This window comes from Enhydra lutris, unplaced genomic scaffold, assembly GCF_002288905.1.
Source record: "Enhydra lutris kenyoni isolate GAN:26980312 unplaced genomic scaffold, ASM228890v2 scaffoldscaffold83, whole genome shotgun sequence".
Taxonomy (NCBI): Eukaryota; Metazoa; Chordata; class Mammalia; order Carnivora; family Mustelidae; genus Enhydra; species Enhydra lutris.
The window spans coordinates 5,051,958-5,168,965 of NW_019154167.1; the positions used below are offsets into that span (position 1 = coordinate 5,051,958).

General features: G+C 43.2%; 2 protein-coding genes across 5 annotated transcripts; both read left to right on the forward strand.

The window, feature by feature from the left end:
- Nucleotides 1-41,597: 41,597 nt before the first annotated feature.
- On the forward strand, nt 41,598-63,500 carry LOC111161302 (glycine receptor alpha 4). Its single transcript, XM_022524890.1, has 9 exons — nt 41,598-41,668; nt 47,130-47,267; nt 47,544-47,610; nt 48,255-48,478; nt 48,617-48,699; nt 50,239-50,379; nt 53,413-53,627; nt 57,268-57,417; nt 63,210-63,500. The coding sequence occupies exons 1-9, from the start codon at nt 41,598-41,600 to the stop codon at nt 63,498-63,500; spliced, it is 1,380 nt and encodes a 459-aa protein (XP_022380598.1).
- Nucleotides 63,501-83,325: 19,825 nt separating this feature from the next.
- LOC111161301 (mortality factor 4 like 2) lies at nt 83,326-96,569 on the forward strand. 4 transcript variants are annotated; one of them, XM_022524886.1, is made up of 4 exons: nt 83,326-83,399; nt 86,132-86,220; nt 93,524-93,628; nt 94,976-96,569. In XM_022524886.1, the coding sequence occupies exon 4, from the start codon at nt 95,000-95,002 to the stop codon at nt 95,864-95,866; it is 867 nt and encodes a 288-aa protein (XP_022380594.1). In that variant the 5' UTR covers nt 83,326-83,399; nt 86,132-86,220; nt 93,524-93,628; nt 94,976-94,999; the 3' UTR covers nt 95,867-96,569. The 4 variants fall into 4 exon arrangements, with proteins under 4 accessions (XP_022380594.1, XP_022380597.1, XP_022380595.1 ...); XM_022524889.1 differs by lacking the exon at nt 83,326-83,399 and adding an exon at nt 84,553-84,755; XM_022524887.1 differs by lacking the exon at nt 83,326-83,399 and adding an exon at nt 90,860-90,939 and having other exon boundaries at nt 84,767-86,220.
- The last annotated feature ends 20,439 nt before the right edge of the window (nt 96,570-117,008 follow it).

Consider the following 117,008-nt stretch of genomic DNA (forward strand, 5'->3'; position numbering starts at 1 on the left):
AGGGGAGGGGAGGACAGCCACACCTAGCTTTAGGTAAGATTGAGGCCAGGCAAGATGAGATAAGCCTGGGGGCAGGTTGCATAATGCAATGGTTAAGAGTTTGGGTTTTGTAGCAAGCCAAACGGGGTTCATGTCCCACCCCAGTCTAGGTCATAGCACACAGTAAGTGGCAGTTGTTAATACTTAGGGCCTGACCTTCTCCCTGTTTGTCTTCTCTCTTCTGTTCTTATTCTGTATCCAGTACTTTACCAGGCTTTGAGGGGGATACAAAAAAAATGGGAGGATTTCTGGACACACACCTAGACTGAGGGAACCTACAACCACATCTGGAAAGCATATTAGAGACATTAACCAAATGGAGATTCAATTAGCATGGAACACCTACCTGTGCTTGGCCAGCCCTAAAAGTGCACATGTAAGCCTGGCATCAGCAGAGGGGCAACTGTCCTTTCGCAGGCAGATAAAAGGTTTTTGAGAATTCTGAGGAAGCTCAGAATCCCATGGCCGATGTGGTTCTGATTTTAGGCTCCTAATGAGCTTCTGATTCACACTCAGTTTATCTCCACGGACACTCTCTTCTATTTTTCGTCACACCAGATGGGGAATGCTGCTTTCCTTCCTGGATTTCCGTGAAAACTTCTCACATGAAGCATTTATGCAAGTAAAAGAATTTATCAAAGTTTGAGTAGATGAAGGGGCATATGTTATAGCAATACAAACAATTAAAATTGATTGCTAAACATTCCTGCATTTAAAAATCCTAGGTTACATTACTACTTGGGACTTCTCTGCAAACCATTCACTTGCCATCCACTCTTCTTCTTTCTCCCTTCTGCCATTCCCTTTTTCCTTCTTTGTCCAGTCCCAAATTCATGTTTGTTTCTTATGAAGGGCAATTTAGCTACATATGTGTTATCTTCCAGTCCTTTCCATCAGAGCTTCTCCTTCTTCCCCGCAATTGGCATATCAGAGTATTTTCCTTAAAAAAAGAGTGTCCTCTTCTTAACAGAAACCCTGATGTCAACTAATGAAAGAATTATTTTATCACCCCTCTCCTCTTGCACAAACATAATCTGTTAATTGTACAACACATAAAGTAAGGTTGTTATACCCATTTTACGCACAAGTAAACTGAGGCCTCTGAAGCCCAGAGCTAGCACTGGAAGAGTTAGGATTGAAACCCAGTTTTTCTCACTCTGAGTCTAGTCTTCTTCCCACTACCCAGTACACTACATTAGAGAACAAATATGTCCAAAATAAGGCTTGGAGAAATTTGCTCTCAGGTGAAGGGTTCCCTAACCGGGGAATTAGTGCATACTGCAGGCTACAAGCCTCTCTCTGAGGCCAACTCCAAAGCCAGTGGAGCAGTATTCCGCAGCAAAATCACAGATACTCAGATTCAGGAGGCCACTGGATTCCTGAGCCATTTCCTTTAGGTACCAATTGAGAATCCACCTAGCTATCACTTTTGTTTTGTTTTTTAAACAAATTTTGCATCTAGGTCTGACAACAGCCAAAAACAAAACAAAACAAAACAAAACAAAAACAAAAAAAACCACAGACACTGTTCTAGGTACAATTTGCAGATAAGCAAACTGAATATCAGAGAACTTAAGTGATTTGCCTAAGGGCGCACCATTAGTAAATGGCAGACGCTAAAAGGTAGACTCTCTGACTTTGGGCACTGTCAATGTCCTTCAGCCAAAGACCACCAGGACATGCCAGGGGTTGATCAAATTGGGATTATTGTTCATTGCAACAAAGAGAGGCACCTCAACATCCCCACTATCTCCCTTGTGTTTGCCTTCATGGCACAAAGCAGTAAGCTCAACTTGTTTCACCCCAGGTGTGCTCCTTGCGGTCTTGGGCTGGAGGGCATTGACAGAAATAAAGGGTCACTGAGATTTACTTGAAACACTCACTGCCTTGGACCCAGTTTTTCCACTTAGTAACAGTGACCACACCTTAAGACTTCTTGGGTCTACCCATTTGAGGTGCCAACCTGCCCATATCTGGGAGGTAGATTCACGCTGAATTGAGCTCTGCTATTTCATACAAGTTCTTCAGCTTTGGGTTTACTTTGCTTTTTTAGAAATGAGATCCCTTGGTGGTGTTTTTGATTATCTGATCAGATTTGTATTGTTCCTTGATGAAATTGTCTTCTAGCCTTCTTTTTTTTTTTAAGATTTTATTTAGTTATTTGACAGACAGATCACAAGTAGGCAGAGAGGCAGGCAGGAAGAGAGAGGAGGAAGCAGGCTCTCCGCGGAGCAGAGAGCCCGATGCAGGGCTCGATCCCAGGACCCTGGGATCATGACCTGAGCCGAAGGCAAAGGCTTTAACCCACTGAGCCACCCAGGTGCCCCATCTTCTAGCCTTCTTACACATGCTCTTATAGTCTGTCTGTTTGTGCAGTGTCTTTAATGTTGCCTGTAATAGGAAAAGTCTACAGGATGACATAGATTTAATGAACATTTCCTTGCACTGGCCCCTGGCACTGAGACACTCAGAAGGTCCCTCAGACTAGTGTTGTTTAGACAAACTTTAGCTCAGTTTATCATTTAAAAATCTGATAACGACTTCTCAATCTTGTCTTTGTATCCCGGAGACCTGCTTTCTTTAGCTTCATCTATCCAGAATCACAGGGTTTTGTCTGGCCTTGGATTGGTGGCGATTTACCTTTGACCAAACTCTGAAGGCAAAGTTCACCACCAACCTTTTAAAAAATTGTTGAGTTCTCTCAGGATGTTCTCAGCCTAAAAATGTACCTCTTCCAGGCTAAACACCTGCTTCCCTCATGTTTGCTCCCTATGATGCTAAGTTATATGCTTATCCCTCCAACTGGCACAGTTTCATGAGGGATATTTTAAAATTGCAGTGTACCCTTTGAGGAGCTTTGGACATGAACGAGAGATACTTTAGAACAAAAAGCAAAAGAAACCCTCATGAAGAGATTATCTTTTTTGTCTAAAAGAGAGATCAGTTTTTTTTAAGTTAGGAGATAGCATCTCCTTGGTCTCTATATTTGGGAGATTAATAAATGCTGCTTTTTTAACTATACAGCTTGGCAAACTTGTCAAGGGTCCATTTTATATCAAAACCAACTATATGCCACTCTTTTTTGTGTGTGCATACCTCAAAATCTATATTTCTACAAGTTTATTTTCTTTCTTTACCCTGTAGAGGAAACATAATGAGCCCTTTTTAGTGATAATTACATATTTGACTGTAGCTGGCTCTCTTTCCTTTTCATTTTGTTCTATTCTACTTTCTTTTTCCTCTCTTGTGAAACTTTAAATATTAACTCTTCAAAAAATAATTTAGGTGTCTTGCATACACCCTAGGAATATCTAGTTCAAATAAAGTCAAATTTGTCTAAAAGAAAATTTTAAAGATTACTAAACCACGTTACTTTTTTGTGTGCACTGAGAAGTATATTTATGTAAGAGTCTTGTTACTATAGCTATAAAAAAATAAGAAGAGGCTTTAGTTTCAGAATAAAGGAAGAATTTAGGGGGCACTTGGGCTGTGGCAGCCGTAGCAGCTGGTGGCAGCGGTGTGGAGGAGGGGAGGAGGAGGGGGAGGAGGAGGAGGAGGGGGAGGAGAAGAGGTAAGAGAAAGAATTTTGCTTTGATTCAATATCTTTACTATACTATTTTGGTTTATTTAAGACTAGATTTAAATTGCTTGTAATTCAAACTTCCTAAATTTCCTACACTGGTTTGGTGGTTGTTGTTTTTTAAAGAGTTTATTTATTTATTTGACAGACAGAGATCACAAGTAGGCAGAGAGGCAGGCAGAGAGAGGGAGGGAGAAGCAGGCTCCCTGCTGAGCAGAGAGCCACCTGGGGCTCAATCCCAGGACCCTGAGATCATGACCCGAGCAGAAGGCAGAGGCTTAACCCACTGAGCCACTCAGGCACCCCTCCTACATTGGTTTTATGAATTAAATAACTTACCACTGATGTGGGAGCAGAAGGCAAGCTGAGGTCAAAGCACAAGTTGATCCTGCACACCACCCCCTGTCCCCCTCCCGCCCCCCCTCCCCCCGCACCCTCCAAAGTGGGATAAGTGTGACATTGCTCCAGGAAACTCCCAACTGTCTTAAAGTTAATGCTTTGCTAGATGGAAAAACAACCTTAGCTTCACAACAGCAAGGCCTCCAGTATGCTGAGGGTAATTTTTAGCCTGTGAAAGTCCTTTTGGACACCTCCCATTTCCCTTACCTTCCCCAACACCCAAGTATATAATCAGCCATTCCTCACTACCACAGTGCAGCAGCACTTTCTGGCCCATCTGTCTCTGTGCTTTAATAAAATCACCTTTTTTTTTTTTTTTTTTTTTTTTTTTTTGCACCAGAGACCTCTCAAGAACTCTTTCTTGGCTATCAGCTCCAGACCTCACCAACATTCCAAAACTACATCACCACTGTTTCCAAAATGTGTTTAAATTGAAATTAGGTGTAGAAAATTGTATTCAACTAAATAGAATAGTAATAATGGATATCTTTTCAAAAGTTTAATATGACATCCTTAAGATGCTATAAATCATAAGAATTCACTGTGCTAGCTTAATTATAATTTCCAGATTCTTAGATAATGTTAAGATCTTAGGGGCACCTGGGTGCCTAAGTCAGTTAAGTGTCTGCCTTTGGCTCAGGTCATGATCTCAGGGTCCTGGGATGGGGCCCTGTGTCTGGCTCTCTGCTCAGCGGGGAGTCTGCTTGTCCCTCTGTGCTATCCCTCTCTCTCCCTCTCAAATAACTTTTAAAAAATCATTAAAAAACTTTAAGATCCGAGACCTGGGAAGTTAATTACAAATAATCTTTGGATGTCTGGATACATCCAAGAAGAAAAAACAATCCAGATATAAGCATATTTATTCTTGTTTTTTTAATGGCAATCAACTAACAGAATATGCAAACACTTTTGGATGATATTTTATATATATTTTGCTTCTTGAAACTGTTAAAATGATAAGAAATAATTATTCATAGAGAAAAAGTAGCTAAATAATTCTTTACTTTCTGTTCTTTTAGTTTTCTCTTATGTATAAAGAAAGAAAAGTTGGTTCTTTTTTTTTTTAAAGATTTTATTTATTTGACAGACAGAGATCACAAGTAGGCAGAGAGGCAGGCAGAGAGAGAGGAAGGGAAGCAGGCTCCCTGCTGAGCAGAGAGCCCGACGACGAGGGGCTCGATCCCAGGACCCTGAGATCATGACCTGAGCCGAAGGCAGAGGCTTTAACCCACTGAGCCACCCAGGCGCCCCAAGTTGGTTCTTTTGATTAGAGATAAGAATTAATATAAATAGTTGTAGTTGGTACAATAATTACAGAAAATAGAAAAGGTATATAAAATAATGGATATTATATTCATTTTGATCACTAAAAAGTCACCACAGTTATTAAATATATATTTCATTTAATACACTGGTATGTTATTTTTTTAAGATTTTATTTATGACAGAGATATCACAAGTGGGCAGAGAGGCAGGCACAGAGAAAGAGAGGGGGGAAGCAGGCTCCCCACTGAGCGGAGAGCCCAATGCGGGGCTCGATCCCAGGACCCTGAGATCATGACCTGAGCTGAAGGCAGAGGCTTAACCCACTGAGACACCCAGGTGCCCCAAGTTAGTTATATTTAAAATATAATTAAAAGCTTGAGATTATTACCTATTTTCATATTTATATATCTGTATAAGCATAAATACATATATAAAGATACGTTAATAAATCCTTTACCACAAATTAATATATGAAAAATGTCCCAAAGGAGTAAAATTAGAACATAGGTCTTTTTTATGTAGAACAACTAAGTTTATGATCAGATTGGTAGAGGTTCTTTTTTGTCACCAAATTATTGTTAACTCTCAGAGCTTTGTGACATATTCTGAAATTGTGTTTTAAACTATTCCTTGCTTTAAAAAAAAAAAGCTAATTTCCTAATAGATGTTGTTTATTGCTAGGTAATTTTACAGTGATAACGATACCTATTTCTTCCTTTAGATATGTATGATTTACCTTGTCCAACTAACAGCTATTCTTTTTTTAAAAAGATGTATTTCTGTATTTGAGAGAGAGGTGTGTGCATGCACTCTAGTGGAGGGAGGGGCAAGAGAAAATTTTCAAATAGACTCCCCACCCAACTTGGTGCTCCACCCCACAACCCAGGAGATCATGACCCCAGCCAAAATCAGGAGTCAGATGGCCGGTCCACCCACCAAGCCACCCAGGTGCCCCTAACAAATATTCTTAATTTTGCCTTTCCCAAATGCAGAATAACAAAACTATTAAGATGACTTATATGCCTAAGCAATCTTTGCGTTTTCTAAAATGGCCATTAAATAACACAAAGATATGCCTATTCACCTCATAAAAGAAAGGGCAATAAGAATTAGATTTAATTCTAATAAGAATTAGGTTTCTCTAAATTTCTCCAACTTTTAGGTCAAACTGTCATAAGAACTTTATTTACCAAACAGTATTAAAGTAATCTGACATATGAAAAATGGAGTTTATCTTCCAGATATAAGTAAAACATGCAAATACAGATATCTGTGTTTAATAATTTTCAAGTTAAAAGAAATACTCGTATTTAAGCACAAAGACTGATATAATACCTTTATAATACCTGGAAATAGATTTTTCCAGGATTTTAGATCTACAACGTCTCTTTTCCTTTTTGTTATAAAGTTTCTAGATAGGCACTGGGGTACTAACTTAATTACATGGGAACTGTCAAAGGTATATTGCTTATTTCAGTCCTTCATTGGGTCCAGTAGCTGAGGCAAAGCACCTTGTCCAAGAGCTATAACAATAATAGCAAAACATAAAAACTTCAATTAGCTTAGTTCTAGATCTCCACTAAACCCAGTGGTTCCCTATGCTATGCAAACTCTTTTATGGATAAAAACATTTGCCAATTTTCAGCTGGTGGCCTGAGCTCCTAGGAAATATTGCTTTCCCCTTCACACTGTAGGTTGCTATGACACTCAAAACCCAATTACGCTTCTTCATTTACTTAAAGAAAGAACAACTTTCTGCTTACTTCTCTTAGAGAATTCTCCACGTCCTACACAGACCTTCAGAGACCCTTCGGCCTGCTTTGCAAGAACTGTTCAACTTGACTCAAAAAACTCTGTTGACTTAGAAGGACATAAAAACAGGCTCACTGCTGTTTTCATAAATGATACTTTTGCTCCCAATATAGTCTATGCCCCACTAGGGTACAACTTCATATGTGGATATCAGACATCACACTAACTTATACAGTGTATTCAGGATAATTCTGAGAGACCTTTAGATGTTTAAATTTACCACTTTTTTATAGGATAGTGTTTCTCTAGAAATAATTTTTAAATCACCCCCAAATTATCCAGTTACCTCCAAAATGAGGCACACACAAGCTAGCTTCTAGGATGGCCATTAAATAACACAAAGATATGCCGATTCACCTTATAAAAGAAAGGGCAATAAGAACAATTAGGTTTCTCTAAATTTCTCTAGAAGATACTCTAGAGAATTCCCTATAAGGGATAACTGCCTCTTCATGGATACTATTCAAGCTGTAGTTCCCACATTAGGAATAATACAACTAGAAAAGATGGTCCAGAATTTATTTCTGACTCTAGAAAAAGTCATAAATAACATAACCTCTACTCCGAAAGCCCAACAAACTATTCTACATTCAGTAGTCAGGGCTATTATGGACATCAAATCACCTTTTATTTCCTCTTAACTAGTCAAGAGGAATTTTACACCATAGTACATACTTTTTACTATGCCTCTATACCGTAAGATAATAAAATAACCAGGGAGCAGGAGGAAAGCCATTTGTTTCCTTGACTAAGTATCATTTTGTTTCTGATAATTGTCAGTATTTACAGTTGGCTGATATACCCTATTCAGAGATTCAAATGCTACTGCACAACCATTGTCACATTACAGGATTCAACAACTCACCCTGCAGCCTAAGGAGCAGAAGAGATTAACCCTAGTGTTACCACAGACTACATTCTCTAAGCAACCTCCTGGTCAGCAAAATCTTGGTAATGGTGGAAATTGGGATATCACTGATTAATTTTCTTACAGCCCGACTTCATTTGCCCTTGGCTATAAAGGAGTCACCAAGAAGGAAACAGGTAGCTCCTGACAATAAGGACCTGGTCTGGTAGTATCAGATGGGCCTTAATATTCTCTTGACAATGTCATAGAACATCGACATCAAACAAGCCATGCTGTGGCCATGATGGATCAAGACCAAAACAGACCACTGCAGGGGCTGAAATAGGTCAGGTGGGAAAGGACTGGAATGGAAAAACCGCTGCGTCATCAAATTTGAACACGGACAGAATATGAACATTATCTAAGCCACAGACATGGCCAAACTTCTCCCAATTCTGGCTAATATGAATGACTCATACTTCTTAAATTACATCTTCATCTAACTCTAATCTCCCTTCTTTTTAGATAAGATTCTTTGAGATAAACAATTATAGAATTACTTCTGCTTCCCGACAATATACAATTCAGAGTAAACCCTACTTCTTCAAACCCTCTCCCAAATCACTTACGTCCAAATCCTGAAACACCCCATGAATTCCCCACAGAGTGCATTCTCTCTTGCTATAAAGAGTAATACATACATTATCCCACTCTTATACCACAAAGAAGAAATTATTATCATCACCATTTTGCAGATAATGAAACTGAGACTCTGATAATTTTTTAATAGTTTAATTTTTTGTCAGAGAGAGAGACAGAGCAGTCACAAGCAGGAGGAGCAGCAGGCAGAGGAGTGGGCTCCCCACTGAGCAGGAAGCCCCATGCAGGACTCGATGCCAGGAACCTGGGATCATGTCCTGAGCCAAAGGCAGACATTTAACCGACTGAGTCACCCAGGTATCCAGAGACTCTGAGAATTTAAATAACTTTTCCAAGATGAGCCAGTTAGTAAGCAGAGAAACCCCCACAAGAACCCAGGGCTTGTTCTTTGCATTATGTCATGCTGCTTTTAAGAGTGTTTCAAGGGAGATTCTGCTAGGTTCCTAGCAATTGTTCTTAAGAAGAAATCCATTTGTCAATAAGTTGCATTTTACTCTTAGTTGACATATTGATATATCTTCCCCTCCATGATTGCTCCCAGCCACTTCAAACGCTCTCATTACGCTTGCACACAGTAGTTGCTCATCACACCTTGTGTGTATATGTGTGTTGTGGGTGGGTGGGTGGTGGTGTATGTTGATGTGTTCTGTGATATGTCCCAGGGCCTGCGCCTGATTACTTGAATCACCCAAACATATCGACACAGAACAAAGCCAGGCAAACCTCTTTCTTCAGTCCCCTTCCAGGCTGAGAAGCTGCGGAACTGAGCAGCTCACAGGCCAGCAGAGCCAGCCCGGTGGGGTTGTTAGCTCAGCGCAGGGGTTGCAAGGGAGCATGAAGGGAGGAGCCAGAGCTTCTACTATGGAGCCTCTGACTAGTGCTGCCAACAGAGAATTGGCTTTCAGTCACACACCAAGGATGAAGTGAATTCTCACTGCTGTCAGCCTCCTGCCCACCTTGTGCTGGAGGAGCGGTGGAGGAGGGGTTCAGAAAGGGCATAAGATAAGTCCTCCACACCGGGGAGCTTACTTTAGCCTCCCCCAAATGACACTACCTCCTGCCTCCTCTTCTCTTCCTCCCATATGGTGCCATGTGTTGAGATGCTAACGGAAGCACTCTTGGGAGGAGGGGGCAGATGTGCTGGTGGATGTGGGTATGAATCACAACTGTGAGAGCCCTCAGATGAAGAAGTGTGAGCATTTATTGACCTAGGCATGTCTGCCCTAGGATAACTACCAATCAAGAATGTCTAAGAGGTGGTGAGGAGAAAGAAAAGGAGGGAGACAAAGAACAGAGTTCCAGCCGTTTTTATGTAAGTTGCCATTTAGGGACCGCAATCTCTAATTGTGTGTTAGGAGAACAGGGGAGTTTACCTGGAGGCTGACTAAAGGTATTTTATTATTTTATTTTAAAACATTATTTATTTTAAAGTATTTTATCTGACTAACAGTATTTTATTTGGATTATACTCATTTGGGGTGTCTTAGTGAGCAGGTGGCTGTCTGCAGCAGGAAGAATAGGGCTAAAGCTGCTGTCAGCCATCCCTGGTTTCAGGTGTGATGAGAGGGGCTCCTTCTCTGGGCCACAGGCAACAGAGGAAGCCAAAGAGATGGGACCAAGGAGGCGGGTCTGGCATCTTGAGAAAGGGGCAGTAGAAGCAAACTATTTAAAATACAGTGTGTCCTTCCTGAGAATCGGCTAGGACAATAGCTGCTTATGAACTAACCAAGCCCATGTTCAAGGCCTTCCCATAAGGGCACTGTGGCTAGTAGGGGCAGAGTGTGTGCTGCATATAGCCCATCTAAGGCTCTAGGGACTAGCTATCCTCTCCCCACAAAGCTCTAGGCCTAGTATGTTGCCTTATTCATGGCTGGTCTTCATTAAATATCAGAGAACTTTTTCCCGTCTTCCCTCATAGATTTAAGCGGGGACTAGGAACAATGGAATAATCCATGGCATTCTTGAGATTTGAATCTCCAAGCTTTGATCTGGAAGGGTAGAATGGAGGGCTGACTTGGTCCATCTGGACTTCCATCCTCTTGTTTATCCTACGGTCACCAAAGCCACTCGGTGAATTTCTGCTCCTCCTCTTAGAAAGCCCCAGCCCAAACAAAGACACCATGCCTCTTTCCCTATCCCCAGCAGCCCAGCTGATACAGGCAGGCATTTTTAAAAAAGAACCTCCTCTCATCTCCCCTCCAAAGAGGAGATGATGAATAGGAAAAAATGTATCAATAACATCAAATGAAAACATCTCCAAAGCCCTGACACATTTTATTGGTGTCTCCTGGTGGAAGGAGAGTGCAGTTTCCCAAAACATGTTCTCAAGGATGCCAGTTAATTCCACTGGATATTGAAAGGTGTAATGTTTAAAAAAAAGGGGGGGGGGGGAGGAGAGCTCTGCAACGCTCTGTGGGTATGAGTCACAGCTTGGGGAAAGGCCGGGTTAACCAAAGTTGAAAATAGTGTTTCTACTTCAAGATTCCTCAGAATCTCCAATACAGTAATGTGCATACATGGTTTCCAAAAGATGAAGAGAATGAAGTTTGCAGCTAGAAGCCATTTATTAAGCATTTGCTATGCACTAGGCTCTGAGAGAAGTGCTTTTCATGTATTAATCCTTATGTAATCCTCATCACATAATAGATACTACTGTTCTCTTAATGCTGTAAATGAGGAAACTGAGGCAGAGAAAGTTCCAAGGTCACAAGCTAGTAATCAGCACAGCTGGTACTTCAGGGGATTGCACTAGAGTATCGGATCAGTCTGATAGAGACTCAGATCTCACTGAACTGATTTCCTCTTCTTACAGGACCCACCACCAAGTTACATTTCCCAGGATTCCTTGGAATGAGGCGGTCATCCTTACTTTGGAATATGAGCAGAAATGATGTGTGTCCCCTCCAGGAGGTGGCAATTAAGAATGTGTGTGCTTCCTCTACCTTCCCTCTTTTCCCTCACTTGTTGGCAGAATTCAGAAGATCCAGTAAAGTGCTTCAGGAACATAAAGGTGGCCAAGCCATACTATGAAAAGAGCTTGGGTCCCTGAATGACTATGTAGATCAGTGCCCACCAGCCCAGCCCTTCATCACTCTCTCCAAGCAACACTGGACTGTAACATGGATAAAAAATATTTGGTGAGTGCATTAAACCACTGATTTTGGGGGGCTATTCATTACAATATTTATCCAATCCTATCCTAATATAGTAAAGAAATTCTTTTTTTTCTAGAGCATTTCCTGGGACAAAGATTCTGAGGATTTTACATTGAGGAATGCCTGTGTAATATAATGAACACCAGCTTCAAAGTCAGTCAGAAGTAGAGTCAATTCTCAGTTCTGTACATGTCGTGCAACTTCAGTCAAGTCACTTAATTTTTCTGAGCTCCTGTTGCCTAACTTAAAAGTGAAGATAATAATGCCAAACTCAGAGAACAGTTGTGAAGATTAAGTGAAATCATGTACAGGAAATGTGTGACACAAAATAGGTGTTTATTAAAAGGCAACTATTATCATTATAGGAAAGTCGTGGCACTCTGCCTGACACATAATCATAGAGACCTAAAAAATAACAGTTCTCTTTCTTTAATTCCTTCCACATCCCCATATCCTAAGGGCTGGCTTGACTTGACAAGCACCTTGTCTAGATTTCTACCCTACCAGCTCCCTCCTAACCAGTGTCTTCTTAGCAGGACCCTCTTACCTAACTCTCAGGAGCAGGACCATGCTGCAGCTTCATCCTACCCCAAACACCAAAGCCCCAAGTGAAATGACTCTCTACTGAGGACCTGCCTCTTTAAAGGACTCTGTGAGATGAATAATGTTTTTCTTTCAGACTCAAGTCCTCAGCTCCAACATCCTCTTGAGTCCTCTAAGTTGACTTCAGTAGCTGGGGGCAAAGGGCAGGGCTGTGCTGCCACCCTCACTCCCAGTGTTCAATCTAAACCTTCCTTCAGTGTGTATGGAGCAAATGTAAATTCAAGTGTCTGCCACCATGGTGCCAACAAATCCTGTGAAGGGTCATGCCAAGGCCCCGGGAAGATTAGAAGTAATAGCACTTGTGGGGGGTGCGGGTGGTGAGGCAGGCGGGGTGTTCCTGCTGCTTTCCTGCTGCAAAAGAGAATTCTAACACCAAGGTGAACCTTGATCTGTGGTGATATGTGACCACTCTAGACATTGATCCAGAAAATTGAATTCACAAGCACTCACCTCTCCCTAGAGCAGGCAAAACAAATGTTTCTTGCATCCTGTCCAGCTTTGGCACCTTCTTAATTCCCACCTCCCCCCACCAAAAGGAAAAAAAACTGAAAAGCTCAGCTATTTATAATTCTCTGCTTCTTCAAAGTTAGCCTGGATCTCTCAACTGTTTTTCCTCTTTGCTCTGTGCTGGAATTTTCATTGATTTGAGACTCTCTTATTCCCTTAGGCTGATCAAGTTCCTGAGGTAACCTCTTTGGAGGGTTGCACTGGTAGGTGCCAGTGAAGAGCATGTTCTTGCTAGGGGTATGGATGGCCTTCTCTTTGCTCCTATAGGCCATGACCTCCTTGTCAGCTCCCTCTGGCATTTCCTGCTCTTCTTAACTAAGGAGGCTTGGGGCCTGTACTACCAGTCCCGATCTAGACCATCCTGTCCTCCGTGTGAGGTAGATCACTGGTCCTTACACCTCAAGGGATGACAATGTTGGAACTCACACAGACAGCACTTCTAGAGGTGTTTAAGGCTTGATAGCTGATTACACTGGGCTGAGGCTGAGCCAAGGATCCCCGGAAAGAAACCTTTAGAAGGTGCCATGGCACCTCATCAGTGCAAGTATCTAGTAAGAATCCCTGGTGGCCTGGGAGTTGGGAACAAATCCTCCTGAGTCTATTCCTACAAGACAAACTGAAACAACATCAATAGCAATTGTATTGGGGTGGGGGTGGGTAAGGGATAACACATTCTCAAAGGTCAGACAAGCCCCAACATTTGGAAGGGCAAGACTGGTCAAGCAAGGGGCCATGATCCACCTCATCCTGCCTTGACAATGCGTGGAGGAAGGAGAAGGGAAAGCAGCTACAGCTAATAGTTACTGAGTGTTTAGTATGTGCTCAGCACTATTCTGCTTTATAGACAATAATGCATTGAATCTATAAAATACCCCTATAAGGGGCACCTGGGTGGCTCAGTGGGTTAAAGCCTCTGCCTTCGGCTCAGGTCATGATCCCAGGGTCCTGGGATCGAGCCCCACATTGGGCTCTCTGCTCTGCAGGGAGCCTGCTTCCTCCTCTCTCTCTCTCTCTCTCTCTCTCTCTCCCCGCCTGCCTCTCTGCCTACTTGTGATCTCTGTCTGTCAAATAAATAAATAAAATCTTAAAAAAAAAAAAACAAACCCTATAAGGAAGGTATTATTATTATCCTCTTTGTACAGGCAAGGCAACAGAGACACTGTTATACAGCTGGTATGATAAAAACCAAGGTTTGAACCTAAACGATCTGCCTCCAAATCCCATGTTCCTAAACACTATGCACACTGCCTGGCTAGTGCACTTATGTGTATGTAGATGAGTCAGCTCCCCTGCCCTCTACCTCCTGATTTAGTCCTTCTCCACTCAGGATCTGGTTCCCCATGCCTGGGGCCACAGAAAAAAAAAATCTTAGTGTATTGCTTTAGTAAGGTCCTGGGCTGGTGTGGCCTTAGGGCACAGAGCAGGGAGCCCCTCTTAGGACTCTGAGAAAGGCCAAAGAAAAGAAAGGAAGCTTAGCTAAATTGGATATCTGGAGAAGGAGGTAGCTAGTAAAATAACTGGAAAATGGGAAAGAATCCCCTCCACAGGCAATACAACTACTCCCCCAGCTCCCCTTACACACACACACACACACACTCTCTCTCTCTGTCTGTCTCTCTCTCACATGCACATACTTCTGTGCTCAATCATTCCAGCAGAAGGGCAGAACAGGGCTGCCAAAGAGATAGCTTGTTAGTTAAAGAGCTTGGCAAACATGCCCTCCAGCTCTGCCTTTGAAAGAGGCCAGAGGACTGGGGAACATGCCGTGCTCCTGGGGCTCAGAGAGCACTCCTAGCAAGAGCAAACATGAGGGCTGTCTTACAGGACTGGCTTATTAAAGGATCTGTGAGCAAAACTTTGTGGACACTTTCCTGGACTCCCAATAAAATCCTAAGGCTCCATTCTGGAACCTCCCTAAGGCAGATTCGACAGAGGAAGCTTTATTCCCTACACACCGCTTATCCTGCAGTACCCCTCCATCTTCTCAACCCACGGGCTACCTGAGAACAGGACTCAGGCCCCATGAATTCCCAAAGCTTTGACTCCTCTGCATAAAAATATAGTCCTGGTCACTGACCCCCTCAGTTCCCTGAGAATAAGTTTACTAAAAATAAAATGAAGCCTTCCCACAATGCTTCTCTCCCAGTGGCTCATCACCTGTATTGTTAGAATGTGTCCACCTCACATCATCAAACAGCTCTGCAATTGCCACCTACTTTTCTATTATTACTCTTCAGTTTTATAGGCATGTGGTCTCATATGTATTTGCATGACTCAGTTTACTCATCTGTAAAATGAAGATGATACTGTCCTGCATATCTCCTAGAAGTTCTGAATGGTCTTGTAAATACACAAATGCTACATGTACTAGGAGACACATTCGTCTGGCCCACCAGCCTATAAACTTCTAATCTACCTGATTATTCCCTTCCTAGTGCTCAGCAGAGTATTTTGCACATAACAAATACCCAATAAAATGGTGCTGCATGATATGGCTAGAAACATCACAATTTAGGACTGCAAATGGCAGCCAAGATTCTGATATTGTGAACCACTTCACAGCTTAAGCCTGGGACCAGGATCTTCCCATATCTCCAAAGGCAGCATCAGGTGATGCAAAGTGAAGCCAACGTCACTCATTTTTCTTCAGGGGGGTCCAGTGGGAGTAGGTCTGTGCTGGGCTATAAGGAGACGGGTCAAAGCACAGTCTTTTCTCTCATTAATGACAAGGAAGTAGCAGGGAGGGTGATGCCTGGGACCAGCACTGTGGTGGAAGAGAGTGAAAGGGGGACAGGAGGAGACATGGAGCCTGGATTCTCTCTCTGTGTGTTCATTCCAAACCATCCCAGAGCCAGTCAGTGTGAACACGGTGAAGAAAGAAGGCTGAGTGGGACAATTTCACTCTAGCAGCAGGCAGTTGGCCTAAAACTTGAGAGAGGGGAAATGATCAGAGCCATAGACCTGAATGGGACCTAGGAGTTTACCTCCTTCCTTTTTCTGTTGAGGCCCAAATCTGATGTAATTCACCCAAGGTCACAGTATCAGAGAAAGTCACAGCTATGACTGGAACCCCAGCAGCCGAACTCACAGACCAGTGTTCATTCCATTCCCCATTCTCTCACCAGTGGGATGTGGTTTTTTATTCTTTCATATTCCCTAGCCCATTTGATCTTCACGGCAACCCCAAGAGTTAGGTAGGACAAAGGCTATCACTCCCATGTTCTACCACAGAAAATGAAGGCCTAGGAAGGTTTTTGCATTAACAGCCACAAATATTGGTGACATGGCCAGGAGCATAACCTAGGGCTCCTGACAGGGGAGCTGGGTGGGTAAAGACAACACACCTGGAGTCAGACACACCTGGCTTTGAGTCTCATCACCACAGACAACTGTCCATGAGCCCTTGGGGAAGTTATCTATCCTCTTTGGACCACAGTTTTCTTGATTATAAACTGAGGAATGATAATAGTACTGACATCAGAGGCACATGGTAAGTGTTCCATAACTCTTAGTAATCCTTCCTTTCTCTCTGCACCCTCCCCCCAACCAACCTCAGTTCCTATCTCTTCAGGAGTCCAAGTGGGAGGAGAGGGGGAGGGCATTGATAACAAAAGCTGAAAAAGGGAGCCTTGAAACATGTCACCAGCAGTGTTTCCCTATCACCTGGCCCCAGCCTCTCCTCCTTCCCTCATCCTGCCAAGGACACTGGACAAAAGAATACTCAGAGTGGACTGGCACTCCCCATGCCATTTGTGTTCCTGGGCAGAAAGCCTGCAAAATCTTTAAATACAAATTAAAAAAAAAAAAAAGTAAATCAGCAAATCCCAATTGCCTGACCTTGAAAGTAAAGAGACAGATAGATAGACAACAGATGTAGAGGAATGAGCCAGGAGGACTTGAAGCCTCTATAGCTTAGGAATGGGGGAGGAGGTGGAGGTGGAGATACAATGAAGGCAAGGAGACAAGTGGGCATAAATACAAATGCTCACCACATGGCTGAGTCTCTTTTTCCCCAGAGAGACAGCCAAGCAGCTCTGTGGACGGTAGGACCAGGCCTCCATCTCCCTTAGCAGCACCAAAGCTAAGGTCAATGTCAAGATAACACTGGCCCAGTAAGAATCCCAGCAAACAGGAGCTTGGTTCAGAGGAAAAGAAGAGTAAATGACAAACAATTGCTCTTTTCAGAAGCCCTTCCTTTTCATGCCACCATGTATACTTGACTGTTCTTTCCCACCTATGCTATAGGGGCCAATGTGGGGGGACTGCCCCACAATGTGCCACTTTGGCATACTGGTTATTTTAAATAAAATCTCCTTAAGAGACAGCCTGTGCAGAAAGCATACTCAGACCCTTCCCTCTCCACCTGAAATCAGGAAATAAATCTCCCATGTAAAAGACCCCTTCCCTGTCCCAGGAGGTAAAGAGACATCTTTATCACCAGAGTTAGGAAATTCAGGGCTGAGAAGGCTGTAGAAACAACTCTTGTGACTTTTTAATAATTTACTACTCCAGCCCAAATTCTGTTTAGAATTCCTTACTAATTAACACTCCCAAACATTGGTTCTGTTTGTCCTATCAATTCCTCACAGATTTATTGTCTCTGTCTAAAAAGTACAAAACTGCCTGCTTTGGTCATTTCTTTAGGTCTCAATTTCATCATGGGGCTTCCATGTGCATATAATAAAACTTCGTGGTTTTTTTCCCCCTGTTAATCAGCCTCATGTCGATTTAATTCTTAGTCCAGCTGGGAAATCTTGAAGGATAGAGGAAGGATTTTTGCTTTCCTACAATACAATTCTCCTGGTCCTTAGAACACTGGCCTTGTTTTGTCTTGGGACCTCTGTGAGGGAATCTTATCCCTCAGCTACAAAATAGGTCAAAGTCAGACTGGAGACTTGAGGCATTCCTTTCTGGTTGCTCCATTGTCACGACTCATGTTTCACAGATTGCTCTTTCTAAACTATGCCCTTGGGAGCAAGGCTTTTCCTACTCCTTGCTTTACTTCTCTACTTTGGCAGCATGTCCCTGAAGGCTACTATCTCTAGAACTGGCCCTGTTCAGGCTGTGCTGCCTGGGCTAACCTGATTAGCTTCCAGGAGAGATCATAGGCTGAGGCAACGAAAAGCAAGATTTCTGAGCACCTTCCTGCTAGGTACTCTTCAGCTCAGTATGTGGGCTAAGTCTCTTCAACAGTATCACTGCCATTGGGTTCATTTCCTGTGTCCCTATAAGGGGGCCAGTTTTCTTGAACAAGCTGCCAGGTGTCTTGGCTATGGAGCCCATTTCTCAGAGCAGCCAGGAGTTCTCGGTGTTGGCTCAGCCAGGAGAAAAGGGAAAGCTTCTCCCTACCATTGAGTGAACAGGATCCAGGACAGCCATCCTGGCAACCTTACTGACCTGGGTCTTTGGGTCAAGTTCTCAGTACAAAGATGGTAGGACTAGGGACATAAGGAATAAATCGCAGTGAAAAACATTCAGGATGTGGAAACCTCTTGCTGGTCTCTAACCACATGCCCTTATTTCACTTTTGGTGTCCTCCAATGGGGGCGCCTCTTCCAGGTGGACCAATTGGCATCCATGGACAGATCCAAATGTCCAGCGTTTGGCTCTTAGTACTCCCTACTCATCACCACTTCCCTCTCAAAGAAAAAAAGGAGAGATGAATCAGGAAAAAGGAAACTCACATTTGCTGAGCAAGTGTTAGTTGCCAGACATGACTTGGGCACTTTCTTATACCTTCTATTATTTCTTTCTTTCTATTTTATTTTCCTGTATTGTGGGCAGGGAGTTGTGCCTCACCTACAAAGAATGGCATTGATTAGAATTCTATTAGAGTGCCACTATCATTAGTTCACGCATGACCCACTTTGTTATATTTTATTCTTTTTTTAAAAGATTTTATTTATGTATTTGACAGAGAGAGAGAGCACAAGTAGAGGGAGCAGCAAGCAGAGGGAGAGGGAGAGAGAGAAGCAGGCTCCTTGCTGAGCAGGGAGCCCAATGCAGCACTTGATCCCAGGACCCTGGGATCATGACCTGAGCTGAAGGCAGATGCTTAACCAACTGAGCCACCAAGGCACCCCAATTTTATTCTTATCTTTATTCATCTTACTTTATTTCTTTCCCTTTTTATTGCCCTTCCCAATCCTATCTTCTTTCTGGATGGACACCCACTCTTGTGTATTGCTTTACATAAATGATATTATTTTGCACATCTCTTTCTGCTTCTTTATTTCACGTAGTGTCATAGAGAGCTGATTAGGTTTTCATCTATGGATCTAGTGTGTTCCCTTTGATTACTGCATAGTATCCTATGATTTGCATATTTTACTTTTTATGCATCCATTCCATTCCACTATTGATGGGCATTTAGGTTGTTTCCAACTCCTTTCTATTGCAACATTGCAATGAACGTTTTCATTCAAGCCACTTTGTGTACCGGTGAGAGCAGCTGCTGGGGGATATATAGCCAGAAGTGGAATTGCTCTCTCATGGGGCATGTAAAAACTGAAATTTTCTAAGCACTTCCAAATTCCTCTCCCAAATGGCTATATCCATTTACGTAATTCCTAACAATGCATGAGGATCCCTGTTTCCCTACATTGTTACCAATGCTTGTTATTGTCTTACTCTTTTTAAATGTTTTGCCAGTCTGATGGTTTAAAAGAGTATCTCCCTGCTCTTTTAATTTGCCTTTCCCTAATTATAATGAGGTTAACCATTTCTTCAGATATGGTGATACACTTATTTGAGCTTCCTCTTCTATAAGTTGCCTATTTGTACATTTATTGTTTTCTCTATCAGATTTCCTATCTCTTTCTTGCCTGAAATATTCTGGATATAAACCTTTTTTTGTTCATATACATTACAAATATTTTCTCCAAATCTGACACCTCTGAATGGCCTGTTGTGTCCTCCATAGTAAAGAAATCTTTAATTGTAATGGAGGTTAATCAAATCCATCCACTTTTGCCTTAGGATGTGTGTGCTCTCCATACCTTAAGAAAACCTTTCTACCCCAATGCTACAAAGATATTCTTCTATATTTTTTACTTAGTTGCATAGTTTAGCCTGTCATGTTTAGTCTTCAATCCCTCTAAAGTTTATTTTGTATATGACATGAGATGAGTATTTAATCTTATTTTTCTACATAATAAGCAAATTTCCCCACTATTGCTATACTATGCTGGTTTTACATAACATGGACCTTTCATGTGACCTTCGGTTCTTGAGCGGTAAGTCAAGACCCATTTACCAAGCTCCTATTTTGTTCCAAGGTCCTGAAGGAGTATTGTGGAGTTTTTGACGTAGAATCAGTATGTAGCAAACAGGAAAAGCTGGGAGAACAAAACATGGAAATAGAGACTTGAGAGTATACACACAACAACACCTAGGTGAGGATAAATAAACACCTTGGAAGCTGAGAATACAAGTTTGGAGGATTAAAAAGGGAGCTGGGTCCCTATTCTCAGGTCAGGAGGGATACACAGTTTGGTCTAGGGATACAGGGATGCCATTTGATATCTTCACCCTGAGACGTTCATCTAATCAAGCTAGCTTTATGCAGTTGCCACAGGATGAAAAAGGACATAGGAACCACTGAGACATCACCATTTCCTGTGATCTGGCCTTGCTGGTGCACTCAGGGTTTCCTTCCCAGCTCTCCCTTCATATAGCTCCTCAGCCCCAGGGTACCAGTTAAGAAGGAAGCAAGGTCCAGAGTCCAGGCCCCTAGTCCACAAAATCTCTCTGAATCAGCTGTCTTCCTTCTCAGAGCAATAGACTGAATTGAAAGGAACTATTTACAGAACAACAACAATATAATACCCTCACAGCCCTTCTGGAGCCCACATTTTCTCCACAAATATGTTCTATGTTCGTCACCAGTGGGAAGAGAGGCAGCAGATGGAGGGAGATATTGTGGATTGGGGGCTTGGACTCCAGTTAGAAAGGATCTTGGGGGTGTGGGAGACACTAGATATGTAAAGGCCTGCTTAGCCAGAGCGATTCCATCTCGGATTAAACAGCCATTTTGTTGTTTATGCAGTAAAATATGGTTGACCAGTCCCTGATAACAGAGCCCAAATACAAGGGCGGGTCAGGTCAGGTGGAGATAACAGAGCCCAAATACAAGGATGAGTCAGGCCAGGTGGAGATAACAGAGCCCAAATATAAGGATGAGTCAGGCCAGGTGGAGACATCCAATCACTATCTCCCTAAAGAATGTGGGCTCCGCCTTTTGGGCGCCAATTCTGACCAAGGTGATAGGCTAGTTCAAATATCTACTATAGGGTGAATTGTAATTCAATTGGCCACCTGTGTGTGACCTAGCATGACTATGCAACTTTCTCTGTGTGTTACAATCTCATTGGCCACCTGTGTGTGGCCAGGCTCAACCACATGGCCTTTGCTCTATAAAAGTTAGTCTGTGAGGCTGGGAGGGGTCGCCCTCTCTGTAAGAGGCGGCCCCTACCGGTCAGTTTGATTCTCTATGCTTGGCTCGAAATAAAGCTTTGCTTGACCTTTGCTTTGTATCAGTCTCGCTCCTTTGATCATGGACCCTATCAGATAAATTTCCCTGACTGCCAGAACTGAGCTGCCTCCCTGTTTCCAGAGAACTCAGTCAACCAAAACTCCTGGTTTTAAGTTGGCTATGTCTTTCCTATTTTTCAACAGAAAGGAAAATCTCTGGAGGCTTCCAAGAGCTTCAGAGAAACCTCCTCCCCCACAAGTTCCCCTCTACCTCAAGATGCTGCCCCATGCTACCAAAGTAAAACATCTTGCCATCCAAACTTGGCCCTCCCAGGAGTCTGCATTACAAAGTACAAACCAATTAGTCTTAGCAGGGCAGCCTGTATTTAGTGTAGCCTGAATTAGGAGCTGATTTTGCTTCCTAGTAATCTCCTTCTGCTTTAGTGGGTTGAGAGTTTGGAGGAGTTGTAGGGGGAGGGGAATGAAGGGGAAGCAGGTTGGGGAAGAAATGCAAACAGAACTCATCAAAACCAACAAACAAAAAAGCTCAAGCTCCCAGATCCTTAATCCTCTCAGGGCCTACTCCTCACCATGGCAAACAATAAGCCTCCAGGCCTCCTCAGTCCTCAATCCAGTTGTTAGTGAAGAGTGGAGGCTGACTGCTTTCCCTGGGATGATTTCAATACTGGGCAAATTAAACTGGCCCTAAAGAAATGTGGAAGTTGAAGGAGGGGGAAGCTGCAGAGGGAGGAAAGGGAAAACTGAGGTGAGGGATGGCAGGTTTTCACTAGAGAGCATCTCTCCAGAACTGTCTTGGGAAGGTGGGGCGGGCCTCCAATGCCAACTTGGATTAACCCTCAAAGGTCCTGGTGAAGACCAGCACTCCCCACTTTCTTCCCTATTTCCCACAGACAAGCCTCTGCAGTCTTAGGGATCCTTTTGTGTGTGGGGATAGCAGTCAACCCTTTACAACCCAAAGTGATTTGCTCCTTCTTTGGCCAAAAGCAGAAGGAAGAGATAGAAAGTAAAAGTCAGCATGGTATCCACTTTCACCTTCCCTGGGAGGTAGATGGTCATTGGTGAGGGTATAACTCTCCCCAGAAAGATGAGGCACACTCCTTGGGAAAAGTTCCTAGCAATTCAGTTCCCAGTTTCCCAAAGTTATCATTGTACTGCCTTTGTTTGGTGCAGTCTGTCCACACAAGGGCACTGACCCCCAAGGACAGACAGGCAACTGCCAAGATAAGCAGTCCTTCAAGTCATATCAGAGGCTCTGTAACTCTCACTGGTGACTACTTTGCCAACTGTATTTCCTAGGGAACTGAGGCTGGAGCTGGATATGGAGCTAGAGAAGATTTACGGACTCACTTAATAAGTTGGGCCTTGCCCAGAAATCAGACATGAGGCTAGTCTCCAGGTAGCTCATACTGTTCATACACGACAACAGTGGAGCTGAGTTCTTTGATCCTTTCCTAAACGCATGTTGTTGTTTTTTTTAAGAGTTCTATTTACTTATTTGGGGCAGGGGGAAGCAGAGGCAGACTCCTAGCTGAGCAGGAAGGTCAACTCCGGGCTTAATCCCAGGACTCCAAGATCATGACCTGAGCCAAAGTTAGACACTTAACCTATTGAGCCACTCAAGCAGGCACCCCTTTAAATGCATGTTTTGACAAGGAAAGGGGAAGCAGTAAGTTCAGGAAGAACAACTCAGAGGAGGCCTCAGAAGTTTTACTCAGGTACGCAGCTGGTGATGTGTTACTTGTTCAATTTGTTCTTTACAGATTTCCCCTACTGCAAAGAAAACTGGACACTCTTTCCTCTTTAAAAACATTATCTTCCTTACTCTGTATGTCCTCCTGTGCCTGATACCATCTGCACACACTTCCCATTTCCTTAGTGAGCAGCTGAGTCCCAGAGTTTGGAAAAATAATCATCTCCCCTTCGGCCTCAACATCCAATACCTTAATAACTTGGAGTTATTAATTTCTGAGTCAGGGTGGACTCTTACTTTCACTCACTCACTCATTCACCAAACATTAACAAAAATCACTAGACCAGGCGCGCCTGGGTGGCTCAGCGGGTTGAGTCTCTGCCTTCAGCTTGAGTCATGATCTCGGGGTCCTGGGATCGGGCCCTGCATTGGGCTCTTTGCTCCGCGGGGAATCTGCTTCCCCCTCTCTCTCTGCCTGCCTCTCTGCCTACTTGTGATCTCTATCTGTCAAATAAATAAAAATAAAAATTTTTTAAATTAAATTATTTATTTTTTATAAACATATAATATATTTTTATCCCCAGGGGTACAGGTTTGTGAATCGCCAGGTTTATACACTTCACAGCACTCACCATAGCACATACCCTCCCCAATAAAATATTTTTTTAAAAAATCACTAGACCAGAGTCCATAAGGGTAGGTGCCACATCTGATTTGGTTCACCATTGTGTCTCTAGTCCCTGCTTGGCATACAGTAGGTATTCAGTGAAGATTTTTTTGAATGATGCCTACTATGTGTATAATCTCAGAGTTCGTTGATCACTTAAAATAATAGCAGCAGCATCTAAAGCTTACCTTTATAGAATGATTACTATGTACCAGGGCCTGTTTTGAGTACTTCCTAAGCACACCTTAATTTAAACCTTATGACAACACTAAGGGGTAGACACTATTATTCAATTCCATTCCATAGATGAGAATACCGAGACTCAAGGATGTTAATTAACTGTTCTAAATTCATATGGCTATTAAATGGCAAAGCCTTGTACCAAACCCATGTGTCCAGGACTTCAAAGATTGCTTCCCTATACCTCCAGTGTTAGGGAAGTGCTATTAAGATTAAGGTCACTATTTGGCTTCCCCAAATGCCAGTTAGATTTTCAGAGATACTGTTCTTTGACCACAAACTTTACTCCCAACACTGGCAAATCAGTTTGTCAAAAAAAGGCCCCAGTGAGAATATGGGTTGCTAAGGGTGCCTTTCTACTAATCAATATCCCTTACATAGGTACAGAATTTTACAGTTCACAAAACACTTGCATCTCTCCTATACTCCTCAAAGCAATCAAAAGAGGGAGTTCTGTTACTATTACTCACTTTAGAGATAAGAACACCAAGGTTCAAGAAGGTGATACAAATTGCCTAAGGTCCCACAACCAATTAGTAGAGTTGGGACTAAAATTCATTCTTTTCTGATTTTTAAAAAGATTTTATTTATTTATTTTAGAAAGAGAGCTAGAGAAAGGAGGGGAGGAGCAGAGGGAGAGAAGAAGAGAGAGAATCTTGAGAAGACTCTACACTGAGCAGAGCCCAAAGAGGGGCTCTTTCTTACAAACCTGAGATCATGACCTGAGCAGAAATCAAGAGTTGGATGCAGCCTTCTGTTCAGACAAGAATGATCAAGGGCCCTAGCACTATATCGCAATTTGTCAACTGGGAGGAAGCTTGGCATCTATCTTGAGTTGTCAGAAACACATCACCATGCAGGAAAACCTTTTGATGCCCCTCCTCAAAGGTGCTATCTAAGAATTAGCCTTCCCTCTCCATGCCTCCACCCCCAAACTAGAGACGGATATGTGCTCATATTCAGTGCAGGCTGGCAAGGTCTTCTGTGAGTTTGTTTCCATTTCCTGGCACCCAAATGAGGACCAGAAATGCATGTCACTCCTTCTACCCATCTGTCCTCTTTCCTTTCTGAGCACTCTTAATCATTTTTAAAGTACAATAAATGTAGAAAACAGGCCAACACCCCTAGAGATTACAACTCTGCACTCTGAAAGTAACCATTGGTCATAAAGAGATCATTGTTTGATGGGACAAAAGGCAACAGATTATTAAGGATTTGCACCCGCCTAGGTAGACTTAATTTCTAAGTGGCAAAGTGGCTTGGGCAAGATCTTTAGGATTTCTGTTAAGAACTCCTGCGTAGCTTTCTTCCTCCTCCTCTCTTGAACCTCTGTCAGCCCACCCCTATTCCTCCCATAATAAAATGCAGTCCCTTTCTGCCTCTCCCACTGTCAAGGGACCCTTCTCTGAAAGAGTAACATTTCCTGGGCTTCCTTCACTGAATTATTCATCTTTGCTGCCTGGGCATGACAAAACTTCTCATTAAAAGCCCTGGGTGGAAGGGACCTGTCTGGCCCCAGCTCCCACAGCTAGCTGGAGACAGAGCCAAGCAGAAGAAGAGGTGCAGTGACAAGGGTGGGAGCGTTCTCGAGAGGGCCTGGGGACAGGGAGTCTCTGAGACCCAGGGAGCAGGAGGGTAATGGGACACATGGAGGCTCTTCACTGTGGGGTGACCACTGTGCTGGTCTGCTGTGTCATCCTTCTCAGAAGCTTTGGAGAAACACAGAAGCCTGATTCCACCATGCTTTCCAGCCTTAGAATCTTGCAGCGCTGAGAGTCAAAGAAAATCCAGTCATGGGATTGAAGGGAACTCAGCCTCTGTATTGGCTGTTGTACTCTGCTTGGCTGGGTAAAGTAGGGCAAGTTATCCCTGTTGTACCTAGAGGGATGAGGCCATGTGGGGAAGAGAACCAGAGTGGAGGAGAGGAGACCCAATTTCTGGTTCCAGGTCTGGCATTATCTGGCTGTGTGACCCTGGGCACATGGCTTGACTTCTCTGTGTCTGAGTCTTCACTTGTACAAAGGAGGAAGTATATACAGTGTAGTGATTCAGGGAGTGGGCTCCGGAGCCAGACTACCCCGGTTCACCCCAAGTCAGCCTCTCCAGAGATACATGACCATGAAAACCTGTGTAGCCCCACAAAGCCTCAGTCTCCTCATCCGCAAACTAGGGACAACAATAGTGCCTGCCTTCAAAGATTGCTGAAATGCATGTACAGCAGACAGCTCACATCCTTAAGAAACACCCAGTAAACGGTAGCTATGTGTCTCTCAGCAGAGGTCCTCATTCTCCAGAGTCTGATCTGTTGAATGGTGACCTTTCAGGTCTTTCATTTGTCCCTGTGTTCAAGTCACCGGGGCTGGCTTTTCATTCTGGTGATGAGAAGATGTGGTTTGCAGATTACCTGAGCCACCCCTTCAGAAAATATGCAGATTGACACAAATTGCATGTGATTGCATACAAACTCACATGTGAACCTCCTCATTTTCCAGGTGTCCTTGGAAATCCTGCTGTGGAGAACCATGCTCTCGGGCTTCACAGACACATGCCCATGACTCTACATATGGCAGGGTAAGGGCTGTGGGGAAGGAAAAATAATTTCCCTCTACCCTTCTAGGTTCCTGGCTGAGAACTCCCCCCCACCCCCAATAGAAGACAGATTGTTGGGTCGGTGGCTCGGGGAATGCAGGAGGAGCAATAGAAATGACCGCTGGGCCACCATCTTCCAGCCCCCTCCCCCCCTTCCTTAACCCTTGACTCTCCTGCCAAAAGGCTGTATGCCCAGGTCATGTCTCCATAGGTAACCTGATACCTATGCAGGAAACAGGAGCATCAGGACTCCCCGGACCCTCCGAACACCAAATACCTGACCATTATGGATGTGAACCCATGCCCTGCCTTAGCCCGATGAAAGAGTCCCCTAACCCACTCCCGGTGCGACTTCCCCGACTCTCCTCTCCGGAGGAGTCGAGGAATCGAGGAATCGAGGAACCTCGCCTGACAGTGCCGACCTCCTCCTGGCGCGACTTTCCTGGCTCCCCTTCTCCTGAGCCCCGAAACTTCGCTGGAGAGTGCCTTTAATAAATCTTGCCTTGCGCCTACCTCGCCTGGTGTTGTCTTTACCTCGCCTGTAAAACCTTACACAGATAACCAAGAGAAAACTAAACAGACACTTAAAAACATGTATACTTCCTGCATACGTAGGACAGACCCAGGAAAATTGAGTCACTCCCCAAAATGGTCCAAGCCACCACCTTAAAAATACCCTCTTCAGCTGAAGATGGAGGAAGATGCTGTTTGGGGGGAGGGGAGTCAGTTATGGTAGGTTACCAGGCAAAGCACAGTCAACCAGGGTATGGTTGTTACGCAGATTGAGGTTGTTGTCTTCCCCATGGATAAGAGTTTCTAGAGATTTAGTCATCCTTCTCTTCCTGGTACAGAGAGGGAGACACCCCTACAAATGGAGATTTCCCTTGTAATGTAAATATCTCTTACAAAAGGGTAACTGCTACTCAGTTTCAGAGCTTCTCCTGTCTGCTCTTTCTTAAAAGGAACCAGCTAAGATAATCCTCATGCCAAAGGGACATGTTTTGGGGTGGCAAATTCTCCTCCTCTTCAATGCCCACCCTCAGGGAGCTAGAGGCTGGGTAGGCCAGGCATAAGGACAAGTCCCAGGGCCTGTCCTCCCTGGGCCTCCAGGTACCCAGCCAAGCAGCTGGAAATGTGGCGCTCCCCCTGGCTTCTTGCCCCAAACCTGGCTGCCTTGGCTTCTCTGTTTGCTTTCCATTGGCAGAGTGACCTAGGATTCTGCTAAGAGACTGAAACCTAGAGCAAGGGGCCCAGGCCCTGCTTTGTCACCTTTCAACCCCATTAATGGTGTTGCGAGCAGCTCTGCCAACAGAGCATCTAGGCCTGGCCCCAGAGAGGATGGCCACTCAGCAGTGTTCTCCGGGCTGGGGCTGTCACCAGTGCCTCCCCATCCATACCTTCATTTATTCATTCATTCATGCATTCAACTCCAAAATATGTAGCTGTCACTTATCCTGTGCCTGGCCCTGCCTTAGGTGTTGTGGGTACTCAGCAATGAGGAAAAATAAGCAGGGGCCTGGACTTCATGGGGCTTACAGTCTAGTGAGGGGGGCAGGGAGGGCTTATGAAGAACCACACACATGGATGTGAGATTACAACTTGTAATCAACAGAAGAAAATAAAGAGCAGGATGTTGTACATGCCTATACGATCCAGTAGTAGGCCAGGAAAGGACTCCAAGGAAGGTGGTGTGTAGGCCTGACCCTGAGAGAGAGAAGGCACCGGCAGGCAAAGAGAGCGAGGGAGATGGGTGCAGGAGGGCGGAGGTGTGCCCCTGCCCCAGGCCCATGCCCGGGCCATTTCCAAACCCTTTGCCTTGGAGGAGTCTGGCTCTCTGAGGTCTAGATGCTTGCTGGCTTTCACTTGTCAAACAGACTCTCTACTGCCATTGAATCTTCTCAACACCAACTCTCAGACCATGTGCATCAGAGCTGGCTAGAAAATTCAGTAAAATGTAGATGCCTGGGCCGCACCACCCCACCAGAGACCTGGATTTAGTGGGTCGGGTTGGAGCCTGAGGATTTGCATTTTTTTAAGAAGATTTTATTTATTTATTTGACATAGACAGAGAGATCACAAGTAGGTAGAGAGGCAGGCAGAGAGAGAGAAAGGAGGAAGCAGGTTCCCTGTGGAGCAGAGAGCCCAATGCAGGACTTGATCCCAGGACCCTGAGATCATGACATGAGCCAAAGGCAGAGGCTTAACCCGCTGAGCCACCCAGGCGTCCCTGATAATTTGTATTTTTAACAAGGTTTCCAGGTCGTTTTGATGTTTCTGCAACTTGAAAAATCTCTTTACATTCTATTGAAGTTTAAGAATATAGGTGAGGTTCAGTGGGGTGAGGTCCAGAGCTGATGACCAAGAAAGAATTCTGAGACATCTTTGGTGCAAAATGGTGGTTTATTAAAGCATGGGGACAGGACCTGTGGGCAGGAGGAGCTGCTGCCCCAGGGTTGTGAGGGGTGACACGTTATGTACCATGGGGGTGGGGGAAGGAAAAGGGAGGTTTCAATAGAACTTTAATATGCTAAAGAGGACCTACAAGATACCAGAGGCCCTGAGGCCTTATCATTGTCAAGGTCATTTTTCCCTCTAGCAAGGTATTAACATTAAGATAGTTTGGAGATTCCTAGAGAATGTCACATACGTCCCACCCAGAACAGGGGATGGGGGAAGGTTGGAGGGTGTCAGCTTTTGCTTTGTTCTCAGCCAGCCTTCTGTTCCTTCATCACTATAGCATGGGGAAGATGGTTTGGTGGCAAAAAACAAGCTATTAAGTTATTGCCCATATTAGGAGGCAGGATTAAATAGTAACTATCTCTCAAGAGCCTTCTGTGGTCCCTGCATGTGATTGTTTAATGTCAGGCTCTGAGAAATGTGGGTTCCCTTCTTCTTTGACTTTCTGAATGGTTCTTTTCTTAGGGTTACCAACTATTCCAGTTTGTCTGAGATTCTCCTCATTGTGTAAGTGAAACTTCCATGTCCCAGGAAACCCTTCAGTGCTGGCAAACCAGGATGATTGGTCACTTCAGTTTCTTAGAGAAATACACACCAAGATTTACCTTGAAAATGGAGGAGTCACTACAAGTGCCCCTATATCCTTCTGGCCAAAGTGCTCCTTACCTGCTAAACTTGCCTTCTCATCTATTTAGAAAATGCTACACGGAGTGCTTCTCCCTGCAGCTTGCCAGCATGTGCCCTCCCTCCTTTTTTTTTTTTCTTTTCTTTTTTTAAAAAAGATTTTATTTATTTATTTGACAGACAGAGATCACAAGTAGGCAGAGAGGCAGGCAGAGAGAGAGGAAGGGAAGCAGGCTCCCCACCAAGCAGAGAGCCCGATGGGGTCTCGATCCCAGGACCCTGGGATCTTGATCTGAGCCAAAGGCAGAGGCTTTAACCCACTGAGCCACCCAGGCATACCCCCTCTCTCTTTTTTCTTTCTGGACAGGTATCATATCAAGAAGGAACCATGACAACAAGACAGCAGGTCCCACAGCATGAGCAAGGTGCTAGAAATGAAAACACCAAGTCTTCCCTGAGGGCTAAGCCCTGGACCTAGAAACCAGAGCTGAAAGGAAGTATCAGCTGCCAGACTCACGGGGTAATAGAAAAGAAGACATATAGCATCACCATGGCAACCAGCCTCCAAAGGCCCTCAGCAACTGCTCCTTTCTACACAAGATTTCCCCAAACAGGGATATTTCTTACATTCTTGTTTTTCTTTTCATTAAATATGTTAATTTTATTTCCCCTCATTTGTGCTTAATGTTCCAGTAGCAATTTAGGCTCTCCTCACTCTCCATTCCCTCCCTCTCTCTACCAAACCTTTTCTTCTCCTGTCTCCCCAACTCTCCTTTCCCATCTATCTCCTTTGTTGAGTCTGCCTGTCCCCACAACTTCCTGCCCACTTCCTCTTGAGCAATTTTTCTATCTCTTCTCCAGAGCTAATCCCTCATCAGGATGTTTCATCAGCTGCAGTTCTAACAACTTAACAAGTTTGGTCTTTGCTCTCTGGGTGAGCATTATATGGTACTCCCTCCAAAGCCCACATTTTCTGTTCTGGTATCCCCAAGCTGGTGGTGGGGCACAGAGCAGTAAAACCACTTCAGCCCAAAAAGCAGATGAAGGGGAAAAAGGGCTCCAGGATTGAGAACAATCAAAGTTTATCACATGCTGACTGTACCAGGTTCTATTATCACATTTAATCTTCATGACAACCCTGATGGCACAGGTCTTACTTATTATCTCACTTAGCAGATGGAGAAGCTGAGGCTTAGACTTGTTAAGTCTCTTATAAGAGGTTACGCAACTAGTAAATGGTAGAGCAAGAATTTAAACCCAGGTAGCCTAGCAGAAAAGCCTGCTCCTTTCATGACTATTTTCAGAAAAGGTTTAGAGAGGGAAGTTCCCATCCTGACTCATTGAATGGGAATGAGGTCCAGGCAAACCCTTTAATCAGCATTTTTAGAAGGGTCTGGTCAAAAACAATGTTCTAGACAACAAACACATGTCTTTCTGCTTAAGTGCATGGGAGCATTGGAGCAGAAAAAGGAGCAAGGAGGTTGAAAAGCCATCACTGTGAACCTTTTCTCTCTTCAGACATTCAGTTTGTGTATTTACTTTCTTTATTCATCCAACACATGTTCAGCAAGTATTTCCCATGAGTCAGGCTCTGCTCTTCCTATCCATAGGCACCTTGTTGTTGTGGAAAGACTTTTGGGTACTAGAAGCCCTTTTTATGAGGCCTAGCTGTCCACTTGCCATGTCTGAGCTTGTTTCTAGGGATAAAAATACTTGTAAACTGATGAAAATCATGGCTTTGGAAGTACCTGACATGGTGCCTGACATAAAAGGGGCCATCTTTGTAGAGGCAGAATCACTGCTACATGGGAAAGTTCCACCTGAAACAAAGGGGTTGGTGCTGCATGCTTCCAGAGATGTAATGGATCTGGGAGTTCCGGGCCCTATAACAACTCAATCAGGAGTGGGCTTTCTCAAAGCAAGAGAGGGAGTGGGCTCTCATGGCTTGTACCAACTCGCCTTTTGTAGCATGTACCTTCCTCTTTCTAAATTGCTTACTTCTTGTGGTTGAAGAGGCCCGCCAACTGTAGAACACAACATTTGGTCCTGACACCAATCTTCTATGCTGATGAGGTCTCTAAATAACAAAAGACAGTGCTGAGACAACATAATTTTTTATCATCATTATTATAATGGTATGATGTGCTCAGGGTTGCAAGGGAAATTGGTCTCATAGAACAGGGTTTAAAGAAATTGAGTAAAGGATGCCTGGGTGGCTCAGTTGTTTAAGCATCTGCCTTCAGCTCAGGTCATGATCCCAGGGTCCTGGGATTGAGTCCTACATTGGGCTCCCTGCTCAATAGGGAGTCTGCTTCTCCCTCTACCCCATCCCCCTACTCATGCCCTCTCTCTCTCTTTCTCTCTCACACACACACACACACACTCTCTCTCTCTCTCTCTCTCAAATAAATAAAATCTTTAAAAAAGGAAATACATATTTAAAAAAAGAAATTTAAAAAAAAGAAAGTGAGTAAAAGGGAGGTGGATAGCAAGATATTCTAAGAAAATCTATTCATTTCTGTTTCTCTTTCTTGTTCTCTCTTCTTTTCTCCTCTTCTCTCATTTTTTTCCTCAGCTCTTTTTTTAGGGGGTGGGGAGGAGAATGAGTTACTGAGTAAACCGTGCAGGAAGCAATTTGTGTGTGCATAATTTAGCTGACTTGTGGGTTAATATAAAAGGACTCCCTTGGCCTTACTGCTGAACCTTAACTGCAGAGTAGCAACTCAGGAAATCCAGATCACCCTGGCCTGTGCTTTGCTGGGAAGAATTCATGGCTACCAGGTGCAGTGCAAAATGTATGTGTGTACAGGCATGCCACATGGAGAGAGGCATAGGAAAAATGTCACAAAGCACAATATGGAGGACTGGTTTGAGCTTTTGGTAGAAGGAAGTAATTTTATGGGGAGCAAGTGCCTTGGGAACTAAAGGTTCTGAGATCTACTCTCAGCTCTGCTCCAAATAACTAGAGCTCCATGAGCCTATCATCTCACTCTTTTTGTCCTTTCTTTGGTTTTCAAAAAGAGGGGACTAGATTTGATCTCTAACATCCTAGCCATTTTTTTCTTTTAAGAGAGAGAGAGAGTGAGTGCATGGGTGTCGGGGTGAGGTGGAGGGGCAAAGGGAGAAGGAGTGACAGAATCCCAAGCAGTCTCCATGCCTAGTGTTGCGCCCCTGTGGGGATTGATCTCACGACCCCAAGATCACGACCAAAACCAAAATTAAGGCTCAGATGCTCAACTGACTGAGCCACCCAGATGCCCCTATCTTAGCTACTTCTAACATTCAATGACTTGATGGTTGTGTATGAAATTTTGAGAAAAATTCTAGCCCTTCTTCATTTGCCCCATGCAAGTCTCTCCTGTTGAATTTTAGTCTCCCTTCCCCATTTCTCACATTAATATGTTTCAAGCACCAAATGGAAGCCAAAAGGGACTTCTAAATCACCTGAGAAGGCAGTCAAGGTTTCTATCATCTCTATTAATGGCAGGTTGGGCCAAGCTTCTGCATGAAAACATTAGAAGGAACTTGGATGTCAACTTCATTTTCCTTCTACTCAATTCAGGCACAGAGCAGGGTTGAAGAGGATAGGTGGTAGGGGGTTGGAGTCCGTGGAGCAGAACAGAGAAGAATCAAGCCATTTGGGGAAAAAATAGCTGCTGTATTAATTTCATCCATGATTCTTCTGGTGGCTGAAAAGATTCCCTTACCACTTGGAGACCATGTCATCAATTACTACAGCAATGTTTGATTTGGGAGGAAGTACTGATTGTGAATTCATTGTCCACTGTCCCTTAGTGTATTAAGGATCCAATTTGTTCTCACTTGACTAGAGCAGCCAGTTGGGGTATAGACCTGTCTGGCTTTGTCTCCTGGCTTAGTGGCAAATTTGTTTGACCTTTGAGAAAAGGAACTTATTCCATGGCCAATCTCTGTGAAAGGCAGGCTGGAAAAAGTGCAGTATTTCCTACAAAAGACTCCAGAGTATCCTTTGATTCGTAGGAAGACACTTGTCCTTTTTCCACTCTCTATTCCCTTCCAGAGACCAGGGGGAACTGCATAGCAGAATTGAGTCCTATGATAAAGTAATCACTGTATTTCTTATTCCCCCCTTCCTCAGATGAAGAGACCTACCCTGATCCTTACCGGGTATTAGTAGACTTCAGTTCATCTCTGGAAGAAGACACTACGAACGTGCAGGTAAGTAGAGGTTTGAGTAGGTGCCGAGCACAGGAGAAGCCAGAGACTGAATACAGAATTAGACGTGAGATAGGCATCCAAACATTCCCTGGCTACCAACTACAAAAAGAATCCCACTGTTACCGCTGCTTCAGTCTGTCTTATTGGTTGGCTTGATTTTTACCAACTTGTAAACATAATATAGTTATGTTGGGAAAGTAGAGGCAGAATGAGAGTATGGGTGCAGGATGTCAGGGAGAGAAGACAAAGATGAACAGTAATGTGGGTCTTCATTTTCCCATCTGTAAAATTGATCTAGGAGAGATCAATAATAGCAGATCAGATTGAAACTAACAGTTAAAGACACTGCAATGTACCTAATTATAGTTATGAATCTCACCAACTTGGAACAAAGCATCTTTTCTACCTCTGACAAGTTGGAAGCACTTGAATGCTAGAAACCTCTCCCACAACCATGAGAAATTTTTTTCCAGTCTCCATGGGAACAAAAGAACCCTCTCATAGTAAGGAGATGAAGAGGACCCTTTGATGCCATTAAAATTTACGGCGGTCTCTGTTATATCCTAGGGTTTAGTCAACACAATTAACTTGAGCTAAGACTCCCCATGCACAGGGTTTTATTCTATTTTATTTTCTTTTTAGCAGCACTGTTAACAGCTTCTCCAGGATATGGTCTCTGGTCTGAGGCATATCTCTTTAGTTTAGTTTTCTCCAGGAATCTTCTGACTGCTGCAGGTTACTCCTTGCTCTTGGGTGGAATCTCAGCAAACTTTCTGCCAGGATCTGAGACATGAAAAAAAAAAAGAGCCTCTTCAAATTCTCTCCCTCTAGTAGCTCAACATAAGCTGAGTTCCCCTGCCCATGCTTCTGGTTTCCTCCTGGATGCTTCTCTAAAGCACAAAAATGTTCATCCTTATTCAGCGAACCTTCTAAATGGTCCTCTTCTACTCCATTCTACCATTTCATAGACCTGGTTCTGAACATGGAAAATAATTTGGTCTCTCAAGTGCTTTTGCTTAAGGTGATGCAACTAAGCTGACTTCCCTGGCTCTGAGCCACTGTTTGCCTGAAAATGTCAAGACCTCAGCATCCTATTTGTCTTTCCTGAAACTGGACCATAATTGAGGCTTGTTGTACTGTGTTCGCAGTTATGAAACAGCACCTGCCTTTGACTCAGCAGTGGGCATACCACTGTGGAAAGTGAGGGGATTATAGAACACGTGGGATGTAATGCATGGTAGAAAGGCAATGTGAAGGTTACAGAAAGAAACTGACAATGGGCAGGAAAGAGAAGTCAGAGTTCTCAAAACACTGTTCTCTCAGTGTTGGACAATGATGTTGCTGACAGTGCAGGAGTGGGTGGCAGCAAAAACTGGTGTATGTGACCTGCTGAGGTTTAGAGTAGAATTTTGTCTGATTAGCATCTCTGGTGACTCTTTGGGAATGACTGTCATTGATTAGAATCTGTCGCTTTGGGCCATATGCAGCATAAATTTTGCAAAATGAATTAACCCATCTTGTACAAAGACACATAGTTCAATTTGGCACCTTACCTAGGGTTTCCAATTATTCTGCATAAGTGACTGTGGCTAAAGGGGCTTCATTAGTACAGTACATGTAGAAGCCAAGGCCACAAACCAAAGAAACAAGATCCACCTGCACTCAGGATGAAAAGGACTACTTATCACACCCTGACTTCATCATACACCACAGTCACACTCTTGGATATTAATTGCTGGTTACAATGGCATCGTCTTCAGGTTATCAAGAAGAGCTCTTGTAAATGTGTGCTTGTCTGCATGCACACATGTGCATATATTCAGATAGAAGTGCAAGATTAAGCTAGTGTGTTTTCTAATGTTAAATTTCTAAGTCTTGCCATATAAAATTTGCTGCTTTAACTGTAACTATATGATTGGTAACATTAAGGCAAATTCAGCTTTTTGCCTAATTCTGTGTAGTCACCAACTAAGCTTTTCCTTACTTCAGTGTCCAATGTCCCATTGCAGTAGACATTGAAATTATTCATGGTAAAATCAAAAAGGAAAGACAAAGAAAAGACAGGAAGATGGACACAAAAGCAGACTGAAAGAAAGAAAGGAAAGACAAAGACAGAAGACAGGTGGGGAGGAGAGAGAAAATCCTAAATAATTGGAGGTTACTTAGAGAAGCATCACAGCAAGAGTCATAAGTGTGCTGTCCCCTAACTCTTCTAGCAAGGTGTGTACTTACTAGTAGTCACAGACAAATACGTATGTACTACCAGAGATACTCATGGGACTTGGACATGTATATTCTGTTTTGGGTTGGATTATTGGAGGATAAGCTTCTTGGCGGGGGTGGGGGGGTTGGGGGTATCTGGTAAGTGATGACCTGTCTGATGTTACTAGCAGACTGATTCTGGGATGGATAGAAGTGAAAGTCATTCCTGTAGTCTCTCTTTTTCCCAGGACATGGAATAAACGCCCAACTCAAATGCTGTGAGAGATACTCAGGCCCTGAGGCACTGCTGATGACCCACGCAGAACCTTCTTTGGGAAGGAATTATATTAGTATCCCACTGGAACGTAAGCTGCATAAGGGCATGGACTTCATCTGCTTTGTTCACTGCTGTATGTCCACCACGTAGAACATCTGGCATATGATTTGCACTCAATAAATATTTGTTGAACACATGTGTGAATTGGTGGGAAAGTGCCCCATTCCAAACAGTAAATATTTATTCATCTTTCCAAGTTCTGTTCCTTTTAGGTTATGTAAGGGCTTCACACCTTACAGGGCATGGATGATCACAATTTCCAAATGAGTGAAATAGGATATTTATGAGCTTGATCACAAGCAAAATACAATTCACTTTCAAGGCTAGAGGCACGACATGGTCTTATTGTCTCTAAAAAAGAATGTTTAAGAGTTATGAGAGCCAGGAGAGAAGGAGAGTCAATGTAAACTCTGTGGGAAACCTTAATGAAAATCTCCTGCATGCCAAGTGAATTGCCCTCAAGTGGCTGATTGGATGAGGAATGATTCTGAGGGTCCAGCAGGGGATAAATGATGCATACCTGTGCGCTATCCAATGCACCTCCCTTGGCTGGAGCCCACATCTCTGTTGTCCCCTGAAGACAAAATAGAAAGCCTAACAACAGAGGTGTTACCATTCCTCACTGGTGCTGTCCTGGTGTTAATACCTAGTTTTTCTTTGAGGACTGGGAGGAGCTCAGTAAATATCTCTACAGGCTCCCCCCAAGTTTAGATACCTTAGGCTCTGTCTGTAAAACCCATGCCTGATATATTCCATAAAAAGAAGAAAGGCTTATCTTTGAAACATCAGACTTAAAACTGTCACTCTCCAAAAGCCTTAGAAGAGCACAGAACACGTCTAACACAACTGCCATTTTGTTCTTCCTTCTTCCAGCTGAGTTGAGGACTGTGAAGCTCCCAGTGCCGCTAATTCCCACACACGTTATGCATGTCTCCTTGAGTCGGAGGGCAAAGGGGCTTCCCACCTCTGCCCACAGTGCTCCTTTAGCACCAGAAATTGAGCCTCCACTTTCGAGTAAACTGTCACATAGTTGGAGGTTGAAAATGACCCTGAAAAGAAAAACTCACACACAGCAAAAAGATGCAGCCTTGCACCATGGAGATCCAACTGAAACACCCTGGGCGTTGTCAGCAGATTTTTTTTTTAAAGATTTTATTTATTTATTTGTCAGAGCGAGAGAGGGAGAGAGAGCGAGCACAGGCAGACAGAATGGCAGGCAGAGGCAGAGGGAGAAGCAGGATCCCTGCCAAGCAAGGAGTCTGATGTGGGACTAGATCCCAGGACGCTGGGATCATGACCTGGGCCGAAGGCAGCTGCTCAACCAACTGAGCCACCCAGGCATCCCTGTCAGCAGATTTTTTAAAAGGCATTTGTCTTTTATTTCACCCCCCTCACCACCACCACCAAAAAAACTTCTTATCTCAATGCTTCTGAGAAGTACCTAATGCTCTGTGTATTTCATCAGACTGGGGACAGATTTTGCCTTCTGAAGTACCCCCTCAAACCAGTTTCTACTTCAATAAGTGGGATAGGCAATATAAGGGGGTTGGGTGCAGGAAGGTATGCCAAATGATTCTCCAAACTTGACTCCAAAAGTAAGCCCTAGAAATCACTAAACTAACCAAATAATACCCAACCCGACAGATATACTCCCCTCAGACTGAGGTTTCAGGAAGCCTGCTTGTCAGGAGGGCACAATGGCAATTTTCCTTGCATAGGGCTGAAATGTGACAGACTCTTTCCTGGAATGAAACATTTATGAAAATGTGCTTAATCCATTTTTAGCAGCTCAGTAGTTTTTTCATGATGGAATAATATTTTTCATCCTGAAAAACATTTTACCTGCCGTAGCTTCTACACGACCTCAACATCACAATACAGCCAGTTCTCTGGGCTGATGTGACAGTCAGTTGCAAAACAGAAAAAGGGTATGAACATTTTGGAATGTGGAGAATCATATCCATCATAGGTTGATGATAAGAAGAGAAAAGAGTTATGGGGCAAGGCTGAACACAACTTTGTACCCTTCCCAGGTCAGAAAATGCTAAAGTCATCTTCAGAGAGTGTGGCTTCCTGTTAGCACAGGAACTCTTGAATGGGCATCTCCCCTGCCTCTTGTCAATTCCTAGGAGAAATTACCCAATTCTTTGCCACCTCTCCTTCCCTTCTTCTCCCAAAAAGTTGGTTTTCAGAACCCTAGGAAAGCCATACCCCTTCATCATGCCAGCCACACATTTGGTCATCCCTGCAGCCTCTCCTAAGAAAGGATCTTTCCCCCAGCAAGCTGACCCTGTTATGCTTTCACCACTCAGGGATCCCATGGTGCACACAAGAAGCAAAACTGAGACAATGCACCAGTCCCCAGAGGCCTATGATTTCCATTAGCCAAAAATTTCAGATGACTGAGTATGAGGCCACAGGCCTAAGGGGCAAGGGAATAAAAGCAGCTTCCTCCTTTCTCTTTATTACCATTATCTCATGCTGGCCCTCTCTCTGAATGTCAAACTCACCATTCTAGCTTGACAAAGATGCAGAGGCACTGGGCTCGGGAAAGCATCTCTGAGTGCCCAGGATGCATCTTATAAGAAACATACACTAATTACCTATAATGTGCCATGCTCTAGGCTGGGACCCAGGAAGTTGGTGGATAATATGTCTCTGCCCTCAGGGAGCTCATGATCTGGCAGCGGAGAGAGGTAAGTAAGCAGGTAGCTAAATGTGATGGGTGCTGTGAAGGGGGAAGACCAGGGTCCTGTGGGAACACACTGGAGGGTCTCTTAACCCAGACTTGAGTGCGGGTGAGGGTACTTCAAGAAGTCTTTCTTGAGAAAGTGAAAATAAAGCTTAGTTTACAGGAATGGGTAAGAGTGGCAGAAAAAGTATTTCGGTAGAGGGAACATGTGAAACTACCCAGAAGCTGGAGAGAAAGGTGACTCTAGACACATCAGTGGGACAAGCAAGATCATGCAGCACCTTGAACTTCAGCTTGAGAGCAAGAGGGAACCATTGAGGCAGGGGAAATGACATGATGAGGTTTAGTACAAGGTGTGAATTATGCAGAGGAGACAAGTGCCTCCCCACACCCCGACCTGCCCTTAGTTTCCTAATCAGGAGCTTCGCCAGGAAAGGTTCTATAAAGCTTACTTCTGGCCTTCAGCCTGTGAGTGGGCATTGTGATGCTTACCAGAAACAAGGATGGAGGGTGAACAGGCAAAGGGGCTGCTAAAAATGCTAAAAATATTCCTAAAAATTTTTAGGAAAATTAGTACTTTGGGGTTTTTGTACTTACTGGCCATATAAACGTTAGTTGAGGCTTGTAATGTCTTTAGTCCCAATTCCAAAAGCCCAAAGTCCCCCATCAACCTTTCACTGTGTATTGTTTAAAATGATCTTTCTCTGTCATTTGTGATTTAAAAATCCTTCCTCTGAAATAATGCAGCCCAAAGGAGAGGCAGTGCAAGTTGTTACGTTGTCATCATTACTCCCTCCGACAACCCAATGGGCCCCCCTAGATCTTGAAACCCCCCAAAAACCCCATCTGGTGATGCTGAGGGGGTGGGGCTGCCATCAGCTCTAGAACTGACCCCGTAAAGAAGCACTTTCCCTTCCCCTGTACACACTCAGAACTCAGCAGAGCTGATGTGAGGGTTTCTGTCAAAGAAGAAATGAAACCCCTTGGCTTCTCAGTGTTGAAATTTAGAAGAGAGTGAGAGAATAGAGATAACAGGGAGGTTGAGAGAGAAACCGGAGATGGAGAGAAAGTGAGGGCCAAAGAAGAGGGGGAGACAGACCCTGAAGGTGAGACCCAGAGAAGAAACAAGGAGGGACGTGGACATGGAGAGGAGAGATGGATAAAAGCATCAGGGAGACGGGGAAAGAGAGTGGAGGAAAAGAGAGAGGGAGAGGCACTGGGGGAAGTCCCAGAGCAGCTGAGCTGCTGCCTGGGCAAGTCTGGGGAAGGGTCTACCAAGAGACATGTGGCAGCTAAAGCACCCGGGTTCTATTAGCACATAGGCAGAGGCCAGGGAGGAGAGGGAGAGAGACTCACCCTCCAGGCCTCTCTCAACCATCCAGGGATAGATGACCAGGTCATAGCTCTTGGCCCCCTCAACTCCTCTGAAGCTTACAAAGCTTGCTATGTGCCAGGCATGATGTGACCCTGCCAGGGACACCTATCCTTTCCCATAGCCAAGCTGGGCTGGGGGAAGGGTATCAGGGAAAGGAGGTCTCTAAGAACTATGGAGGGCTGTCCAAGCTGACCAGAGACAACCTGAAGGAGGAAAGCAGGAAGGGAAAAGGATGGGCAACTACAAGGATGAAGGAGATGGAGCAGGTAGAAAGACAAATGGACAGACTGACAGACAGGCAGACCCCCATATGAAGGAGATTCCAAAGTTCCTCTGTATCATCCATGCCCTGTGCCTCCATCCAGAGGGTTGAGGAAAAGCCGCCCCTGTCCTCCACCTCCTTCTGGCCTCCTCTCAAACCTGAAGCTGTCAGACTGAGAAAACCTAGTGACTCTGCCTAAATCCTCTCAGGTCTTTTTCCCCCTTATAAAAATCATTAGGACATTAGGACATTAGGAAAAAAAATGTTCCAGCTTAGCTCCAGGCTAAAAGGGATGGTTCTGGGGAGCTGGGAGCAGTGCAGCCTGCATGCGCTCCTCCAGCTGGAGAGTTAGAAGATGGACAGCACACCTCCAGCCCTCTCCCAGCAGCAAAGGCAGCCCAAGCTCCTCCCCGCACACGGACCCGACCTGCTCTGAACCCCACTCCACTGCCGGCGACTGTGCCTTTAAATTGCTGCTTTCTGAGGGTGCATCCAGGGGGAGGTGAGAGGGAGGGAAACATCTTCCTCCCATTCTCCTTCCTTCCTCCCCTCCAAGACTCTCCAGGGTTTGGAGATTGCTGCCCAAAGAGAATCTCCTTCAGCTCCCTGGCAGACGGGGTAAGGGCCTCCGGAACCCCAGGCGAGTCAGAGCAGGAGCCGGTAGGGTTATCTGTGTCAGGATCATTTCCAGGGGAATAGTTCTGGCCCCTGACTGGTAATGGCAGAGCAGAGAGAAGAGAACAGAAGAGGAGAGAGAGCGCACAACTCCTAGCCCAATGGGCTCCTTGTGAGCAGACCAAGTTGGAGGAAGGCTCTATCTGTACTTTCTGCAGCATTCCTCCTGCTGGGATATCCCTCTCACCTTGGCAGCCAGGCTGACAAAGGGCTCCAGGGTCCCTGCAGAATGACAACTCTTGCTCCTGCAACCCTCTCCTTACTTCTCCTCTGGACCCTGCCAGGGCAGGTCCTCCTCAGGTGAGCTGAGTCGGGGTGAGAAGGAGGTGCATGCAAACACTGATCTGGGGCAGCAGGGGCATCTGGCACAGTTTTCTCTATGTTTACAAAAAGCCCACAATCCAGAGGGCTCCAGAGAAGAACACACCCTCCCCTAACCAGGACCCAAGAGCCTTTCACGAGGAATGCCAAAGCCCCAGAGCTGGTGGGAAGCCTTCTGCATGGGTGAGAGCTTCCTAGGCCTGGGTAGGGGTAAGGTAGCTGAGCCCCAGAACAGAGGCCATCTGTCTTGCCTTCTTTGCCTATCTCCTACCATCATGGCCACACACTGCTCAGATTCCTAAAAATGACATCAACATCTGTCAGCTGTCCACCAAAGAGGCTTCAGGTAGCAAGGGTTTGCCTTAAACCATATCAGGAGGAAGCTGGGCTGAGCAAACCTTGGCCCTCTGCTGTCACCCAGCCAGTGCACACATGGCTGCTTCCTGTCCTGAAGGGGCACTCAGTGCAGTCATTTCCTGGGTTTATGATAGCAAGACATGCTTTGGACTCCCTGTAAATGTTCCCCTCCTTGTCCCCATTTTCTCATGAGACCAGGAGCCAGTCAAGATGGACCAGGTGAGTTGAGTAGGAAAGATGACTGTGGCTTAGGCTGACCTGGTCCTAAGAAGAGTGGAGGGGCCAAGTACCACTGCAACAGACCTCTTCCTTCTCTTACTTCAAGGAGCACACTGAGACAGCTTGATTCTGAGGCGCCTCCTGCCTCACTGCTTGCAGACACATTGGCTGGGAGGAAGGCAGGGATCCAATATGTGTGAGGTGGCAAACTTCCTAAGAGCGAAAAGTAGCTCAAAGTAGAATGGCAGCTCAGCTGGAGTTGGTAGGAGGATGCAGGCAGAAGGGGGAATGCAGGGGGCGCTCATTGGCCCTCCTGGAGGGGAGACTGCCTCAAGGCCCAAGCTTTGGTGGCAGCATTCCCACTTGAGCAAATACAGCAAGGCAGGATCTTAGGAAGTCTTGAGTTCGAATACTTCATTGTGCATATGGAAACTGATTCTTAGAGATGCGGAGTGACCTGTCCAAGGTCACTCAAGCACCCAGTATCAGAATCAGTGTTCTCCCCTACCCCACCCCAAGGCCTTGCCTGAGCCAGACTTTTCAGCTCCAGAACCTCCTATGTCCTGCCAGTACTGGGGACTTTCCAGGAATGAAAGGGAGGAAAAAGTGGCTGTACACGGACTCTGCTTTCAGGCTCATAGACAAGGCAGCCCCAGAAAATAATTCTGTGACAGAAGTTGGGGCCCAAGACAGCTGAGCCCACAGCCTGTCACAGGGTCCTGGGGCTGGACTACCGGAAGAGGTGACCTTAGCGTGGGGCTGAAGACGGTGGCAAGGGTCTGGTTGCTCTATGTACAGGGCCATGTGGCCTCCCAGCAGGCAGGTGGCAGGCAGCCAGGAGCAGCACCTGGCCAGCAAGGACACCCTGTGGTGAAGCCACAGACTTCTGCTGCTCTAGCACCACTGCCACCCCCCTTAGATTTTCAGAGCCTGCTTGAGCCACCTGCTCTGCCAGCCCCAATTGGGGCCACAGTGGCCTCTGTTCCCAGTGTAAGGGCTTCCTCCTGTTCAGAGGATTCAAGAAGGCAGAATTCTAGGAGGTCAGGATGTGTCTTCCACTGAACTTCTCCCACTCTGGTTCCTTGGCAGACTACCCTGGCATTGTAGTAGATGGACTTAGTTCTGAAGTCAAAAGCTCTGGGTTAGAATCTTGACTTTACCATTTACTAGCCATATGATCACAAATAAGTCACTTTACTTGCTGATCCTCAGTCTCTTCATCTATATAAGGGGAATAATAATAACCCTCATCTGGGAGGACCGACGTGAGAACTAAACAAGGTAAGGTAAGTAAAGTGCGTAGCATGGTGCCTTGGTTATTCTTATTATTTAATGGCTCATGGTGCATATGATCTATATGGCCTCAGATGGTACATAGATGTAAACATGTAAACAGGGGGCCGTTGGCTCAAAGAGAGCTGGACCCAGAAGGACAGCAGTCACCCTCCCTCCCTGCCCCAGAGTGTGGCTACACTAGTGGCAGTGGGGGAGCTAGCTCTGGTGGCTAGCACAATGGTGGTGGCAGGATGGAGCAGGAGGACCAGGCCCAGCGAGGATTTCAGCCTGAGCTCAGCCCTGAGCCCCAACCTGCCCTTCAAGGCTGAGGTTCTAGTCCCTAGTCTAGCTGTTGGCTGGTAAGCAGATAAGCAAGCATGTGGAAGGGGTGTTGCTGCTCTTAGAAAGAAACTTGTCAGGGGAGAAGGGGCCGGCCTCGAGGTTAGGACAAAGCACACTGGTCCCTTACTCAAAATCAAGTTGTTAGGGGGAAAATATGGAAATTGACCTTCTTGGTGTAGTCATCCTACTTGGAAGTTCTTCTCATGCTCCTAGAGCCCTGCTTATTCACCTACTTTGTTGTCAAAGTGAGTTTACAATCCTGCTGCTGCCCCAACCATGAACTGAGGTCCAGCTCAAAACATAGTTTCCTCTAGTGCAGCCACTCTGGAAAACAGTATGGAGGTTCCTCAAAAAGTTGAAAATAGAGCTACTCTACAATCCAGCAATTGCACTACTGGGAATTTACCCCAAAGATACAAATGTAGTGAACTGAAGGGGCACGTGCAGCCCAATGTTTATAGCAGCAATGTCCACAATAGCCAAACTATGGAAGAAGCCTAGATGTCCACTGACAGATGAATGGGTAAAGAAGAAGTGTATATATATATATATATATATATATATATATACACACATATACACACACATACACACGCATACATACATACAATGGAATATTATGCAACCATCAAAATGAAATCTTGCCATTTGCAACGATGTGGATAAAACTAGAGGGTATTATGCTAAATGAAATAAGTCAATCAGAGAAAGACAATTATATGATCTCACTGATATATGGAATTTGAGAAACAAGGCAGAGGATCATAAGGGAAGACAGGAAGTAACAAAACAAGACAAAACCAGAGAGGGAGACAAACCAGAAGAGAATCTTTTTTTAAATTAACATATAATGTATTATTTGCTTCAGGGTTACAGGTCTGTGAATCATCAGTCTTACACAATTCACAGCACTCACCACAGCACATACCTTCCCTAATGTCCATAACCCAACCACCCTATCCCTCCACCCCACAACCCCCAGCAACCCTCAGTTTGTTTCCTGAGATTAAGAATCTCCTATGGTTTGTCTCCCTCCCTGGTCCTATCTTGTGTCATTTTTTCCCTCCCTACCCTCCACAACCCTCTGCCCTGCCTCTCAAATTCCTCATATCAGAGAGATCATATGATAATTGTCTTTCTCTGATTGACTTATTTCACTTAGCATAATACCCTCTAGTTCCATCCACATCGTTGCAAATGGCAAGATTTCGTGTTTTTTTTTTAATGGCTGCATAGTATTCCATTGTGTGTGTGTGTGTGTGTGTGTGTGTGTGTGTGTGTGTGTGGTGTACACACAATATAAGATGTGGTATATATACCACATATTCTTTATCCATTCGTCTGTTGATGGACATCTAGGCTCTTTCCATAGTTTGGCTATTGTGGACATTGCTGCTATAAACATTCGGGTGCACATGCACCTTCGGATCACTACGTTTGTATCTTTAGGGTAAATACCCAGTAGTGCAATTCCTGGGTCGTAAGGTAGCTCTATTTTCAACTTTTTGAGGAACCTCCATGCTGTTTTCCAGAGTGGTTGCACCAGCTTGCATTCCTACCAACAGTGGAGGAGGATTCCCCTTTCTCCGCATCCTCACCAGCATGTCATTTCCTGATTTGTTAATTTTAGCCATTCTGACTGGTGTGAGGTGGTATCTCACTGTGGTTTTGATTTGTATTTTCCCGATGCTGGGTGATGTTGAGCACTTTTTCATGTGTCTGTTGGCCATTTGGATGTCTTTTTTGCAGAAATGTCTGTTCATGTCTCCAGAAGAGACTCTTAATCTCAGGAAACAAACTGAGGGTTGCTGGAGTGGAGGGGAGTGGGAGGGATGGGATGGCTAGGTGATGGACACTGGGGAAGGTATGTGCTATGGTGAGTGCTGTGAATTGTGTAAGACTGATGAATCACAGACCTGTACCTCTGAAACAAATAATACATTATGTGTTAATATAGCCCACTTCAAGTTCATTTTTATGAATGGTACAAAAATAAAATATAGTTTCCTGCTGGAGCAAACACCGGAAGCCAAACCTCCCTCTCTAGAAGCTGGGTCCCCAGTTCCTGAGCAGTTCAGCATGAAGGCCAAGCAATGGAAACCAACTCTCAGAGATACTGATTGCCCTTGAGTCCTTACCATCCTTGGTTAAATCACAACACTGCTACAGCCACATTATTTGTAGGGAATTGTAATTCTTCTTTGAGTGCTTTTAAGGCACCTTTAGAAAGAGAATACTGGATGAGGCCTCAGCCCCTTGGGTTTGAGCCCTGATCCTGTCACTCACCAGCCTTGAGACTTTGACTAGGTCACTCCTCTTTTGGTTTGTTTATTAGATTCCACATATAAATGAGATCACACAATATTTGTCTTTGTGTGACTTACTGCACACAGTATAATGCTTTCAATGTCCATGTTGTTGCAAATGGCAGGATTTCCTTCTTTTCATGGCTGAATAGTATTCCATTGTGTGTATGTATGTGTGTATGTATGTATGTCTATATTATATCACATTTTCTTTATCCATTTATCCATTAAAGTACACTTGAATTGTTTCCTTATCTTGGCTATTGTAAATAATGCTGCGATAAGCATGGGGGTGCATATATCTTTTTGAATTAGTGTTTTAGGGCGCCTGGGTGGCTCAGTCGGTTGAGCGGCTGCCTTCGGCTCGGGTCATGATCCCAGGGTTCTGGGATCGAGTCCCGCATCGGGTTCCCTGCTCAGTGGAGAGCCTGTTTCTCCCTCTCCCTCTGCCTGCCTCTCTGCCTACTTGTGTTCTACCTATCTGTCAATTAAATAAATGAAATCTTTAAAAAAAAAAGAATTAGTGTTTTAATTTTCCTTGGATATATTCCTAGAAGTGGGATTACTGGATTATATGGTAGTTCTAGTTTTAGTTTTTTGAGGAAACTCCATACTATTTTCTAGAGTGGCTGTTCCAATTTATAATCCCGCAAGTCACTTTTCTCATCTGTCTTTGCACTCATCACACTGAGAATTGTGATGATAAAAAAGATCTCATATATGTGAAAGCACATTTTTAGGACTAACTACTGACCTGCAGTGTTGGCTTATGGCTGTTTCTGTTTTCCTTGTTTTGTAAATGGGTACCCAGAGACCCATCTTCTCCTATCTTCCTGCCTGATGGGGAGAACAGCCAGAGGTATGTGGGGACGGGAAAGAAAAGGGTCTGTGATAAATGTAGAATACAACTGGCTTCAGACTTCTTTATCTTACCTGTCCAGAGTGGCCTTGGCAAAAGAGGAAGTCAAATCTGGGACCAAGGGACCTCAGCCCATGTCCCACTCTGATTTTCTGGACAAGCTTATGGGGCGAACATCTGGATATGATGCTAGAATTCGACCCAATTTTAAAGGTAAGGAGCATTCATCCTACAAAAACCGTTCCTTCCGCCACCCCTTTTGGGAACATACTGCCATCCCAGCCACTATTGCCTACCCCAAGGACAGGAGGCTGGAAGTACTGAGCTAACTGTTTCAATTCAGAAGGAGTTTCCCCTCCCTATTGCTTATGGGTCTATGCAACAGGCACTGCCTTCTAGCAGTGCCCTGGCCTCAAGCTCAGGGAGGGAGTCCTGGAAACTGCTCTCAGCGTCCTGGAATGCCCTGCCAATATGGCTGTGTTTTGCCACCCCTAAGCCCACCTGTGAACGTGACTTGCAACATCTTCATCAACAGTTTTGGCTCTGTCACTGAGACTACTATGGTAAGGAGTATCTCTGTTCCCTGCTTCCATTCTAGCTTGAATGAGAGAAGCCCACTAGTTATCGAGCCTTTCCTCCCTCTGCTGTCCTCTCCCTGTTTTGTGGTCATGGCTAAAGCCATGGGATGTCTGAAGTTGGTCACTGGGAGATATCTTTCCCCAGACTGGGGTTTCAGTGGCCAAAGGCAAACTAGCCTAAGAAACAGATGGTCAAGCATGGGAGGTAGCTTGGTACAGAGCACAGACTTTGGAATCAGACAGACCTGTGTTCAAATCTTGACTCTACCATCTAATAGCTATGTGACAGGTTATTTAAATATATCATTGTTTCTGTTTCCTCATCTATAAAGTAGGGATCATAACAGCACCCTCCTCACAGTGTTGGCATGAGATTTAAATGAGATAATACATATAAAGTAAGCGCACTTAGCAGAACACCCAGCTCATAGTAAGTGATTAATAAATGTTTTTTTCCTTCCCATCTTTGCTATATCAGCCCAAAGCAGGCTCCTTCTTCAGTGCAAAATGCCCACTGCCCCTGAGATGTACTCCCAGCATTTCCTCCTCACGGCTCTCCTGCCCATGTAGGCTTGCTGGGCCCCTGGAATAGCATTGCCTCTGATGGGCCCATCTGTGCACCCTCTCAGGACTATCGGGTGAATGTCTTCTTGCGGCAGCAGTGGAATGATCCGCGCCTAGCCTACCAAGAATATCCTGATGACTCTTTGGACCTTGATCCCTCTATGCTGGATTCTATCTGGAAGCCAGACCTATTCTTTGCCAATGAGAAAGGGGCCAGCTTCCATGAGGTGACCACAGACAATAAGTTACTACGCATCTTCAAGAATGGGAATGTGCTCTACAGCATCAGGTACACCTGGTGTACAGCCAGGAGAGTTTGGGTCAAGGGGAGAAAGCCAAATGGAGGATGAGGGGTGGGAAGAGGGTCCCCTGTGCTGTTCCAGGCCCCAGAAAATTGACATCACTTCTTTTCTACTGTCCCTGGCAGGCTGACCCTCATTTTGTCTTGCCCAATGGACCTCAAGAACTTCCCCATGGACATCCAGACATGCACCATGCAGCTGGAGAGCTGTAAGTGTCTATAGAGAGTCTCAGAGCAAGGGCTGGATTACCAGGTAGTTAACCCCATTCCATGATATTCCAAATGAGAAAAGGGCAACCCAGAGTAGGGACTTACTCACACATGGTCAGCTGTTGGCAAGGATGAGACTAGGAGCCAGGACTCACTAACACACAATCCAGTGTGTTTTTTTCATCCTCACACTATTTACTGGTTTGGTTATTCCACAGTACTGGGGAATGGGACGGCACCAGCTTTACATTCAAATGTGCCTGGGTTGGTTATGGGGGGTGGGCATTTGAAGGACACCTCGTCTGCCCCAAGATATTCCTCTCACAGTGCCTGAGGTAATTCTACTTTTACTCCCCCTGAGTTAAGACATTCAAGATACCTATAAAAATGCCAGAGTTGGCAGAGGGGTACTCTTGAACCCTGATTCCGCATAAACACAGATAACTTCTGTAGAGAATTTGGAGAAGATGGTTCTAAGTCTAGCACAGCATCCAGGGTGGCAAGGTCAGCCAAGGGCTACTCTGTGACAGGGAAGCCAGCTTATAGGGGCTGCTCTAAATGCAGAACAGTTAATGGACAACAAGACTGGACCATCAGCTATGTGCACTCCTTTGCCGTCTCCTGGGCAAGGTGAGACTCTGAGATCAATACACACCAGCTTAATCCTCAGAGAAGAAGTTTTGTCAGGCTGTTTCCAGCATATAATAACAATGATGGGTAGAATGTGTCCTATGTGGCTAGCTCTTTAGAGTTCATAAACCACTTTCATATCCAGGTTCTTATTGCCCCCTCACAACAATCCTGAAAAGTAGTTGGAGCATTTTAGAGGAAAGGAAATGACTTACCCAAAGTCACATAGCTACTTTGAGTCAAGGCCTGACATTGCACATCTGTGAGCCTCAGTGTTTCTTCTCCCATTTCTACTTGACATGTGTGAATATGGTCACATATATGGCAGGAGCTTTCACAAACTGCAAAGTATCTGTGAGCAACTTGTCATGTTCAGATGTTAACTCTCAATCTGCCCCAGTTCAGGGCCCTGGCTAGGAATCTGTGGTGTGCACATTGTCCCATGCATGACTGACAGGGTATAAATAGCTCTTTCCTCTCTGGGATGAGGTGGCAGAAGCCCTAGCTCTGAGGCTGGCTCAGCTCAAGACATGTGGCCAGTACACATGCTTACTCCCGTTGGTTTGAGATATGGCAGGAGGTTCTCAGCTGTGTTCCTTGACATCATTCCAATGCTTTTGACCTGTTTTCTAGGTCTGCCAGAAAAATTTCTCTCTGTGCCTCTCTAAAGCTTGAGAACTAGGTAGAAGAGGAGTCTGGAATCTTTCTGATTTACCTAGTGAGGATGGGCCTATGAGACAATTGACCAAGTACCCCCTTTAGAAAGGCTTCCCTTTCCAAGATGAACACGAAGCTCCAAAAACCCAGGCCTTACCTCCTCATCTGCTCTTTCCTGCTAGTTCTAACTCTCTCCCTACCCCCACCCAGCACCAAATTCTGCAGCCCTCTGCCATCTCTGTCACTTTTAGTTGGCTACACCATGAATGACCTCGTGTTTGAGTGGCTGGAAGATGCTCCTGCTGTCCAAGTGGCTGAGGGGCTGACTCTGCCCCAGTTTATCTTGCGAGATGAAAAGGATCTAGGCTACTGTACCAAGCACTACAACACAGGTAAAAACCAGGATCTTTACTTAGTGTGAGCCACAGAAGGGCCTCCAGATGGGAGGGAAGGGGGCAAGGCAGCCAGCTTCTACTGAAAGTCCAATCTGTGTCAGATGTGCTAAGTGTTTCATATGCCTTATCTCATTATGGTAGGAATTATCAGCCCCATTTTAAATAAACTGTCCAAGTTACGCACCTAGAAAATAGCTGGCTTAGACTTCAAATCCAGATCTAACTCCAATGCCCTTTTGTCCCTATCACATGCTGCAGAGGAGATGGGCCTATGCCAGTGAGTGGCAGGAGTGTCTCACCTGTCCTGCGGCCAACTTTGTGTGTAAGGTGGGGAATCTACATCTGGGAGTAGCCAATGGCTGTGCTGAACCAGAAAGCAATAGACTTTAGGGCACTGGAAGGCTTACCATCCACACTTCATACCACAGCCACCATTGCCCAACTCTTGAACTGGCTTGTTTTCCCAGCTGTGAAATGTGGAGAAAAGTTGCCTTTCCAGCCTGAGCATCTGCTCCCCACAGCTTCCCGAAGAGTTACTTTTTCCTCAGTTCCCCTGGCAATTTGGATACAAAGTGCTATGACCCTGAGATAGAGGCCAGAAGCTAAAGGGGAGAGATCCTGGATACCTTCTTGGTGTGCTGACATGTTTTGGGTGCCACCCCATTAATATGTGTGTTTGTATATGTAGGATGTGCAACATATGGAGAGGAACAGGTCATTGAATTTAGATAATGCTGTTGGGAGTGGAAATTGATAGAACCTTTACTGGGGAGAAAACTGGCAATTTGTATATAGGTCAATGGTTTTCAAACTCTGGTGTACATTTCTGTGGGGAGCATGTAAAAATGTTGATTCCTGGGTTCTGCCTCTCAGAGATTCTGATTATGTGCACTTGGAGTGATGCCCAGAAATCTGCATTTGAACAAGCACCCTGAGGATTCTGTTGCTGATGGTCCAGGGGGCATACTTTGAGAAACTGTAAAAGCTATTTTTTTTCCTTACATGTTGATCCAGGAATCCCACCCCTTGGGATTTATTAAAAGGAAATATTCCAAAATATCACTGGGTCAGTGCTTACACTAGCAAAAAGTTGGTACTCTTCTAAATATGACCAATAGGACAGAGGTTAAATAAATTACACAGTGCATCTGCTTGGTAGAATATTATCCAGATGTTAAAAAGGATGACTGCAAGTTGCTTATATCAACATGGAAAGTACAAGTGGAAAAGGTTAAGATTCAAAGTTGTATACACAGAATCATTATATTGTGGTAAAAGAAACAAACCAAAAGCATGTGTTTAAAAACCCTGGGAGGAAATAGCACTAAATGTTTCTAAAGTAGAGTGATACAATGGACAAAACTAAGATCTTTGGAGTCAGAGCTGAGATTGAATTATGGCCCCACTATCTACTAGTTGGGTGTCCTTGAGAAACATAACTTAATTTCTTTGAGCCTCAGTATCCTTATATGTAAAATGGGAAATAATAATTTTACTGGGGTGCCTGGGTGGCTCAGTGGGTTAAAGCCTCCGCCTTTGGCTCAGATCGTGATCCCAGAGTCCTGGGATCAAGCCCTACATTGGGCTCTCTGCTCGGTAGGGAGCCTGCTTTCTCCTCTCCCTCTCTCTCTGCCTGCCTCTCTGCCTACTTGTGATCTCTGTCTGTCAAATAAATAAATCTTTAAAAAAAAATTTTACCTGCCCCCAAATAGTTGCTATGGAATTTAAATGAGATAAACTATATAAAGTCAGGGCACTTAGTAGGGGTTTGATAAATATGAGCTCATAAATATTATTATTTTTCTCTACTTCTCACTTTTTTCCTGTACTAAACAAGCAATAATTTTGTAATTAAAAATAAAACCACCACTACCAAAAATGATAGCTAGCTAGCTAGATACATAGATAGACAGATAGATAGATAAAATGAAGGAAGGAAGGAAGGAAAGAAAATATGGACACCTAGCAAAGCTATGTCATAACAAGAAGCCTGGGGTGAGGTGGACTCAGGAACAGTAGGAGATCACAGCATCACACAGTATGTCAAAGCCATAAACCAATCATTGATTAAATTACTAGCTTTGAGGAATCAGGTTTGATAAGAGCAAGTCTAGTCCAAAATAAAATAGCAACATACACATCCTCTGCTTTTTGCTTTGGTTATCCTAAACCTCTATGGTGCGGAGAAGCTCTGAGCTAGGTTTTCTTAGCCTGAGGGCATGGGAAGCTGGGAAAAATAAAGATGCCTGGCAGAGTAGGCAGAGGACTGGTACATGTGCTTTGGACCAATGCACTTTTTGTTGGTGGGATAGAATGCTGTCGCCTATGTTCTCTGGGCACCCGCTGCCCACTGCCCAGAGTTGGTCTCCGTTGGACACTATTTCCAGATATTTCCTATCCAGCTCTTATCGCTTGCTTGAGACACAGGCAGTGTTTATTTCAGTGAATCCTTGTTGTTAGAGAGCTTCTGGTGTACGAGCAAGCTCAAGCAAGGCTGCTGAGATTTGGGCAGAGTCTAAACTCATTGCTTTGTTAATAATGATGATAGTACCAAATACCAAAGAAAAATTATATGCTCAACACCCCAGATACATCATTTAATTTAATTCCCACAATGATGGAATTGATATTGTTGTTACTCTGTTTTACAGACAAGGAAACTGAAGCTCAAACAGCTTGGGTGTTTTGCCTGAGGTCACACAGTTAGTCAGTGGAAGATTCGGTATTCAAACCCAGGCAGTCTGGCTCTGGAACCCTTCTGTTCTTAATCCTCCTGCTGTGTGGTCAGGTGGAAGGCCCTCTGCTGGAAATTAGTGCTTAGAGCAAAAGGACAAGCCTGATGGCTGCTCTGAGAAACTCCTCAGAACACACATCTGGTTCTCCCTGGGGCCATTTTGAAAGGCTCATTTATTTGCCCACTTGAGGTGCACAGAGGCTGGCCTATATAGATAGGGATGCCCTAGTCCTGCCCCTTAGGCTCAGCTCCAGGCTGGGGACCTGAGGCCTGATACCTCACCTCTTTCTTTGCAGGAAAATTCACCTGCATTGAGGTAAAGTTTCACCTGGAGCGGCAGATGGGCTACTATCTGATTCAGATGTACATCCCCAGCCTACTCATCGTCATCCTGTCCTGGGTCTCCTTCTGGATCAACATGGATGCCGCCCCTGCCCATGTGGGCCTAGGCATCACCACTGTGCTCACCATGACAACTCAGAGCTCTGGCTCCCGGGCCTCTTTGCCTAAGGTGAAGAGAAATGCAAGGGAACTTGCTTACCATAGAGCTCCCCATTTCCCCTTCATCCCCTGTTCTCTTCTGCTCTCTATTTGCCTTAGATTTAAGGTAGATGAGAGCCATTGAGCAAGAACAGGGGGCCAAAATTTTCTCTTGCCCTACAACGTACTGCTAATGATATTGCTAAAGATGTGGAAGCTGGGGTTGTGGGTGTTGTCTGGCTAAGGAATGAATAGAGATGTAAGAGATGTAAGAATGAGTAAGTATCTGACTTACTCTGACTTTGATCAGGAAATACTAGCATGTCCAAAATCAAAGAACCATAGCAAGTATAAAGTCCTACTCCCTCGTGGCACAGATGAGGTGAATATAGCCCAGAGAGGTAGAACGACCTTTTCGATGTCCTATTCCATAAGAAAAGAAAAATTATATATATATGAATTTTAAACCAACATCAGTCTCTTACTACGTCAGAAGCTGGACACTATTACAAAAACCTCAAGAGACAATGTCATTCTTTTGGGTGAGGAAATTTTGAGGTAGTAAATGGCAGTTAAAGTCAGTGGATTTTGAATGTCTGTGGCCTAGTGATGCTTTGATTACACAGATTTGTGCTTATGAGACTGGGCCCAGGTTCTCCCTGCTTTGTGTTTTCATGTAGGGAATTTAGAAGTCATCTCAATGTCCTTATAGTCAGCAAGGCTGTGAGAAATCAGGGAGTAAGCTGATTCATCCATTCAATAAATATTTATTGAGCATATACTATGCACCAGGCAATGTTCTAGGCCATGGAGAAATAATGGGAACCAAAAGCAACATAGTTCCTTGTGGATCTTACTGTGAACCTGTGCCCTCTCATTTTGACTTGATAGGAACCAGGCTCTGTGATATCCCAGCTCCCAGTGCTTATTACTAAAAATATATTTACAGGGGACTTAAACGGGGTAATCAGGGCATCCAAGGTGAATTTACAAATTTGCCATGGGGTTGATGTAGTGGTAAAGAGTAGGAGATTGGAGTCAGGCAGGCTTTGGTTTAGGTCCCAGCCTCATCATTTACCAACGGCAATCTTAAGTAAATTCCTCATCCTCTCAGTCTTTTTACCTATGACATGGGAATATTATCTCTTCAATAGGGTTACTGCAAGAAATAAATAAGATAATGTATTAACATAGATAACAATGTTTGGCACCTAATAACCACTCAGTAAGTGTTCAATATTGTTATAATTGTTAGTTGTTTTGGTGAAAAGAATGGAGTAGTGGACCTAGGACAGCTGTTGATGTTCCCAATTATTTTTCAGTTGCTGGAAAACTTTTGAGGTAATCCAAAGGCCTCTAGTGATAAACGATGACAAAGCTCAAATTAGGATCAGGTGTCTCAGAGGAAGTTGTCTGAAAGTATTTCCCATAAATGTTTCCTAAATGGAGAGGAGTATTGAAGAGGCTCTGAAAGACAGATGGGGCTTAGGCAAGGACCAAAGGGCCAGGTGGGGTTGTGATGGTCGTGTTATGGTAGTAGCCTTGTAAGAAGACTAGAGGCAGAAAAGTAGTTCAGATCTTAGAAATGTGCCTTGTTTACTGCAGCTGCCATGCAAGGAGATTCTTCTCTAACCCAGGGTGGTTGCAATTAGTGCCTTATTCTTGCCAAGAGAACTTCCTTTTCCAGTCCCCTCCTGTGAGCAAGCACAATCTGTCTGCTCCTAGGAATCACTTAGTTTCATCATTTGGAAAAAAAAATGGACTCTGTTGGAGGATTGTTTGTTTGCAGTATTTGGTGCCTTCTCATCAGATTTTGATGACCTTTTTGTGGCCTCATTGGTCAATAAGCAAAATATGTAGGCACTCACCCCAAACTAAATAGACTCATTGGCCAGCCTACAAAGCAAGGGACTGAGTAAGTCAGGGAGCTTCTGCTCCCTTGAGTTTGTACATTAGATTTAGTAGGAGCTATAAGGAAGGAGATGGAACAAATTCAGGGGCTTCTGAAAGGCACAGAAATTTCACTTCCCATACAACTCCATTATTGACACACTCGTTATTAATAAGATTTTATTTCTGTAGCTTAAGGTGTCCTTTTCTTTTGATGGTCCAAAGCCCTTTGTGGACCTTCCTTGTCATTACCTCAATATGGATTTTCATAGTACTTACTCGACATCCCTGGGAACACAGTGAGACTGGGAGATGGTGAATGAAATAGGTTGCCTTCTTAATAGGTGGCAAAGTGGAAACACCAAGGATACTTAATCAGGGGTGCCTAGTAACCCACCACTATTATCTTAATGGAATTGCCTTAAAAGAGATAGAGCAGGTTTTCTCAACTTTAGTACTACTGTCATTTTAGACCTTATAATTGTTGTGTGTGTGTGGGGGGAGTCCTGTGCATTGTAGGATATTTAGCAGCATCCCTGCCCTTCACCCACGAGATGCCAGTAGTAACCCTTCCCAAAATTGAGCAATCAAAAATGTTTCTAAACATTGCTAAATGCCACTTAGGTGAGGAGGTGGGGTGGGGGTGGGGGCATTGCAGGTTAAGAACCACTAAGGTGGAAGGGTTATCCAGTGAGACCAGCTCCTTACCTGTAGACTGTAGCACCCTCACCGTCCAACGTAGCTGGTGAAAGAGGTTGTCTGTCATGAAACCTACTCCTACTGGGGAGCCCTATGAGGTGGGCTCAGCAGCTGAAAACTATGTAGGGAGTCCATCTGGTTGAGGAGGTGAAGTACATAAACCTAAATTCTATAACCCTTCCAGGCCCATCCAGCTGAAACCCCATTCTAGGAGAGGTAAGAGTTCAATCTTCAAGAGGGAAATGGGAGAGAAAAGTACTTAAAGGCTTCCAAGGCAGGTAGTGGGAGGAGAGCCCTAAGAACCAGATAGGTAGATGACAACGGTGCCTTGAAATTAGAGAAGTGTCCATAGCCAGGGATTGGGTGGCATTTCCTTGGGCCACTGAATTCAGTTATTCAGCAGGGACTCTCATAAAGATCAGCAGGAAAAATCACAGTCAAGAGAACAATGGGAGTGGAGGAGGGAAAGGAAGGAATTCCTAGTCTGATATTGAGACTGCAGCCTAGGTAAATGGCAATGCCACTAAATTAAAAGCCCAGAACCCCCAAATCCTAGTGCCACTTCCTCACTGGGTAATCTTGGCTAAGACTTTTCCTCTTTAGGCTTCAAGTGTCCTCACATGTTTCACATGGGAATAACAAACCCTGCCCAATTTCCATCAGAGCTGTGAGGACCCGAGGAAAAAACAGAAAGCAAAAGAATGCAGTGTTCGTGTTCATGTTCATTGTTATTTATTGAAAGAAGAGAAACAGAAGGAAAGAATGAAAAGAATAATAAGCAGAAGCAGGAACAGAAGTACAAAAAGAAGAAAGAAAGAAAGAAAGAAAAAGAAGTATAGGAAGAAAAGGCAGATGGAAGTGAAGGGTGGAGAGTGCAGAGAGGTGAAGGTTAATGGGTAGCCCAATCTCTTTGATATGGGCCTTCAGGCAATGGGACATATCCTGGAAAGCTTCTTTGAACACCAGAAGAAATTAAGGATAAAACTGAAGAATAGCAGGCTGTTGGTATGGGCTGGTGAACCACTGGATAGGCAATGGAAGGGCTCCAAGAAGGTTGATTGCTCTGTTGGTGGATGTTACAGGTGTCCTATGTGAAGGCAATCGACATCTGGATGGCTGTGTGCCTGCTCTTCGTGTTCGCTGCACTACTGGAGTATGCTGCTGTCAATTTTGTATCTCGTCAGCATAAGGAATTCATACGACTCCGAAGAAGGCAGAGGTGCCAAAACATGGTAAATATAACTAGGGGGGGGGTCCCCTTCCTTTCTCTTTTGTACTCCTTCCTCCCTACTCCTCCTCCCACAAACCAAGACTCCACATATGGCTACAAGGACTAAAAAAGCAATCAGGAACCCTGGATTCTAGTCCTAGATGGGTCACAGATAAACTAAGTGCTTTAACCTCTTTGATTCCTTTTTTTTATCTGTCCAATGGGACAGTAATCCCTGTAGGGCAGTCTAATAAAGTGATTAAGAGCATGGACACATATGGGCCCTGGCTGGCTCAGTCAGAAGAGTATGTGACTCTTTATTTCAGGGTCATGAGTTTGAGCCCCATGTTGGGTGTAGAGATTACATAAAAATAAATAAATAAACATTAAAAAAGAGAGAGCATGGGCACAGTGCCTAGTACATAGTAAGCACTGAAAAAAAAAGATTAGCTCATATTAGAACCTTATCAAGTTAGTAATAATCTCAAAATATGAGATTATTTTGAGAATTAGTAATGGTTGCTCCTGGCTCTCCCCTCACCCAAGAGGGAGATACCCCAGGTTGCCATACATTGACTGGTGGTTAAGAATTCAAGAGTCAAAAAAAAAAAAAAAAGAATTCAAGAGTCAAGCACGGGGGCCTTTCTAGGAGAGCATTATATGAGGATTCCCAGAGCTAAGCTGGAATTAAAAAACCACTACGTGCCTCTTCTGGCTGTTGGATTTCTTTGCCCTGTTCTTCACTGGGTGCATCAGAATTGGATGTATCAGAGTTGTTGGATGTAAGTTGTTCTCCCTCACTCTTGTTTGTTAACCCCATTTCTTCTACAGTAGAATGATCACCTGGGGAAATAGAGAGCTTGATGCCCTGAACAACAGGCAATTTGCCCCTCCCCATTACCCAGACAGTGGGTGTTATGTACATTGTCATGACAACAGGTGCTTGGGCCACACTCTCCTAGAAGCAAGTGCCCAGTTATAAGCAAAGTCAAAAGCTTTTGCTGAGCTACATACGGGCCCCTTAATCATCAGACACAGGTCTGGTCTACCTTGAGCTGTGACTCCTTGTTTTCTGCCCAATCTGGAAGCTCCCAAGCCAGAGGAGATGCACTATGACCTCTGGGGGGTAGAGAAAATGATGATCTGACCCCCCGGGCTCCAGCCTGTTGGGGCCACTCTAGCACTAAGATTTTTCTCTCTTCCTTACCTCCTACCTCAGCTGCTCCTAGGGTGTCCCAACCATATGTCCACACTGAAAATATCTTTAAAACTACCTCTGGGAACTCATGTCCCTGGCTAAGATCCCTTTCTGCTGAGAGCAGGTCTCCTGTCTCATCTATTGGTTTGTTGGAATGTATCAATTCTTGCCTGGACTTTAGTCAGGCTCTGTGAAACACGCCCTCTAGTGGGTTGATCCACAACTGCATCTCCTTGAGTAGGACTCCTTCAAGAGCATTTTAAAGCCTTTCTTATCTCACGCTAAGGGTTAAAGAATATATATACAGACTTGACAGAAGGGAAAGAAAAGAGAATGCTCCCTTTTCAGGTCTAACTCTCCACACCCTCTTTAGCTGTGTTAAACCCGCATGCAGGTGCCAAAATCTTGATAGGGGTTTTGACCTTGATGCCTTCTCAATGCCTACCTCGAAAAAGAAGAGCAGGCTGCCAACCAGTCTCCACTGTCCCTTTGCCAGCTACATTGCCTGTGTGGGTGTTCTAGCAACAGCAGCCTGCTGCGGATACTGTAGAGATACTCCAGGTTGACACTAGTCCCGCCCCTTCCCTGCACCTCTCTGACTCCCAGCTGCCTACAGCTCATCTCCTCCTGGCCATATATAAATAAGTTGATCCTGATATCATAATGGAGTCTGACATAACAAGTGCTCAATTATTACAAAGTTGTAATAGCGGCCTGGGCCCTGCTTAGACCCCCGGATCCTGGCAAAAAATGGGCTGGGCTTATTATTAATGTAAATACAACCTGAAAATCAAAACTTGTGCCATTAGCACATGTCACTTTTCGAGTTTCTTTAAGCCATTTCCATCCCAGCGGAACCGGAGCAGGAATCCTGGAGGTCACTGAGCAACCTAGAAAAGTTAATGCAGAGTTCATCTATTTCTAGAACCTCTCTCTGGGCCCTGCCATTCTAGCTGAAAAAGCAAGTCTTTGGTCTGAGAAAAGCCCTCTTAGGAAAGGGGAGAGCATCCATATGATTTTCAGAAAGCCCTTAGCCAAGAGCAAGTTAGGAATATTTTAGGAACCAGCCAGCTATTCACCCAGTTCCAGGTTTAATCGGGTTCTTCTCTAATCTCTCCTCAATGACCCATCTCTACTGCTTGGTTTCCTTCCATGTCATTGTCTTAAGTAGTTTAATTTCTTTTCATATATTTCTGCTTTGTCTTCCTAGCTAGCCTATATGCTTCACAGGGAGGGGGTCTCGTTCAGGCCCTAGCACTGGGCTCTGCACATAGCAGCCACATTACCCATTCCACCAATCTTAGCAGGCTCATTGGAGAGGGCTCTCTTTCAAGCTGGGCAGAGAGGAAGCCTTGCCATTATCAACAGGATAAGAGAAATGGAAGAAATTTCAAAACACTGCTGGGTTCTCTCAGGGGTTTGGTCCCAGAACCCTGCTTGCCTCTCTCCATCCCCCAGCATCCCCATTCTTCACTCTCTTCTTTTCATTCATTTCAATATGTATCACTGAATAGCTATCACTCTTTCCCATCTCCACATCCAACTTCCCACTGTACATTCATTCCTTCCCCAACTTGGTTTTGGACTATCTTTACTCTCTAGTTCCCCAGTCCTCCTCCCCTATAGATAGCTATAACAAAAATATTCTATTCCAACAGCCATGGAAGTTACAAAGTTGCATTTAAGCCTCCATTGTCTCTTCCCAACACACACACACACACACACACACACACACACACACACACACACACTCTCTCTCTCTCTCTCTCTCTCTCTCTCTCTCTTCAGAATTTGGCTTAAATAGATAATACTCATATCCAGGACCCCCACCCTTGGATTTCAGGCCACTTGTCTTTGTTCCCCCAACTGCAAATGGCACAATATGTTAAAACCAAAAAGAGCCAATGGCAGCTTACTCTAGTGATCACATTTTTTCTCCCATGTGAGACAGCTTGTTTTCAGCCTGGGAAATATTTCTAAATAATTCCCTTTAGATTTACTATGATTGGAGAAAAGGAAAAGTAATTAAATCTATAGAAACAGAAACAGCAGTTGGATTCAACTTTCTCTTTCAGAGCCTTCTGCAAACAAATATATTCCACACTCTCATCTTCTAGCTGAGGGGCTGAGGAGATCAGGATAAGCAGTGGGGAACTGGGGGTGTGAGGGACCCTGAAATGGAAAACAAAAGAGGAAATCATTTTATTTACTCCCTCATTTTTTTAGAAAAATATTTATTTATTTATTTGACAGAGAGAAAACACAAGCAGGGGTATGGCAAAGGGAGAGGGAGAAGCAAGCTCCCTAGAAAAAAAAAAACAGGTGAGGTGATCCAAGGCATCTGGTGACAGATTACGGAAGTAATTTTAAGCAGAGAGCTAAGGCTGCCCCACTAGAACTCAGGGTCAAAGCACAGCCACAGTAGTGAATTGCCTCTGGCCTACACACATACAACTGTCTCCACAGAGACTGGCAAAATTAAAGATAGGGTAGCAAAGCTCTCTGGTTGGCTGACTTAGATTCGTTCCTATGCCAAAAGTGCCACTTTTTCTAGAGGCTGATGGGCATCAAGCCATTGTACAGGGGTGGGGCAAGGAGTGATCGTTTTTCCTGCTGAGCACTTTGTAACTGAGTAAGACTCTCTTCTGAGTAGACTCTTTAGTTTGAAACCCTGAAAGGATGCTGGCTTCATGTGAACAAAGCCATTCCCTGTCCTATATACTGAAGCATGAGGCTCATCAGTCCATTCATTCATTCAACTGATATCTACTGGGTGCCTACTAGATGCCAGGCACTGTGCTGGGGACATGGCGGTGAACAAGACCAACACACTTTCCCAGGTTTGTCCTATGAGCCCACAGGAAGGAGAGAAAGAAATGGGGTCTGTTGCTGAATCTGTGGCCTGATCTTGCCTGCCCCCTGATGCCCAATGACAGGCTCAACCTTCTGGTGATGTAATAATCAAGGGCTACTGGGACCCACCAACACCAATTATCTCACCTACAAAGTCACTTTTCAGTGTGTTACCATAGTTGCAGAGGTCCCATTATAAAGACCCTATGATGTCCTTCTAACTGCACAATGTGTGTAAAACCTACTTTATCCACATTTTATGTGTATCTATGGCATATCTATTCAATATACATGGATACCATTCTATTTTAGCACTGAATATCCTGAGTCTCAGGAAGACCTCAGTCCTGGGCAAACCAAGAAGGTAGTTGGTATCATCCAACAAGGGGGTGTTTCACTTCAGGTGATTTCTTAGATAGCTGAAGTTTTTACTCCTATAAACATCAACACTTTAAAAAATGTTAACCATCTTTGAATGAAGTATTTTTAGGTTCTGGTATGTACTTATCTGTCTTATATCTAATTTCCAGGCTGTGAGCCATCAATTCTGATGGCAATGTGTGCTTTAGAAATAGACAAAATTAGGCATGTCTGAGTTGTATATAAATTAAGAGTAAATAGGCTCTGAGTTGGGGGCTGAAGGGCTCTCATATGAAGAAAGCTCTCTCTATTGATCACTCAGGCACTTTGGTCCTTTTTTTCTCTCTTTGTTTCTCTCTATATCTCCCTCTCCCTCTATTTCTATCTCTGTCTCTGTCTTCCTGTTCTTACTTTCTAGCTCTCCAGCTGTTGTAGCTACTTAAGGTTGTCAGTTGAATATTAAGTAAATGAACTTTGTGTAGTCTGCTACATTTTTTAATGCTGATATAAAATTAACTTCCCCAGTGTGAATGTGTTCATCATAATGCATATATTTTACATAAAGGGAATGTGTATTGGGTAATAAATGTTACCCTAGATGTACTGATACCTTTGTCAAAATCTGCTGGTTTACAGAGAAGCACATAAATTTGCAACAGATTTATCAGCTTTACCCTAATTTGGATGACCCACTAGGTTACTTAAAACTTCTATAATTTTCAGCCTTGAGTTGAGATAAACAATTTTTAAAAGATACCCTATAGGGCGCCTGGGTGGCTCAGTTGGTTAAGCGACTGCCTTCGGCTCAGGTCATGATCCTGGAGTCCTGGGATCGAGTCCCGCATCGGGCTCCCTGCTTGGCAGGGAGTCTGCTTCTCCCTCTGACCCGCCCCCTTCTCATACTCTCTCTCTCAAATAAATAAATAAAATCTTAAAAAAAAAAAGATACCCTATACAAGGAGAATTAATTCTGTAGCTTTTGAAAGTCATTAAGGTCAAGTTCACCAAGTCTAAATATCTTAGCTGTGCATTCTAAAAGTTTTATTGTTCTGTTTATTCTGTTGACTACCAGAGATAACTTTACATTGAGATATCCTTCTCACAGTGGGTTGGCACTTCACTGAGCTTTAGATGGCTGTAAATGATGTTATACATTTTTAAAAAGGCAGCTTGGGGCTTATCTGCAAATAGAATCATAATATATGCCATATGCACCATGTATAGCTGCTTAGTATACATCCCTCAAATGAATAGTTCTATGGCTATAAAAAAGCATGCAGTGGGTCTGTGTACCCAGCCACCAGTCTGCATAGCATCACCTATGAGATATATGTGTGTGGCCTGGTCTCCATCCTTAGATAAAGCTGTAACCTCAAATGCTCTTTTTTCCCATGTAATTTCAGGAGGAAGATATCATCCGAGAAAGTCGCTTCTATTTCCGTGGCTATGACCTGGGCCACTGTTTGCAGGCAAGGGATGGAGGTCCAGGGGAAAGTTCTGGCATTTATAACCCCCAACCTCCAGCCCCTTTTCTAAGGGAAGGAGAAACCACACGGAGACTCTATGTGGACCAGGCCAAAAGGATTGACACCATCTCTCGAGCTGTCTTCCCCTTCACTTTCCTCATCTTCAACATCTTCTACTGGGTTGTCTATAAATTGCTACGGTCAGAAGATATTCACCAGGCACTGTGAATAGGGTGAGAGCTAGAGAGTCCAGCTCTTGACTTCCTGCTTCCTCCTGGGTGGGCCTCCCCCCTCCATTAGATTCCATCAGGGGCTTAGAAAATTCATTTCTGATCTCCCACTCAGAACCTGAGTGGCCAGTCCCAAAGCTATGTGGGTCTACACTGCATGGTGCCAGTGGTGGCTGTACTTAGAAAGATGGCTTCTCTGTTCTAATCCAATTTTTCTCCATGTTATCCCATTTCTCATGAGAATAAGATTTGGCCATGTTCCTGGGACAAGGATGACTTTCTTCTCTTGCTGGAGACTCTCTGTTTTCCAATTCTCCAGTGGAGAATATTTAGACCATTGCTACTATATTCTGGCATTTGTTATCTTAACCTGCACCATTCTTTGCCCTGCCATGCCCCCCCCAACCCAGAGCCTGGCTTTACTCTGCCCCCTATCCCTCCTACCACAGACTCAAATAGGGAGGTTTTTCCCATCCACAAGTTCTGCCCTGTGTGACCCAGTCACTTTTCCTTGACTGTGGGAAGAAGGCAAAGTGACATGTTTCCCACCTCTCAGCAAGGTTGGAATAGCCATAAGCTGCACTGAGGTAGGGCATTGCTATATGACTGAACAGAGAAGTCTTCAGATCTCATAGGATGCTCAACACTGTCAGAATGGGGGCAGGAATCTTGGACTCTCAAAAAAGCTACTCTTCCAGATCCATCTGAACTTAGAGTCTCAGAAATATTTGTTTTATTCCCTAACTAGTATGGTGGCAAAGTGTGTTTGGCTGCTGGGGAATGTAAAAAGAGAAAAATGCTTACTTTTTAAGAAACCTCTCAACAATGTTAGAAAACTTTCAAGAAAAGTAAGATCCAAGGTAGTAGGACCCAGGAGGAGTAAAATATAGAAACTATCCTCAGAAAATCTTTTGTTGGCTGGGCCTTCATTTGTTTTTGTTTTTGTTTTTTTTCATTTTCGCCAAAGTCTCTTTATTCCACAGGGCCCCTCATTGTTAACTTGCTCTTTAACCTCTTTTAGTAAGCATATAATAGTGCCATTCAACCTTGTCCAGGATAAAGTGGGCTTCAACATTCCTAGAAAGGAACTAGACATATAGAGGACCCCTATCCTGGACAAACATTGGCTTGGCCAACCTCAGGGTAGTAATTGTAGAAGTTAAAGGGTCATAAGTCGGAGTTATTTCTTAACCCTTCTCTTGTTTCCCTTCTCATTCCACAGTCAGTGGCAGTCAGTTGAAGCGACCAGAAATGTCAGAATAGAAAGGGTGTGGAAGAGCCCATTTCAGGCTTAAAATACCACTGGGACATGGGGAAGCATGGGTCTGGTATGCTGAATCCTTTGAAGTGACCCAACTATGAAGAACTGAGAAAGGGAATATTAAAGTACAGGGCCAACAGCTGGAAGACAGGTGATCAAATTATCTTTTAAATATCTTGTCCTTTTCTCTGGACCTAGAATAATTAACTATGTGAGTCCAATCTCTCTCTCTTCCTCTCTCTCTCTCTCTGTTTCAATTCCTCTCTCCCCTTTCCTCCCTCCCTCTCATCCTCAAAATGGTGTCCTAAATTGAAAGTAAGTAAATAAATCCAATGACCAAAGCAAATCCCATAGTCAAAGCAAGAGCTCATCTTTCTTTCCCCCTTTTTCCTATTGAGCTTGTCAGCTCTTTCCTGTTCACTGCTATACTCCTCGTCTGTCTCTAGGCTTTGAGGAGAGCATTCTGGGCTGACCAGGGTAGCTGGACCAGGAGTTAATCTTACTGATGATATTAACTATAACTGCCAATGAGATTCAAAACTAAAGGACTAGCTGAAGGGAGGAGATTAAATTAAGAGGGCAGAGAGTCCCTGTTTTCCCATTTCTGCCCAGGTAGTGCCAACCAATGAGAGGCCACAAGCAATACCCCTTTGAAAGGAGCAGAGAGTATCTCTTTGATACTCTCCATGGCAGGGCTGGAGTGTCAGGCTGCAGCAGCTCGAAGGCGGGGGTAGTGGGGGGTGGACTATGGAGATGAGCTTATTGCACAGAGCTCTACTTGTTATAGATCTTGTCCAGATGGGCCAAACTGCACAAATCTGCCCTGTTGGAAGTCTCAAGAACAATGCCCTGGAGACAGCTACAGTACTGAGCAATAGAGCCTGCCCAACTGGGACTCAGATCAGGGCATCAGCTGGTGCTGGGAGCCAAAGAAGCCAAAGTACCAACCAACATAATAGCCCAAAGGAGTCCACAAAGCTACTCAGAGGCAATGCCAGGTGGAAGGTACTCTCCCTCCCCATCAGAGCCCCCAAGTGGAGAAGGGAGACACATGGTGCAGAAACAGGTGCAAATGGCTTTCATTTTCCTCCCCCTTCCCACGTATGCTCAGGGGAAGGGAGGTGGAAAAGCTTGGCCCCACTGGAAACATCTGACATCTAGCAATCCATTCAATCATGACATTTTTTTTTTAGATTTTATTTATCTATTTGACAGAGAGAGACATAGCGAGAGAGGGAACACAAGCAGGGGGAGTGGGAGAGGGAGAAGCAGGCCTCCCACCGAGCAGGGAGCCTGATGCGGGGCTCGATCTCAGGACTCTGGGATCATGACCTGAGCTGAAGGCAGACGCTTAATGACTGAGCCATCCAGGTACCCCCAATCATGACATTCTTGAACTTGGACCCTTTTCACCACAGTAAATTGATAGGAGATGATAGAAGAGACTCACCTGCAGGTCACTTTCATTTACTCTCATAGTACTTACCCCTCCAGAGGCCTGAAGGAACTACTGGAACCTACTTTTTTTTTTTAAAGATTTTATTTATTTATTTAACAGACAGAGATCACAAGCAAGCAGAGAAGCAGCCAGAGAGAGAGGAGGAAGCAGGCTCCCCGCGGAGCAGAGAGCCTGATGCGGGGCTTGATCCTAGGACCCTGGGATCATGACCTAAGCCGAAGGCAGAGGCTTTAACCCGCTGAGCCACCCAGGCACCCTTGGAACCTACTTTTTGACTGAATCACATATAAAAGTGATTTTAAGTTTTAAAACAGCACTTTTCGGGGTGCCTGAGTGGCTCAATGGGTTAAACCTCTGCCTTTGGCTCAGGTCATGGTCTCAGGGTCCTGGGATCGAGCCCCACATCAGGCTCTCTGCTCAGCGGGGAGTCTGCTTCCCTCTCCCTGCCTGCCTCTCTGCCTACTTATGATCTCTATCTCTCTGTCAAATAAATAAATAAAATCTTTTTAAAAAAAAAATTTAAAAACAGCACTTTTCTTTCTTTCTTTTTTTTTCAAAGTAGGCTTCCCACCTAACATGAGGCCTGAACTCATGACCCTGATTTCAAGAATCATGCTCCACTGACGAGCCAGGCAGGTGCCCCAAAACAGCATATTTTCTTTTTCTTTTTTTAATTTTTTTTTTAAGATTTTATTTATTTATTTGTCAGAGAGAGAGAGAGGGAGAGAGAGCAAGCACAGGCAGACAGAATGGCAGGCAGAGGCAGAGGGAGAAGCAGGCTCCCTGATGAGCAAGGAGCCCGATGTGGGACTCGATCCCAGGACGCTGGGATCATGACCTGAGCCGAAGGCAGCTGCTTAACCAACTGAGCCACCCAGGCGTCCCAAAACAGCATATTTTCTAAAAGGGAAAAAAACTTCCTACATAAATAAAGTGCTTTGGGTATTTTCACTAATTCATTGTTAATCCCTAATGTGAGTTAAATATTTTATACATATATTTTTCCAGAGAAAAGACTTCATTCAGTTGCTGTTACAGCTATCTGCACCTCCACCTTCCCTTCAGTTTGTTCTACTCTTTGGAAAACCAGTGTTATGTCTTCCTCTTTCCCCTCAACCTACTAGCAGGGCCTCTTGCTCTCCCCGAATTCACAGTCAAATCAAAAAGAGCTTTTCACATGAAAGAAAGGTAGTGAATGCAATTTTTTCCTTTTACTTTCTCCCATAAGACTTTTCCCCCACCTTGGGGCTCCTGGGTGGCTCAGTGGGTTAAAGCCTCTGCCTTCAGCTCAGGTCATGATCCCAGGGTCTTGGGATCGAGCCCCACATTGGGCTCTCTGCTCAGTGGGGAGCCTGTTTCCCCCTCGCTCTCTGCCTATCTCTCTGCCTACTTGTGTTCTCTGTCAAATAAATAAATAAAATCTTAAAAAAAAGACTTTTCCCCCACCTATCACCAAAGAACTAACATTCTTCTAGTTGAAATATTAAATTGACTCTTGAAATTATGTTCTCTTTTCACTGACCCATGCAAATATCCCAACTCTGTCCAGAACCTATCACCTCCTGGGAATCTTTTTATGTGTCCCCACTTTCTTCTCTCTATTCTCAAATTACTATTATCAACATGTAATTATTATTATCTTATTTCTGGCTGTCAAAATATTAAATTCAAATCCACTATGTTGAGATTAAAGATCTTCCTCAGCAGGGCGCCTGGGTGGCTCAGTGGGTTAAAGCCTCTGCCTTCGGCTCAGGTCATGATCCCAGGGTCCTGGGATGGAGCCCCACACTAGGCTCTCTGCTCAGTGGGGAGCCTGCTTCCCCCTCTCTCTCTGCCTGCCTCTCTGCCTACTTTTGATCTCTGTCAAATAAATAAAATCTTTAAAAAAAAAAAGATCTTCCTCAGCTGCACTGCTGATGAAAGACAAATCAGTCAACCAGGGGAACTATCAAGGGATTATGAATCCAGGTAGTATTATCACTTGCTGAATGGAAGAAATGTAGAATAAACTTCTGACAGCAGGGACTGCATTTTATACAGCTTTTTAGTTCACACAGCTCCTGATACATAGCTGGCTATATATATACACCCCCACATATACATACATACACACACAAACATATATATGTATATATATACATACATATAATGAAAGCATGACTTCTCACACAGCTTATTATAGACCACATTTCTATTCATTCCCTCTCCATTAACCTATTGATTACAAAAAAAAAAAAATAGACCTGAAAGGGGACTTATCAAATCAGATAGAATTGACACATACATGTGAACACGCACACACACACCCAAGCTGGTCCCTGGGTATAACAGAACCAAAGTTAAGACAATGTCAAAATCTGGTAAATTGCATTGTTGAATAAAGAATGATAATGATCTGATTAAACATTAATACTATTCCAAATATGAAGACTAGTGTCAAGCTATATTTCAAAAACGAATCATCAAATGAAAACTCTGACAGTGACAAGTGAGTACAGAATTGGGAATTTATAGGCCTCTCCTGGTCCACATGCTCTTCCAACCAGAGAACCAGTCATCCCTGAAGGGATAGCAATTAGGCTGTTCCTCCCAGTCCTACAGTGCTTGCTCTATTATACTTCACATCTAGGATAACATTTACAGTCTACAGACTTGGGCTAGTGGCATCAGAACAGCTTGATAGCAAAATCGGGCCAGTAGGAAGAAAGACACCTGAGCCAGGAGCTTTTCTCATTCAGAGTATTCTCTGTATAGAAGGATGGAAGTAGGGATGATGAATGGGCCACCTGAAAAAGTCATATGAGAACTCAGCTGTTGCCACTCTGCCCGAGTAGCTGTTTTTTTGTTCGTTTGTTTCAGTCTCTGCTTTCAGCATGAGGCTTTCTACAAATGTCCAGGATACATATACTGTGCAGTACATTACAAGGAAGTACTTACTCTCACTATCAATTTCCTGGAGTAAGGGCAATTCTTAGTACCACTTAAATTCAAGGAACATTTTGCCTTAAAGAGCTGGATCTAGAAAAATATGCACACATTCTCTATTTTAATAGCTTCATGACAGTGAAGTGATTAAAAGCATGGTTTTGGTACCAAACAGAGCCTGGGTTTGCATTACAGGTCCAATCCTCACTAGATACAGGGCTCTTGAACAAATTACTTCACCTCCCTCAGCCTCAGTTTTCTCTTCTAGAAGGTCATCTGAAGGCTCTGAAAGATCCAGCACACAATAACTATGTGGCCTTCAGCAAATCATTGAACATTCTGTTTTTCAATGTCCACATCTGTTAAATGAAGGTGATAATAGTACCTTTCTCACAGGGTTGTTGTGGGAATAAAAATGAGATAACTCGGGCAAAGTGTTTAACTCAGTGCTTGGCACATAGTAAGCGCTTAATAAAGATTAGCTATTACATGAGCAGTCCACATCATCATAGTTTCTCTTTTATACCTGTCTAATTCCTAGCATGTGGACCAGAATGGAACTTCAGATTTCCATTTTGTATGTCTCATTTTGCTGAGTCCACAATCACAAAAAGGGTTAAGTTAAAATCACCTCTTTTTTTATATTTTCAATCTCTACTGTTACTGGGTTCTCCCTGCTAACATATAACATGCTTACAAATTATACAACCATGACAAATTGCTCAATCTCTTTCTGAGCCTTAGCTTTTTCAAATAGAGAGAAGGAGGCAAAAGGAGGTGGAAAAGAAGAAGAAGGAGCAAAGGGAGGAAAAAAGTAGGGATGAGAAGGGAGGGGAGGGTAGGAGAGGGAGGAAAGAGAAAGAGGGAAAATCTCTCCCATTTAAAATGAAAAATAGGGGCACCTGAGTGGCTCAGTCATTAAGCATCTGCCTTCAGCTCAGGTCACGATCCCAGGGTCCTGGGATCAAGCCCTGCATGGGCTTCTCCTCCCATTCCCCCTTCTGTATTCCCTCTCTTGCTGTATTTCTCTGTCAAATAAATAAATAAAATCTTTTAAAAAATAAAATGAAAAATAGGGGGGTATCTGGCTGACTCATTCAGTTAAGCATCCAATTTTTTATTTTGACTCCAGTTCTGGTCCCAGGGTCATGAGATTTAGCCCTGACTTGGGCTCCCCACTCAGTGAGTCTGCTTAAGAGTCTCTCCCTCTGGGACGCCTGGGTGGCTCAGTTGGTTAAGCAGCTGCCTTCGGCTCAGGTCATGATCCCAGCGTCCTGGGATCGAGTCCCACATCGGGCTCCTTGCTCATCGGGGAGCCTGCTTCTCCCTCTGCCTCTGCCTGCCATTCTGTCTGCCTGTGCTTGCTCTCTCTCCCTCTCTCTCTCTGACAAATAAATAAATAAAAAATCTAAGAAAAAAAAAGAGTCTCTCCCTCTGCCCTTCCCCCTGTTCTCTCTCTCCAAAAATAAATAAAATTTAAAATATTTTAAAAATATAAGAAATTAAAAATAGGAGCACCTGGGTGATCAGTCAGTTAAGCATCTGACTTTTTAAAAATTTAATTATGGGGGGGTTGTTGCACAGCAGGGCAGAGGAAGAAACACAAGCAGACTCTGTGTTGAGTTCAGAGCTCCACACAGGGCTCAATTTCATATCCCTGAGATCATGACCTGAGCCAAAAGCAGGAGTCGGAATCTCAACTGACTATTCTACCCAGATGCCCCAAGCATCTGACTCTTGATCTCAGCTCAGGTCTTGATCTTGGGGTTGTGAGTTCAAACCCCAAGTTGGGCTCCAGACTGGGCATGGAGCCTACTTAAAAAAAAATAGGGGCCCTTGGCTGGCTTAGTCAGTAGAGCCTCTGACCCTTGATCTCAGGTTTGTGGGTTTGAGCCCCGCACTGGGTGTAGAGATTACTTAAAAATCTTTTTTAAAAATGAAGAATAAAATCAAAACCACCCTTCATTTGACCCTGAATTTCCCTATGTCCGTTGATCTATTGTTTTCTTTCCATTCATCACCAAGTTTCTTTAAAAAGGTTATCCTTATTAGATGTTTCCACATGCTCATGACTACCACTTACTCCTTACACACTGTTATCTATTCTCTGCTTCCTCCCCTTAACTCCCACCTGAAAACGCTTTTCCCATGTTCTTCACTCTGCCTTCTTAATTGCTATATCAAGTCAATACTTCCCTGTCCTAATCTTTCATGACTTCCTGCAAGATTTGTCAGAACTGTCACAGCTTCTTTGAAACTCTCTTCTTCCTTGGCTTTCATTCTCCAGTTTCTTCTCTTGCTCCTCTAACCATTGCTTCTTGGTGTTCCTTATTCTCTAGGATTTTTATCTTAGGCTTTCACCTCTCCTTGTTGTCCACTTACTGGTTGGCTGTTTTCAACTATTTCCATGGCTATGACAACTTGTATGAAATGATTCTTCAATTTCTGCCTTCAGTTTAGAATCTCCACCAATCTAGTCCTATTTTCCAATTCTCTATTCAATCTTTCCACTGGATAGCCCACAAATACCTCAAATTCAACATGTCTACAAACAAACAATTCACAATTTCCTTCAAACTTTCTCCTCCACTCCCTCTGCTAATCTTTCCAATCGTGATCAGTGGGACTACCCAGTCACCTAAGCCAGAAACCTGGGAGTTACTCTTGACAACCCCTTCTTCCATAACCCTCAGATCAAATCAATCACCAAATCCTGTTGAGTCTACCTCTCAAATATTTTGAATTCTATCCCTCCTTCTCTATTCTCCCTAACCTCACCTTGGTTCAACTCTTGATTCCAATATTATTTTGTATCCTTTACACCATTGCCAACTTGACCTTTCTAAAACACAAATCTATTTATGATACTTCCTTGCTTTGAATCCATCAATAGCTCCCTATCATCTTAGGGAATAAGTCCACATTCCTTAAATTGACCTCCAAGAGAATTTCTGCTCTGGCCCCTGACAGTTCCTCCAGCCTCTTCTCTCATCAATCCCCTTGATCCCCAAATGCACCCTGCATTTGGCCATGCCAACTCACCCACAGATCCCTGAACCCAATAATTCATCCTGTTTAATGTTCTGTGCCTTTGCTGTTCCCTAGGCTTTTAAATGCCCTCCTATGACCTCTTCCACCTGAGGCCCCTGCTCATTTGTCAAGACTCTAACCAGATGTCACATTTTCTGTGAAGTCATCTCAAACCCCTCTCACCCCAACACCCAGACAAATTTGGTCCTCCAGTAACACTCTGTACATAGCTCTTTATTGATACTTGTAAGATTATATAGGATTCTTTTGACAGTTTCCCTCACACATATATATGAGTTTGAGGTCAGGGATTATCATGTATTTATCTTTGAATTCCCCACTCCAAGCTCACAGCATGAAATGAATTAGTGTACGCTAGATAATTTCTTTTAAGTAGTGAGCACTGTGGTTCTTCAAAAAAATTCTTTTCAAACACCCGATTATAGCATCAGTTCTCACCAACTACACTCACTTTGCAAGGGGTGTCATGAGGGAATATACTATCAAGGTAACAAGCATCCTCGTAGTCTTTCTCTTTTCAAAGAAGTTAAGTGGTATATCATTCTCAAAGTGAATCTTTGAGGTAAAATAACCATGTATCCATGCAAGAGATGAGGAAATGAGGCTCAGAGAGGCCAAGTGACTTACCCAAGTCTCACAATGAGTTACTGACAGTGGCAAAACCAAAACACAGTTTCCCCATTTTTCAGTCCAATGCCCCATTTACTGGGCAAGGGATTTTCAAAGTCAGCTTCAAGAAACCTTAGAACAGGCAAACCCAGATGTGCCTAGGTGACTCAGTTAGTTAAGCATCTGCCTTCAGCTCAGGTCATGACCTCAGGGTCCTGGGATTGAGCTCCCCATTGGGCTCTCTGTTCAGCGGGTAATCTACTTCTCCCTCTCACTCTCCCTCTGTACTCTAAGAAATAAATGAAATCTTCAAAAAAAAAAAAAAAAAAAAAAAGAACAGGTAGTCCCTCTTCTCCTCCTACCACACACTATACACACATTTCGTCAGACTAACTCTACTTTTGGCTGATATATTTAGTTCACAATAATATTTTGTTTGGGTTTTGTTTGGGGTAGGGATAGGGGAAGCAAGAAGACAGGTTAAAATATGAGAAAGAGGGGCGCCTGGGTGGCTCAGTGGGTTAAGCCTCTGCCTTCGGCTCAGGTCATGATCTCAGGGTCCTGGGATCGAGCCCCGCATTGGGCTCTCTGCTCAGCAAGGAGCCTGCTTCCTGCCCCCCTCTCTGCCTGCCTCTCTGCCTGCTTGTGATCTCTTCCTCTCTGTCAAATAAATAAATAAAAACTTTTTTAAAAAATAAATAAATAAAATAAAAATATGAGAAACAAGACTACATCATCTACAATTTTCAGAGGTAATTCATTTAATGGGTCAAGGGGTGTTAGGACTGTATTATTAGGATAACAGTATATAGGAAGACTTGGTTTTTTGAGAATAGTCCAAAATGAAGGGCAGTCGTGACAAAGGAATCTAGCAATTGCACATCTTTCTGACTCCATGCTTCAGATTATCAACCCACAGAAATCCTGAATCTTTATTAGCCTCCCTCACCTTTTACTCACTGACAACGATTTATTGACTGATCACAGTCTTATCAGTCCTCAATTTAGCATTAGTCCCTAACTACTTCTGGCAGTAAGAATTATTATAAAGACAGCCCTGACCATAAGAAGGGCAAGAATGCTTGGGACCTTTGGTCATAGCAGCACATTTGCTATTTTGACTGTATTTACCACTATTCCCACACAGAGAAACAAACAATTGACTCTTTAAGAAAACTAATCTCTCATGAGATTCCCCATAAGGCAACTGGGTCAATGGATCACAATGTCTTGGAATTCTAGAACCTGGCACAACAGAGCTTGAAGGGACTTCCCAGATCATTTAGTCTGGTCTGTTCATCAGACAACATGGGGACATGCGGACACTGAGGGCCCCCAGGTCCTAGATGTAATTCCCTTTGTTTCAACTTAGTTGAAGCTATAAAGGGAGAGAATGGAACAGAAGATGAAGGAACAAAGTGTGTCATAACGTATCAGCTTCAGAGGTTCATTTCTGAGACTGCTGTGACACAGACTACAGATGATTTAAAAGACAAAGGTAATCTGTAGCTGAGGAAACTATCTTTGTGATGACCATTCAATCCCCAATCTCTGCCATGTTAATCATTTGCTGATACCCATATTAGATATCCACAGTCTCCATAGAAAGAGGATAGTTCAAATCTTGGCATCAGTTAGGACATGACAGGTATAAAATGGTCATGCCAAGGGGTGCCTGGCTGGCTCAGTTGGTAAAGCATGTGACTCTTGATCTTGGGGTTCTAAGTTTGAGCCCCACATTGAGTGTAGAGATTACTTAAAAATAAAATCATTTTTAAAAATGGTCATGCCAAGCTCCAAATTTTACAAACTCACTGTCCTCTAGGGTTCCCCTGTGAATTTATTTGTGAATTTCTTAGGCTTATACTTCTTTTAGCCTTTCCCTAGAAGAGACATGTCCTGTTATCACCATTTGAGTACCTTAAGTTTCAGGTTGGTCCTTTAAAGAAGGATACAATATGGTTTCAGAATACTTTGTTATCCTTCTATGAAATATACTCTACTGATTTCTTCCTGTCCATCTCTTAGTATTTCAAATTCCAGATGTATGAACCTTCTTCACCCAAGGCAACCTAATAGAGTAGAGCAATGAATTATGGACATTTGTCTCATTCATGTCTAGCTGCTACTTATATATTCTCTCTCCCTAATATCCTGGTGGTGGATTCATGTTCAGGGTAAAGGATTTAAGAGAGAAAGAGAGAGTCAAAACTAATGAATACATTTTCAAAATGTTACTAATACCATTTTTTGATGTTATCCCTCAACCAAGAGATAACCACTTAGGACTAAAACTACAAAACAGTTTTCATTTCTTCCCTTTACTCTTCCTTGGAGAAGGGCAGAGGTGCACTGCCTTTCTAATATCCCCATTTGCTATCTCCCTAACCATTTGGGAAATGAATCTAAAATGAAAAGAAGCAATCCCCTACCCCAGGGTGAGGGTGGGTACTTTCTGATTATCTTTGGAAGGTTTCTTGGGGCCATATTTTTGTTTCAGCTTCTCTCAGGGGACAAGACAACTCTTTAATTTTAATTGGAAAATCTAATTATTTTTCCTGTCATTCCTTGAGTTTCTCCTCTCTGGTTTACTCAAGGGGTACACCTTGGAGACCTGTTTGCCTTATTAGGTCCAGCCTCATAAGGTTTAGAAATGGATTATTTCCTGAATGTCCTTATAGACATTCTCCACCCTGCCATTTAACCTCCTCATGAAAGGGTAAAAGTCTAGTGTGGGTCGACATAATCCATTCTCTGAGTCAGACTCCTGGTTTTATAGAGGAACTGACCCTGAGATTCAGGCTCTTAGTGCCCTGAAACGTCTCCCTAATTGAGCCCAAGTATGGCAAAATCCTTCACTAGAAATTTGAAGCTATGAAGTGAGTGATCAGTATGAAGAGTGCGCTCAGCTGTGAACTCTATTAAGGTACGGATATTTTCTTCATCTGTAACTAAGAGCACAGTGCTTCAAACAATGGATGTGGGCAATAAATATCAGCTGAATGAACAAATGCAAGTGAAAGTAAGTGATTTGAGCTCTGGTGCCAAATCTCTCTGGTTGGAATAATTAATAAGTTTTCTTGTGTTTTTGGAGGAGTAACTGGTAGCACGAACAGGTATGAGAGAATATGAATCCACAAAATAACCGGGAGGCTAGGGCTTCGGGTAAGCTGAGGTTGGAGCTCTTTGGGTTTTGTTTGAATAGGTTTTTTGTTGTTTTTTAAAAGTCAGTGTTATCTTATTATTTCCTCATTCCATAATCAAAAGCTTTTAAAGCTTTCTTTTTGCCCCTAGATATAAGAACAATCTCGTGAGGATGACTTTCACCTACCAATATTGCCTCATCTCCCTTGGATTCACTCATAAATTTTTGTGGAGCATCTACCACAATATGCCAGGAATAGTACTAAATATACGGGCAACACAGTGAAGAAGAAACATAGCCCCGGCCTCAGAGGGCTTATATTCTGGTGGGGGAGACAAACTTGGACTAAGTTATTAGAGAATAATAAAATGGAGAAAAATGTGGAAGTATTATGGAAATATTTAAGAGAGGGACTTGACCTGGTTGTTGTTGAAATTTGGGGAAGTGATGTCCTGAAAGGCTTACCTGAGACAGAAACATTTAAGGTATGACCTAAAGGGAAAAGTAAGAGGGATGGAAACAGGAAGGACATAAAGGGAAGCAAAAGAGAAAGAGTTGAGGACAGTTTTAAAGAAGGAAGTGTTTTAACAGATTTGCATTTTGCAAAGAATATTCTGAGTGTAGTGTGGGGGGAAAATTGTAGGGAGACAAGAGTAGGACATTAGTTGAAAAGAGTCATAGCTTAAAAAGTGGAAAGTAGTGGGTGCTAGGGGAACATAAAGCAAGGGTACTTAACCTGGAGATCAAGGAAGTCTTCCTGAAGATATGGCATTTCAAGTAAGACCTTAAGTCTGGGTTAGCTATGGTGAGGAGTTTGTGGGTGAGTTGCTGAAGAAAGTCTCTGACACAATAACCTTCTGCTTTAGCCAAAGCAGTCCTCATTTTTGTAATGCTCTGGTCCCAACCTGGAATGTCAACTTCCTTTTCCTTCTAGGCAAATCCTATCTATCTTTCCAAGGCCATCTCAAATCCCACCTTCTCTGATCATGCCCAGATATGGCTTCAATCGCTTCAAAAACTCCTATCCCACATTTATCTCTTAGCATTTAAAGATATGCTGTTTAGTATTTTAGTTAACTTACACATACCCTCAAACTCCCTGTAAGGTCCTTAAGTTTATGAACTGTCTTCTATTACTTTGGCATCATCCCAGGTACCTAGCCCAGTGGTGGGCACATTAAGTTACTCGTATTAAATGAATGAACGTCTGGCTCAGTCTGTGGAGCATGCAACTCTTGATCCCAGAGTTATGAATTCAAGCCCCAGGTTGGGTGTGGAGCCTACTGAAAAAAAAAAAAAAAAGAATGAATTAATGAATGAATGAGGCACTATAGTCCCTGCAGAGCTCCTTTAGTAACTCACTATTATCTGTGAAGCTGATAAGGAAAAGGGTCTGCTTTCTCTGAAACATTTCTGTTACTTGCATTCAAAGACCTAAGATTTTGAAATCGACAGCTCCTTCCCACTGGTCACTGCTTCTCACCCCCTTCCAATCCTGCCCCCCTCTCACCACCACCACCACCTTCTATTGTTTCTTCTGTCTTCTGGCTGTCAGCCAGGATGACAAAATAGTCTAGCTGTCCTCAGAGACTTACACCAGCCTGGACGGCTCTGCAGTGCCATGAAGGGCCAGGACTTTTGTTTACAGCTGGGACCATGGTGAGGTGGTGAGCACAGCTGACAGCCCCACTCTGAAGCAAACATCAATCTTCCTCTGTCCTCCCAGCCAAGTTTTACAGACCAGCTCTATTGAAAGCGCAGCACCCGCCTGGGTCTAACTGACATCCCACCCACAACTCTGGCCTAGGAGAAACTGGGTGAATCTCAGCTTTGTACCTTTTTAGGAACTGCCCTTGCTCTCTTCTCTGTCCCCAGTTTCTAATCATGTTACCTCAACCTTCAGTTTTAAAAGAACATGTCCTCCTAGGTCCCCACACCCTAAACAGTGCCCCACCTCTCCAACCATATCTCACTTCCGGCAGTGTACCAATACCCTTCTTTGCTCAGTGGCACAGTAAAAGCACAAGAACCAAACCACACAGTTTTCAATGTGTACTTTATGGAGCCTACCTTTCCAAGCTCAGCAGACAGGTTCCAGGTCCTTGGGCATGAGTGTGTGTCTGCGTGTGTGTGTGTGTGTGTGTGTGTGTGTATACTCTTTGCCTTAAGATAGCTTTCCCAAATGTTTTAAAACCTGCAAGTCAGGGCGCCTGGGTGGCTCAGTCGCTAAGCATCTACCTTTAGCTCAGGTCATGATCCCAGTGTCCTGGGATCGAGCCCCACATTGGGCTTCCTACTCAGGAGGAAGCCTGCTTTTCCCCCTCCAACTCCCCCTGCTTCTGTTCCCTCTTTCACTGTGTCTCTGTCAAATAAATTTTAAAAATCTTTTTAAAAAAAAATAAAACCCGCAAGTTAGATAGGGCGTGGAGTTTTCAAAGAATACTTTTTGAGATTCCAAGTGTGGTCCTCTTTGCCACATATTCAGCTCCCTGGCCCCCTCCTTCCTTAGTAGCTTTTCCCTCTCCAGCACTCACCTGGGATGAGAATGAAGCCTTTTTATACTACTAGCTGTCTCTTGCCCCCAGGTACCCTTTGCCTGTGATTCTCTGCCTGCTGGCTAACACAGCTTCCATCAATTACCTGATGCCTGGCTTTCCATGGTTTTCAAACTCCCCCTATTCCCGAATGCCCAAGGAATGATACAATTCTTTCAGTAATAGTGGCTGGTTACAGCAGCTTATTCAGGGGTCTGGTGGAGGGGAACTACAGGTCAGAGGAGATTCTCCTTCTAGAAGATCTTATCAGAATTTCTGATGCACAGGCCTTTTCAATTGAAAATCTCCCCTCCCCAGATTTTTACATGGCACATCACTACTAAAGCAGTATACATTCCACCCCACTCCTAGGTTAATTAGTTCTCTTCTAAAGAGAAACCTATATGTGTTCTCCTCCTCATGACTGATAAAGCATTTTTTTGTTGTTGTTTTTAAATGTTTTATTATGGAAGACTTGGAAAAGATACACAGAGGTAGAAAGAATAGTATAACAAACCCCCATGTACCCATCATAAATCTTCAACAATCTCAAGATGCAGCACTTTAAGCACTACTGGTTTGTCCTCTTTTAATAAGACACCAGCTGAAGTTTTCAAAAGACATAGCTTTCTTCATTCCCAGTAAAATGGGGACTGTGGGAGCAGGTTATAAGCATAAACAAGTTATCTCTGGAAAACTGGCTCAAGGCATCCTCTTAAGGCAATGATTAGATTGTAGGAGTCAACATACACTGGTAAAAATCAGTCCTCATCTCTGTTGGTTTATGTGTAACACGGATAACTTAACATGACGATTCCAAGTAAAGCTTGTGGTCCACAAAACCACAAATTTCAGTATATTGCATGCTAAACTACTGACTCAGGTAGGGGAAACCAAGACATTATGTGCAGGGTCACCAAGGACTACACTGGTTAGATTTAGGGTCTCAGTCATTTGAAGTAACTGCTTTCTATTAAATGGATGGGTCAGATGAAGCAGGGGAGGGCTGATTATGAGAGAGGAGCTAGAACAGAATACCTTAAAAGGATAAAACTTTCCCATGACTATTTCTATCCTTTGCCCTGTCTGTCATAGGCTAGCAAACTAGACTGATGCAGAGTAATTTGCTGAACTGGTTTGTGAAATCCCTATGGAATGAGGCAGCTATAAACAGACTTAAAAAAAAACATTATTATTTAAGAAATACTCGGGCGCCTGGGTGGCTCAGTGGGTTAAAGCCTCTGCCTTCGGCTCAGGTCATGATCCCAGCGTCCTGGGATCAAGCCCTACATCGGGCTCTCTGCTCAGTGGGGAGCCTGCTTCCTCCTCTCTCTGCCTGCCTCTCTGCCTACTTGTGATCTGTCAAATAAATAAAATCTTTAAAAAAAAGAAATACCATTTTGCTTAGCCTTGAAATATTAATGAAAATCTTTTAAAAATCATCCAGTAAGCTAGTAAGAACCAAATGAAAAAATGTCAAAATAACCTAAGAATGCAACAATTTCATCTACTATCCAGAAGCCTTGAGAGGATACTGATGACCCTATCTACTCTCTCCAGAAAACAATGACACAAATTTCCAGACCTAGAAAGGCTCTTAGCCACTAGGCAAGGGCAACAGATACTGTTAGGCAGGGCAGGTTGCCCCCCTGCACAAGGGTACCCAATGAGAGGGAACACACAGAGGCTGAAATTCATTCTTCCACTGCCCTGGTGAAACTCCAACATCTCTGAGAAAGAAAAGTATTTTTCTCATTGTTTCACTGGAGTGGACACTTCTCTACAATTTTTCTGCCCCCAGGTGGCTCACGTTTCTAATTAGCACAAAGGCATTGTCTGAGCAACTGGTGGCCTTGAAAATTAACGTAGAGATCTTGGATCCATTTGGTGTTCTCTCTGAAGGCTGGGACTGTAAACTCTGGACTTGGGATCTTGAAGCCAAACAAAAAGTAATTTCAGCTATCTTTCCCTTTCAGTTGAAACGGATTGTGAAGATGATGGTTCAGCTATAAATGCAAAAGGAAGAAGAGTAACTTGAATTTTCTGAGGACCCACTAAGAAGCAGGAATCTGCTGAACCTTTATCCTACTTAGTAAGTGGAATGGGCAGGAGAGTTTTCACATTGGAGAGGGTAGTATTGCATAATGAAAAAAAAATGGGCTTTGGAGTCAAAAAGAAGTCTGAATATTTGCTCTGCCATTTACTAATTGACAACGTGAAGTGAGTACTTAACTTCTCCGGGCTTCAGTGAAGATTCCCTAAGATAATAAATGCAAAGAACTGAGCACAGTGCTGACTGGAACATAGAAAGCATTCAGTTCCTATGTCTTTTTCTGCTACTGCCCTGACTCCAAAGTTAATTCACATTATTCACATCCTCAGTCTTGAGATCTCATTCAACAGAGTAGCACATAAGGATGGGTCCACTAGAGAGAATTCTAGAGAGTTAGGAGATGTAGGTCCCAATGCTAGACATATCCTCTGTTACAGCACATTGGGTAAGTTACTCCCTTCTCCTGACTCCGTCAGTAAAACAGAAGAACATACCTAGCTCTAACACTGAAAGGAAAGAGCAAAGGAAATCACTTTTCTTGGGCACCTACCATGAATTATACACTAAGCTAAGTCCTTTTACATACTTTATATACTCTAAATCAGCACTGTACCACAAAGCTTTCTGGGATGGTGGGGATGTTCTGTACCTATGGATGTCCAAGATGGTACTAATATTAGCTTTAAGTAGCTGTTGAGACCTTGAAATGTGGTTAGTACAAATGAGGAACTGAATTTTTAATTTTACTTAACTGTAATTCAAATTTAAATACCCACATGTCTAATGGCTACTGTTTTAGATATTGCACCTCTAACATGAAGCAGGAATATTTCTTCCCACTTAATGTATGGCAAAACTGAGGCTCAGAAAAATAAAATAACATGATGAAAGTTACATAAACAGTAACTAAACAAGATTCAAAACTGAGCAGTAGAAAGTTTAGCGGGTAATACTGTCAGATATACCAGGAATTACCCAGACTCCACCACTTACAAGTTGTATGACCAAAGAAAAATAATTATAGTCTCTAGAACTCATTTTCATCATTATAAAATGATGATAGTCATCACCTAATTTACAGGCCTATAGTTGGGATTAATGTGTATAGAGCTATATAGTGTGGCCCATAATAGGCTTTCAACAACTGTTTCCTGACCACCCTGATTTCTCTTCCACACATAGATAAGGTTCAGACATAAACTAAAAAAGAGAGTAGGATACAGAGAGCATTTGGGAAATATAAAAACAAGAAGGAAAACACTCATGAGCTTTACTTGATATTACAGAAGAAATACGAGGGAGGGTATGAAATCATCAAAATATTTCCACTTACTTAGTTTGCTTTCCTGCCCTCTTCTTGGTGGTCTAGTCAATGTTATCCAAGCAGGGAACAAGGTATCTGTAATATATTTTGAGGCCCAGCAAGACAAGCTATTATAGATGAAAAACAGAGTACTGTCAAGGGTCTGGGCTTGAGAAACAGGTAAAGTTCAAATCCTGACTCCCATACTTGTCCACACCGAGAAAACAACTGAACACCTCTATAGTTAGTTTTTAATCTTAAAATGGATCTGATAATATGCAGGATGTTGTACACCTGAAACTAATATAACATTGTATGTCAACTATATATCAATGAAAAAGGACAAAATTTTTTTATAAAATATGTAGGGTGTCTCAATTAATATATCATTTATGACCTCACTGTAAGTTCTGTAGCACCCTCTAGTGGAGTGTACAAAACCAGCATTGCATTTCTGCCTTCCAAAGCCGTGGTTTTACCTTCAGTGTACATTGCAATCAGCAGAACAGTGTAACACAGATCACCAAACACCACCCCTAGGATTTCTGATTTATTAGATTTGAGGTGGAGCCTGAGGATCTGAATTTCTGACAACTTCCCCAAAAGTGGTAATAATGCTACCACTGGGTCTGGAAAACACTCTGAGAACCACAGCTCTAAATCTCGCCCCCTACACTTTGTGTGTGAGTGTGCACATGTGTGCATGCACACAAATGTATATGATTAGCAATTGAAAGATACATTAATTTTTTTTGTTTTATTCATACCCATCTAATAAGGACTTGTGAGGAATAAAAGAATATCCATGTAAAGGATATGACACAGCATCTAAAATATAGAAAGTATGCAAGAAAACTGAGCATCACAGAACATAAATCACTTGCCCAAGGTCTCACAGCTAAGTGGGGAATTAAAATTGGGTCTCTAACTCCAAAGACATAACAAAGTGTAGCAGTGCCACTACAAAAAATAGGGTGCACATATTTAATAAAAATTTCAAGAGAAAAAGATCGGTTTTCACTATCAGGGTCCATGTTTTTATCTGTCTTTATTGACTAAACAGCTATCTGTATTTTCCACTGGGGAATGTTGTTAGCATTGGAAAAAAAGATGTACAGAAAGGATTCAGATCTTTATCAGCATCAGTGCCTGGGGTCATTCATTAATTCTGACCCCCCCCCCCAAAAAAAAGGCAAGGAGGAAAGAAGAGAGGGCGGGAGGGGGAATTTTTTTAAGAAGAAATAAGGAAAAACATTTGAATCTAGGGCCATAGTTCTCTGCCTCCTTGGGCTATTTTCAAAAGTTAATTTGATTTTTTCCTTACCAATGAAAAATATACATGATTCCCTATACATTGTTTGTGGAGTTCAACAAATCAGAAAGAGGGGGAACAAAATCCCATAATTCCAGGGACTAAACAGCCAATCCTTTGCTGGGATTTGGTGGCATCTAGTGGCAGACTCAAGAGGTATAAACCTCACCCAGAGAACTTTCTGGAAAACTAGCTGACCGCGTACTTGCCTGAAGGGCACTGTGCTTGGAGATCAGGACAAAAAGGTAAGAGAGTCTCAGCCCCCACAGAAATTCAGAGTCTGTGTGTGTGTATAAATATAGATAGGGAGAGAGACGGAGGGGAAGGCTATCACGTATGTTACCGGCAGAAATCTGTGTCTGTGCCAAGAGAATGGCAGTCAACTTGGTGGGGGGGGCAGGGAGAAGTTTCTAGGAAACGGGAAAGAAGCTGCACCTGCTCATATGGGGATGGGAGCGTTTGGCTCTGAACTATTTATTGGTGGGCTATGGTTTAGAACAGGATTTTGTCAGCAGAGAAAAATGTGGGAATTAAGGGTATTTTTAGGGTCTGAAATTAAATCGATAGGAAAGGCTAAAATATTTCTGGCAAAGGCTCTTTATTGGTTATGGGCGCCTTTACTTATTTTCCTTTTCATTAGAACAGTTTTCAAACTTACACGAAGTAGATACCATCCGGTACACAGCGCGCGTGCAGGCACACAAGCACATACACATGTGCGCGCACACGCACGGCCTCGCTCCAGGACACACACCGGCCCCAACGCTTGTGTCCCAACGCTAGGGGAGCACGCCTGCGCAAACTCACCACCACCGACGCCACGAGGGCTGCTGCGTACACATCCCAACCCCAAGGCTACGCGACCTTGCCCGCACACAAACACGCCCCAACACCACGCACCCACACACCCACCACCCCAACTCACACATTAAAACCCCTGCTCCGCTTTTATTTTTTTTGCTCCGACAGTTGCGCAAGAGATTCGGGGGCGTGGCCCCAAATTTGACCTCGCGCTTCCCCACTCGCTGGAACCTTAGCTCATTTCCGCCCATCCTATTTCCGCAGGCCACGTAGACACTTCCTTTCCCAGTGGAGAAAAAAAAAAACCCATAATGCCCCCCCGCGGGAAAAAAAAAAAAAAAAAAAAAAAAAAACCTCTGGTCAGGGGAACTCTGGGTCGTGAAAATAGGCCACGTGAACACCCTGCCCTATAGACTTCTGACCCAACGGCCGTCGCGCTTTTGGAGGGCGGGCTAAGAACCTAAGAGGGCGAGAGTCATTGGCCAGAGCCCGCACTAAAGAAAAAAGATGATTGGCTCGCCTCAAGCCTTAACCGTGAAGAAGCAGGTTGCTAGCACCCGCCTTTACTGCGGCGAAGTGTCATCGCTGACGTGTTAGGCCTTGTCCAATCATTTGGTTATGGAACATTCTAAAACTTAGACAAGACGATTGTGATTGGCTGGAGGCTATAATCCCGCCTCCAGGGTGACGTGTCTGCCTATGGATATCAGTTGCCAGAGAAACCTGGCTTTACTATGGCGGTTGGAGGAACGGCAGTGATCACACGTCGGCTGCTGGAAAGAACTGGATTCTCGTTTCAGGTTTCGGGGTGGGGGTGGGGTGAAAGGGTTGACGATTTCTTTTTATCGTCGCATATATTGGCGAGATTAACTAATGGCTTCGCAATTGAGCAGAGCTGCATTCAAATTTCTACTCGCCAACGCCCAGCTTGGGCTGGCTCCTGTTCTTTCAGTGTCTCGGTTTCCATGTTTGTAAAATGGTGATATAATAGTATCTACCTCAGAGACGTGTACCTCACAGGCTTGTACTGTGTATTAGTGCGTATAAGACACTTAATACCAATCCTGGTTCCGGAAGTTATTCGCTATTATTGTGTAGTGAAAAACCCGCGTAACAGAATGAAAGAAAAACATAAATTATGTAAATTCGTTCATTATAGAGTTTTCCCTGCCCATCAAATTCTTTCCTATAAGAAATTCGAGCTGTAAAAGAGACATATCAGTCTTTACTGATGAAATAATTTACTATTTGAGAATTAGCTTAAAATAGCGGGGATTGGAATTTTCCATATTGAAAAGTTTAAAAGGCCGGGGGGGGGGGAGATGGGGAACGAGAGCAATCAGAAGATGAACCACATGCGATCAGTAGGCCTTGTTTGGATCCTGATTCGAACACACCAGCTTAAAAAAAAAAAGCTGCTTAAGATGCATCGGGAAAATTTGAAGACGGATTTGCTTTTTTTTTTTTTAAGGAATTGATGTCGATTTTTTAGACGTTGTAATGGCATTAATGGTTACAGTTTCAAATTATGTTGTAGAGAAACATAGGAAAATATTTGCGGATTAAGTAATAAAATATCTGGGAATGACTTCATGTACGTTAATGACTGGAATTTGCTTCAAAATAATCTCAGCGGTAGGGGGAAATGGGGAGGGACATAGATGAAACAAAACTGGCCCTAAGTTAATAATTGTTTGATCTGAGTGATGGGGCATAAGGGGTTCCTTATATTATTATGTCTTCCTTGGTATATGTTTGACATTTTCCATAATAAAATGCAGAAAATCAGCTATTCCTTGCGCTTAAAAAAAATCGGAGTGGGGGGGAGAAGTGGGTGGGGTTATAGATGAAACAAGATGGCCTTCAGTTGGTAATTGTTGAAGCTGGGTGATTGGTATAGGTTTATATTACTCTTCCTTCTACATTTTTATTCATTTGAAATTATTATTCATAAGAAGTATAAAAAGACAGTTACTTTATCAGAAATAAAGATAAATGTACAGTAAAGTCGTTTTGAAAATATAACCACAAGAAAGGAAAAAGAAACATTTGTACATTATTTATCAGGCATGGTGTCCTTTGTGTGTGATAAATGCATTGGTTGGCGGAGGAAAAAAAAAGGATCTCCTATCTTTTTACGTTATGTCCTTTTTTGTCCCCTTCTTTGACCTTCCAGGCCATCATCAGAAAAGCTAAGTTTGCTGTATTGTAAGGATCAGAAGATCTGATCCTGATTGCAGAACCATCCCTGATTACAGAAACTGGGTAAGTGCCTCCCTTCTCCTGGCCTCAGTTCTCAAACAAGATAATTCCACATAACCTTCCTAACTGTCAAGGAATATTTTGAAGATTAATAAGCACCTATCTGGAAAAGGACTCTAAATTCTAAGAAGAAAAGGATGGGTGCTTCCAGTGTAGCAAGTGCCTAGAGGACTGTGTAATCTTACATTCTTTGATAAAAGATAATACAGTTGATACCCTAGGGTTAGTTCCATATACTTATATGTGTGTGTGTGTGTGTGTATAATTCTTTCTTTAAAAACTTCGTGGCATCTCATGTACAGCATAATTTAGTGGTTTAAAGCAAATACTGACTTCCTTAATTTGAGTTCTGTCTCTGCCACTTGCTGTATGATCCTGGGCAAGGTACTTACCTCCCTTTGTCCCTGAATTTCCTCATGTGTAAAATAAAGATGGTAATAGTTCCTACTTCGTAGGATTTTTGAAGGGACAGTGCTTGGCACATATAAGTGTTTGCTTTAATAATAATTATGGTTCTGTTAGTCCTTCTGGTACATCCTGGTTTACCCACACATACACTCTTAAACTTCTAAAAGCAGTGGATTCTTCTGTTTGGAAATGTAAAATAATAATAATAATAATGCTGTTGGTTTCTTTCCTGATTTTCCAGAAGCAGCAGTTACCTCTAGAACTGAATTCTGAAATTAAGACTTCTGGCTTGTCCTAACAATCTAGAAAGATACTGAGTATATTGATCATATTTATTTACAAGGGAATTTCCAGGCACTATAATTTTAACTTGGAAATCATAACCATATTCAGTCTGCTAACAGCTTTTGTGTCATTCCTCCTTTGTCTCAGACTCAAAAAATATGTTAAACATAAAGGAAGTGTTCCAAGATTCAGAAGAGAATGGATATAAATGTAACTGGCATGGTATATGTGTATTTAAAGGTTTATTCCAACAAACCATAGGAGATGTTGTTCACACTTGATTTGTGACACACCCATACCAAAATGTTAGCTTTCGGAGTCTGCATTCTGAAATGGCCCATCACTTGCATGAGGGGATGAAAGAAGGTTTTTTTAGTGACTTGAAAGGTTCATTTTCCCATGAAGTCACTGTATTTTCCTTCTAATTTTTTTCTCTTCTGAAAGCTGGGTTGCAGAGGAGGGTGCTGCACTGGTGGGAAAGATGCAGTAGATGGGTAGGCACAAAACCCCTTTACAGGAGGCCATTTGGAGAATGATTAAGGGCAAAAGGGAGGGAGATGGGCTGTTACGCCAGTAGGAGCTCAGAAGGCAAGGTCCAGGGTATCCTAAAATGGAGAAAGCCTCAAAGAGGAAAAGGACCTTGACCTGCACCTACAAGAATGGGCAGAACCTAGAAGGGGGGAGGGAAACCAGTCTGAATGGTATGCCTACAAAATGTATTATAAACAGTGATAATTTACTGAAAAGTCCAGCTGTTGAGATCGAAGGATAAGAATAGATTTTAAAAAATCATGGAATTTAAATATGTATATTTTAAGACAGATTTTTAGTCTCATAATTGATACGTGAATATATTGTCCTTATAATGAAAAGGTTTAAATACTCTGAAGTAGGCTCAGGTTTCTATTTCTTAACCTCCAGTTCTCTTACATTCTCCAGTTAATCACTATTCTCAGTTCTGTTTCCTTCTAGATCTCTAAATTAAGTACCTGTTGAAAAACATACATGGATATATATATATATACATACATACATATGGATGTGTATATATATATATATATATATATATATATATATATAGTGTTTTCTTTTACATAAATATGGTATCTCTCACACTATAGGTATTGTTTTTGCAACTTGCTATTTTTATTCAACGAATTATCTTGGATGTCATGTTCATTCTTAGAGTTCTATTTGATTCCTTTCACAGTGACATTGTTTTGCCTAGCATGATAATCCATATTATGGATAAACCACATTTTATCTTTACAATCACTAGTGATAGTCCTCCACGTTGACTTCAGTGTTTGCTACTTCAAGTAATGCATCAAACATCCTTGGAAACCGTTTACAAGTGTTATTCTAGGGCAACATTTATGTCTATGATAATTAAACCAGTGTGATGCTGGTATGAGAACAGATACCACTGTGACAGAATAGGTGATCTAGAAATAGTGATAACATTTAACAATTGAATAATCAAATCATTGGGAAGAGTACCTTAAAAGACCCATGCACATCAGGAATTTAGAATGTTCTATAATAGCATTTCGGATCAGTGTGGAAAGGATGACCTCTTTAATAAGTAATATTAGGAAAAGTTACATATTTGGAAGAAACTATAGAAATACCAAGAAATACAGGAAATCACTTTTAGAATATTGATTAGGGAGCATTTTCCCTAGGTGTGACATAAATGCCAAGTTCACAAAGGAAAACGTTGACATATTTTTCTGTGTGATTTTATGTATACACACACCCCCAGAGAGGGAAAATGAGTTTGGAAAAAATGTTTCCAACATATCCAGGAATACTTAGGATTTAATTATTAGAAATCAGTAAAGGAAGCAAACAATCTAGTATAGAAACAAATATATTCACATAAGAAAAACATACACATGCATGTGTGAAAGATACTCAATGATATACTACATACTAGATAAGCAAAAAAAAATTTTTCTGAAAGACGTATATCCCTGTTGCTCAAGGTATAGGTGAATGAACTTTAACAATTTTTGCTGGGAGTACAAATTGAAGTGGTTCTTTACAAATTGAATTTGCCTCTGTCTCATCCAAGTTAAAAGTACACCGATCCTTTGAACAGTTCTGCTTCTGAGAATAGCCCTGAAATCCCTAATGCTCTAATATATCTGTACACTGACGACTCTTACAGCGTTTCTGTAATAATGAAGTATTGGGAACAACTTAAAAGTTAATAAAGGACTGGTTAAATTCTGCCACATAGAGATTATAGGGTAATGTGAATATTAAAAAGAATGAGCTAGGTATGTGTGGACAAAAAGATGCCCATGACAAAGTGAGAAAAGGTGGGGGGCAATATGTCTCACAGTTGCCAAATGAAATATAAAATACACATTTAGTTTTAAAGATTATGTATTTGTGTGACTATGCACATAAGATCTGAAAGCTTACACAGTTATTTTGGGATTAGGGAGGGGATGAAAAGGAGGAATTCCCCCATTTTTATGTATTTTGGAATTTACACCTATGTAAAGGAAAGATTACCCATAAATGATGCCACAGTATTGACTACTTGGGGAAAATAATGCAGATTTTCTGTTCATAACTTAGCAAATTCTGGATGGATTAAGAAAATATAAAACCTCCATTAAAATGAAATCTTTTAACAGTGGAAAGGAAAGCTAACGTTTCAATATGTAAAACTCTAAAATCTTAGCATCAGGCACTGTAAAAGAACACTAAGGGAAGTATCTGCCACAGAATGACAACTTTTGATATATAAAGAGATCCAGGGCACCTGGGTGGCTCAGTGGCTTAAAGCCTCTGCCTTAAGCTCAGGTCATGATCCCAGGGTTCTGGGATCGAGCCCTGCATTGAGCTGTCTGCTCGGTGGGGAGCCTGCTTCCCCCTTTCTCTCTGCCTGCCTCTCTGCCTACTTGTAATCTCTCTCTGTCAAATAAACAAAATCTTAAAAAGACATTTTCCCACATTTTAATGTCTCTGAAATTGGGATGCATCATACATTTGAATAAATGCAGAAGTAAAAACAAGGCACCATTCACAATAGTCATAGGTGGTTTTTTTTTTTTAAGATTTTATTTATTTGACAGGCAGAGATTAGAAGTAGGCAGGGAGGCAGGCAGAGAGAGAGGGAGAAGCAGGCTCCCTGCTGAGCAGAGAGCTGGATGCGGGGCTCGATCCCAGAACCATGGGATCATGACCTGAGCTGAAGGCAGAGGCTTTAACCCACTGAGCCACCCAGGCGCCCCTAAATAAAATTTTTTTTGAAAAGCTCCTATAGATGTTAAAATCACTAAGAACCAACTGAATGGGCACAGGACCAACGCCTATATAGTCAATAGACACTTTTTAAATGTTAAAATGTCTCTAATAAAAACTGAACAACTAAACATTTTATCAGATGTTGTAGATGAGCCTAGCCACTGCTGACCAGAGTATAAGTGATAGTTTTACACACTCCTAGTAAGGTTGGAAACTGGCACAGCTTGGAGAAGTAATTTGGTGACATGTTACTACCTCTTGACCCCCTAAATCTGCATCTGGAAGTATTAAATAATAGGAAATGAGGACAAAAATGTTGCAATAGTTACTGCAGGGTAAATTGAAAAGGAATCACTTTCTGTTAAGGGTGGTTAGATTGAGGTAGGACCATTTGATGAAGTACACAGCTCTCAAGATGTATATTATGTCACATGGAAAGAAAACTAGTTTGTGATACCACATTTTTAAAAAGGGAAGGTTGAGATTTGATGATCAGTATAAATAAGTATTTACACATAAATTTAGAAAACTAGGGCAAATCTACAAATGTGTTTTCTCAAGGTCTGACCTACCCCCAGAGCTGACCTGTAGAAAACAAGTGGGAAAATATTTGATGACTTGTCCCTAATTTGTGCCTCCATTTTCTTCATGTATTGAATCACTTCCTCACTTTGTTTCTCTGTAGTGTGCCCCCCAGGGACCTAAGTGCTGCTCCAAGATACATGTGATATGTGTAACACAAGACCTGTGGCAAATAGATTAATGGTATGGTTCTATAAGCAAAACTAACACAAAACATTTAAACTCTGGAGTACTAAGATCCACTTCATATGGTATTGGAGATGGGAGAGAAACATGGACTAGAGTTGGAGATTTGAGGGGGAAAGAAGACTTCTGTAGTATTTAGATGGAGATAATGGAGAGAGCATTATGGAGCAAAGGGTAGGTGTACTAAGCCAGTAAACACTAATAAAGCCTGAAACTCAAGACAAACTGGCAAACTCAGTTTAAAATAGCCCCAAATTAAGTAATCTGTAGTGCAAACTTTTTAAATGAATATGCACAGCACATCTGTCATTGATCATGGAGCAGTGTTAAGCTGGGAAGGGACGTACAGAGTGGAAAGCTAGCTATCCAGAAACTTACAAATAGGAGCCAGACATCAAAAGGTAGGTATTCCCTTTTCATGTCTGGTTTCTGACTTCCAGATAGTAATAGTTGCTTGTTTGATCTGTAGGATGAAAATAAAGGAACTGAGACAACTAATACAAAGGCTCTTTCCGTGGCTTTATTAAGCAGTCACAAACCTTGATTCATGGTGCAGGTATTTTTCTGTAAAATGTCATATTTCATTGAGACTATATGAGGGGAAGAATTTGTAGAGAATGACAGAACCCACCCAGTTAATTAGAACCAGGTAGAATTCCTTTTTGTAGTTTTCCTATGAATGAATATATGTGGTCAATGCCAGGGATGTACAGTAGGTTCAGCTATCATTTTAAAGTTCCTCCTCAGTAAGGAATTGCTGATGACTGTGAAACTTCCAAAATACTTCCCATCCCACCTGGCCTCACTTCTGTTTCACAGTCTGGCTGGCACTGAGCCGTCTTGCTTTCTTTAGTTGGTATTTTAACTGTCCCCCTTGTTTTGTGGAAGCTCTGTACTAAACTCTGAGGTGGGTTTTCTGAATTTCAAGTAAATTACTTAACTAAATTCTCTGATAACATCAGATACTGTGTCCCCTCTGTCCTGGGCACAGTATTTGTTTAGAAACATCCTTTTTGTAAGCTCGATAGCTTACAGTGTAATGCCATGACACACTGGCCACTGTCTGATCCTTCACAGGATGTGTCTGTTTATCCCTCAGGCAGGTTTCTGATTCCCACAGGGTCAATATCCGTATTCACAGAGTTGGTGCTCTCTGAGGACCTCCTTTGCCCTTCATTTTTTTACTCAGATCTTTGTGTCCTTTTAGTGAGAGGGTATCATTTGCATAGTGAAAGCTCTGGTACTCAGGCCTGTCTTCCCAATAACTGGTTTCCCTGATTCAAGGCTCTAGTTGTCTAGCATTTTTTACCTCTTATTTGTCCCCTCAGGGCTTCCTTTACACCTGCTCACATTGTTTTAAGGGCTAGGGATTGGCCGAGGGCCTTTTTATGTGGGTGAAATTAATAGTTACCAGAGAAACCTGGTTTAAGGCTGATCTACCATCATCATTTTTTCCCAGAGGTTACCCTGATTTTTTTTTAAAGATTTTATTTATTTATTTGTCAGAGAGAGAGAGAGAGAGAGAGAGAGAGCAAGCACAGGCAGACAGAATGGCAGGCAGAGGCAGAGGGAGAAGCAGGCTCCCTGATGAGCAAGGAGCCCGATGTGGGACTCGATCCCAGGACGCTGGGATCATGACCTGAGCCGAAGGCAGCTGCTTAACCAACTGAGCCACCCAGGCGTCCCGGTTACCCTGATTTTAACAGTGGTACTGATTCATCTGGATACTTTTCCTATGCATTTATACATACCAGTTTAAAAGAGGAATTTGAGCACACTGTACATAAGAATTGTACAGGACTGATGTTATATCTTGGCCTGTGCTCTCTCTCCAGGATCTTATTGTACCTATTAAGCATTATGCCTATTTATCTAATGTAGCATTGAACATCTTTATGTATTCATTCATGGTTCTCTGCTTAATTCATTTGAATGTTCTTCTGTAGTGTGCATACAGAATCTGTGTTCCCATTGCCTTACCGATGAATGTTGAGGTGTTTCCTGTTCTTCGGTATTAAGAACACCACTGCAGTGAACATCTTTATACCCATATTCACGTGTATTCCTGCAAGATACTATGCTAGCTATTTAGCCAGGTCTCATTTATGAAGTTCTTTTTTTTTTTTTAAGATTTTATTTATTTGACAGAGATCACAAGTAGGCAGAGAAGCAGGCAGAGAGAGGAGGAAGCAGACTCTGCTGAGCAGAGAGCCCGATGCGGGGCTCGATCCCAGGACCCTGGGATCATGACCTGTGCCGAAGGCAGAGGCTTTAACCCACTGAGCCACCCAGGCGCCCCCTCATTTATGAAGTTCTTAAGAAGAACCTGTGAAGTCAAGGAATAGTTTGGCCTCATTAGATGAGTAAAAGAGGCTAAGAGAGCTTGCATATCTTGCCCAAGTCCTCACAATTCATAAATGGCAGAGTCTAATAGAAGTAGAAGTATGTCTAACAGCAGAGGTCATATATTTTCTCTGATAATTGCAGTTGTAAACCATATGGTCAAAAAACTAGATTTTTTTTTTCTGTGTTATTTCACAAAAGTTCATCTTCATTGCAGATAATCTGTTTTCCTTTCTAGGTTGTGTCCCCAGCCTCATCCTTCCAGACCATTCCAGGAGATCTAGGAGGTTCCATCTGGGAAAACACGAGGAGTTCTTGGAAGGGAAAGAAGGAAGAGGATTATGTAAGTCAAAAAAATTGCTTCATCTGTCACACTAAGAATCATAGAATACTATTTTTTCATCTTTATCTTACTAGTTCTCTCTACTATATTTTATACTGTATATTACCCCTTGCCCTTAAAACTCTCAACTTCTTTGGCTTCCCAAATAGCATTCTCCTAATCTTCTATGGCTGCTCTGACCATTTTTGTTTGGTTTTTGGTCTCTCTGCTCACCCCTTAATCATTCCTTTCAGGTTTTTCCACAATTTCATACTTTGGTTCAGTTTTTCTTCCTCTTCTCTCTGTGAATGATTTTGATGGTTTTCATAGCTTCTGGTAGCAGCTGTATGATGATTACTCTCAGATCTCCGTTTCTGGCTCTGACCCTCACCTGAGCTTTAAAGTTAAATGTCTAACTGTATACCTCACACTTAGTAGATCCACTACTGAACTTCTTTCCTCTCTAATCGACTTCCTCCTCCTTTAGATGCAGTCTCATTTGGTGATAATACTAATGCCTTAATCACCCATTCTCAAAACCTGGGAGTCATCACTGACTTCTCCCTCACTGAATTATCACCTCCTCCAACAAGCTAATACTAGAAGTTGTGTCATATGCCATTTATTTGCTCCAAAGTACTCTGTGCCTATAACTCTCATTGTACTAACCTAGTTTTTTAATTGCCACTTTAGATACTTAAATCACTAGCATCTGGCATAGTATCTGTCCCAAAGCAGATGTGTATTAATGTATGATGACTTATGGAGTGGATGAATTATTTCCTATTACTTTATTGTTAATTCTAAACTAACCATTAAAATCAGTGTTTTTATTAATTCATTAATTACCTGGGCTTAAAATTGCAGAGCCACCTTTGCTCCCTCTTCATTTACCAAGTTCTGTATTTGGTTTCGTTTGACTCTGTCATCACCCCAAGTCAGGCCTACCTGAACTCCTGCAAAAGCATTTACTGTTAGTCATTTTGCCTCCAGTCAACTAATCTTTCTTATTTCATCTTGTCATTTCTCTTGTTCAGAGCCTTTAATTTCAATTCTGCTGCCTTCTTCAGTTTTTTTCCATTTAATTCATTCTTTTTCTAAAATTATATTCCTGTCTTTTGAGCGGTACCAAAAAACTAACTTATGGGCAAGTCTGATGAGTGATCGGATGGGGTGAGAGTAGTGGTTGATAGTGAGGATCAAAGTGAGGGTAGAGGTAGTAAGTCACTTAACAGATGACCCTGAACTAGGATTTGAAATCCAAATTCCAAGAGAATAGCTTATGTTTTACTTTGGTGAGCCTTTATGAAGCAGTGTGTATTAAAGGTCATGACAGAAAACAACCAAGTAAAATCCTTTATATTACAGTGGTTGGAATAAAAACAGGGTTGAATGAGTTCCAGAAAGCAGGGTTCTCAAACTCGTGGACAACAATCTGCAGAAGAAGACAACTTTAAAAAACCAACTAGAAGCAATATGCAGAGAAGTAAGATGAGAGGGGCCTCCTCAGGAAAGAAGACTGCTGGTCCACAGCAGAAGAATCTGGAACCGGCTCTCCCAGGGCGATGGGGGGGTCGCTCTGCAGAGAACCCCCCTTCAGGATCTGTGAGGAAGACAAGAAAGAACAAGCAGAAGACTCCTGGAAATGGAGATGGTGGCAGTACCAGCGAAGCACCCCAGCCACCTCGGAAGAAAAGGGCCCGGGCCGATCCCACTGTTGAAAGTGAGGAGGCCTTTAAGAATAGAATGGAAGTTAAAGTGAAGATTCCTGAAGAATTAAAACCATGGCTTGTTGAGGACTGGGACTTAGTTACCAGGCAGAAGCAGCTCTTTCAACTCCCTGCTAAGAAAAATGTAGATGCCATTCTGGAAGAGTATGCAAATTGCAAAAAGTCGCAGGGAAATGTTGATAACAAGGAATACGCAGTTAATGAAGTTGTGGCAGGAATAAAAGAATATTTCAATGTGATGTTGGGCACTCAGCTGCTCTACAAATTTGAGAGGCCCCAGTATGCAGAAATCCTCTTGGCTCACCCTGATGCACCAATGTCCCAGGTTTATGGAGCCCCACACCTACTGAGATTATTTGTAAGAATTGGAGCAATGTTGGCATATACGCCCCTTGATGAGAAGAGCCTTGCATTATTGTTGGGCTATTTGCATGATTTCCTAAAATACCTGGCAAAGAATGCTGCATCTCTGTTTACTGCCAGTGATTACAAAGTGGCTTCGGCTGAGTACCACCGCAAAGCCCTGTGAGGGTCTACTGACCACTCACTGTTACGTCTGGTATCTGTAAACACTCTTTTTGTTCTTAGTCTTTTCCTTGTATAATTGATGTTCTTTAAAATTGTTAATGTATAACAGGGCTTATGTTTCAGTTTGTTTTCTGTTTTGTTCTAAACAGAAAATGAAAGGAGTACAAGCTCCTTTTCTCATTTCAAAGTTGCTACCAGTGTACGCAGTAATTAGACAAAGAAGAAACATTCAGTAGAACATTTTATTGCCTAGTTGACAACATTGCTTGAAAGCTGGTGGTTCTATCCCTTTGACACTACACAATTTTCTAATATGTGTTAATGCTACGTGACAAAATGCCCTGATTCCTAGTGCCAAAGGTTCAACTTAATGTATATACCTGAAAACCCATGCATTTGTGCTCTTTTTTTTATGGTGCTTGAAGTAAAACAGCCCATCCTCTGCAAGTCCATCTATGTTGTTCCTTAGGCATTCTATCTTTGCTCAAATTGTTGAAGGATGGTGATTTGTTTCATGGTTTTTGTATTTGAGTCTAATGCACGTTCTAACATGATAGAGGCAATGCATTATTGTGTAGCCACGGTTTTCTGGAGAAGTTGATATTTTAGGAATTGTATTTCAGATCTTAAATAAAATTTGTTTCTAAATTTCAAAGCAAGAATTTTGCAGTGTGCCTTTAATATTACCAAGGCTGACAAGTCAGCAGGCTCAGGGAGGATCTAGATGGTATGAAAGGAGAGTTTGGACTCCAGTGAAAGAATTCCTTTTTCTGTTGGGTGTGGCAGCCAGGAGTATCCTGTCATGCCAGTTCCCCTCCCCTGCCCTCTCACTGTGGCTTCTCAGAGTATGATTGCTTTCTAGTGCAACTTATAAGAGCCAGTTTTGTTCTGATGCTCCTTGCCCCTCTAAGTTGGGCTGGTATAACAGAATATTTAGTGGGTACTATAACAGTTCCTTACACTTGTACAGTCTTCCTCTTTGCCGCAAAAGGAAGCAGGAACAGCCACCTTCAGAAATACTTGTAGATTTTGGACCAAGGATGGCAGATTTCCCTAGTTCCAACATTGAGGCCCTGTTCTGTTTTCGTAATCCATTACTTAGATGTAACAGTGGGACTCTAGGGGATTTGTGGAGGAGGGTTGATGTTGGATGCCTATGATTATAAATCCATTCTATATGGAAATTTTCCAAACCACGTTTTGTTCCGTAACAGTGTTTTTTACTTCTTTAGCAAACAAAAAAACATATTCCATTGGTTACTGCAGAAATTTTGGAAAATAAGAGTGAGAACAGATCTGGAAATAAGTCCTGTATAGTCATACTGGATCAGTCAGGGTCCCAGCAGGAAATAAATGGGACTCAAAATAGATGATTTGAGAAGTTTAATGGAGAATTTTTTCTTAAGTTGTTAACAGAGGAGTCATGGCATGTATTAGTTTGCTAGGGCTGCCACATCAAAGCCACCACAAACTAGGTGGCTTAAACAACAGAAATTTATTTTCTCATAGTTCTGGAGTCTAGAAGTCTAAAATCAAGGTGTTGGCAAGATTGGTTTCTTCTGAATCCTCTCCTTGGCTTGTAGATGGCTGCCTTCCTGTGACTTCACATGGTCTTTACCTCTGCAGCTGTCTGTGTCCTAATCTCTTCTAAGGAGGCCTAATGTTTCCATTTTAACTTAACTATCTCTGTAAAGATTCCATCTCCAAACACAGTCCCATTCTGAGGTACTGGGGAGTTAAGATTTCACAGTATGAATTTAGAAGTGACACAATTCAGTCCATCATATGGTAACCTCTAGGCAAAGAAAAGTAGAGTAAGAGGGGAGGGAGTGGTAAAGGAGAGTGTGGAGGAGGGGTAGGAGAAGAACAGGGAGGGGAGGAGGGAGTGGTTACTGGTTGGTAGACAGCTGTATGGAAAGGGCCACCTGACAGCAGCTATGATCTTCAGGACTCAGCTCACAGAGACTTCAGAGAATCCAGGATATGGGCATTAAAAATACCTGAACTCATTATTCTGGGTATTACCCTTTAATCAAACTGAAGCCAAAGGGCATGGAAAACCTTTGATGTAATCTACACAGGTAAGCTTGGGGCACACAGCAGAGAGAAAAAATGGATCAGTGAGGACAACTAAGAAATTTCTAGCACACGCACACCTGAAATAACCATAGTTCATACTTTGCCATATAGTCTTAGAATCATTATCCCCTCTGAGGGACGTAGGGCCTGGCCAATTAGAAGAGTTCTTAAGGACTCATAGATTCAGAGGACAGCTGTGTAATAGTTCCTAACACTCAGAATACACCATAAGAGTTAATTTCCTTCGTTATTTGAAACTTTGAATAGGAGACCTAGCACATAGACGGAGCTTAGCTCACACACATGAACATGTTAGAAATAACACATTTTAAAATTGCCTTTAGGGGCGCCTGGGTGGCTTAGTGGGTTAAAGCCTCTGCCTTCGGCTAAGGTCATGATCCCAGGGTCCTGGGATCAGGCCCCACATCGGGCTCTCTGCTCAGCAGGGAGACTGCTTCCTCATGTCTCTTTCTGCCTCCCTCTCTGCCTACTTGTGATCTCTGTCAAATAAAATCTTTTTTAAAAATAGCCTTTAGGGGTACCTGGGTGGCTCAGTTGGTTAAGCATCCAACTCTTGGTTTTGGCCCAAGTCATGGTCTTACGGGTATTGGGATAGAGCCCTACTATCTGTGCTCTGTACTCAGCAGGGAGTCTGCTGGAAGAGTCTCACCTTCTGCCCCTCCCCCCTGCATGTGCATGCGTGTGCACTTGGCACGCTATCTCCCAAGTAAATAAGTCTTTAAAAAGAAAATATTGTCTTTAAGGACATAAATTTAAGATCCTCAATTCAACTGTAGCAGGTTGGTGGGATGTCTACTTCAGTTGTTATTAGGGATTCCCTGTCTCCATTAATCATACAAACATGCTCTGGTCTGATCTAGCATGAGATTCCCACCGTCCTCAGATACCTGGTCATACTGGTTAGGGATCAGATGTTCATTTACTGAACTGGCACGATTTCAGATCCATGGATCTTGCTCCTGCTGCTTCTATCCAGCCCTCCAGATTAGGGGAATCTTTGGTAAGACTAGGTGCCTAGCTTTCTATAGTTGTCTTGGATCCTGATTCGGAAAAATACTCATGTCTCCACTACTGGAAGGACCCACAAACCCTGACCTCTCTTCTCTTGTTGCCTTCAAATGCCCTTCATTCCCATCCAGGGACATCTGGCTTAAAAGCCACCGGCTTCAAGCAGCTTCTACTTCAAGCTCTGTCACAAATCTCCCTCTCCTGGATCTCTGTAGGAAATGGGAGGAGAGAAAAATTTAAGAACACAATACACATGTTAATACCCCAATGACTGATAATTCAGTAATTTCCAGTTAAGTTCATATGTGGTTTCTTTTTACTTTAGCTGATTTCTTCTTGTTAATTGCTTTATTTTTTTAAAGACTACACCTTAGTAATACTCAGGAGAGGCCCAAAATACTTTATTAGGACCTAAACCAGGCCATCCCATTGATTTAAAAAAAAAAGGGGGCAATTATAGTAAGTGTATGCAAACTATTGCCAGAATCTCTGTTGATTTAGCAAGTGCCTCTGTTTTGAAACTGCACAGGTGATGTAGTTTCATCTAGCCATCTTAATAACTAAATGCCTTCCTTTCTAAAACTGAAGGGTGGATCTGAGAGTTTACCTCCTGAGATACAGCGCCTAGCTAAAGTAGTGGTTCCATAATAAATAGTTACTAAAATTGTTATTTATTGTTTTCATCAATATCACTATCAACATAAATAGGCCCATTTTCCATCTAGGAGAATGTATGTAGATTGGTACAGAAGCATGTTGTGAAATGACTCTCATGACATCCATCAAACACCTAGAAAGCAAAGAAGGTGGCCATTAAATAGAAGGCTTGTTTAGCCTAAGACAAATTTCTGGCACAGAACAAAAGTTCAAAAATTATATTTCTCTCCCTTCCCAAAAGGAAAGGGTAAAGACTGTATTCCTAAGATCTGTGGTTCTCAACCTGAGGTCTCCAGACTTTTAAGGGACTTTAAGGACACCAATAAGAATTGAAGAGCTCGGGGCACCTGGGTGGCTCAGTGGGGTGGGGCCTCTGCCTTAGGCTCAGGTCATGATCCTGGGGTCCTGGGATCAAGCCCCACATGGGAGCCTGCTTCCCTTCCTCTCTCTCTGCCTGCCTCTCTGCCTACTTGTGATCTCTGTCTGTCAAATAAATAAATAAAATCTTTAAAAAAAAATAATTGAAGTGCTCATGGGCACCTGGGTGGCTCAGTCAGTTAAGTGTCTTGCCTTCAGCTCAGGTTATGATCCCAGGGTCCTGAGCCCCCACATGGAGCTCCATGCTCAGTTAGTGGGGAGCCTGCTTTTCCTTCTGCCTGCCACTAGCTTTGCTTGTGCTCAAGTTCATTCCTGTGCTGTCTTCACTCCGACTCCCATCAAATAAATAAATAAAAATAAAAATCTCAAAAAAAGATTCTTTCTCCCCCCCCCCACCCTTCTCCCTACTCTCAAAAAGGATTTGAAGACCTCTTTTCCAGACTTTCTTTTTTTAATTCATTAATTCATTATGAAGGTAACACTTAGCTGAGCTTTTTCTGGAATCAAATGAGAAAACATTTAAATGTGCATCATGAACTATGAATTATAATGGTTAACAGCTTGTATGTAGAAATTCCAGTTATCAGAAATTGTTCTATGTTTTTTTGAAAAAATTCAAAATGTAAAAGTGTTTAAGGAAGAGGACAGAAGTTGATGATAGTCTATATTTTGTTTAAAAATATAGTTAAACTATTTAGAAAAAATCTTAGGATAAGCACTAAAAGATAAAAATAGAATGTGTTTATAAAATAAAAAAATAGAATGTGTAAATTCCAGATTTCTTTTTTTTAAAAGATTGTATTTATTTATTTGACAGAGATCACAAGTAGGCAGAGAGAGAGGAGGAAACAGGCTCCCTGCAGAGCAGAGAGCCCGATGTGGGGCTCGATCCCAGGACCCCAGGATCATGACTTGAGCCAAAGGCAGAGGCTTTAACCCACTGAGCCACCCAGGCGCCACAAGTTCCAGATTTCCAAAGAAAACTCTCTTGGTCCAACAGAAGGCAGGAAAAGAGAGGAAGGGGAAAATGCAAAGAAAAAAAAAACAAACACAAAATAGGAAGGCAGAAATACATCTACATCAATAATAATAAATGTAGATAGGTTAAACTCATGGTAAAAGAAAAGCTCAGATTGGATTTTTTTTCAAGGCACAGAATCTGGTTTCATGCTTTTTCTCAAAGATGTCCTTAAAATTACCCAGAAAAGTTCAAAATAAAAAGATGGAAGAATATATATTGGGTGAATACTAAGCAAAAGAAAGCTGGTGTAGCCAAATTAATGAAAAAGCATAGTAGCATGGCACATCACAAACATACCAAGCAGAGGTAGTCAACCTACCGAGCAAGAGCAACTGTGAGATACAACCAAAACTCAACTTCACTCAATACTTTGAGTTTTGCCCAGGCCCCAGGGCTTTGCTGCTCAAAGAGCCCTACAGACATTTAATTTTTTTTAAGATTTCATTTATTTGACAGAGAGATAGGAGAGCACAAGTAGGCAGAGTGGCTGGCAGAGGGAGGGGGAGAAGCTGAGTAGGGAGCCTGATCCAGGACCCTGGGATTATGACCTGAGCTGAAGGCAGATTCTTAACTGACTGAGCCACACAGGTGTCCCCCTACAGTCACTTTAAATAATAAATCTAGCTTTGTTTCAGTGACTAGAACCTTCAGTCCCTAATTTTAAAAAGGAACCCTCTGAACTCAATTTAGAAATAAATCTCTCCTCCCTCAGCACCAAATTCAAGTGGACCTCCCACCTTTGGGGTAAAGGATGTGTTGGGTTTCTTTTCTTTCCCCATCCTCCCCAGCTTGCTAATTTTGAATTCAGGTCTAAGGTTGAAGGGAGGGAGTAAACAGAAAGCTCTTTATGGTTGTGTGGTAAGTTGGCTTCATGCTTTCTGGGTCTAGCTGATGTTTAAAGCAGACTTTCATCTGAGGCTCCCCCACTGCAATGCTTGTGTCAAAAGCTAAACATTCTATTGCTGTTTCCTCTTCAGCTCTGGGTTTTCCAGCTGTTCTTTCCATATAGTTTCTCTATGGAATCCTTAGCACCCCCAAACAGTTTTCTTCATCAGGCCCCTCAATACCAAACATTCTCCTGCATGACCCACTTTTGGTACATGAGAAACACCCATATATCTTTTGCCCCCAACAAACTGGAAGTAGAGACATCCTAATACAGTCACCTCTCCTTTCCTCCCACCATCACCACAGTTGCATTTTTCCAAGAGGCAGTCCATAGTCCATAATATTTCTCATGCGGATCCCATTTCACTGTGCCTCCAAACTCCAGGAGATAACATATCAAGCTTCTTGGGGTCCAGCTGAAACCTTGGGGTAAAGGAAATAGTACCCAAACTCTTCCCCCCTTAGACTCCCACTCCAAAGAAATCCTCCTCACAAAAATTCCTTGTCCGTATCTCCTCTCTCTTGACCCTTTTAGTCCTCCTTATAAGTTTTAGGGCTGCTTGGTTATTTCCTTTGAAAACCTGGCTTTAGAATTTCATATCTGTTCAATCTTGTTGCAAAACAGGAAACTTTCAATTTAACATCCCTTATGCATATGTAAACCAACCAATCTCCCAGTCCTGGAAGGTTACCATCTAAAGTTTAAAAAAAATTAAATGGAAGGGGTATGGGTTTTGGAGTATAATGAACCTAGGTTGGAATACAGCTCCACAACTTACTAGACTTAGGGCCTTGGAACACTCCCCAAGTTGTTTATTCTTCATGTAAGGAAATATTTCTACCTGCCTTACAGGGTTCTTACGGTTTTTTTTTTTTAAGATTTTATTTATTTGGAGCAGGGGAGGGACTACGAGCGGGGGTGGGGGTTGGGAGGCAAAGGGAGAGGGAGAAGCAGAGTCCCCACTGAGCAGGGAGCTCAACATGGGGCTCAATCCCAGGACCCTGAGATCATGATCTGTGCAGAGGGCAGATACTCAACCGACTGAGCCACCCAGGTGCACCTCTCATGGGGTTCTAAGAGACTCAAACCAAAACACCAAACACTGCATCTGCCCCTTAGTGGGCATTCAAGCAAATGTTAGGTCCCTTCCCATCTTGCCTTTTCCATACCTTTGACACTCTCTACCATAAAGAACGTTCGTAAATTTAACAAGAGGAGATACAGGTATGCTCTTCAGTGCCATTTCTATATTCCAGAATAAGCTGTCTAATGGATACAAGATAGGAAAATCATACCGTTCTTATTTTGGGAGTTACCCATCCAATGGAGTTGAAGGTAGGGGACACAATCATGCCATTGAACTAGTTCATGTGTTTTCCTGAACTTGAATTTTAACTTCTAGGTTAAAAATCAATAAAGCATTCATACTTAGAGCTCCAGTACTTTAGATTGAAGAGTTCAGTGCCAAACTCATGAATGGCTATAAGATCTGGTAATATCCTTCCCTTCTGCCCTCATCAGTCAAAGATGGTAAAATAGCTGATATTATTTAATATGTGTGAGACACTAAGTGGTCTGTACAATAATTCACATAAACCTCACAACAGCCCTAAGAGATAGTAATGTGACCATACCCTTTTTATTTTTTTTTTTATTTTTTTTTTTTTTAGATTTTTATTTATTTATTTGACAGAGAGATCACAAGCAGGCAGAGAGGCAGGCAGAGAGAGAGGAGGAAGCAGGTTCCCCGCTGAGCAGAGAGCCCGATGCGGGGCTCGATCCCAGAACTCTGAGATCACGACCTGAGCCGAAGGCAGCGGCTTAACCCACTGAGCCACCCAGGCGCCCCGACCATACCCTTTTTAGAAAAAGGGCAGAGAAGGGCACCTGGCTGCCTCAGTCGGTTGAGCGTCTACCTTCGGGTGGGGTCGTGATCTCCGGGCCCTCGGATCGAGTCCAGCATCAGGGTCCCTGCTCGGTGAGGAGTCTGTTTCTCTCTCTCCCTCTGCCCCTCCCCACCACTCATCCCCTGTCTCTCTCAAAAAATAAATAAATTTTAAAGAGAAAGAAAAGAAAAAGGGCACAGAAGCCAAGGACACAGAGCTAAAAGTGGTAGACCTGGGACTTGAACACAGTTAAAGCTCTTTACTATACTAGCCTGCCTCTTGGAAAAATAGTATAACTATTGAGAAATGTGAAACTTGAGATCTCATCTGCGAAAGTACCCTGACCCTGTTACCAGTTCAGGCCCTCCTAGCAGCAAATACCAAGACAAGAGTTGACATACAAGAGATTTACTGGAGGAAATACCTACAAAAGCTACAATGGGAAGAAGCGGGAGATGGGGAGAGCCTTCAGATTGTGATGCGTCTCACACCTATGAAAAGAGGGGTAAGGAGGGAGGTTTAGGCAGGAAGAGTCCCAGACTGTGGTGCAATAAGGAGAAAGTCTGTACTAGGACAATAGAGAGTAAGCAAAGATTAAAGGAGTCCTCCAATGAGCAGAAATGGCCCAGCTCTAGCTGCACAACTGTCCTCAGTGATAGTGTGGGAGCAGTATGGGGAAAGTGTAGCCTTGGTGTAAATGTCAGGGGAGCTCCAAAGGTTCTTTTGAGGAAACAGCTGTATGACTCCATGGCCACTGCAGACCTGGTGACTTTTTCTTGACAGTCATCCACATACCTTCTACTGATTGGAGCCTGAATTTTTGCAAGGAACCTGAAGCTGACCTCTTCTATACTAAGCTGCCAGAGGAGCTCCTACTCTTAAGCACTGTCACCTAAAAGCCTGGGCATCCTGGTTAGCAGAGGGCTCTCTCCAGGAACTGGGACCCTCAAAGCTTTCTGCTCTGGAGTTGGCTAGGCAAGTCACTTCTTGGACATGTGATGGGTATACCAGCCTTCTGTGTGAGCAGGGAAGTGGTGAGAACCCCAGAGAACCAGGCTCTGGTTGCTGCTGACCACCTATCACTAATGCCTCCAAAAGCATCTTCACACCAATTTACAATTGGGTGATGGCCCTGGCGCTCAAGTCATGGGCAGGGCCTGCAATGCATAGGGATGCTCACACAGGTGGTGAAACCCCTTTTCTCCTAAGTTGTTGTTGGGCCACATGCTTTTGCAAGTTCCCTCTACCTGGAGTCTCCTCTGACCCTGGGCCTAGGCTGACACAGACCTCAGAGGCACTGCAGGCACAGAGCAATGTTCAGAGCAGAGTCACCAACACAGGTGGGGCACATCTGAGGCCCTCTGGGGAGTCTGTGCAAGGTGGGTCGAAGAGGGATGGGTGAGGTCTTGTCTGAGGTCTAACCCCATTTGTGGAAAAGCTAGTTCAGTAAACTCAAAAGGAGAGCCACGTGGCCTGGTCAGACCCAGGTCAGACATCTGCCCACTCAAAGACCATCCCAACCAATGTTTCCAGTTAGGAATCCTTGGAACTTTATCTCCTCCCCTACAAAAAGTTCTCCAAAAGAGAAGGGGGAAAGGAGGGAAAGGCAAAGTGCTCCGACCTGCAATGGGGATCGTTGTTGCCCTCCAGGTAAGTGTGTCCAGGACAATTTGGACACCAGCCTCAGAGGGTCTGGTGCCTGCTGCAGGCTGGAGCAGAGAATCCAACATCAGACCCACCCTGGAGAGAAGTGTGATTTGGGTGAGCCTTTCCACATCCTACCTGAGCACCGCCCCTCTGAGCACCATGGGGTGGGGGTGGGGGGTGGATTCATCCTGTCTTGTCAAACTGGTACAGTGAGCCTCTGGAAACTTATCTCACTCCAACTGGAATCCAGCCCAACCAGCGTCCATCAGGCTGCCATGACCTTGATGTGGTAATGTGAAGATCTCCCAAAACAGCATCACAGTGAAAACCAAGAGCCAAGGGCACATTCATTCTTGCTTTTTGCCTCCTAGAAAATGTTCTTGTATTACATGTGTCACTTTTTCTTTACAATTTGTAATTTTTGTTTCAGTGCTTTGGAAAAAGAATTCCCTCTTGAATTCTTATGAATATTTTCTTTTAGTTTCTTTTTCTCACGTTATAGTTTATATTCCCTCTGGGCACACAGAAAGCCATACTTCCTATCCCCATAGCACCCCCAGCCTCTTGCTGTTGGATAAGGCCACACGACTAATTTAAGCCAGTCAGCCCTACGCAGCAGTGATTTTTATTACTTCTAGACTATTATTTTAAGAAGGAGTGAGAGATCTCTATGACACTTTCCACTTGCCAATGACCAGCAATATTCCAGGTAGTGGAGCCTCTGTCAGCTGGGATCCCTGGCAGACTATGGGAAGCAGAGCCCTCTCACTCCTGGACTTCACCAACATATATTGAGCATTTATTGTGTCCTAGACGTAAACCTTTGCTTTGTTAAGCCACCGGGGTTTGGGAGGTGGTTACCCCAGCATAAGCTTAGCTTAACCTGACAAATACAGCATTGGCTCTCAAAATTTAGAGTGAAATAGTCACCTGTGATACTTATTAAAATGCCTCTTGTGTCACAAAAATATACTAGGGGACAGATTTATGGCCTAGCGATGATTACTCTTTTAGCTGATTTAATAGATCCTTTAAAATTGTATACATTTGCATTTTTAACCTAATTATAGTATTTGTTACTCAGGTAATAGATATTTTCTTTGGAAAAACAAAAGACACAGTAAAAAAAGGAAAGATTAACCTAAAAATCCAGAATTCTGCCACACACAGATACCTCTAACCTTCTGATGTTACTGTGTCAGGAATTTTCTTGTGAAAAATAGGAATGGAAAAAAAGAATCCATAGTACTCCTTTCAGGAGAGCTGTATCAACCCTTGGGGGCTACAGCTACCAACCATGCTTGCGCCCATCTGCTAGTATCCAGGGTGCTTACCTCGCTTTCTCCATCTTTTCGCTCTACATGTCCACATCCTCTGCACTAGGAAGCTGACACTCATGCAGGGTTCCTGCCCACCTCCCTAGCATTCCCCATTGCCCACCATTTTCTGAATCTAAATGGATAGAGGGTGTGGCTGTGGTGTGAGCAGTGCAGAGCATTACCTGCTGGGGTCCTTTTACCCTCCCTTTTCCTCTCCAGTGACTTGCAGGTGGCTCCCACCTTCACACTGACTTACAGGGAACCCGGTCATTTTCCTTCTCTTTACCTGGGCCAGACACCGGTCTGCTTTCAGTGCAATAGGGAGCTGGTACCCAATCCTGACCGCCCGTTCCCTCCCCAGCTCCCGCACCCAAGCCCACATTTTTTCTCTCAAATTAACCCGAGCAGGGGCAGAAAAGGGGTATAGGCAGTGCAATTCTGGACTCGCTTTGATGTTCACCCTCGCCTTTGGATATCCTCTGCCCTTTCAAACCTCCTTAGATCCAGGGTAGGCGGTAGTCTTCTCCTATTCTGTCCAGGGTACAGAAGCCCACCGCCTGCCTCAAAGGTAATAGGGAGGTGGTGCTCAGGCGGGAAACAGGACTCAGACTACAGCGACTTAAATTCACGACTGCCTTTTGCCCAGCAAAGCCAGTATTATCAGTGAGCTCGGGGTCCCCCCTCCCACTGTTAACCCTCCGTACAGCACTGCAGCTGAAGCCAGGTTGCCCGCAGCCCCACCACCACCACAATTTGACTGTTAGTCTCTTTTCAGTCTTTGCCAGAAACATGAAAAGTGTATCACTGGAATTTATACTTGCCTTTCTCAGATTATGAGGGAGGATCAACCAGTTGGGGTTAATCGACCATGTCTCCTTTTCTTCTCTCCTGCTCCCTACACTGTCCACCTCCCCTCCCCCAAGACCCAGAGATCTGCCATGTCCCTTGCAGTCCTGCCCAGGCACTTAAATGGGATTGAGGAAAAGAGGCTCAATGTGAGAGTGAGAGATTTATATTAGTTTTTTTTTAAAAAATATTTGTCAGTTCTGTTCTGTATGATTATTATCATTACTGATAATAATATCCACCTACATCCAGTTTGTCATTAGAAAATAGAAAAGATGGGCATCTGGGTGGCTCAGTTGGTTAAGAGACTGCCTTCAGCTCAGGTCATGATCCTGGAGTCTCATGATCCAGTCCCGCATTATGGAGAGGCTGCTTCTCCCTCTAACCCTCTTCCCCTCATGCTCTCTCTCTCTCATTCTCTCCTAAATAAATAAAACCCCTTTTTAAAAAACTACTTTAAAAAATAAAATGAAATAGAAGGAAAGTAGAGAAGGCTATCTGTTGTAATTTGGGAAGCAGGCAGTAGATTCAAGTGTGTGGGGTGGGTAAACAAATAATCCAACCACATGTTTTCCCTGCTCAGTAATAACACAAATATAGATCCTTTAGGCAGCCACTTATTTCGGAGTTTGAAATGTACAGAGCAGCTGGAGGCTCCCCTTGTGGGGGAGGGGTGGTTTTCCATGAAGTCAGCCTCTGAGGTCCTATAATCTCATAATACCAAGGAAACCTTGGAATTTCAGATTTTAAAAGCTGGTCACAATGTTCTGGTCTTCGAAATTATTATTAATTCAACTTCCACAGTTAATCTATGTCCCACTTGCCTACCACATTCACCTCCCTATTAACCCTTTACAATTGCAACCAAAAATTTTCTACTGCTTCTCCCCAGGGATAGATCTAGGTTGTGGGGCCTGAAACTTACAATTTGGGGGATGCTCTTTAAGAAAAGAAGGATTAGGGGCACCTGGGTCGCTCAGTCTTAAGCGTCTGCCTTCGGTTCAGATCATGATCTCAGGGTCCTGGGATCAAGCCCTGCATGGGGTTCCCTACTCAGCAGGAAGCCTGCTTCTCCCTCTCCCAGTAGCCCTGCTTGTGTTCCCTCTCTCACTGTATCCCTCTCTGTCAAATAAATAAATAAAATCTTTTAAAAGAAAAAGAAAAAGAAAAGAAGCATTTAAAGAGTATGCATGATGTAGACAATTAGGTACCAAAGTTAATATTTATTTATAATGAGCAAAAAAATGACAAAATTTGGACAGCTGACATATGTGAAACATCCCAATTTCCATAGAAATGTTGACACAAAATGAACTTTTTAGAATTTATAAAAGTAAGAAAGAGTTATTCAAGCCCAAGTTAGGATGGCTGCTTGGGAAACACGCTCTTTGCAGGAAAGAAAGTGTTTAGGAGAATGAATAGTTTTTACAGGGTTATATACTTTTTACATCTTAGAAGAACTCAAAAGACTATAGCATATTGTCAGAAATCATGAGTTTTATTGCAAAGGAACGCAGGGAGTAGGAGCAATGATCAATATCTCAAGGACAAGATGGTTTTTCCTTTAGGCTACTCGTTCACAAAGCAGTTGTACAATGCATGCGTAGTGGGCCATAAATCAGGTTTTTGGTTTGAACAAAGTTTATATACAGTCATGTTGACTTAGAAATCTAAAATGACTTCCCTTGTTTATCAGACTTTTAAAGAGTTTTTCTTTCATCCCAAATAATATTTTTATTAACTGCCTAGTACATTTCTGATTTTTTCCCTACAATTTTATTGCTACAAATCCTTTGATCCTCTCTTCATATGACATCTTTGTAACATCATTTTCCCTAGAGAAAATGTTAAGATAATTCAATCTTTCCTTTGCGTGGAAATCAAATTATTATGATTACATGATTATAATCAATTTATTATGATTGTTGATAGAAGTTTCAACTTTACTACTCATTTTTGGTGAAGGCAAATTTTAGTATTGTCAAATTTGAATAGATTGCTGCCAACCTCTCTCAAGTTTTTCTTATGTGGGCTTAAGATTTATTTTAAATTTTCTTGTGCAGATTTTATTTATTTATTTATTTGACAGAGAGAGAGGTCACAAGTAGGCAAGCAGAGAGAGAGGGGGAAGTAGGCTTCCTGCTGAGCAGAAAGCTTGATGTGGGGGGGGGGGCATTCCAGGACCCTGAGATCATGACCTGAGCCAAAGGCAGAGGCTTAACCCACTGAGCCACCCAGGTGCCCCTTATCTTAAATATTCTTAAAAATAATATTAATGATGCAGTGTCGTGCCAATGTCCTGAAAGGGAACAGAATTTGCCAAAGAATATGTCTCTTCTTCATATTTGGCATAAGTATTATTTTAGGCTGATTATTCTTTTAAAAAACAGCATCCACAGGAAAAGCTCTGAAAACTGAATAGAAGTTGCCCTTTTGAAAGAGGTATTTACATTTATAAGGGAAATCTCCATTTGTAACAGTGTCTCCCTCTGTATACCACAAAAAACAGGATGACTAATTCTCTAAAAACTCTTGGGGTACTTGGCTGGCTAAATTGGTGGAGCATGACAATCTAGGGGATCATGCATTTGAGGCCCATGTAGGGTGTAGAGATTACTAAAAAATTTTTAAAAAGAAACAAAAAAAACAAAACTCTAGAAACTCTTATCAAAGGGGAAGGCAAAGACCTAAATCTGCATCTGTGTAACAACCTTATCCTAGTTTACTCTGCTTTGCCTGGTACCCTCCTTTAAATGACTCCCCCACTCCCAATATTTCCCTTTGTCTTTAGCTGGAGTTGGTATTTAAGGTGGTGACTTGGGCCATTTTGGGGAGTTACTCCATTTCCCTGGGCTTCTCCCATGTATACAGGAGAATATACATGTTATTAAACTTACTTGGTTTTCTCCTGTTAATCATTTATTACAGAAGCTGGAGGAGAGGGGTTCTTAGCCAAAAACCCAGAAAGGTAGAGAGAAAATTATTTTTCTTCCCCTACCCCCTTCGAGGTCATCCAGCTGGACTAAGAATTAGATTTACATGAGACAGTTTAACAGGGGGGAAATAAAAGCTTTATTATGTGCACACAGAGGCCCAGTAATGAAAGTGAGACCTAAGGAAATGACCAAAGCAGCTACTTTTTATACGTTTTAGACAAGAAGACTAAATAAATCTGTGAGGAATTAATAGGACAAAGAAAACAACTTAGGGAGCTTCAATTAGTAAGGAATTCTAAACAGAATTTGGGCTGAGGTAGTAAATTAGTAAAAAGTAACAAGCTTTGTTTCTGTAGCCTTCTCAGCGCTGAATTCCTTATCTCATGATAAGGATGTTTCTTTACCTCCTGGAGCAGGGAGGAGACTTTCACGTGGGAAATTTATTTCCTGATACCAGAGGGAGAGAGGAGGATCTGAGAGTCCTTCTTGCACAGTCTGTTTCTTAAGTAACTTTTATTTAAAAATAATCATATGCCAGGGGCGCCTGGCTGGCTCAGTCAGCAGAGCATGTGACTCTTAATCTTGAAGTCTTTTTTTTTTTAAGATTTTAAAAAAATATTTTATTTATTTATCTGAGAGAGGGACAGAGAGAGAGCAGGAGCCAGGGTAGGGGCAGAGGCAAAGGGAGAGGGAGAAGCCCATGTGGGGCTCCATGCAGGGCTCAATCCCAGGACCCCGGGATTACGACCTGAGCAGAAGGCAGACACTCAACTGACTGAGCCACCTAGGCACCCCTTGATCTTGGGGTCTTGAGTTTGAGCCCCATGTTGGGAATAGAGTTTCCTTTTTTTAAAAAAAAAGAAATAGATAAATCAATCAATTATATGCATAGTTTAGGGGCAGGCTGCCCTTGGCCCCTACAATGGCATCTTAGTCAATGTCAGTATTTCATGCCAAATCACCAAGAAATTAATATGAACCTGTGTAGATATGATTGGGCAAAGCCACAAACATGGATGGTGTAGGAAAGACAGGAATCCATTTTTGATAAATTGTATTTTAGGACAGCAATGGAAGTCAAGACAAAAAATATCTTGGGGTCAGCTAATGAAGTAAGAAATAGTGTCAAATGCTGGAAAATGGCTGGTGTTAAACAGTCATGCCTTTAATGTGAACTATAAGATTTGCTCATGGTGGGGCGCCTGGGTGGCTCAGTGGGTTAAAGCCTCTGCCTTTGGCTCTGGTCATGATCCCAGGGTCCTGGGATGGAGCCCCGCATCAGGCGCTCTGCTCAGCGGGGAGCCTGCTGTCTCCTCTCTCTCTGCCTCTGCCTGCCTCTCTGCCTACTTGTGATCTCTGTCAAATAAATAAAATCTTAAAAGCAAAAAAGATTTGCTCATGGTTCACTAAGCATATGAAATGGATTAAGAACACAGTTCATTAGCCTTAGACTCACACAACCCTAGTTTGAATCCTAGAGTTTTTACTCACCACCTTGTGAAGCCTTACTAGTAATTAATTAATTATACCTGGAAAGGACTGAGAAGCACATGGATAAATTATCCAATTAAACCTAAATGAAATGTAATTCCAAATCATTTCCTTTCAGTGTGGCACAAGACATGCCCACATTCATCTCACCACCAAAAATGTGACAAGAAGTAGGAGTGGAAGGGGCACCTGGGTGGCTCAGTGGGTTAAGCCTCTGCCTTCGGCTCAGGTCATGATCCCAAGGTCCTGGGATCGAGTCCCACATCGGGCTCTCTACTCCACAGGGAGCCTGCTTCCTCCTCTCTCTCTCTGCCTCTCTGCCCACTTGTGATCTCTGTCAAATAAATTAAAAAAAAAAGAAGTAGGAGTGGAAGAAGACAGTAGTCTTAAATTTCAGTCAATATTCTTGCTTCAAGTAACTTTACAAAAATATATGAAACATTATTAGTTTTCTATTGCCATTTAACAAAATACCAAACTTAGCTGTTTGAAGTAACACCTGGGTGCCTGGGTGGCTCAGCTGGTTAAGTGACTGCCTTCTGCTCAGGTCATGATCCTGGAGTCCCAGGATCAAGTCCCAAATCAGGCTCCCTACTCAGCAGGGAGTCTGCTTCTCCCTCTGACCCTCCCCCTTCTCATGCTCTCTCTCTCATTTTCTCTCTCAAATAATAAATAAATAAACACCTATTTAACTTGGCTTACAGTTTGGTAAGTCAAAAGGCCAGATGTATTATGATTGGGTTTTCTGCTCGGGATCTGTTAAGGCTGAAATCAAGGTGTCAACCAGGCTGCACTTTCATATGGAGCTTAGAGCCCTTTTGTAAGCTTACATGACTATGGAAGAATTCAGTTTCTTGTGGTTGTAGAAACTTTGCTCTTAGCCAGTAGCTGGAGCCATTCTTAGCTTAGATGTCATATTCCTTGCCACATGGCCCCTCTATTTTCAAAGCCAAAAGTGGAAAAGCCCCCTCATGTTGAATCCCTTTCATGGTTCAAATCTCTCTGACATGAGGATGGGCCGTCTCTTTAAGGGTCCATCTGATTAGATCAGGCCCACTTAGTGACTGCCCTTTGATTAACTCAATGATTTGAGATTCTGATAGCATCTGAAAAATCTCTTTTGCCATGTAATGTAACATAATCACAGGTGTGATATCTCATATTCACAGGTTCCATCTAAAATCAAGAGGAGGGAATTATTTAAGTGTGAAGGTCACTGAAAGGACCACATTAGAATTTTGTTGACTATAACCCTTCCCAGAGGCCTTATATGTTGCCCATATGAATCCAGGGGCCATGAAACATAGGCTTCATTAGTTTCAAGGTGAATTCACCTCTGTATTACCTCTATCCATTCCGAGTTTTCACTTCACCCATACAATTTTATTCTGCCAAAGGGACCCCTAAACCTCACAACCATACACAATCGTAAATTAGTTACTGCTTATGGTTCTGACAGAAGTTATAAACTAAATTGACTAATGCCGATTTTGCATTTAGCTAGCCTGGGATGATAGAGGCTTCCATCTTGGGCATGCAATGAAAGGCAGTCATGATTTCTGGTATATCCAACAGAGTATGTTAGATTGAGGCTAGATAGGTTGGGGGAGACACAAAGGCCAACCACAAAGAAATGGTACTTGTTCTCTAGAGACCGTTGGGAACCTCATTACTTTGCCTGCTATGTGCCCCACATGTGGATTGTTGCTTTGAATAAGCTAGTGGGCTATTCCACACATGCCCTCTCAGCAGTCCATGAGGTAGGGATTATTAGCAAGTCTCCAAATAAGAATTTGGAGAGAACAGTGTCCAGTGTGGATTGGAGTTATGAGAGAAAAACTCAAAGAAGCAGTAAATGACCAACTCAATCTTCATGTTGCCATTCTCAAGTTCTCTGGATGGTAACCCCACAACTCACTGAATAATCTTGGATTCTATATCTTGACATTCAGGGCTCTTCAGGATCCAACCTGAGTCACATATTCTCAGCTTTGTCAACCATTTTTCCTCTGCTCCAGCCAAATCAGTGTGACCCAAACATGCTTTATACTTACCCACTCTGTGCTCTTGCTGTACCATTATCCTAAAATAAGAAATTCCCTCAGATCTGATAGTATAAAGGAAATGGAATAGGCAATATAAAGAAAAGTACATCTCATAAACGAATTGTTCTTTGGGATATTTCAGGAACATACAAGTAGACCACAGGTCTGAGAGCCATGAGAAGCCAGCTCCATGACAGCAAAGGCTTCCCACCACCATTGCTTGTAGAGAAAACCAGCAGGTTTAGTTCAACCTAGAGAAAAAGGGATTCTTTCAGAAAACTATAGACCCAGTGCTTGGTTTGTAGTCTATGTCTGATTTAATCACTTATCATGGTACATACATGATCTCTTTCACTTTGAACACTTTTTTTTCTAAGATTTTTATTTATTTGATAGAGAGAGATCACAAGTAGGCAGAGACGCAAGCAGAGAGAGAGAGAGAGAGGAGGAAGCAGGCTCCCTGCTGAGCAGAGAGCTCAATGCAGGACTCAATCCCAGAACCCTGAGATCATGACCCGAGCTGAAGGCAGAGGCTCAACCCACTGAGCCACCCAGGAGCCCCTCACTTTGAACACTTTTGATACCTTTTCCCATCCTTTCTCATGTCTCCCCTTTCGCTATAAGTTTCTCAATTTGTTTCCGTGCCCTTTTTGTTTTGTTTTGTTTAGATTTTTATTTATTTATTTGACAGAGAGAGAGCACAAATAGGCAGAGAGGCAGGCAGAGAGAGGGGGGCAGGAAGCAGGCTCCTCGCTGAGCAGAGAGCCCAATGTGGGGCTCGATCCCAGGACCCTGACATCATGACCTGTGCCGAAGGCAGAGGCTTTAACCCACTGAGCCACCCAGGAGCCCCTCCGTGCACTTTTTGAATAAACATTCTAGAACTTTTCTTCTGCTGAACTGTGTATAGTTGGAAATAATTCTCGTCTCAGTGAAGTAGATCTTCACCAGCCTTGCTCACACACACAAAAAAGCCCCTAAGTGGCCTGCATTGAAATCTCCCTCTCTGAAGAGCAAACACAGAAGAGAGGCATTCCCAGTGCAATCTTAGAGAGAAGCTCAAAGCTGGCCTGGGGCACCTGGGTGGTGCAGTTAAACATCCGACTCTTGGTTTGGACTCAGGGTCCTGAGATGAAGTCCTGTGTCAGGCATGCTTAAGAGTCCTTTCCCTTCCCTCTGCCCCTCCACCGTGTTCTCCCTCTGCCCCCATCTCTCTCTCAAAAAATAAATAAATCTTAAAAAAAGAAAAAAGCTTACAGCCTGGACATTAGGGCTTGGTGAAGTGGCTCACTGAGTAGCAGATGTGTTACCTTGTAGGTTAGTCCAAAATTCTTTCCCAGAGCTGACAGGATTAGGAGTTTAAAAAGCAGTGCACCTCCAGTTCTGTGCTCATCTGACTTGGTGAGAATTTCATGTTACGGGGGCTGTCAAGACCACGGAGCTTTGGCCTTACCATAGGGACATACAAAGCACAGAATGGGTTGCTGCATTCAGTCTCATGCACTATCACCTCTTTTATATCCTTTGCATTGTATATTTGCTACTTTAGTAGTAACCAACCTCATACCACTTAGAACCAAATCCAAATCGTCATTCTTGCACATCTCTGAATTTAGACTAGATTTAAATTTTTTTTAAAAGATTTTATTTATTGATTTGAGAGAGAGAGCGTGAGCAGAGGAAAAGGGCAGAGGGAGAAGTAGACTCCCCACTGAACAGGGAGCCTGATGCAGGAATCGATGCCAGTACCCTGGGATCATGACCTCAGTGGAAGGCAGATGCTTTACCCACTGAGCCACCCAGGCATCCTAGACTAAAAATTTAGAAATATGGGGGTGGCTGGGTGGCTCAGTCAGTTAGGCATCTGCCTTTGGCTCAGGTCATGATCCCAGGATCCTGGGATCGAGTCCTGCATCAGGCTCCCTGCTCAGTGGGGAGTCTGCTTCTCCCTCTCCCTCTGCCCCTGCTCCTGTTGTCTCTCTTTCTTTCATTCTCTCTCAAATAAACAAATAAAAATAATAAAATCTTTTTAAAAAGAAATATAAGTTTGTAAATGCTATATGGATACAATTTTATTAATCTGCTTTTGACCTCATTTACAGATAAGAAAATAGAAACAGAGGAAGATTAAATATACCCCTAAATTCATCTAGCAAGCCAGAAAAGAGATTGACTCTGGAACCGTGTCTGTGGAATCCCAACAATTCTTACTAGATTCCTTGACTAGCCTATATTATTCATGGCACACATCTAACCTTCCAGACTTTTTCAGACTACATTACAGGGGTCTTCCCCTGGTGAAAGCTGCTGACGGAAAAGTGGGCTCCGGGCCCATTTACATGCATCCAGGGTGGACAGTACAGGCCTTTTCAGACAGCAGGAGCTGAAGGGATCCGAAGGCAGGCAGGGCAGTGCTGCAGGCAAGGGGGAGGGCAGTCAGCCCCTGGCAGCTGCTGCCATGGCAACAGTCTCCAGGGCCCTGGTCTTTCTCTGTGGGATCTGAGGAAGCCAAGGGTGAGCTCCTGGCTTAGGGATTCCTGATCTCTGGTGAGGCTGCACCTCGTGGCAGAAACAGAGCCCACTCCATCTGAGCCTCTCTAGAGCACAGATTCCATGGAGGTCTGGTTTCACTTTGCAGGGCCTGTCTGCCTGGAGTCCAGGAGGAATGCCCTCTCCAGCTCAGAGGTTCCCCCTGCTGCTGCAGCCTCTGCATTCTTTCCTAATGACACCCATGGCAGCATTTTGGTCTCAAGACTAGCTGCTGTGGATTGCAGCAGGCCCTGTCCAGCCTGTAGCTCTCAGGCTCTCTCCCACTTTCGCCCCAGGAGAAATAACCAAGTGGGAAATGCGGTGACAAGAGCCTTCTCTTTTCTGCTTCTGGCCTCATCCTGACTAGGGCTACACACACACACACAGAGTC

Excerpts from the sequence above, each read along its gene's own strand:
- LOC111161302 (XM_022524890.1), top strand. The coding sequence starts at position 41,598 with ATGACAACTCTTGCTCCTGCAACCCTCTCCTTACTTCTCCTCTGGACC. Across the intron at positions 47,268-47,543 it reads CCCAATTTTAAAGGTAAGGA|CCCACCTGTGAACGTGACTT; the intron begins GCATTCATCCTA and ends GCCACCCCTAAG. Across the intron at positions 57,418-63,209 it reads GGCAGAGGTGCCAAAACATG|GAGGAAGATATCATCCGAGA; the intron begins GTAAATATAACT and ends ATGTAATTTCAG.
- LOC111161301 (XM_022524886.1), top strand. The coding sequence starts at position 95,000 with ATGAGTTCCAGAAAGCAGGGTTCTCAAACTCGTGGACAACAATCTGCA.